Source organism: Pollicipes pollicipes, unplaced genomic scaffold (genome assembly GCF_011947565.3).
Source record: "Pollicipes pollicipes isolate AB1234 unplaced genomic scaffold, Ppol_2.1 Scaffold_7261;HRSCAF=8764_pilon_pilon_pilon, whole genome shotgun sequence".
In the NCBI taxonomy this organism is placed as follows: domain Eukaryota; kingdom Metazoa; phylum Arthropoda; class Thecostraca; order Pollicipedomorpha; family Pollicipedidae; genus Pollicipes; species Pollicipes pollicipes.
In genome coordinates this window covers 38,518,151-38,640,760 of record NW_023597054.1, presented here as the reverse complement: position 1 = coordinate 38,640,760, position 122,610 = coordinate 38,518,151, and the positions used below count along the sequence as shown (strand labels likewise).

Sequence of the window (122,610 nt, the reverse complement as noted above, 5' to 3'; positions counted from 1 at the left end):
AAACGTCAGTCCCAATTGCATGCTTCCGGCGGCGGCTGAGCCCGAGCCACAGTCGTCGGGCGGCCGGCGGCGGTTAAGTCGCAGTCGCCGTGCCAATACGGCGCGCTCGACGCCGCGCCGCCGCTGCGGTGCCGGTTCATCAAGGGCCCCGCAGTGAGACATCTGGTGGCGATCAGGGCCGGTCCCCGTCCGGGGGGTTCGGTCGGCCGCGGTCAGCGCGGGAGGCGTGCGGTGGCGCTGGGTCACCGGCCAGGTCCGCCCCAGCCGCGCGCGGGACGGCCGTCCTGACGTCACCCACAGCAGCAGCGCGCGGCCGAATCGATAATCGATGAGCGAGACGATCGGGGCACTTTGAAAAAGCTGGACAAGAGGATGAAAAGCGCCCAAGTCGGCCTGATCTTGGAGGGATCAGGCTCACATCAAGATCGTGTTGAGTTAATGTGTAAAAGGCTGCGTCACAATTTCCTGATTCGTGGACGTAGTTACTTTAGCCAGTAGTTCTCTTTTCATTCTGAAAGCGTAGATGAAGCTTTGCTTTATCGTTGACCTAATGGAGAATAAATGCTGCTTGGTAATACTGTCACTATGACAACGTCATAGCCCATGGTGTTACCGCGAAACGCAGAGCGACAAAGAGTTATACTTCTGGCGCTCGTAGTTCGTTGGGGTCCAAAATTTACTCATTGCAATCATGGTCTTATGTTCGTTATGACATAATACAAGTTGAGAACAATTAATAAGTTGTGGGCTAAATTCCTTAAAATATGAGCTTCATGGTACTGGTTGCGAAATTGAAAGAATATAGAATCCATCAATTCATATGTATCGAATTTTGACAGAAATATGTGATAAAGGTGTGATGAATTTAGAGGACAGAGGTTATAAGGAAGTTATGCAGGCTTCTCCAAGTTGTCCCTAGTCTTGAGTAGAAATGATATTCTGAGGCACCAAAATGTTTAACATAGAGCAAATACACATCTATGGTGCATTCTAATTTTTAGGCCTTTCAAAATAAGATGTTGGGCAGCAATCTACACTACAGCATGCACGCCTGATGATCGACCTCAGCTTCGCGAACGTGACTTCATTGTTGATTGGACGTAAGCGATGTTCGGTAATAAAGCTTTAAATGGTTCTGACAAAAAGAAGTGCGGGAAATTTTGCGGAGAACGCCATCGAAACGAATTTGACCTCTTAGTTGAGAACATTGTTTCCGCGCCCATGTACCGTGCCAGCGACGCAGAAGGTAACGAGAATCCGCTTATGTGTGATGAAATAAACATAAAAAACGTAAGGTAGGCTCTTCGGCCTTGACATAGGAAAAACACGCAATATCCGTGTCCGTGAATTCAGCGTAAACAATTCGAAATGCTTGCCTTTTGGCAGCCGTCCTAATAAACCGTGCTGACATGTAACGCAGCAACAGCATTCCAGCACTCCACCTAATCTAATACAACTCCGAAATGGCACGAGAAAATCCAGCCCAACGCACGACATAAGCCGCAGACGGCATGATTAAGATGTGTAAATGTTTCTTTTCGGTTTCCGCCCGCAGCTGCAAACTGTATCATCTGGATAAGCGCAAGGTCGGCCCATACCCAAGGAACGGCGGCGAGGGTTTTCAAGCTGTGGATGTTTTAACACTGGCCAACCCAACCGGGATTACAGACATGTGCTTTTGTCACTACCGGTCGGTCGGAAGCGGCCCACGGGACCGGCTCTGATGATCGGCGAACCTGCGGCGACCGTCTCGAACCCTTGTGTCTCACTGCCGGTCATCAATCACGCCCCGCCCCACACCAGCAAGCAATCGATAAACGGACCGTTCCCGCCACGTCGCAGCCGCCGCCGGCCCGGGGCCATCAGGAAGCCGCGGCGGACCGCCCCCAAAGGGCTCGTTAGCTTCACCCCTCCCCCCTTCCCTCCCCCCGCCGCCGACTCAGCACGGTCCCTGCATAAAGAGGGTTCTGTGCGGGCCTTGTCGACCATTCTGAGTTGTTCATGCACGAAACTGACTTTGCACAAACCCTGTCTGATGATGAGGAGCTGTTCCTTCATGAAGCGATTCAGTACGAACCCAGACTGACCATTCGAAGCGATCCTGCATGAAACCGATTCCGGACGAGTTCAGTGCGACAATGGTGAGCGGTCGGTGCATGAATAGTAAAATTTATCGATAGATCATCTGATACAAACCTTGTTTGATTATTTAAAACGACACCTGCTCGATGATCAGTCTGTGCAGTGATGAGGAATAGGTGATTGTTGTTTATGATCCCTAATGTGGCATGTATCCAGAGCACTCAACATTCCTGTATTCGGCCATCCTTCAGACCGAAACGTTGAGACCTTTCTATAGTTTTCATGTTTTATTTCCTTACCAGCTCGTCCTGATGATAATTCATGCCCAACTATAACTGTATGTGTGCCCATAAATTAATAACGAACTGGACAGAACATGGGACTGAAACAGCCCAAGTATTCAGCTTATTTGCGAAACGCACACTTTCGCGCCGCTATTCATAAACTTCAACATCCGCTCCTAGCCTGCTTAGCATTTCCTTCGGGAGGAATTGTCGAAAGTTAGGAGACGGCGTACGTAGCTATAAGGCGAATTCTGTGACATATTGCACAACTACGGGTACGTTGGAGAAGACGAATCGTCCGAGTTGCCCAGGTTCTCCGATCGACACTTAAAGGGAGTGTCCACCCTTGGGCATTACTTCAGAGGACATACTCCAGTGAAACCTCAGAACCAGTTAGGTCTAATGATAACAATGGGTAATGCCACTGCAGCACTGTCAAAACATGAGAATATCAATTTAGATTTTTGGGATTCTAATCATGCTGTCAATGCTTGTAAAGCACTATGCCTCTCCCCTGTACTTTCCCGTCTTCTAAGCCAAAGTGCGCCTAAAAGGCTTGGGTAACCGCCACAAGGGGGAGATCAAACCATAGTACGAGTTATTGAATTCGCGAGATAACGGCTTCATGTCCACATACCTTTTTGTCTACACTGAGTGCTCAAGGTTCGTAGTATCCGTTACTCACGTGTTTTGGACACATTATTGGTTTGCAAACTACAGAACACACACGTTGGAAAAAACAAGACAAATGAAATGCGTGATTCCCATACCAGTGAGCAGGTAGCTCAATAAGACTTTTTCGCGCGAGTGGCTACTTCGTATCGAGATACAGAGGTATTCAGGGTTGTGTTCGAGAAAACTAGTGTCACTGATCAAATCGCACCTGATCTTGAAATAAGCGGAAGGCTCAGAGTGTAATACTCGATTTAGGTGTTATTATCGATTTAGTGAAACCGTAGGATCTGCGTACAATTTACATGCGCGGTGTGCATTCCACCCGGCCATGCGAGGCTGGTAAGCCGACTGCATAATGCTCCAAATTCATTCTCGTGTCATTGATGCTGAGCGCTTGTGAATCTGAAGCATGCGTGCCAGCGCACGAGAAACAACAAAAACATTGACAGCCATTTCGATGAAATTTCAGCTGCTGTCAAACACGAGATCTAAAACCTATCTGTCGTCGAAATCCGGACAGTGCGGCCGGCCGATTGGACAGCTAATGGACAGCGCTTCTCAGACCGAGAGCAAAACCCGCTAGCTTTCAGACCTGATACCTCGCTCGTTATTACCTCTAGAGATGTACAGGCTCTATGTCTTAGCATGCCGGTTGCGGTTATGATGTTTCTCAATCAACGTGGCATATTTCTTTCCGTATCGAACATCGTCTGACTTGAAACACATCACCTCAAAAGACAATCTGTCTCACGAAGAGGAGCACAGCGAACTGCTCGATTCTGGCTTCAAGGTTGATCGAATGCTCGTATTACTACGTTCTGTAAACCACAGTCGATATTTCGGAGCGATGTCGGGTGCTAGCAAAACGTATTGCGTAACCGTATTTCGTGAAATAAAGCCATGTTTCGCTCCAATGCAATAGTTGGCACTTCGTCCGAGATATGAGTCTGACGCGCCTCAGTGCATCGTAGTCGACATGGGCGATGCTTGCGGACAGGCGGGGGGCGGTAGCGCAGGACAGCAATGGGAGAATGACGTCTGCGTGCATCAGTCTGTTGGTAGCAATGAAAGAGGCGGCCACGTGCTGGACCCATAACCCTTCATGCCCCACGTGAGCGACGGTCCATAAAATCCCTGATTCATCTATATGCCATCTTGGCTGCAGGGAAATTCTTCGCACTGGCATACGCACTGCGAGGAAGGAATATTCTGTTGTGGAAGTCGCTCTATTTAAACTTGACACCACAGCAAAACAAATAGCACGACACCATTTATGAAGCGAATTGGTATTGAGAGAGCGGCGCAGCTAATCTGGCCCCCGCATCTCGGAGACCTGTCTTCCGATTCGCGCTTCAAATGCACCCGTGTCAAAGTTTGCCCCTTATTTCCGGGATACCGCATAACGTTACAGTCAAGCGTCAAAGCATGATTATATGCTTCCTTGACAATATGCACATTACATGATTCAGACTTGCAATCGGTCTGAATTGCACACGGTCGCACTGCATCGAACGTCCTGTACCAGAATACCACTCGGAGCTTCAAACTGTCGTAGGTGAAAAATCGATTTACGGGAAAATCGATCCACATATATCAATTGGAAACGGAATCCCGCGAAGGATATTCACAGCATGTGCGAATTGGCATCTTTCCTTGCGCCAAGGAACCTGCAAATGAAGGCCTTACCTTCTCTGTGGGTTGGCCACAGGTGGCGCCGAGAACCACAATTTTCCCTGCCATTCCACACGCGCTGTAAGCCATCAGCGCCCGGCGTGTTTGCCCGCAGGGCTCCACGCGCTGTAGCTTCGGCTCAGAGACTGATCAGCCACCTGAGGCCACCTGAGGTCAGCCCTTTGCTGACCTCAGGTGGCCGCCAAATGAGACTGCTTATGATGAAGTGATCAGCACCATCCGACACCATCCTACAGCGTCCGGTGTCTCTTCGGGTCCCAGCTACTGGCTCCATCAGACAAAACCATCCTGCAGCGTCCGGTGTCTCTTCAGGTCCCGGCTACTGGCTCCATCAGACAGCACCATCCTGCAGCGTCCGGTGTCTCTTCAGGTCCCGGCTACTGGCTCCATCAGACAGCACTATCCTGCAGCCTCCGGTGTCCCTTCAAGTCCCGGCTACTGGCTCCATCAGACAGCACCATCCTGCAGCGTCCGGTGTCTCTTCAGGTCCCGGCTACTGGCTCCATCAGACAACACCATCCTGCAGCATCCAGAGTCCAGTCAAGGCCCCTAGTACTGGCTCCATCAGACAGCGCCATCCTGCAGCGTCCGGAGTCCCTTCAAGACCTTGATACTGGCTACATCAGACATCACCATCCTGCAGCGCCCGGTGTTCCTTAAAGGCCCGGCTAATGGTTCGATCAGATAGCACCAACCTGCAACGTTCGGTGTCCATTCAAGGCCCGGCTGCTGGCAGCGCCCGGTGTTCCTTAAAGGTCCGGCTAATGGCTCGATCAGATAGCACCAACCTGCAGCGTTCGGTGTCCATTCAAGGCCCGGCTGCTGGCTCCATTCAACGATTGCTCTTGACCCTCCCCTTCCGTAATCTAACCTCCATCGCCTCGCCCGACTCTCAGTCAAAGGTCAGGTACGCCCTCTCACACGGCAACCGGGTCCTGGGTCAAGCATCGGCGCATTGGCCCAGCCAAGAGCCATCCCGAGCTCAATGGTCTGATGAGAGATCGTGTCGGTCTGCCCGGCGACCTCCAGCCGGTTGGATGTCACCAGTGTTGGCGTGGCGTGGTCGTGGGTCCATCATGGAGTCGACTGCCACTGCTGCAGCTGATGGGCCTTCCATGTGGCGGTCGCTCGGTCCATCATGAAGCTGGTTGCCACCGTTGCAGCTGATGGACCTTCCATGTGGCGGTCGCTCGGTCCATTGTGGAGCCGGCTGCCACCGCTGCAGCTGATGGGCCTTCCATGTGGCGGTCGCTCGGTCCATCATGGAGCCGGCTGCCACCGCTGCAGCTAATGGGCCTTCCATATGGGGGTCGCTCGGTCCATCATGAAGTTGGCTGCCACCGCTGCAGCTGATGGACCTTCCATGTGGCGGTCGCTCGGTCCATCATGGAGCCGGCTGCCACCGCTGCGGCTGATGGGTCTTCCATGTGGCGGTCGCTCGGTCCATCATGAAGCTGGCTGCCACCGCTGCAGCTGATGGGCCTTCCATGTGGCGGTCGCTCGGTCCATCATGGAGCCGGCTGCCACCGCTGCAGCTCATGGGCCTTCCATGTGGTGGTCGCTCGGTCCATCATAGAGCCGGCTGCCACCGCTGCAGCTGATGGGCCCTCCATGTCACTTCGGCGGCCAGAGACAACACTGTCACGAGAAAGGTGCACCGGGAAGAGATGGCACAGTGATTGCCTTTTCCCACATGGTACGCTATTATTCGTTTCTTAGGGCCTGGGACATTTTGCCAACGGCAGCCACCCAGGTGATACACTTGCGCCCCATTTGCAGTTCGCCGTATTTGATATATTCAACGAGATCCCGTAGTTATTTAGATCCCTAGCTAGTCCCGCATTGCCGTGTTCCTGCAAAAGCATGAGTATTTATCGTATCTAGTGACATCACAGACCATATAAAATATGCTGCAACTCTCCGCAACTGCAGACACCAGAGCCGTGCAGCGTGCGTAATGATGGTAGTTAACCTTTAAAGCCGACACTAAAAGGTCGCTCGGCGGATCAGAATCTTGCCAAAACGCTAGGGCCTGCTTCGCCTTGTTGTCTTCCAGACCTGTTCACGCTAGTCTAATGCGTTTCAGTCCGTTCACACTCGGCCTTCCACCTCACAGTTTGGGCGAGCAACCGGCTCGGCACAGCTCCAAGATTTCTCACTTCTTCGTCAAGCTTTTCGCTGAAATGTTGCAACTTTTAACTATTAATTTGGCATATCTTGACACAATTTTAGCGACTTGCATTGCTCAGGGGCGACTCCAAAGGTAATTTGTTGGCGGCACGTGAGAACAAGTCGGGATCTTTTACGAGGCAGGCACTGGTATATTGCTTCCCATTGCTGTAGGTCGACGCCAGGTTGAATTAAGATTTCATAGCATAAAGAAAAATGGTCACTTACCACGTATACTGGCGATTTTACACAACCACGACCAGAATCAGAGGATATGCACAGAGGAGCTAACGCCATAAGGAATCAAAGTAACTCTCGCTGTAAAAATCCGTGCATACTTACCCGACCGATAACTAGAGGCGTCACTTTATATACTTTTGAGTGGGCCTTAACTCCCCCCCTGCTGCCTTGAGCCACCCCAATGCTCCTCCCAGCCTCCTCAATGTGTATGAGAAAGAAGGAATGCCGTCCCCCCAAAGCAGAACAATCATGCTAATTATTGATACGCTAGGTACTTAGACAGGTCTCTATTAGTATCACGGATATTGTGGGCCAAATAAAGGATATTTTCCATTCAAATGTCTATTTAAGGGCAGAAGTAAGGATACGAAAAATAGGCCAGGCAATCGCTATCTGGCAAGCATTGCTGAAAACTGTCCGACTATTAAACTAGTGTCTTCCATGCATGGTGTCTGCCGTTGTGGTCTGGTAACTAGAGTAGTAGGTCTCCACACCCGCGTTCAGTGTATGGGCTGGGCACGCCATTTGCAGCGAACTAGCAGGTGTACATCATGTTAGAATTTGGAGAAGTGTGTCCCTGTCCAGGGGGCTGTTGTGAAGAAGTTGTACAAGGCAGATGAGCACTGACTAAAAATTAGCCATGCCATGTTCAAATATGCACACAAGTTTTTGTTCTTTGTTGTGCCTTACTTAGCTCTTGGTGTATCCTTGATGCCATGATCGTAATCCACCATCATCCACCATCCAGACGACCGATAGGCCAACGAGCCAACAACAGCTTCAACCTCTTTAACTTGGCGAGACAATTTACAAGCTACACTTGTCAACAGCCGCTAGTGTCATCTGATATCATTTTTCAAGAGCTATTCATCGTCCTTCTCCACATCATGAACCATCTTTATGGTGCTCATCATCGTCGCACCATCAGCACTGTGCTTAGTTTTTGGCATAACGAATGCATAAAAAGGCAACTCCCACGCTTTGATCTGACTGTTGAAGATCGCATTAGTCGCATTTCCGCATTCCCAGTCCCACCTCTCTGGTGCAGTTGGACGATATATTTTCAATAACACATTTTCCGTGGCTCTTAGATTTTGAGGCCTCAGCAGGCGTCTGAGTGTCCCTTACCGGGAGGGGGGGGGGGGGGGGCGTTGCCGGATTTTCTGGGGAAGAGAAATATTGTGGAGCCCGCAGATTGAACACGCCAGCGGATATCAACCAGTGCCCGGAATCGACATTGAAACTCTCCAACCCTTGTTCTCCGGGGAAATTTTATCCTTTGCTTACAATCCATTAGTGACAGAAATACACATAAATTGGTTTGAAGCATGCGCGCTCGCCGCGTAGAACACCGACGCCCGGCGTTGCAGTCTCCATGGACTGCGCAGAGCAGGCTTTGTAACAATACTCGGAGGAGGTCAACGAACGGGCAAAAATGGCCATGCATCGGAGAGCGATACTTTCCAACGCTTTATGAAATCAAGTGGTATGCGTGTAAAGTGTATCCCGGACGGTAAGTTTCACATGTGTTATTTTTACATTGATACTCGGAACGGATTACCACGTACAGCACCAAGAACTCACGACTCAATACCATAATTTGTCTTACTGATGTTGCTGTAACCGTTAATTCCGTTCAGACAGTCAGCTTCGAACTTGCACAGTTAAATGTTCTGGTCAGGAGCTAAGGGACATTTTGTCCAATCTCAGTGTCTCTGGAGGCTGCCATTCTGGCAGTGCGAGAACAGTGGCCCCCCGGTCGGTACGGAGATTTTCAGAGGGATATATCATACACCGGTACCTTGCCTGATAAGGCGGGGAGAAAGGGGATCTGTAAACCGGACATCTGGCATCAGATCGACGCAGGCCTCCTCACTGATGCAAAAGGAACTCTTAGCGGCGCAGGGAGTTCAATAATAGGTGCCGAGACACCAGTTTGACTTATTGGCACCTGGTTGAAACGGCCGGTACTGGGGCCGGTAAAAAAAAGCAGCCAGTACTCATTCGGCACTGGGGCCTCTGACTGACACAGAGCCTTCCCACTATTTTATTTAACATGCGAACAGTTGCATCACATTGCGGCACGTTGAGCTTTCGCCACTAAATGCTGCCGTTGCCTGAAATTGCGCCATCGGATCGTGGGGGTCAGGGCTCACAAAACAGGTACTGCTTAGTGTGAGCTCTGATCCCAGAAATCCATTCATTCAAAGAGTTCGGATCAAATTGGAAAAATCACCATTTATCTTATCTCCTTTCATCGTCAGGAGGACTCAAGCCTGTACAAGAGGCCCGTTGACATTCAGGGTTCCATCCCTTTCCCTATTCAACAAATGTGCCTCTGTCCAACCTGGGGTCCATTGCCGGCACAGGGTCCCTGTCGGACACTGCTGGTCCTGACCAACAAAAGGCGTATTTTACTGCTTCCAAAGCCCTGACCAAAGCAAGAGCCCTTCTAACTGACATTGGCATGCCCAGCCTACCACTGCTTGAGGAAGGTGCACTTCAGACCCAGACTGGCACGGATACGACTGTTGGAGGCTGGAAATCTTAGTCAGCTGACTGAAATTGCGGCCCTCACTGTCCCAGAGGTCTCCGATCGGAGAAACATGTACTCTAACATTTGAGGGACTGGCCTTCCGGCTGCTGTCTCTTCATATGGCCTCGGCTTGCCGTTCTTGGCCTCCAATCGGACCCTCCATCGTCGGATTCAAACGACACAATGGACTCCCTCCAAGACCCTCGGAACCTCGGAACCTAAGGGCCAGAAAAAAGTTGGCGCGCACCTGAGCACCCCTTCGCTACGTGCCCTTGGCGCTACGTGCCCTTGGCTTATGGTGGCGCCCTTGGAATTTGGTTTCTCGTGAAATAATTTTTTTTGGTGTCATTTCTAGTGCCCCTGGAATTTGAAATCACTTAAGAAAATTAGGACGGAGACTCTTTGTAGGCACCCGTATAATTGAGTGCCTCTTAAAATAGAGTTTATGATGCCCCGAAATATGGATTTTTGGTGTCCTTCGTCGAATGGACCGATCCCGGATTTCATCACGGCGGAAGACAAAGAAATTATGGTTTCCGTGGATTTGAATGACACTTGAAATGAAGATTTTGAGCCTTTTCGATCACCCGTTTGCATTCCTTGCCTACAGGAAATAAGTGATGTTGTGCTTCGAAAGGAACGGCACTGGGGCGCCGTGCCCTCTCAACGAATGAGCCGATACAGGATTTCGTCAATGAGCGAGGCGCGGGTATCGTGGTGTCCCCCTGGAATTTATTGTCTTTTAAAAACGAAGGTTTCGGGCTCTTTGTGGTGCCCGCTGGAATTGGATGCCTCTGGAAAATAAACGTCATGATGTCCCGAGATATGGGTTTCTGGGGAACCCTTGCCGAGATCGCCAATCTAGAACTTTGTCACAGTAAATGGCGCAGATATTGCGGTGCCCCTGAATAGTGGTCCCTTTTAAAATTGTGCCTTTGCGCCCTGAAATGGCCCACTTTTCAAAGGACCGATTCAGGATTTCATCAGAGTGAAAGGCACACATAGTTATGCCCCCTGAAAATTGGTACCCCTTAAGCGTGAATGTTTGGGTCCCTTTGTGGTGCACTTTGGAACTGAGTGCTTTTTGAAAATAAAGGTTATGATGGTTGGAAATGAAATGGAAGACTTGGTGCTCTCTCACGGAAAAGGCTGACCCAGGATTTCATCTTAGGACACGGCACAGACATTGTGGTGCCCCTGAGATTTGGCAACTCGAAAATGCATGCTTGGGGCCGTTTGTAGTGCCCTTGAAATTTGGTGCTTCATAAAAATAAAGGTTTTGTGGTACAACATGGAGGATTTGGTGCCCATTTACTACGAAATTTTGGTACCCAAGGAGGGGCCATTTTCCCATCCCCTCCCCCGGGATCCACCATCCATCCGGCGTAACCCACGTTGAAGTATCTTAAGTTGAGTTTAAGTGTAGCGTCGTTAAGCGTGGCGTCTTACATGAAGTGGTACCCCGTGCTGCCCACCACCGAAATGTTCCAGACCCTCTAGAGCGTTCTCAAGACTATTGGAACAAACACTGCTCGTACGAGATATCTGAAACTTCTTTCAACTCTCGGGTTGCCACCAGCCGGCAGACCGCATGACTCAGTCTCAGAACAGGGACGCATTTACTGCTTGCACCGTCTGCGCTAGAACGCACCTTTGTTCTTTTCCTGACACTGTGAGTGGGTCTGCCGTATTCGAAGAGCGGCTGTTATTAGCTGAGTTAGCAAAGATCATGTACGTTGGGCAAGTAATGCTCTATGCCAAGGTAACACAGAAGCAACGTACGATTCACGCCATTCCATCTATAGTGACAGATATATTTATCATAACTATGGTGAAGACAGGCAGCTGCCGGGAGGTGGACTGGAATGGAAAAGGTGGTGCACGTTCTGAAGTAAAAGATAACGTGCTGGCCGACGTTCCCGTTTTCCGAATGCAGCCCTAACGTACGCACAGAAAAGTGAGTATGAAGAGATTATTGAGGATACTGAAGTTGTCTGAGCAAAGGATGTGCGGTGAGCTATAACGCCTGCCGTCTGCCACGTAAGCACTGAACCTTGGTCGCGGCAAGTGGACCCGCAGCCGCGCCCGACTATCGAGAGGAGGGTGAGGTGGAGGTCGCTGGTGGAGCAGCGCCATGACGGTGTCCACTCGTGCCGGATCACCCGGTCAAAGTGAGCCCGGCATGTGAGCACGTGTGCTTTGACGCACAGACATCGCCAACGGACGAATAAAGAGGGCACGACCTACTTGAAGACTGGAGTGGCTATACCGGTGGCATCTCAGGCGTGGGGAAGTTTGGTGATTAGATCACATTCGCTGAAGGAGATTCAAAGCGATCCCTGCATGGAAAATAGTTCAGTAAGTTTGCTGATGCATGCGCTTCACATGGCTGTAAAAACATGCAACAATGCACATGAACGCCTTTGAGTGTAACGCCATATCCTTGGCATCCGGCAATGCTGTCTATCTGCCAAACGCTCAGCGCCAGCTGCACGACCACTGAGATTACCCGCACAATCCTTGCCTTCCCAAACACGCAGACCACAGTTGAGCTGCCCAGCCTGTTGTAAATGGAAGGGCAACGCGTTCTAGGGATCTTGGGATTAGTAACCAGCTTTGTGACGCCTGTGACGTGATGTGATGCCTATTAAACAATGCTGGCAGCACCAGCGTTGCATCTTAACATGTTTGGACCAGAGATAAGGTAGGAATTACGAAGAAGGATCATCAACTGTGCTCTGGTCCACTTGTCTCGTCGCGTGATAGCAGAACTATCAATCTCCTAAAGCTAATTGATATATATATATATATATATATATATATATATATATGTACATATTACATCACATGTGTCATTTCCCAGAATATGCCAAGACCGGATAACTTATCACCATGAACTGATCAGTGAAAGGCTCATATTCCACTCGAAATATGACTGCCAAACGTCAGCTTTCCACACAATGTCGATTTCATATCGGAGTACTAAAGCGTTGCTGCCGCCGACATGCTGACCATGCCAGACCGCCGTGTCCAGCCTGACCGCGTGATTCCGCCACCCACATCGATGTCCCGTGCCCATTCCCATGCGCGATATCCGATGCCCGATACCGATCTTCATCGGGACGCATGCATTATCGATGCGTGCTCCAGATCACAGGGCGTGCCGAACGAGCCGGTGACCGTCTGTGGTAGCCCAGCGCGACTAGCCCAGCTCCGCTCCGAGACCAGGCTGCTGTCCTGTCTCGTGGGGAACGCGCAAATCATATTTAAGTAACAGAATGCTTGAAGTCGGTTCTCAGTCAGATAATCATGTTCTCATCCGTTGGATGGTCCTTGACGCTGTGTAACCCGCATTTCGTGGAAACCAGCTCCGGTGTGATAATGAGGCAGCGCACCTGGTGCGCGCAAGCCATGGGCGCGCTGAGAATAAGGACATCATTTAACAAGTTACGAGAGCTACATGACTGCCGCATTCGAAGCGCCCTTAACTCAAATACCACCATCATGGCCGCTCCAGGAGCAATGTGGGGAGGAGGAACGGCACTAAGCTTCCCACGTGAGCCCGGCAAAAGGCTTGTGAAAGCAGTGCAATCTTACTATCAGTGGTCATCGAAAACATCCGGTGATGAAATATGAGCGGGTAACGTGTCACGTACAACCATGGCGTGCAACATGCAACGTGCCATGTGCAGAGGCGACGCCATGCGATGATATTGGGAGAACTGCAGCAAGCAACGGCCACTGCAACGGCTCGAGCAACCAAAGACAAACGGGTTCCCTTTCATTTAATTGACCAATGATGCTGGTTACGGGGTATGGTTTATTGTTATGGTTTGTATGGTATGTATCGTATCGTATCGTAACAATATCGTATCGCATTGTTATGGTATGTATCGAGTTGTGGTTTACGTATAAAGCAAGAAAGTTTGGGTGTGTCTTACCTGACACTGTTAGTCAAATGCAGTATGCAACCGCGCTTATATAAATAACCCACTAAATATATAAATAACCCACCAAACTACTCAATGAAATCCGGCCAAGTTTTGAAATTTTTGATTGCTATTCATGAGCTTTTCAGTGTGATATTTACCCACGATTTTTCTGTAAATGAGGCGCTTACTGTGAAACCAAAAGATTACTTTTAATAAATGTATTATGTCTGCCAGCACACTTAGATATATGAATGGTTTAAAATCCGATGAAATAGCTACAAATGCACTATTTTACTTGTCAGAACCGTTGACACGCCAAAGCCCGCCAAGCCTAGCCCACAACCCAGCCAAAAGCTAGCCGGTTCTTGCGGGTGAGGTGTTTGCGGGTGGGCGAGTCCTAAACCGCCCGTCCAAAAGTTGGACCGGCGGTTGACAAAGACGAGCAGGTCTGGCACCCCTAACCTGGACCAACCAGTCGCCTATTGTTCATGGCTGCTTGGTCCAGTTCTGTATCTTTCGAATCTCACGAATTCCATCCAAGCGCGGTTTTTTATTTATTTCCTCCAAAGTTGGTAAATATATTGCATGAGCTTCTGTCGATATCTGGAAGATTTCCAAACAATACGAAATAACATACACGTACGCTTAGGTATAACTCTGAGACATGGGACATTCTGTGTTTTCATCCTACTTCTCTCAACTTACAAAAAGTTTTAAAAAATTTCGAACTATGGATCACTAGATCTGCCTGCAATGAAGTAGGTCCACAGCTGTAACCTGCATGCATAACAAAAGAAAACGTATTGTATTTTTCACAGCGCCATCTCCTATCCTGTCGGACGCGGCTTCAGAACCCGTACTTCTTATAAAGGAAGACCGCTTGACATGTTTTTCGTTTTAAGTCCATTACGTTGTAAAATGTTGCCCATGTTATCTAAAGAGTCTGACTTTCCTCAATTCATTCTCCCATTCTCAAGCTCCCAACATTCTTATCCTCGGCCACGAGGAAGTTGCGAGTACCGATCCTACGGCGGCGTCCGATGCTAAAATGCCGGTCGGACGACATTGACGCTGCCATCTTTCAACCAGCCGAACCTGCAGCACAGCGATTTCTGGGCAAAACGCAGATGCTGGAGTCCTCGGGTTCCTGGCAGCTTGTTACGAGGTGGATGGTTACGCACCTGACGGATTGACTTTTCAAGATCTAGTCCGGTCCAATCCGGCTAGTTCAAATCCAGTCCACCTACCAATTCGCTATTCCCGGATTTCTCAATTCAATGCGATCCGATCCGCCCTGCCAGGCAAATTTACGACATGAATCCGTGCCAATCCACCTTGACATAACGGGCTTTGTAAGATTTCAACACAAAAACGGTTTATTTGAGTACCTAAATTTCATTTATTTTTATTTCCATTGGAGCAAAATGACAGAAATCAGTGCGTGCTGAGAAACTTCACACAGCCTGTTCCCGGGGAGTGCAACTTTTCATTAACATCTGAAAAACAAGCCTTATCATGCTATTAATCATATAACAATTATTTTGGCCAATAAGCAATAGGGAAATCACGTAGCATGGGCCAAAACCACTCTTGGTTTGAAAACCTAAAGGCATGGGAACATTACACAACAATATCAAACTCCAGGTTAGGTGCAACATATCTATACGTGCCACTCGACAGTAGACTTAGATATAGAGAGCCATTTCCCAAGCGCAGGATGACTCTTATGCAGTGCACCTTCTGAATAAATAAAGCGACTTTTTCACCTCATATAAGTTGCCACATGTGTGTATCCCATCTCGGACATACCAGCTGATGAAACAACTTCAATGCGCCCGTTATTTCCTGCTAAATTACCAGCTGTGGCTCACATACATCGATTTGTTGGAGTGATCTGTTCATCAGAAAAATTGTTTGTGGAATATGTGGCTGGGTTATGTACTTAGTAACCTGTTTGTGTACTGCTTGGGATCGAGACTACTGCATTTGATTGATTTAAAGGTACTTTTTAAGGTACTTTTCCGAGTTGATGTCTCCATTATGCATTTCAGGGACCGTTTCGATTTGATTGGCTTTCAATCCAGTCAATCTGTGTAAGTTGCAACTATGAAAATCCGGTCTAGTTCATGCTTTGGTAGAAATTTCTGACCTGGTCTAATCCAGCTCGCGGACAGATCCCCAATCCGTGAAATGATGTAATATGTGAGGTGCTCTAGTGTACAGCTTATATTATGTCCGATCCGACGCCACGCTCTCTGTAATAACTGTGCAAAGGCTCGCGAGCTGGGTCAGCCGCTGCAATTTCGACACCGAGAGCTCGTGCTCTCATCAGCTAGATTTGGTGACCGGGCGAGAGCAAAGGAAAGATATCATTCCGCTCCCACATGCACGGGCAGGCCAGACTCGTGGAGCAAAGCGCAGGACAGCGTCTCCGAATCTGGAACCAGCCATCCGTGACGTCATTTCATCGGCGGAGACCAAGAAGCGAGAGCGGATTTATAATCCAGGTCTGCAGCGTGAGGAAATCTGGCGACCATGTCGTGAGCTTTTAGTGGCGCTCCAGTAATCCTACGTCATAGTAAACCATCGGCTTTCTTCGTCGATTGCGGCACCCTTGTGCAAGATTTAGAGCGAAGGGGCAGCTGCGATGCCTCAGAGATTGTTTACAATCCCTTCGCACAAAGAATGAGCTTGGCCGACTCTTCCGCGGGTCAGGAAAGTTCCGCGCTTGGCTCTTGATTGGTGTTGGACAGCACAGAACAACGGAACAACAGCTGGATAAACTCTTGCGCGGGTTTAAACGGTTTTTTTTGCGTGTTTCTGGGAGAGAACACCCAGGCGGGCATCACTGATCCACCCACGGGCTGTCCGTGAGCTGGAGGTCTCAACGCCAACGACCTGATTGTACAGCTTTCAGCGCCGCTCACGTGTTGACGTCGCACCCTCCTCGACAATGCTGCATCCATTTTCAATGGTGTCAGGCCCAGGGTGTGTGTGGGGTGGGGGTGGGGGGGGGGGGGGGGGGGGGGGTGGGGGTGTGTGTCTCTTTCCTGAAATCATCAAACTTTCCCTCTAATTACCCCGCCCACTAACACAACCACAGCCGAACGCAGTTTCAGCGCGCCACGGCGGATGAAAACCTCGATTTGTTCAACGAGTACACGGAGGACCAGCGGGGCAGGAGTGTGTCACGTGCATCACCGTCGTCTAGATTAAGTGCATCCAGCTCGCGCCGTAGTCGCTTTTGCAAGCATAAGGCATTGCGCCAAATGATGTTCGGCTGCGCTTGGGGCCGCACCGCGAGCGACGGTGCTACAACCCGGAAGATGGCTGTGCTCTTTGATCTATATCCAGCGTGTCACAAGGATACGTTTGTCGCCACTGTGGTATATGGACAGATTTGCGCTCTCTATTAATACAAGTCGATGAGCAAGCCGAGTTTTTTGGGGGCTCGGACATCCATGCTATAACATAGTTTGGGAGCAAAAATGTGTGAAATAGTACCCTATGTAGATCTGCCATTGAACATCCACATGGTTTATCCATTGCTACATCGCATGGTTAGAGGATGCAGCTGGTAACATGCACCGTGTCAAGAGGCTCCAAACTACGACAAGACATTCAGTCCGGCGCATTGCCGCGTTGGTGCAGCGCTAGGCGCAGGGGGCATTTGCTTGGCGATGCTGATTTACGGATGCCAGCATTATTAATTTTGTAAGTATAAATACACATAAATGTATATATATACATATATATATATATATAGATAGATAGATAGATAGATAGATAGATAGATATATATATATACACATATATATATATACACACACATATATATATATATATATATATATATATATATATATATATAAGCAACAACATGTCTCATCCATTTTTCAATCAAGCGTCACAAGATGTATCTGATCTCGTCCCCCCCCCCATCTAAGACTGGTAGCACGGTGCCTCTGCCCATTGATCAAAAGAGCACTCCGTGACGTTCCTAAAATAGTCAAACATTTTACGCCACGACTGACATCACTTTGACACCCATATAACTATCGGACGAAACGTCCTCTTCATTTCACTAGTCCCTGTCTCAGATTTTATTTTGGCTGCGGTGTGGTCAGGACGTAAGTGGTAAACGGGAAAGTTGGCAGTACATGGTGAATCCACCTCGCCAGAATACTCTCGTCCTTAAAAAAGGTTGTGGGTGTGATGATATAGATCCTGTTCGTCAACACTCGAGCTGGGGAAGAGATCGGCTCTTTAGGGTTTACATGGTATTTTGGACCTTTCCTCTCCAGCACTGCCGTAAATTTAACGTTACAGTCATCGCACGTTGGATGGAGCAGACCCTGCAACCCATCCGGGTCCGCCAGTCATGCCGATTGCTGAGTCCGCCGTACCGCTCCTTAATGAGTGCGGCACAAGTGTGGCGCAGGCGTACGAGAAGCAGCTGCGGCAATCTCGAACCCCACTGCTAGAATGTCAGATGTTGCTAGGTTCACTGTTTCGTTTTCGCCCGCGCCAGAGGCATAACGTTACTTTGATGCGACGCGCCGTGCATTGCACGGTTGCAGGAATCCACCTGGGCATCCTTCATGCCTAATTCGTAACATGTATGTCAAATACGCGTTTTTAATCTTTACCATTTTGCTGTGATCAGTTTGCTGAGAGAGACATCAGATACCGATGTGTTGTCAGATATTCCAGTGCTTTAATGACCGCATCCGTACCAATTTTTCTTCAGGCGTATCAATGGCCACGCCCACACAGATGGCAGGTATTGGCTTTCGGTGCCAATAGTTTGCACGTCAACATTTTGCCTGTCCATCGTTCACGTACCCGCATTCTACCCGTCGATGTGCTTGTGACGACATTTTGCATGTCGATGTTCTTCCGGCCGATATTATTCGGTTGTATTGAGTGTGTTGACGTTTTGAGCTGTGATCTTTCACATACTACGAACTCGAGACTACCCTTACCCCTGCGATGGGAAAACACCTTAGGGCAGGGACGGCTATGGCGCAGGGTCACGACCCGCGGCCGTGCGTCACCACGCAGGCACGCAGACCACGCAGGGATGAGCCGGGTTCCTCACGTGAGGAGGTATATGGGATGATGTTCGGACACGCATCAGAGAGTCCTCCGGAAGGCGTCGTGTGTCCAGCAAGGTACCTGCGGTGTCTTGTGTCTGTGGGGGTTGGTCCGGGCAAAGTTCCCTGTTTTTGCTTCTTCCACCCAGCGAGCACCGTCGCCAGCGCAGCGATCGATCTGTGTTAGTGAATTGCGCAGTAAAGCGGCGTTCGACGGTAATGGGTTTGGTCTGGCGCTGTTGCCTGGGGCTGATGGCTTTCAGCTGCAAACGCTGTCACAGAGTACAGCACTCGCTCCACTTCCTCAGAGGTCAAGCAGCGCAGCATCCGTGTGATGCGACGCAGTTGTGCGTCACTCTGTACAAGCAAATGCAACAGCGAGCGGACAGGTTCATTGTTTTAGGTCAATACCTTAGTTGGCGACCGGAATTTATAAGGTGATAATGTCGCCATCCTGCGAAATCAGTGAATAAGTACACAGTGTGCTACGGCAACCCGAAGCTGCTGGCACTCACGCAAATTACATATGCAATAACCACGAACTAGTGAGCGTATATGAAGGCTCAGAGCAATCCCCAGTGGATTTAGATGCCAGCCATAGGACATCAGCCATGGTGATTTGGTGGTGCGCTGGGTACATCGGATGCAAACCCGACACAGCACCCCGGCCCGTTCAGCTGATCGTCCGATAAGTGGATGAAGGTGGATACAGTTAGTCGGCCTGACCAGAGTGCATCCTGCCGCCGGCACTTAGCACGGCTGCTTCCTGAGTGACGTTTGGCTCCACTGCTCTACTAGTGCATCTAGCGCGCCCTCATCTCGACATCCCTGCGCAGCTCTTATAGTCTCATGAACACCATGTCACGCCTCTCTTCCATCTGGAGGCATTTCCTACACCTTTCTTAGTGAGTTTTAGTTACGGTTCACCGGTGGTAAAATTAAGCCAACCTGGTCTCGGCGACATACCCCTCTCAGACGGCATTTCTCCTAGTTTAAACCCGGCGACGCCAGCCACGCCTCTCTCAGCGCCATTCGGCCGCTCATCCCTCCTGCTTACATACACCGTCGCCTTTAAACACGACCTGCTTCTGTGTAGGCTACATGTAGCCACGCTCGTCTCCTGACAATGTAAGCAACACCTCTCGCCAGGCGAAGTTCAGTCGCGATTCTGTCCAGATAGCAGGTAGCACCTTTTCCCGTTGACATACGCCACGTTCCTTCCAGCGGCATTTAGCCCTACACCTCTCCTGGCGACCATGGCCATGCCTCTGTTCTGGCAACATAGCCCGTGCCTTTCACCTGACGGCAGGTAGCCAGAACTCTCTCCCGGTGAGGCTTTATCATACCGCTCCTATGCCAACATTTAGCCACGCCAATCCCGCTGGCATTTAGCCACGTCTCTTCTCTGTCAACAATTAGCCGCGCGTTTCTCGGTGACCTTCAACCAGGCCTTCAACTCCGGCGGCATTTAGTTGCTTCTCTCTCCTGGCGTTATGCGTCCGCTCCCATCTCCAGACAATGTTGAGCCACGCGTCCGCTTCCCAGTGGCCCGCGCCTCTGTTTCGCTGGCATAAACCACGCCTCTCTCTCGTCCCTGGGCACGAACGGGAGGTGACAGTGGCAGAGGCGGGCGCCAGCGTCCGCCGCGGTGGTACTCACAAGGCGCCGCTGGGTCCCAGCTGGCCGGCCGCCGCCAGGCAGCAGGCCAGTACGCTGGGTACGCCGTACACGTACAACAGCAGGCGGCGGTCGTCGGCGCCGAAGTCCAGCGCGCGCCGCCGGTACACCAGCGTGAAGGCGTTGATGGCGGTGATGTTGACGAGCAGGATCTGTCGGCAGTGGAGGCCCGACAGACTGAGTTATCAGGCGCCGCGGACTGGCCGTACATCACGCCCGTGCCATGACAGCGGCCGCCGGACCGGCCGGCGACAGTGGCACCGGCGCCAGCGGCGGCGAGCCGGCCAGAACCGATGCATCACACCGGCCTGGCGGCAGCGCGTTCTAATGAGCCATTGCCTGCTGATGACGACGCTGAGCAGCAGCGCAGCGCATCCCTTCCGTGTCGCGCTCGACCGTCTGCAGTCTACAGCCAGAGCGGCTCTGAGCGCTGGCACTGCGGGCTGGGGACGAGCCAGTCCAGCTAGCCAGCCAGTCCGGTGGCAACCCAGTGCCGTCCTCAGACGTCCTCGGCCCAACGCCGAGTGGCTCTCCTGGTCGGCCGCGTAGTTCTGAACGGGAAGCACCTAACGTGTATCTCAGGGGTCCCCCACGCTTGGGCCAGCCGGCGGCTATCTCATTGACCCGAATGACACTTGGGTCCTTTCCTCTACTCTGGAGACGGATCAGTTGAGGGGGACCGAACGTCTTGACTAATTTACACATATCTGTATTTTATTTGTATTCGACATCAGCTGCCACTCCAAATAAATACTTGGGGCATTTCGTGCGATTTGTATTTAACATCAGCTGCCACTCCAAATAAATACGAGGCTATTACGTGCCATTTGTCAGCGAGATAAAACAGAGAGGAAAAACAACGGAAAGTGATAAGGGGCAAAAACATAACAAACACATCAACATCATCAGGCAAACCTACTGCACACAGAATGTTTTAACACTGCGCCTCAGACTTGTCGGGCCCGGCCGCTCGGTATGCGAAGGACCGCTGTCCTGTCGTGCGCTCCGCCGAGGAGCGCAGATTTTGATCTATGCGGGTGGAACAGCCGCGGGTCCGCGAGTCGGCGTATGTTTGAAATAAACAGGCAATATCTGTACGTCCACCTCGCCCACCGGCTTTGTACGGAGAGATAGCAGTTCATTCGCCAAATGTTCGCTAGCGATAGCCGTTCATAAGCCAAATGTTCATTGGCAATAACAGTTCATAGGCCAGATGCGCAGCGTCGCACATTTGGCGAGGCGTGGCAAGTTCCATGTCATCCTGCTTGTGAAGCACGTGGTCATACTTTTGGCTGCCGGCAGCTACTCTGGTAACAAAGTGAATCACTTTCAGTGGCCTGATGTCATGAACAGCTGACCTCTGACCATCAACTGAAATGAAGTATCGCACGCGCGAAATGACGCGGGACCCTGCATGCTGGTCAGTAGCACTCACCGGGGGGTCAAATATCTCAGGTGGCGGAAACCAATCAGAACGCCGATGCACTTTTTGAATGCATCACCGACGCATGCGACCCCGCTCAGGTGGCGGTCAAACAGCAAGGTCTAGTTTTTTCTAGTTTTTTTTCTAGTTTTCCCCCGGTCTGGCTCTCTCGCACGGTCTCCCACCGACCCGTGCACTGACAGGGAAAGGTTCGCGGAGTTTTTGTCTGGTGCCATGGAGGAGTTCGCTTTCGGATGCGTTGAACTTGAGATCGTGGGCATGAAACCGTGGTACTAGAGAGGGCAGGGTGGCTTCATGCGTTAGATGAAGAAAGAAGGAAGGTCACGCTTGACGTCGGATATACGGATTTGAGAGTTTCCAGTGTACTGGAGAAGGATAGGGGCGACGGCGTCAAAACAGAGGAGCAGGATACGGATACAAATACCATCAGGTCCACAGGCCCCAGAACGCTTCATGGAGACCATGACCTCGCACAGCCCGCCCAGCGTCATGTCAGTCACCCGGAGACCACAAGCGCGCATAGGCGGGCGACATGGGACGTCAGGTGGCCGCCACATACCGGCCAGACAGGCTGCAACACATTCCATCATGTGATGGCAGGTTGGAGTGTTCGTTGGAAGCTCGACCAGCTGTAATTGGGTTTAAGGGCACATCAGCTAAAGGGGTAACCTGCACCCCAGCGCGCCCGCGGCTCGACTTTCATCCATCAATGTCGCAAGCTATCAGTACTTTTGAGATCAACTTAGCGATTGCTAAGACGGAGACAACACATCGCGGAGACGGAGATCACGGGGACAACACATCGCAGTACACCGATACAGCAGTACGCTGAAGGAGGTGCAACATCATAGAAGCGGTACGGTGAGAGAGGCGCAAGGCACCACGGCACACTTGCCGATGATCCCATAGTTGTGTTTGTTTTACATCACTGCAGGCTTTTATTCTTAACAGCCAACATTAGTCTGCCGCTTGTTCCAAAAACGCAAGCCGACCACAATCAGAGTACAGGAGCACCTCGAAATGTAGAGAAACCAACGGTTTGAAATGAAGTTTCATTTCTGTACTACCACAGGTATAGTGCTAAGGCTTCAAGCAAAGTATATCGGTCATAATTCATGCGTCCCTTCATGGTTATTACGTCTGCACTGGTGGGCCCGCTCACGACGCAATGAAGGCAGGGCGCTGCATTTGTTCTTCAAATCGTTACAGTTCAGACGGCTGACAGACAGTGGTCATTACTTGAAGATCAGGGAAACCCGTTCCTGCTCAGCCGATCATGGACGACAGCTGTGCATCACAAGAAACATTTAGATTTAGTTTGCATAGCAGTTTGGCATTAATAACAAACTGCTAATAACATTAGCTGAGCCGGGGAGCGCTTCGATGTGAGTGCAAAATTGACCTGCCATTGACGCGGCCTAGGGCAGCGCTAATCAGCCAATCAAGCCGTCTGACCGAATTGCTCTCGAGTGATGAGCTGGCGGCAGGTGTTCAAGCACGGCTTCGTGCTCCTCTCACGCATCGTCGGCCAGAGTCTACACAGAACCATCGATCACACGCAGTCTCATCCGCTCGCCGGTGGTCTTACCACGCTTTCACTGCGGTGATCACACCTCAGGACATGACAGCCGTCTTGAACCCACGGAGATCACCCGAGCGTGGTGTCATGCCTAATATCCTGTATGGGCGCCATACCCCGGAAGGGCGGACCGATGCTTACGTTCGAAGCTCGTTTGTCATGATCTCAACTGAAAGGTAGCAGACGTATCGAGGGCCAACTGGAAATCGACACGCGTCCATTCGCTCCAATCAGGTGACCCGAGCTGACCTATGCCTGCAGCCTTCTAAGCTTTCTCACAGTCCGAGTGCGCACGTGAACCCAATGCGCGTGTGAAACATTACGCGCCCACACACTTGCGTATCGTTAATACATGCTAGCCCAGCATCCACTTCCTATGATTATTCAACTGCTTTTTCCATCGGAATCGCAGCTTTTTAAATCCCGAACAATGGATCAAAGTAATCCAACATTCGCGTACGGAACAACGATGTTGAGATTCGCGTGCGTGCGTACCTAAACACATTCACGTTGGCACTATACTTTACGCAATAAAATGCTGCACAATCCACAACTCGCGGTCACACACACACCGCGAGAGTCTGCTCGCTGTTGACCTTATTTCCGCAGCTACCTTTACCAGTATGATTTTACAACCGCGTACACATGCGAAATAACCGTTTCCAATGAGTATCAATTTGGCGCTAGTATGGTTGCAGAAACCGGATCCTGGCACGGGTAATACCGCAGTTGGATGCACAGGACGTCGGTACCGCACCACAGCCAGCGGCACCGGGAAATGCCTGGACCGACAGGCCCGGCTATGGGAGATGCCTGGACTGGCAGGCCGAGGTATGGGAGACGCCTGGACTGGCAGGCCGAGGTATGGGAGACGCCTGGATTGGCAGGCCGAGGTATGGGAGATGCCTGGACTGGCAGGCCCGACTATGGGAGATGCCTGGACTGGCAGGCCGAGGTATGGGAGACGCCTGGATTGGCAGGCCGAGGTACGGGAGACGCCTGGACTGGCAGGCCGAAGTATGGGAGACGCCTGGACTGGCAGGCCGAGGTATGGGAGACGCCTGGACTGGCAGGCCGAGGTATGGGAGATGCCTGGACTGGCAGGCCGAGGTACGGGAGACGCCTGGACTGGCAGGCCGAGGTATGGGAGACGCCTGGACTGGCAGGCCGAGGTATGGGAGATGCCTGGACTGGCAGGCCGAGGTACGGGAGACGCCTGGACTGGCAGGCCGAGGTACGGGAGATGCCTGGACTGGCAGGTTAGGTATGGGAGACCCCGAGACTGGCCGGTTGGGGTATAAAAGATCCCTGAGCTGGCAGGCAGGGGTAATGAAGACGCCTGAGCTGGCAGGCCGGGTTATGGGAGATGTCTGGGCTGGTAGGCCCGGGTTTGGGAGAAAAATAGTCAGGAAACGTTGGTCTAGATGCAAGTGATAAAAGCCAAATGCAAAAGGTCGAACAGGCATAAAGTCAAACACAAAAAATAAAAAAATGATAAAAGTCAAATAGATATGTCAAAAGAACAAGCAGACAAAAGGATGAAGCAAGCTCCAAAGATTCAAATAATCAAACAATTTCAAAAGAACAAAGGACAAATTAATTACGAAAAAAGGTAAACAGCCAAAAGATAGCAGTAAAATGAAAAAAGGCAAATAAGCAAACAATTCAAAGGGAATACAAGTCAGATGAATCACAGCAGAACAGGGTTTCAAAAAAAACATATCCGGACAGAATCCTAGTTTTAATAGGCTTTATAATTCCATAAGAACCCTTAGTGTTCGTCTGGAAGGGTGGGATTCTAGCTCCTAGAATCTAGAAGGGTGGGATTCTAGCTCCTAGAATCCTAGGGCGTCACGCGCTCTCGGCGCAGCGCCACTCCAATCACGCTCAGCAGGGGGCGCTGCAGTCGGCGCCCGCCTCGTGACCCGGGGCAGCGGGTCAGAACGGCTCCCCAGGGCCGACGCCGCTGTCGCTGAACGGCCGGCCGGAGCTGGCCGCTTTTGAGAGCGCCAACCACCGCCTCTCGGCCGACCCCGCCCTTGAGTACGCCAGCCGCCGCCGCGCTCGGTCGACCCCTTTTCCGACGCCTTAGGAAGGAGCGGACGCCCCGTTGCGAACTCCGCGGGAAGGCGCGCAACTGCCGCGCGTGGGACCGCGTGTCTGTTGCCTCCCACACAATGGCCGCCCCTCAGGCTTTTAGGCCTGGCAGTGACGTGTCCTCCATCATTAACGCATGACTGATCGGCTCGCGTTGTATTGTCGATGTAATGGACGCCAGGGGAAAAATACCATGGAGCGTCCTTTAGACAGATAGCTTACCAAGAGCCGCTCTCACTATTCCGTGAGGGACACCAAATCAGCCCAAAAACAAACATGGGCGCTGTTGGAAACGTCGAAAATTTTCCTGCACACGACAATGGTTGCTTGATGCCTTTACTTTATCAGCCCCTCCAGCATAGCGGTAAACGGTTATTTTCGACATCATGCTGCAACTATTTCCTATTTTCAGTTTCCGTTTCAGCAGTTCAGTACCCATACAGCTCAAAACTTCGAGCTTATCCTTTCGACTTTTAGCACGGTACGTTGCACATTGTATTCGATCAACATCACGTGGTGTCGACGCGGATTTAACTATTTCATGGACAGCAGCAATCTTTTTCCACGTCATGTCGCGCTTAGGCCACAACAGCCGTGTTTTGCGGACATGGTAGACAGGCAACTCTATGATATACGGTAACTGTCCCGGCGTCTTGAACCAAGTATCGAGCAAAGATGCGAAAGCAAATGGAAATCTGGTATTGCTCTTCGAGTTGAAATGGTCAGGTACCTTCAGTATTATCGCAACAACCACATGTATACGCCCTCCTGACCTGTGCTCCAGTTTCATACCAATTTGAAAGGTTCGTCACTTAGGTCCCTTTAGTGACAAGTCATGCTAAAAGTGGTCATCGTAAAACCACTCGCTGCTGCGTTCCGTCTGGCCATTCGAGACTGGGGCGTGGGCAGGACAGCCCCCCCCCCCCCCCCCACTCGGCGCCGGCCGGGCTGGGTCACTGGCAGCGTCCAGTGGCCCACGAGCGCTCGCCGAGGCGTACTGTCGGCGACCGGCGCACCGAGTACCCCCCCCCCCCCCCCCAACCCCCTCCCCCCTCGGCGCCGGCCGGGCTGGGTCACTGGGAGCGTCCAGTGGCCCACGAGCGCTCGCCGAGGCGCACTGTCGACGGCCCGAACGCCGAACACGACACATTGCTCTTTAAAGCGTCTGGGTCCACCAGAAGAGTTTTCCGGCCTGGGCACACGCTCGTCAGAATTTCAACATTAGAAGCAATGGCTCATAGTGCGCCAGTATTCATGCGCCTGACTTTCGCCGACTACTTTTCAAGACAAACTTTTTGTTGCAACACTTAAGGAGGAACAAATTAGGAAGCTTCAAATACTGCCTACCAAAGCAATATAGCGAGTCAGTTTTCCAGTCAGTTCTCCAGCTGTCGGTTAAGCAGCAGATGTATACAATCTAAGATATAATACAAAGTGGCTCAAAATGAGCAAAAAGTTTGCCACCTCCAAAAGGTAGCGACGACTGGCATTAGCATTGGACCGTTTTAGAAATTGGGGGCCAGTACCAGGGCACACTTAAAAAACTTTCTGGGAAGTAAGTCTGGCGACTGGGGAGAGACATCTAGGACCTTGTCCACTCGTATTTCATGACACACTTTGTAAACAAGTGGATGACATGGTTGCTATGCTAGATATACACCTACACCTATTTCCTACTGGTCCAAAGTCTCACTTTTCGACTAATCTATGCCACTCGTCCAATACGATAACCCAGCTCTGTAAAAGGATTCGTTCATTTTAGCAATGTTTACCCTGAGGAGGCGAAATTCCACGAGGAGGTAGGCATTCCAAATAATTGGGATCTGCCTGGCATCTGCCTCCACAGCTGAAATGTCTAAATGCGGCCTGGGCACAAGCTCGTCAGAATTTCATCATTAGAAGCAATGGCTCATAGTGCACCAGCATTCATGCGTCTGAATTTCGCCTACTTTTCAAGACAAGCTTTTTGTTGCAGCACTTCAGCAGGAACAAATGAGGAAGCTTCAAATACTGCCTGCCAAGTAATATAACAAGTCATATTAATATGATCCCTCCTGCAAAAAAAACGAAAGAAACGACGGGCCTTTTTCGTATCTTTCTCTTGTGTGAGCCCTACTCCCGTCTCCCGTTGGCGGTCACTGTCCTGGACTGGACGTCCCGCGCATGTCTGACTGCGAACTGACCGTGCGGCTGCTTTGCTGCACGCTTATGGATCAGTATCATTACTTATTGGTGTGTGGAGCATATGGGACACCTGGTTTAGTGCTTATTTCTGAATGATCTTCCCTAACACTTCACCACAGCAGAAAATAACCAGCTTTCGGGGAACTGCCTGCCTTAGGCATGAATTGGTCACCAGGCATTCACTTGCCCCTCCTTCAATATAGCCGGCCTGATCTACTTTTGTATGTAGGACGAAGGTAGACACTTTTCTGAAAAAGCTGTACACCCGCATCTGCCGCAGTTGTTTACGTAACCCGGTATTTCAGGAAACAAATTGGCTTTTCCTAGACTACCAGTTTTGCATGCAATTTTCGCAAAATTATCATTATTACTCTATATGGCTGAGATGTTTATGGTCATTTGAAATGCCTACCGCGTTCAGGTGCCTTCTGTGCCACAATTATTTCATTCGCCTGATGAGTTTCACATATATGGTATAAATTCGTCATACATATTTATGCATATAATATGCATATATACATACGTGTAGATAAAACTTTAAGCATTTCATTTGCTTCGGATTGTCATCCCCTGTCTGACGTTCAGTTAAATGAGCAATACTTCAGTGATACTTTGCCCTATAGGACAGAACTAATTGCTCTAACTCCCCAAGCGTGGAGGACGACACGGTTCTCAGTCGTTGCAAACCTGCGACTGGATGGACGATCACAGGACACATATTACCACAATATTCATAATTATACCGCTTCGCGCAGTCGTGTTCGATTTGTTCAGACTCTATTCTACAGCACGTGGCAAGCCGCTGGAGTTGGGTTGTCCAAGCTAGGGATTGTTTGATCTGGTGGATGCCAGTTGGCGAGAGGCGAAAGGGTCTCCACGATTAAAGGTCATGACCGCAAGTAGGCTCCCATAATTCTCCGTTCGTCTCTGTCGAACCGTTTTCGCATCCTGCCACTTTTCTTTGTATGAGATCCCCGCACGAGATCAACCGACAGTGCGCCACATGACCCCATTAAGGACATTGCTCGGTTTGTATATTAATACGACCTTTGCTTGATTGTGTCGTGCTTGTGTATGATACACAACACGCCTGATTGCCCGAGCGTGACGTTACACCACACGACAGTGCCGAGGCGAGCAGACCCCAGCGTGACATTACACCACACGACAGTGCCGAGGCGAGCAGACCCCAGCGTGACATTACACCACACGACAGTATCGAGGCGAGCAGACCCCAGCGTGACGTTACACCACACGACAGTGTCGAGGCGAGCAGACCCCAGCGTGACGTTACACCACACGGCAGTATCGAGGCGAGCAGACCCCAGCCTGACGTTACACCACACGACAGTGTCGAGGCGAGCAGACCCCAGCGTGACGTTACACCACACGGCAGTGCCGAGGCGAGCAGACCCCAGCGTGACGTTACACCACACGACAGTGTCGAGGCGAGCAGACCCCAGCGTGACGTTACACCACACGGCAGTGTCGAGGCGAGCAGACCCCAGCGTGACGTTACACCACACGGCAGTGTCGAGGCGAGCAGACCCCAGCGTGACGTTACACCACACGGCAGTGCCGAGGCGAACAGCACCGCGCTGGCGGAATGTGACCTGGGCTGCTGTATATAACGGCGAGCGTAAACGGACAGTCCGCGTCACGCGCCACAGAATGAAATCATCAGAAGCGTTGACAGAACACCCGCCGATGTTTGCCAAATCGTGCAAGCAGTTTGCTTCGAACGAACCAACAGGCTGCCTCCCCGAACGTTCACTGGTGAGTGCGATAGTCAGCCCCAAAGGATCTGAACTCCGCACAATACAAATATATACTGCATGGCTCTGCGCCGTGCTGCATGGTATCCGGGCCAGTGTGGTCACATAATCCTCCCGAAACCGGCTGAAGAACGACACACCTTCAGATGGAGGTCCGTGGAAAAGATTAACAAATAACGACACTCCTGAAATCGAGTCCAACTGCGTAATACAGTGTTACTTTTATGACCCAAACAAGTACCAAATTAAACCAAATTTGTACTTGCCTTGAAGCAAAAGATTTGCTTCAAGATTTGCAAAACATTTCCCCCAAAGGATTTGCAGGGCCGTTCAATATATTTTTTTCATTCCAAGCACACATACTCACCGTTCGAATACTGTAAGCGTCAAAAGAAAAAGCTGCAAAAACCTTGCAACCTACTGATACGTTGAGTTTTGCTCTTGTCATGGCTTACATCAAGGGCTTTCATCATCATCATGACTATTTTTCAATCCCGGTACACAGACTTAACCTTATCACAGTATAAGGATCATCAGAAGAATCTGCAAAGTCATAAACATCTATTCCTTCACCTGTCCAGTACACTTACACTGAGTTAAATCGTTGCATTTTTTAAGTCCAAGATCGGGAAGCACAGCTCATTTTTAAGAGACTGCTGAAGAACCGACCCATTCAGTCCCCTTGGTCCCGGGCATAAGATCGGTGTTCTCCTGGACAAAATCCTCCTGGCCCTTTGACGGCTCTTCAAAAGCAGCCAACCATCCTCATCTTGAAATACCATTGATGACTTCAGTCAGTAAACATAAGTAGGCATACCTTTTTTAGCAACTATTGGTCATCCTAAGCTTCAAAGGTTATAGGTGCTTTAAACCCGCCGACTTATGAATTTCACAAGGGTAAATTGGCAAAGTCACCGAAAAAAGTAAGCCTTACACATCAATGCATGTTTTGGAAAGAATATCGAGAACAACAATGTCCATGGCCAACAGGCCCCACAAAAACGAACTCTCCAACTGCATAAACAGCAGTAGGTACCTGAACGATCGCGGATTATGCTTGCCTGCGTCCAGTAACAAGGTGTCGAGTTTAAAAGCAAAATTGTAATATTCATGCTAGATTTATATGCCAATATATGCCAAATAATGACCAGTACGGTCGTGCGTAAAATGCCGACCAGCCTTGGCACCTCCATGACACATGACGAGTGAGTGAGCGGCGCAGCCTGTACGCATCGAATTTGGTGGAGGACGAGTGCGCTATACATAATCTCATGCCTTGCTCGCGCATAGCTGATTATCCATTGAAACATGACTAGCAAATATGAGCTCGCCACGTAAAGGTCACCCCAAACTATTCGTCGGAGTTCCTTGAACAGCTGACGCCATAGATCAAACTTCGTCGACCTCCGTGCGCCGATTTCGTTCGTCGATAATTTATTTTTGAAATTTGGGGTCACTGGAATAGTTTGGCATCAGGAATTTTCCAGTGATTTTCCGCCTGGTGTAATACCAAATCAAGGTATGCATACAGCAGAGGGTAGTCCGATGTAAAGCTACATGAATTGCAGATGAGGTCTGAACTGTAGAAGGCTTTCGGTACGCTGCTATGGATTTCACAAATTGTAACGCATGCCATGCTTTGAACTGAATCTAGACGCCGGGCTATATTTGCTGTTCGGGCATGTTTTGTACAGTTGCATTCATCAGATGTGCCTGCAAACCATTGTGTATTTGCATGTGACCTGTGTTCTGTGTCAACTGTGATTTTTGGGAAAATGGTATGGAAAATCCAAGAGCATAATTTCGTTAAAAATATGCTTGGGGTAAGCTGGGCAGGGAGAAATGACCTAACTGGTTTTGCTGTTGGGGCTAGAACTGGAATCCATTAATTGGAAAGGAGACAGATTCTACCTCTACTACCCATGACAGATTCTACCTCTAATGTGAGATAACTTCAGAATGGTTCTTGTTCTTGTGTTGAGATTTCATCGCCTCAGAATGCATAGTTAAAGGGAGTGTCCTACGTTAAGAGCATATTTCAAAGCAGACTCTAACGGGACCTCAGGAATCGTTGCGTCTACCAATAGCGCTGGATAATGCCCCTGTCGCACCGTCAAGACATCATAAAGTTATCAATTTTGATTGTTTTTTAGTCCAAATTACGCTGCCAACGCGTGGTAACGATACTACGCTTTTATCCTGCAGTCGCGACCACCATCGTCATGACAACTGCCATGCGCACACGCTCTGGTGCGAATAAACAACGCTTGTAATTGCCCAGCGGGTAAGGGCCTGCTATCGAGATGTGTTTTGGTTGGGTTTTGAACCAGTGCGTCACCTGGATCATGTAACGCTCTTGTTCCCCAAGCCAAAGCGCGCCTCGAAAAAAGCCGCTGTGGTAAACGCCATAGGGGAGAAACAAAAGCCCTGGTATAACGTTTCGTTGAATTCGCGTGATAATATCTTCATGTTCACAAATATTTTTGTCCTAACAGAATGCTTCAAGCTTTCGTAGCATTTACTACACAAACCTTTTGAAACATGTGTTGCAAGCACTGCATAATTTTTAAATTTGCTGATAACAGCGGGGCGAGTAAATTGTATTACTTTCATAGTGGTAAGCAGTGAGTCGAATAAGATTTCTCCCGCTGGGTCGGCTACTTCAAATCAATATTCTGAGCTATTTAGAAGGACTTGGAAAAACTGGCAGAACTGATCAAATCGCATGTGTCTGGCGAAACAGTAAGTGAAAAGTACAAAGAAGGTTGGATGCTCCTTTGAAGCAATTGTACCCAACTGTAGGCTGCACAGTTGATAAGTTGTGGTAGTATGCTCTTGAAAATACGACATGCCATGAGCTATCTATTGATGAAATGATACGCATTGCACGAGTAGAAACTTTTGCTGAAATTAATTTCTGTTCTAATTAATCATGATGGTGCAAATAAAGAACAAGCAATTGCTCGTTAATAAGAAATAAAGTTATACATTTGTGGTTAAGAAAAACGAATGCGAGAGTTAGATGTAAAATACTAGGCAATGCCCGCAATGTATCCAGCAATGCCTGCTAGAAGCCCTGCGGGCTCAAAAGTGGCAGCGCTACTGCATAACTAGTTCAAAACGCCCCATGTTCGGCTGAAAGTCAAGCATAGCACATTGGACGACAGAGTGCATATGTCAGGAGATCTTCAACAGGAAACTTGTTCAAAGCAAACCTCCAATAGCAATTGCATGTCGCTATGCCACTATCAGCTTTTAAATTTCCTAACCGTTTTCCCCAGTTTCTGGTATCCTCGCAGCAGCACACATTCCATGAATACGGGGCTCGATTTGCATAACTTTGATACGCTCACGTCCTTTACGACTAGCATACGAAACTGGACCTGCTCCGCGCGCCCCCGTCAGTTGGTCGGAGTTCCAGCGTACCCCCCCCCCCCCCCCGTCCCCTCCCACCGCGTGTGGCCCGCTGAATCGAACGACCCCTCCCTGTCGACCTCGTAAGATGAAATCGGCGGCGTCCAACGGAGCCGTGTTCAGCTCGGCAGCGGCAACTGAGTCGCACCCTATATATTGGACAACAGATGCCATCGTAAATCTCGGATGACCATTTGTGGCGACGCAAATCGCTCCGTCCTGATACAACCCATCATTCCTCAGCGCGCGACGTCGTAAGTCGAGCGATTCGGACGCGTGGGGACATCCGCTCCGCTCAGTTTCTTCTTCTGCAGCTGCACGATACTTCGCGGTGTTGTCGCGACAGTGCCCTCCCTCAGATTCTGCGGTGCGCTGCTGCTGGGTAGGGGCTGGGTCGACCGCCTCCGGGTCCCTGCCACAGGCGACGGAGGCGGAGGGCGTTTCCGGGCCCCGGCCTACCCAGCGGTCGACCGCACGCGTCCGTTGAGACCGCGCTAGCGACTCGTTGCCTCATACCGCCGGCTCTGCAATACGTTGGACAGCGGCGGCACGGCACAGCACACTCAAACCAGACCCGGGCCCACGGCCAGGATACACAGCTTGCCCGCGTGAAGCTTGTTGCCAGGCCGGGCGGTCGCGCTGCTGCGGACGAGCGGTTCGAAACGCGGCGGCGCCTGACCGGCGGCCACGGCTTCCGTGCCACGTTCGTGTTCAGGGCTCACTGGCGCACTACCGCAGGCCAGCGCCTGGGGTTGTCGGGATCGATCAGTCGCAGCATACAATCGCGCTCCATGGCTCGCCCCGAAAACGCCGGCTTGAGTTGGGTCAGCATCGGAAGCGGCACCCTAGGTTATAAGTCTCAGTGCCTTTATGAGCATATCCTGGTGTCCGGTCGGCTGGCATACGGTGGTGCTTAACCGGAGCGCAGTCGGTGGTAGTGGGACGCCACCCCTCGGCGGTTGGCACCTGCCCCTCCCCCCCCCCCCCCCCCCGGCCGCCTGCAGTTGGCCGAGCGTTCCGGGAGCCGGCCCATCCGGCCAAACGAGCGGCTGGCGTGATTAGAGGCCAGATCGGATCGGGTGCCGGTGGCGTGCGGGCCGGAGCTGCCCTGTCCGCCGGATGACGGCCGGGCGGCCCGTGGCGTGCCACAGCGGTCCCAGGAGACCACCTGTCACCGGCCACACCCCATCTGTCACAGCCACACCTCGCCTGTCGCCAGTCACGCCTCGCCTGTCACCGGCCTCAGACGTCACCAGTCCCACCCCCATCTGTCGTAGCCATATCTCGCATGGTGCCGGTCATGCCTCACCTGTCACCGGCCTCAGACGTCACCGGTCCCACCCCCATCTGTCGCAGCCGTACCTCGCCTGGTGCCGGTCACGCCTCGCCTGTCACCGGCCTCAGACGTCACCAGGCTCACCTCTTCTGTCACAGCCACACCTCGCCTGTCGTCAGTCACGCCTCGCCTGTCACCGGCCTCAGACGTCACCGGGCTCACCCCTTCTGTCACAGTCACACCTCGCTTGTCGTCAGCCACGCCTCACCTGTCATCGGCCTCAGACGTCACCGGTCCCACCCCCATATGTCACAGCCGTACCTCCCGATGCCGGTCACACTTCACCTGTCACCGACCCCACCCATCTGTCACACTCCATGTGTCACACCCCGTCTGTCACAACAACACCTCGGCTGTCGCCGACCACGCCTCACCTGTCACCGGCCCTACCCCACCTGTCACAGTCCAACCTCGCCTGTCGCCAGTCATCTTTTAACCTTTCACAAGTTACACCTCGTCTGTTACTTACTACTGATACCAGCGGTGCGTTAAAATCCCTAAAAAAATCCTGGAACCGGATCCCTAAGATCAAGGTTCCGAGATCTTGCGCGATCATGTATTTTTCACAAAAAATTGTCGAAGGATTGTTTGAAATCTTAGATCACTTTTGACATTTTGTCGAAGGGTTCTCTGGGATCCTGGATATTTTTTATTTTTATTTTCGAAGGATCCTTTAGTGTCAAGGATCATCTTTTAAATGTTGCCCGAGGAATTTCTGAGGTTCCGGATATATTTATTTGTTTGCACAATCGTCTGTAGGATCAATGGATCTAGCCTTTAAAAAAATCTGGGGGATATAGGAGTTTACTTTTAATTTCACTAAAATATTTTTAGGGTCCATATGTGATGTTGACATCCCGTCTTCTTATCGGTAATCATGTCGTATCTCACAACTAAAACTACGTGCCAGATCAACTTTCAGTATTGTATGATACAGTCAGTACTACCTGCTATGCCATCCGTACCTTGCCAGCGATCCATTTATTTTCACTGACCACACGCGCTGGTTTTTGCCTCTCCATCCCTTTTTGTTCTTCATTCCCACCTAAATATTGATGTGTCTGCCAATTAATTATCAAAATCAGAGGCATCATCACGTCACACGTTCAATCTGAAAAAGCTAGGGCGGGGTGGGCCGATGACAGGTAGCACTGACCGCTCGACGATGGAAATAAGGAATCCAAACAAAAGCTTTGGTAAGTCATGACAACCTGTCTTCGTTTGTAAACCTGGACAAGTCTCACCAACAATAACGCTGTACTCTTAGTGACGGCCGGCACAGTGCTGTGCAGCTTTTGACATGGGTCTGGGATCTGACAAGCCGTGGTCATGCGCAGCTCCAAGAACAAGTTTTTCTTTTACGGATGTTACACGTACAAAACAAGGTTCCAGTGTGGCTATTGTCCATACCCAGCTTCGGCCCTGCCTTTGCTGGGCACGCGGCGAGTCACATATCTATACCGTGACCGGAAGTGGCTCGCAAGTCCCAAGGTCCGTGCACCGCCGTGTTTCGGTCATTAGTAGTCGACAGCAGTCCCCGGTCCTGTCGACTTCATGGACCGGGGCCAGCCGATGATCCCACAGCGAGAGGCGCGACCATCCGGTCGTCCAGTGTTGGCCACCTGTGGGAAATAATGACTATCTTCCAAAAACCGGATGTTCCCTTCCAGCCCTGTCTTGTCAAGTGCAAAATACGTGTTGATGGCACAACAGGCGTATGTGTGTGTGTGTGTGCCATTGGGGCTTCACGACGCACCCAGCTGCTGAGGCTATATGGCGTCGCCTGCCTCTCACCCTGGCAGGAAGCGCGGGTACCGCGGGGAAGCACAGCAGGCGTAGTTAACAGTTGTGCTGGCATGTCCCATTTAAACCCAAAGCTGATGCATCTAACTGTAAATGACTACAGAATGTCAGTCAATTTAAACGCAAAATATTTCTTACCCGTTACCAGCCAACATCGATGAGGCCATCGGTGTTTGGGTATTAGACTTGCATTGAAATCAATGAAAAAACTCCAGTAATTGATCATCTATCTGTGGTTGTATCTACAGCAACTTCATATTCTGGATTTTTTTTCTGCAATCCACAACCAGAGCTGGTGATTCTAAGAAAAAACAGGGGTATCTACAAACCTCTCAACCAAAGGCCGTCTCTAGTGCATGCTGGACATGCGCTTCCTGCGACCAAACCACAATCTGGCGCAATCTTGGCACAATTAGTTTGAGTACAAAAACCCGTTTCACTTGTTTGACTTGACCACTACAAATGTGTGATGAGGTGGTTAGCTGATAGGTGAGTCCTAGCCTCAGCGAGCCAGCTATCCTACTAGCATTTTGCTGTAAGAATCTGCTGATGCTAATATGGTATGGACTGCAGACTAGATTATTGATTCATACCGTTTTAGGAAGTGCAAAGCCTACGCCGGCGATGCGCATACACTATCACTGCATCAAACCAGGTCTCAACCTGTGTTGCTTTATTCTTCGCCCAAAGATTGTTCTTTGTCCAGTTTATGACAGATACGAAAAGGTAAAAAAAAATCGAAATTGTTCGTGATCTATGTCAAGTGCTTTGAATTTGTATCATAAAGGATAAAAAACTCTTCATTAATCCGTGTTAATGCAACACAGTAACATTAATCTGTATTAATGTAATACAATAACATTAATCCATGTTATTGTATCGCAGAATAAAATCATGCTGGATTGTTAACCACAACACTAACAAAAAAGAATGAGGACTTAATTTGTCATGCTGTCATGGCTTGCGTGCATGTAAATGTTCACGGACTACCTTACAACGCATTTCAGCAGTTCCTCTGGATTTGAATGTTGATATAACCACTAATACAGCTGTCAGAAGACGTTCTCCGTTTATTGCGATACACTATGCCAAGTGTTATGCCAGGATGTGGCAAGCTGTTTAACCTGAAATTTGCGATGGCAATATGTGTCAAAGGATCTTCCGGGATCCATGACGTTCTCTGAGATTTGTCAAAGGATTTTCCTAGGATCCTGGAGCTTTCTGAAGTTTTGTTAAAGGATCTTCTGGGATCTGGGATTTAAAAGTTATCGTCTCAGAATCTTGCAAGATCTGGGAGCCTCTTTTCGAGGGATCTCACAAGATCATGGGAACCTTTTGAAATTTTGTCAAACTATCTTATGGATCTTGGATATTGGTTGGGGATCTAGGCATATGTCTGATCAAATCATCATTTACATTACATATCACCCAATGGTCCATCGTCTTTGCCAGGACATGCAAATGACCTGCCACCGTTTACAAACCAAGAATGACAGTGCTCACACTTGACCTTTCACGACCCGCACCCGACCTTTGGCCGCCCCGCCCTGCATGCGTCACTGGCGTTAAGTTGGTCATCGCCCACACCGTTCTTGAATTGGTTAACATCTGTGACGGTTGGCGATAGCGCTGCATCCATCAGCGTTTGATCGGACGTTAGCCGCCGCTGCATCGGCGCTGTGCAGCTCGGCAGCACCTCGGCATCGGCCGGTGTCAGCGGCGCCGCAGCATCGGCATCAGCCGTGTCAGCGGCGCCGGGGCAGCTCGGCCCCGTGCCGGTGCCGCCGACAGCAGCCGGCATCAGCCCGTGTCAGCGGCGCCGGGGCAGCTCGGCCCCGTGCCGGTGGCCGACAGCAGCTCGGCATCAGCCGTGTCAGCGGCGCCGGGGCAGCTCGGCCCGTGCCGGTGCCGCCGACAGCAGCCCGGCATCAGCCGTGTCAGCGGCGCCAGGGGCAGCGGCCCCGTGCCGGTGCCGCCGACAGCAGCGGCATCAGCCCGTGTCAGCGGCGCCGGGGCAGCTCGGCCCCGTGCCGGTGCCGCCGACAGCAGCACGGCATCAGCCCGTGTCAGCGGCGCCGGGGCAGCTCGGCCCCGTGCCGGTGCCCGCCGACAGCAGCCCGGCATCAGCCCGTGTCAGCGGCGCCGGGGCAGTTGGCCCCGTGCCGGTGCCGCCGACAGCAGCCCGGCATCAGCCCGTGTCAGCGGCGCCGGGGCAGCTCGGCCCCGTGCCGGTGCCGCCGACAGCAGCCCGGCCCAGGTCGGCCCCAGTGACGTCGTGCTGACCGAGCCAACAGCGCCGCCAGACCCTGCTCCACCCCAGCCGACCACGCGGACCGAGAGTGTACGACCCCCGCCTGAAGTTACGACAGGGCCGGCTCTGCTGGGAGCTCCGGGAGCGTCTGCAACGCCTCCGCTCCCGACGCTGTCCATCAGCGCCGTCTAGACTCAGCAACTCAACCGATCCCAGACTAAGTAACGGCCCGTGTAAATGTGCCTGCCCTCGCCGCAACGGACGCGGCCATCCGCGGCCAAGTTTGTGTGGAAAACTCCTCGGTCCGAAGGCCCTTCGTACAGGGAAAGTTTGGATTTTTACACTTTGCCAAAAGCTTAGATATACCATTCAAAAATTTAATAGTGAACAAAACACTCATGTAATACAACCAACACCGTTCAGAGCGAACCCGTGCGTGACGGTTGTGACTATTCTGAAATTGATTGACGAGTTTACGATGCCAAGCCATTCCATCAAAGCAGTGCTGGATGGCGACCAAAAAGTAAAAGGACCCTGAAAGCCACGCCTCCACTCAAATCCAACAGAAAGATGACATTGGAAGGATCGCTGCATCCACCTTTAAGCATGGGAATTGTCAAAAGTTCAACAAATTTTGCCGAGTTTACGGCAGTTCACCCACTGTGATGCTTTAATTGCCGCCGCAAATTACAAGCGGCAGCGACCTCCACTAAGTGAATCCGTAGACAATTGCCGCTGCTGGTCACAAAACCTGAGGACTTTGCAAAGCCCTATGAATTCTGATCAAACCACTCATGATGGAGAGTGACGCAGAGTGCACACCGGGCGTCAAGGGAGCGCGAGCGTTATCTGCAAGCTTACCTGTGACGTCATGAACTCCACCAGGAACATGGCGTAGAAGACGCAGAGCCCGGCCGGCGTGACGTGGTTGCGCTGGATGACGTAGTGCAGGTGGTCCAGACAGTGCGAGATGTTGAACAAGCCGTCGCAGAAGGCCATGTACACTGCTATCCGCTCCCCTGCGGAAGCAAAAGGAGGCCGGAAAGCAGAAGATCAGCGCAGGGGATCAATGGTCCCCTCCCCCACACTGTTGGTTAACATCGCCCTCATGAATGTGGTCCTCATGCCAAGCATAACGCATCGCTCTCATGGTCACCACACACGCTTGAGATCCCTACTGGCACCTTGCCAGGTGTTTTGGCAACTAGTCGGTGGTCTCGCTCGTTGGTCTCGATCGATTACGTGGCACCCGAACAATCATGCCTGAACCATCTTTAAAACGGAGGTAATTGGCACTTCGGCTCGGGCTTAAGCTCGCCGACTCTAATGGGCATGGGGGTGGGCCCCGGCAGCGCGTGGCAGAGCAGCGACGGCACGATCACAGAAATCACGCCAATCATTCTCTGTCCAGCCAAATGGAAAATTAGACTCGGAACCTTTTAAAAAGACAGTAGTGTTTCGTCGGATGGTGCTGAGATCACTGCCGTCGCTGTGCTTTTCTCGTGGCGCGGACAGCGGTCTCGCGCCACCGGATTTCCTTTTCCAGTCGAGGATATGCGATGCCGTGGGAAGGAAAACGACGACACTCAGCGCGCCTGCCGCTGGCCGCGCCCCCGGGACAGGCGCCATCGCCATCGCTGTACCCCGGGACCGGCGCCATCGCCATCGCTATGACCCGGGACGGGCGCCATCACCGATCTGGGCCCCCAGACCAGCGCGATCACCATCGCTGTACCCCGGGACCGGCGCCATCGCCATCGCTGTGCCCCGGGACCGGAGCCATCACCATCGCTGTGCCCCGGGACCGGCGCCATCACCATCGCTGTGCCCCGAGACCAGTGCCATAGCCACTGTCGCGCCGGCATGGCACTACGGCAATATCAGTAACAGCTTGGGTGGCAATTTAGGGTGCACGAGAAAAGCGTAAAAAATTCACTAAGTGTGACGTCAGGAAACATGTTTTATGTCAGTGTAAGTTCACTCTTAACACCCGCTCGGGTGGGGGTCAAATTGACCCCCTCCCTCGAAGGTTTTTCCAGAGTAGTTTGCGAACGGTGCGGCATTGCCTCGCCAAATTTTGCATAACATTTGACAATTGAATAGTAGATCGTTTTGTATTAAAAATTTAGTTCTTATCTGTAAGGTCGCTGACCTACGGCAGGTCAAAGTCAGGCCATGGATTCTACGAGGTCAATTTCTAGGAAATCCTTCAATCTGGCGCAACAACGGAGTGCTAGACAAAGCCAAACATCTCTGAGATATTTTCTTAGGCAACACAACAATTGAATGAACAACTTCCATTGATCTAGGGTCAGTTTTAAAGGTTAGACCAAAGTAAAAACCAATCTGGTTTATTACTCTAGGGCTTGCTGTATGAGGTAATTTGTGGTGCTCATTTCGAATTTATTGATAACAAGTACCGTATTATATATCTCTCATGGAATTGTCAAAGGTCAGAATAGGTCACTGACGTTAACTTACCCAGGTCAACATTTTGTTTTCAAGAACATCTTGCCTAACGTAATCCTTACGCTTATGCAAATGCAAAACTCAAAGCAGAATTGTATTGTTTTGGTCACTGTGACCTTTGAAAGGTAAAAAAAGTCAAGGACATTAAAACGAGTACGTGACCTTTTGCTTAGAACAGGTATCTAGATTCTGGGAACACTTAGGAGACCAACCAACCAACCGATATTCACCTTGTTTGAGCTCATTTGACCCGGAGGTCATGACCCAGGAAACTCAAAATTTGACTTAAGTGAGTTTAGGCACAAGCCAACACACACGGTCAAGTTAGTGTCTCTAGCTCTCTCAGTTCCTGAGATCTCGGTGGGGGATCAAATTGCCCCCCCCCCCCCTTTCACCCAGTGAAGGGCATGCAACCGGTAACCCGGGAGCGCGTTAATGTTTCGAAGTATATTCCTTGTTTACTGTCAACCTAGTGAAAGTTTCAAGCCGAATCGGCTCTAAGTAGCGGAAAGGAATCCACTAATACCGGGTCACTGTCAAGATAGCTTCGTATTCATATACACATCATATTTACACTCCGATACGAACCCCCGCGCCTTAGCTCAAATTGTCGCTAGTAGTGTAGGGCTCGACATGCTGAGATTACGATGGCGCTCCTCGCGTTAAGCCACCTTCATGTGATTTCCTGTGGTTTAAGAGGTTCACGGTTGTCACTCGTACCAATAAGACGTTTTTTTTTCTTCTGAAAATCATGTCGATATTAGAGCTAGATATGTTGATAACGTTTGTGTGTCTCGTTACGAGCGCATTCAAAACTATGATCATACTGCTAAAATTCATACAACCAGCAATATGAAACATGGTGATTACGATAATGCATCTGTTTTTCGCCACTTTAAGAAACACGGCCGACAGTTGTCTACAAAGTTAAGGTCGTCAAACATGAACCGCTATTTTCTTCTGAAACTCACGTAGGTAATGAACTTTGACACGCTGATTATTATTGTACATATCGTTTTATCATGCATTCCAAACTATGACTACCGGAAGCGTACAAGGTTCAAGGACGTTACACCCGGAGGCCGGCGATTTGTCTCAAATTTTCACTCAATAATGGTGTCTGACATGCTAATTATGCTGATGCATCTCGCTTCGAGCCACATTCAACTTACGAGCTCAAGATACATGGGGCTAGGAACAGGGGGCAGAGGCCAAGCTCCTTCCCCCCATTTGTAAAGGGGAAGGTACGTGACATTCGTCGTGAACCAGTCGAAAGCCTGAAAGGTTCGGGACTCTAAGACAGCACTGCTGGAAACGGGATATTCAAGCGTGTGAAGGACAGCCTTTACAAACCAGACCAGTTTTCTCATTCTTTGTATCTGCCTCAGCCATACTTCCCGAGTGGTCAAAGACATGAAAGGTACTTGAGATGATATAAGACACTAGCTGGACAGCCTTTGGAGACTGGTTTCAAAAACATTCCTCAGAGCACAGCCGACACACCACAATTCTCCTGCTTCGCTGCTGCCTTGTGATGGTCGTCCCAACTCCCCTTTTCTATGAGCCTTTTTCTTTCCACACCCCGCGAAGATAGCTAAAGCAGAGAGGCCGGATTTCCTCAGACCGGTCATTTCCCCGGGACTTAAATGTCATTGTGTTTCATGACCTTCGTCTGGAGGCCTACCGGGAATGGAGCATAGGAAACTTGTTTTTTTCAACAATGCGTACATTACGTTGCACATTTGACCTGACGGCCATTATCCGACGGCAACTGACCCACTGAACTTGTCAAGCTCAGAGAAGTACCGCAGCATTAAATACCACGGGGATCACACATATCCCTCGATTTCCCAAAGAGCTTTAAGATCCCGAAAGTTTTTCGAGAAAAAGTTCAAGAAAGACTCCAATTCTTGCAAAATCTATCGACAACATTGAAAAAGATCCTATAGGCCAGCAAATCCTTTAACACGCTTCAAAAAATCAAGGTCCTAGAAGATCCTTCTACAAAAATGGAGAAGATCCTAGTTCCCAAAACGTCCGTTGGCAACATTTGAAAAGGCCCAGGATCCCAAAATATTACAAGATCTAGTAGTCCACAATATATTGTGACGCCTAGTGTCAGTGCAATTTTTAGGTAAACCAAATTATCACATCCTGACGCACCACTCAACATGGTTTCTGTATCCCCACTGGCAAATAATGTTATGTAACACCTGTGGCAATGGCTATATCAACCTTCAAACGCAGGGCAACTGCTGGAATATGCAAGAAAAAGTTCTGTATAAAATTCATGCACAACCCCTGCTACCATGACACAAATTATGCTCTCATTACTTTTCGTGACTGCTTTGCCAAGACAACATCTGTATATTTAGCAAGGTAACAGCGATGGGTTTCTAAGTGATGCTGCAAAATTTAGGTTTATGAAATACAAAAGCTCTGAAGGCTTCTGGAGAAATAAAAATTTAACCTTCCCAATACAAAACTTGAAAAAATAAAGAGCAGCTTGACGTGACGAACAATACAAAATGGTGTCTTTTGGTATCTGTCATGAACTGGACTTAACCACGTTGTCGGAAAAATAACAAGGAACGCGGGTTCAGATTTGGTTTGATGCCACGACAGTGCACAGGCATCACCATAGTAGGCTTCGCACTCCCTAAAACGTATGAATCAAAAGCCTCGTGTGAAACGATATAACGTTGTAATCCGCAAATACACCAGACACTTTTTAATAATTACTCCTTCATTAAGCTTCATGAAACATGTAATGCTATGAAACACCATTTTACCCCGCATATGTTGCCAGCCAGTTCATATCAACCATCTCATAAACACGTAGTGCGGCTGTCATTAGACTGCGAAGACGTTGTATCGTACCAACGCTTTCAGCTGATTGCACGGTAACATCACGAAACCACACATCACTGTAAACCAGTCAATAATGCCTCACCCGGCCGCACGGCACGGACGGAACCAGACGGGATCCGACAAAAGTGGGCAAAAGCGGACGAGACAACGATCGGGCGGGGCCGGGTGGAACATAATGAGACTACACGGGATCGGATGGCATCGAACGAACCGGACTGGCGGGACGGGATCAAGGGAGCCGGGATGTGATCAAACCAAACCGGAAGGGATTACATAACATCGAAGGCCATCGAACGTAGCTTATCAAAACCGGACGGGATAGAAAGGGATCGGACAGGACCAGACGGCGTCGGATGGAGCGTGATGAGCCCAGACGAGACCGGGTAAGATTGGAGGAGACCGGTCTGGACGGGACGAGGCACGGGACTCGACGGTGCCTCATGGGACCTGACGTGATAGGACGGGACTGGACGGAACCAGATGGAACTGGACGGGACTGGAAGGGGCGAGAAAGAGCTAGACAGAACAGGACGGAGCCGAACGGGACAAGACCAAACCAGACGGGAGCGGGCGGTACCAGACCACGCTGGACAGAACCAGATGAAACCAGTCAAGGCCAGATGGGACTAGATGGGACCGTACCGGATCGGACGAGATCAGACTGGGCCTGTTTAGTCCTGGTCGGTTTTGTCCGGTTCAGTCCTGTTCAGTAACGTTCCTTTTGATCATGTCCTTACCGGCCGATCCCAACTTATCGCGTCAGATCCAATCTAGCCCCGACGGGCTCCGCTCAGTCCCGCCCAGTCCCAGGCCTCATCCGTCCGATCCCATCATCAGGGCTCTGCGGTTCCATCCAATGACATCCAGTCTAATCTCGTCCCATCTGGTTCAGTCCATTTCCGTCTGGCTTCATCACGTTCCATCCTGTTTCGTCTGGCTCCGTTTGGTAGCGTCCGGCTCAGTAACGTCTGGTGCCGTCCGATTTCATCTGATTCCATCGCGCGTGCATGACATATAAAGGGGAAAATGACTAGTCGACTAGCGTCTTGAACGAAACTTGTCACCAAGCCTTCCTCCCCTCCCCTCCCCCCCCCCCCCCCCCGTGTGTAGGACGCGTGAAGGAAGTCTGGGGTTAGTGGCTTTATATATGGGATACCTTTACCGGTCGTAGTTTTTGATCTAGCTCGAAACGAGATGCACCAGCATAATCAGCATATACAACAATACTATGACTTTCAATTTGAAAAATCGCAGGAGTCCGGGTGTAACGACCTTCAACTTTACACACCTCTCGTGGTCGTTGGCAATGTTGGATAAAACGCTATCCACTCTCGTAATCAGCGTGTCAAAATTTACTACTGATGTGAGTCCAGAAAAACCGTAGGTCCGTGTTCAACAACCTTGAACTTTGTAGACCACTAGTGGTCATCGGCCTTACAGGAAGTGTATCGCATTCATCTTGGGGACCTTACCGTGCTGTTCACAGTCCTGCGCTTCTTAAGACCTAAGCTCCTCTATTTTCTGAGCTACACGCCCATGAAAGTAGAAAAAGGTGTATCAGAACAAGTATTTCAAAGTCACCTTTACACCTATGACGTCATAACAACGTCATTCAAATCCTACCATGCCATAAGCCAGGAGCGACCAAGGCCAAGAAAAATATAATTGTCGAGGCGTCCATATTTGGCGTTTTTGGCGTTCATATATGACATGCAATTTCCAGAAATGGTGGCGGTCAATTGGCTCTCAACCAATGTTGTGCAAGGCACGATGACGTAATCAAATCATGACGCACTGAGCAGCGTATTTACTTAACAGCGAATCGTGCTATTTAGAGCAGTCTTCTCCACTTAAAAAGTATATAAATGGCTATAAGTGAGCTTGTTACATCATATCTGATGTTTGCCTCAATATCTTCAAATGGGAAACATTCCCTTTAATGTGGCGAGAAAATAAATGCATTTCCGTAATCTGAATATTCAACGACACTAGTGGTATGAATTTGAGCAACGTTGCAGTCGGTCGGGACTCCATGACCGCGTACTTTGAAAATATTTGAAGGCCATGATTTTGAAAGTGGCTTCAAACGAGATGCGCCATCGCGATCAGAATGTCAAACACTACCATTGATTTGAGTCTGAGAAAAATCGTAGGGCTCAGGACAAAACGGCCTTTAAGTTGTACACCTCTGTCGGTCATAATTTTGAGCGTGACTCAGCATAATGTGCACCATCTTAAGGGAATGTTCCACATTTACACAGGGTTTTGAACTGAAACAGCCATCTTGAAGACCTTTTGATGCAGTTCACGGCCATGCCCTTTTTAAGACCCGAAGCCCTCTGGTTCCAGAGTTATACGCCCGTAAAAGCGCGAAAAGGTTTATTGGGAGACTGCTTCAAAGGCACCTTAGCATTGATGTCATCACAGAAACGTCATAGGATTGTCGCTATATTACAGGCTGTTTTCTGCTTATGGTCAAAACAGCATGGCCACTGATACATTCGCAAGAGTGACGGCGCGGCACGTATGATATATTCCGCGGAAGGTGATAGGCTGTTAGCAAAGATTTCGCTGCTGAATGCGTGTCGTGAACGTGAGTGTGAGCACTTTCGGGTCGTACATCACTTGTCACTAACGGGGCATTTTGCTTAGTTCTGGACCATAGATCGATGTTATAGAAAGAGAACGTCACTGTCTACAAAAAAGGTGCAGCACCAAAAAACAAAGCAAAAACGTCACTCTACCGAATGCCACAAAAAGAAGAAGCACGGCAAATCTGACTTTATCCTCCTGCTTGCGTTTTTTCTTCTATTGACGCATTTCTTACAGACAACACGGCTGGAGTCTTGTGTACCGGAATAAAGAGCAAGGCACTATAAAATTAGGGAAATATGACGGTGATTTCATATATATATATATATATATATATATATATATATATATATATATATTTAACACACATTGTAAGAGAAATTTAAATCTTGAACAAACAAAAAATTGTCCTAAAAATAAAATCCGTTGATTCGTATTTCCATGCGCTGCAGTTAAGACTTTGTTTTGAAGCAAGCTCACGGTGAAATGTGGTGTTGTAACCGAAAACCTGTGCGGAAATTGCAAAAAACCTGCGATTGGATAGTCCCGCGGGTTGTGCAAGTGTGGGATCACACTTATTTGACAGAATGTGAATCAAGTGCTTGAAAGGGGTGTGATCATTGGTGGTGCGTGCCAGGGCTTGTATTGATCTTGATGTGATGGGGAGAGTGCGTGCGAGGTTTGCAGTTCTGGGAGAGAACATTGTGTTGGTATTCTTAAAATATAATGATTCCCGATGAAATGTGATATATGATACCTGCCTCTATCTTTAGGTTTGTGTTTGAGCATGACAAGGGTAGTGATGTCGGCACCTGAAATAACACTAACACCCATGCTGCAGGGGTGTTTAAAAGGCAATTTGTTACTTCATTACGATCTTGCCAACATTTTGAACCTGTTGAGGTATTGCAGCATGCAATTAATCCATCGCATGCCATTATAAGCAATTCATGTAGGCAGTAGGGATGGGTTGGTACATCTCATTGATGCACATGCTTGGTATAGGTTTGCATGCTACAGCTTTACAAAATTGTCTTTCACCTAAGAATTCTAAAATATAGTGCTGTATTATTGTGGATGCGTCATAGGATGTCTTAAAAAATGGTATGCAGGCAAGCATTGCTCGTGAGTCATTATTGTCATTGTCACTGCTACTTGTGTGAGATGCTGGGTGCTGAGAAAGATGGAGAGGTATTGCTGTTGGTGTCTTTGATAGCATTTAATAATATTTTTATCATGAGCATTATGTGCACCGGCAGCTTCAACACTTTCTTGCATTTCTTCTATCCAACCACACCTATAGTGCACTTGTCATGCCTCTAGCATTGTGCAAGGTCAGGAGATGTGCAGTATCATTCCACTTCATGCGATATTGTATTGCTATGCATGCATTATTACTTGTGTAAACAATATTTTTGAGTTAAGCAGCCTGATGGCCGAGCATGTTGCATGGATGGGGAAGCAGAAGATGTGTTTGCATCTTTGTCGCCTATGTTTGTGGATTCCCAAAACAGGCTGAGCAAGCGACGTCACGTATTGGTTGTGTGCTTTCCTTAATATGATTGCAGTACAAAACCATATCATTATTCATTATGTCATGTCACAGTACAGCACTGAGGTAGTGCCATGATTACACTGTTGACCGGTGCCATACACAATGTACCACATTGATTGACTACTCTGTGTCAAACAGCTTATAATCTGTGAATGACGGAACAACTCATTCCACAACGCTAAAGGACTATCACCAGGAGAGTGCTGTTGCACCACAATGGTTATATCAGGGCCTGCTAGTAATTGCATACATAACCCTAAACAAGAAAAACATTCTTTGTATCTCCACCTTACCCTCTTTACCAAGGAAATAGCAATGTTTTTGCCAATCAATTCATTGCAATATTGCAGATTTATTAACGCTTGCATGCAACTAGACATCCACTTACAAAAAATAAGTGAAGTAACTACTGCGCACATCACATGACATCAATGTCCGGACTACAGCACTGCAGGTAAGGATAAGTCAACAATTCAGCAAGCAAGCTTTTCCCATCATATCTGATGCTTATCTCAATATCTTCAAATGCGGGATGTTCCCTTTAATTGTCAAAAAATGCATCACACTTTATCGTTGATATGTGTTCGAAAAATCGTACGGGCCCATGTTCGATGACTCCTAACTTCATATGTCTCTGAGGGCCATATTTTTAATGTAGCGTGAAACAATATACAGCATTCTAACCAGCACGTCAAACTCGTTGTTATGAGTTTCTGAAAAATCGTAGACGTGCGTCTTCAACGATCTTCAACTCAGTCGACCAATGGCGGTCATGTTTGCATATGTGGCGTAAAAAGAGATGCACTATTGTAATCAGCACGTTTAACACCACTAGCGACGTGAACTTGAGGGACGTCGTGCGAGTTCGGGCTCAATGGCTACACTTTGAAATTCTTTAAGAGGTCATAAGCTTGAATGTGGCGCAAAACGACGTAGGAGCCCAGTCCAGCTAATTGGCTACATGTTTTGAACATTTCTAGGTATCATACTTTTGAATGTGGCTGAAAACAAGGTGCACCATCGAAATCAACAGGCCAAACTATGTCATTGATATCCAGATGCATTAACCTAACCAGTATGTTTTACACTACTAGTGGTATAAAGTTGAGTTACATGGTGGGCTTCCGGGCTCGACGACCGCGTACTTCTCTGACGATCTCTGGAGGTAATGATTTTGAATGGGGCTTGAAACGAGGCGCACCATCGAAATCAGCGTGACAAGCACTACAGTTAATCTGGGTTTCACAAAGTCGTATTTACGGGGCCCGGATGCCCCGACCTCGGGCTTCGTAGATCTCCGGCGTAAAATATTGCGTTCATATTTTTATTTTTAAAATCCGGCTCCAAACCAGATGCACCGTTATAATCAGCTTATCAAGTTCTATCAGTTATATGGGTTAAGAAAAATCCTAGAGATCGCGTTCAGCAACATTGAACTTCGTAAACCTCCATGTCTTAGTTCTCAATTTGGCGGACACGACAAACAACCATCATAATCAGCATGTCGAGCACTACTGTTGATATAAATCTGATCAAACTTGCAGGTGTCCGTATTCGAATGTAAATATGAAAATCAATACGACCGTACTTAAAGTGAGTGTTCCACATTTATACCAGGTTTAGAACTGGAAAACCCATCTCAAAGACCACTTGGTGCTGTTCACAACATTGCCCTCCCTAAGACCTAAGCCCCTTTAATTTTTTAGCTTAACGCTCAAGGAAATGAGGAGAGACTTTCGGAGGAAGTGTTCCAGAATAATCTTAGCCTCCATGACGTCATGATAACATTTAAGGTCGTGTCATTCCATAGACCATATGGCGATCGGAACCAATAAAAATAGATGCTAAGGCGGTTACATCTAGCGTTCGTGAGAAAGATTTCCAGATTTAACGGCCGTCAACTGGCTCTCAATCAATATTGTGCAAGGTGCGAGACATTCCCATGAAAGGGTATATTTCACAGCTGAAGATATTGAAGCAAATATTACATATATATATATATATATATATATATATATGCACGAGGAAATCAGGTCACTTTTATCTACCGGTAAACTGTTCCGTGAAAAAGACTGCTCTAGCCAACACGACGTCTCTGTTTAATTAATATGTTCGGCAATACGTTATTGTTTGATTACGTTTGATTACGATAACGATACCTTGCAACACATTGATTTAGAGCCAATGGACTGCCGTTTTATTTGGAAATCGTGTTTAACAACGCCAGATATGAACGGCGAGACAACTATGTGTTTCTTAGCTTGATCGCCGCATGGGTAAATAAATGACGAGATTTTAAAGACGTCATTTCGGCGTCATGGATGCCTTGGGGACCTTGCCATAGTCTTCCTGAAAGAGCCTGCACATCTTTTGGGGCTTGGTAGCTCAGAAGCTAGAGGGGTTTAGGTCTTAAAAAGGGTTGGGCTCTGAACTGCACCGCATGGTCTTCAAGATGCATATTCTAGTAGAAAACCCCACACAAATGTCGAACACGCCCTAGAAATATGAATATGATTGTGAACACGAATACGAACCTGTGATGTTGGACGCCCGAAAACAACTGATCCAGGGATAACGTGAAATCAAAAGAAAAGTCCCTACGATATCATCATGAGTGTGAATTAGTCATCCCAAAATTCAGGAATCACGTGTCCAAACCGATTGCTCCAACAAAACATCGTCCCTTGTGACAAATTTGAAAGCATTGAGGCTGAACATGATTGATGAAGCTGGACATAATTAATGAGGCTGAACAAAAGACTACCTGCACTTCGCATCACAAGTTCACTTAAAATTCGCAACAACCGTTCGCATCATCGCGGATTAACTTAAGGCTTTTGTACGGCCAAACATCGACATCTCTCGCCACCGCAGCGGTGTGTGTGCGGCGCCCGGCGGGCCCGTCCCCACGCGGCCGCACTATCCATCGACCTCTGTCGGCGCCGATCGAGGCTGACGTCCGACTGTGCTGATAAGATTCCTCACTGGCAAAGCTCGCCCAGGGCCGGACAAGCCCAGACTGTGCTGATTGGGTTCCTCACCGGCAAAGCTCGCCCAGCGCCGGACAGGTCCAGACTGTGCTGATTGGGTTCTTCACCGTCAAAGCTCGCCCAGGGCCGGACAGGCCCAGACTGTGCTGATTGGGTTCCTCAGCGGCGAAGCTCGCCCAGGGCCGGACAGGGCAATACTGAGCTGGTTGGGCTCGTCACCGGCGAAGCTCACCCAGGGCCGGACAGGCCGAAGCTTGACCGCCTCGGAGCTTGTCACGCCGCATCGGGGAACCACCGAAGCCCTGGGCGAGGCCGCCTCTGAGCTCGTCACGCCGCCCAGGGGACCGCCGACGCCCCTGGGCGAGGCCGCCTCTGAGCTCGTCACGCCGCCCAGGGGACCGCCGACGCCCCTGGGCGAGGCCGCCTTTGAGCTCGTCACACCGCCCAAGGGACCGCCTTCGTCGCGCCGTCCGCAATAACGGCTCTGGCGTCTTCCATCCGACGTCGGTCGTCGGCGAGCATGTCATCAAATATTCATATAGGTGAGGAATAGACAACTGATAAGGTGACGGCGCAGTCACAGACACTGGGGCACGTCAAGATCTGAATAACGCTTTCATGTACTCTTTTCAGTTGGTTTTCGACTACTTTCTAATTATAACCGTAAATTGAACAAGTTTGTCAATGTGATATGCCCTGATAGTCATCTGATGACAGGAAACTTCATGTCTTTATCACAGCTCTTTGACGCCGCGCTTACCTTGCGACCAGGTGAAGAACTTGGTGTTGTGCGTGCGGAAGCTCCAGACGACGACGGTGACGGCGCAGGCGAGGCTGCAGGCGATGATCCCCAGCGCTACCACGTGAAGATTGTAGAAGTTGCCGTCGTCCAAGCCGTACACCGGCAGATCGTAGCCAGAGCGCATGGCCGCCATGGGGAAGCCGCTGTCGTTGGCTGGCGTCGCCGTCATGGCGCTCACGGTCAGCCCCTGAAGATAGGACGCGGCCGTCACGTCCAGTCGACAGCGCTGATACACGGACACTGACACTGACGACGACGACGCTGAAAACACTGGAGGTGTCAGATAGATCGACACCGAGCTTCGGGGAAATATCGTAGCAAACCACTTCGGATAGATGTGTTCAGTGTCTCTTTTGATATCATGAACACAGCTACACGCTCCTCTTCTTTTCAAAAAAAGAAAATGAAAGGCTTTACGTCTCATCGACTGCCAGGGCTATTTCTGGATGGGATTACTATGGTACGTATATCATGTGGAACGCACTAGTGGCGTGCCATGGACTCGGACCCATGGCTGTACAGAGCCGAGCATCCTAACCACTAAAACCCCATCACTCTGTAGAAACAACACCCTCTTCGCTCCCTATTTCCTTTCCCTCAAGGAAACGTCTCACAGGTGCAAATGGGCGAGGCTATACAAAGAGCAATGACTAATGCACTGACTGATTTCTTCCTGTCTCTTTTTGATAGTAACTACCTTCGACCGAGGCACTGCACATCTATTTCACCGTGGTGAAAGCCGGGTGATTTCGTCATGACACATGTGCTGAAAACGTGTTCACATTCATCCCACGTTTAATCGGAATTCCTAAACAGCAGTGTGTGCGCGTGACTCCTCGCGCAGACATCATGGCTGGAGACATCAGACGACAGCAGACACTTATAGATCAGAGACACTCGACGCTGGGAGCCTGCGACTCGTGCGTGGTTGTTAGCGCCGGAGACCGATTGTTGGGTGTACCCTGAACCCCCCCCCCCCCCCCCCCAGGCAGGTGGTGCTGTCCAGTTCAGCGGATGGCTTTACCTCCACCCTTCCGCCAGACAGGAATGCGGAGTGTTTCTCGTGCCGCACAATACTGCGGTACGGCTGCCCCAAACCTGGATTGACCCTCGTTGGTCAACTGTATCCTGACCTTTGCGTGGTATGATTTCAATCGAACAAAATGTCGTTGAAGACAGTGCATGCAAATTTGCAATGTTTCCTCATCAAATTTTGTCGTGCAAAATGTATTTTTTAGTATTCTTTTATATTTCCTTTGCCCACCTGTCTGGGTTCACTTTGAATTGTGGGTCACGCTCGGGCTGCGTCCGCGAAGCAGAATGCCCCTCCCACTGCCCCAACAGCTCAAGGTCAGCCCCGCGTAACAGCTACCGGCAGGTCACAGAATCAGCCCAAGCCGCCACCAGCAGTTGGCGGTTCATGGAGTCGGCTCAGCTCACAGCCAGTGGCAAGTCAACGGGTCAGCCCGCCCACCGCCGCGGATAGCCACGGTGTCCGCCGCTCCGGCGCCGAGCCCCGCAGGCCACAGTGTCAGCCCCGGCGCCGAGCCCCGCAGGCCACGGTGTCAGCCCCGGCGCCGAGCCCCCGCAGACCACGGTGTCAGCCCCGGCGCCGAGCCCCGCGGGCCACGGTGTCAGCCCTGGCGCTGAGCCCCCGCAGAACACGGAATCATGCCTGGCGCCGACCCCGCAAGCCACGGTGTCATCCCCGGCGCCGATCCCCGCAGACCACGGTGTCATCCCCGGCGCCGAGCCCCGCAGACCATGGTGTCAGTTCAGGTGCCGATCCTCACAGGCCACATTGTCATCCCCGACGCCGATCCCCGCAGGCCACAGTGTCAGCCCCGGCGCCGATCCCCGCGGCCCACAGTGTCAGCCCCGGCGCCGAGCCCCGCAGGCCACAGTGTCAGCCCCGGCGCTGAGCCTCGCAGACCATGGTGTCAGCCCCGGCGCCGAGCCCCACAGACCACGTTGTCAGCCCCAGTGCCGAGCCCTGCAGACCACGGTGTCAGCCCCGGCACCGAGCCCCGCAGGCACGGCCTGGCGCCGAGCCCGGGTCGAGACTGACCAGCCGCCCAGCTGGCGGTACGGCTCCCATTACGGCGCCGTGTCTCCCTGTCAGAGGCGTGTCTTGATCCAGTGTCAGAGTCGCCGCGACCTTCACGCGATCCTGCCACCGTGCGCGTCCCTAAACACAGCCGCCGCGGACACACGCCGGCTCTACGGGCCTCCCCAGAGCCTGAAGAGGAGCCAGGATGAAAGAGGTTTGGTCCATTCAGATGGCTGTGCTGAGAAACTTTGAATTTGAGCACATGCATTTGTATTTTGAATGCAGGTTATTCACATGGACGTGAGCACGTCATGCCTGCACATGAGTTTAATTTCAAAGGAAAATATGCAACAGCTCGGCTAATCTATCTGAAATTGCGCCGTGTCTATGCGTAGGCGTGTGACCAAAATCTAATTCCAGCTAATTCACTCAATATTTAGAAAAGCTCTTCTCTCACGTGGAGGGGGACATTGCCAGTTCCCTTGTATTTCGTGCCTGTCTAGACGAGTACCAAGCCAGAGAGGCCTCAATTTTAGGGCACAAATTGCCAGACTGGGTTTTTTATTACTATTATGAGTTTAAAAATATATTATGCTGAGTATATGACTTGCAATATAATACGTCGTTCTGGTTAAACGAAATATTACACATTTGAAAAAGTGAAGGCAAGTATCAGATATAATAAAAAGCTGGCTAGTAACTATTGTATTGCCTTTAAAGGAAATGTCCCACATTTGAAGATTTAGATATCATGGAAATAGCTTTCTTATATCTATGGATATGCATTTGGGGAAAGAAGCTTCCTAAAAAACGAGATTTCGCTAATGATTAAATAAACTTCCCAGTACGGGAAAGTTTAAGTCATATATTTTTATTTTTGACGTCGGGGCTACTTGGCAGGAATTGGCAGCCAGACGGAAGGAATACCTTGAAACGTGTGATAGCTCGGTAAATATGACGCGAGTCATTTTCCTCGTGGCGGCTGCGATGTCCAGTTAGCGCATAATTTGCACGTCGCCTTGTGTGTCTCAGCGTCGTCGGTAAAGTTTCGGGTGGACTGTTTCACATACGCAACGTAGTAATTTTCGACTTGTGTGATATCTTAGAACTAACAGAGCACGACAGGTAGGAGCCGTCACAACATCATGAATATCATAGCGAAACCAACCAAAGACTGTTGTGGATGCAAATTCCGTGCTTTCAGCCTTTCATTGTATGCATTGCTGTAGTCCCAGCGTTGATGTCCCGTGATGTGCACAGTAGTGACTTCCTTTATGTTTTGTTATTAATAATGCAGCTGCATCTGAAAATAAACAGCACAGTTTCACCCATGTCTTGTGTTGACTTCCAAATCAGCAGTATTTCTGTGGTGAAGGTGAGCAGGACAGGCCATTATCAGCCTCCGCGTAACAACGTCGTTTGATTAGAAAAGTGGGGTGAGTCGTTGCGCTGGTGGTGGTGTCGACCTGTGTATTTTAGTGCTGAGAGCTGTTTGTTGTTTTGATACCTGGGTGTTGTTTGGTGTTTCGGTGTGCTGATCACACCATGCTCTACAGGGACAGGGCAGCTGAAGGGGCAGCTTCACCTCAAGCACCCCGTACCCGGGTAACAGTTGGTTTCCGTAACTTGTGAATTTTAGAAAGTTCCATTTCCCTCGGTGAGCGACCCTTCCGGCCCGTGTGAGAAGCAGTCGTCGCCACATGACCTTAACAATGGAGTGCGCCGTAAAGCCCCAACTCACTGTTGAATGCATCGTGCCCATCGCCTGTATAGTACGTCAGAATTGTTTGCTGTCGGCTCCGAGGGAAGCCCCGTTGAACCGCGGTACACATGGCACCATCATTGATTATGGCCTTTGGTAGGGATGTCAGTCATGCGAACAACATATATCATGAGCATTTACGGCTTTATGTGACACGTTTCCTGTTTTTTCAATACAGACTAAGATAAGAATTATCGACACAGCAACTCCATCAGCGACGACAGACCACAGACCGTCCGGGATTTCTTATTCGGATGACCGCAGGGTGGATTATTACAGCGACCCGTACCGTAATGGCGTGACAACAAACAAGTGACTTGTCATACGCACACTAGGTGGCACGTCGTGCGAGCCAACAGCTGACCGCATGGCGGATTAGCTAGGTTTGCCACGCCACCACGCCACGAGGCGAGGTGAGCCGGCCGAGGTGAGGTGGGCCAGGCTGAGGTGAGCCGGGCCGAGGTGAGGTGAGCCGGCCCGAGGTGAGGTGGACCGGGCCGAGGTGAGGTGAGCCGGGCCGAGCTGAGGTGAGCCGAGCTGACGTGAGGTGAGCCGGGCCGAGGTGAGCCGGGCCGAGGTGAGGTGAGCCGGGCCGAGGTGAGCTGGGCCGAGGTGAGACGAGCCGGGCCGCAGTGAGGTGGACCGTGCGGAGGTGAGATGAACCGGGCCAGAGTGAGGTGAGCCGGGCCGAGGTGAGGTGGGCCGGGCCGAGGTGAGGTAAGCCGGGCAGAGGCGGGATGAGCCGGATCGAGGTGAGCCGGGCCGAGATGAGATGAGCCGGGCAGAGGTGATCTGGGTTGAGGCGAGTTGCGCTGGGCCGAGGTTCTGACCGAGGGCAGAGGTCGTCTTCTGAATTTCTAACGCAGTTCTCCAACACTCATATCATACGGGAGTTTTTCTTGAGTACAAGGACAAAAGTGGATTGCATGCACCTTGTGTTCGATATCTACGTTTGCCCTGATTTAAGCGAAATTAATCACACTGCTTTAACATTTGAAACAATAAAACACTCGACGTACTGGCTGTGATACTCTGACCATCGCTTCCGGTCGAAGCCGGCCGCTGGGCTGCGACCTTGGCTGGCCGATCACGGAATGACCGGCCAGTCCTGACCCGGCCGCAGCTGAATAGGTAGTTGAAAACTCGCAGCGCTTCGCTGGCCAAGGTTGATTTTCGGCAGCCGACCAGCCGGCCAGCCGCCGATCCCGCACTTTGTAAATAAGGACGAAGTCTGAGCACTCCGTAGTTATTTATGTACTGCTCGACGTGTCAGATAAGGGAAAGTACCTAAATTCCTCCGCTCTTTGATGTTAGTTCTTTTAGCGAAAATGGCCAACCTCCATTATAGAGTGGCGGACTGACCAAAGGAAGATAACAAGGAATTATTGGGACACGCTATCAGAATACTCCACGTTTCGCGTGACGCCCATGGGCACGAGTTATTCCTGTGGCCGGCTTATCTGCCTTGAGGGAGAGCATCAGGCAGTAGTCCCGCCGGTAAAACGAAGACGTGAAGTGGCGCCCGGCGCCGAGCGGCAAGCTCAGATTACAAGACTGCTCAACGGGTGGAACTGACCCGGTCGGCAGCTCAGCACCCAAGCTAGTCTTGTGGTGATATCGCTTTGAAGTCAAGTGGGGATGAGACGTATCGGGTGCTGCACACATCGCGGGGTCTCTCTCCAGGAAGGGTGGGTAGTGGGAGGCTTGCCGTCCCGCAACAAAAAAGAAGAAAAAAGAAAGGAGAAAAAAGGCACTGGGTTACGAACAAAAACCTTGATATTTACATTTCAAAACAGATTTGACGACCTGTTTTTTTTAAGAACAGCCTTTTGGTCACAGCTCTGCCAACCATGCCGTGTTTTCAAAACATCTCCCAACTCCACGAAGGCCAATTCCAATTCAACAGAAGTTTTGTCTCGCCGTTTTGCCGTCAGGTACAGACGGCTCCTCGCTGCGTTGCACGAGGCAGCAACATAGCCGTCCCATGCCAGCCTGACACTCGCCTGTCCCATATTCCAGCTATCCGTCTTCAAACGAAATAGACTGCCGCCACAGTGATCGGGTGCCCCAACAGCGAGCAGACAACGCTGTTCTGCTTTCGATCGCCCGGGCGACACCAGGGCTCACGACCAACTTACACCCGTCGGCTCCCGGCCAACTTACACCCGTCGGCTCTCGGCCAACTTATGCCCGTCGGCTTCCGGCCAACTTATGCCCGTCGGCTACCGATTAACGTATACCTGTCAGCTCTCGGCCAACTTACACCCGTCGGCTCCCGGCCAACTTATACCCGCCGGCTCCTGGCCAATTCTACCCGTCGGCTCCCGGCCAACTTACACCCGTCGGCTCCCGGCCAACTTACACCCGTCGGCTTCCGACCAACTTATACCCGTCGGCTCCCGACTAGCTGCACCTAACGTCGCCCAGAACGATACGGAAGTGGGCATCGCATGCCTTACCGCACCAGCGTCGCAGCACAACGCTAACGCGCGCACGTCTATGCTTCAAAGGCACCATCACGTCGAAGCGGCCGTCAGGTCGGTGTTTGCCCCTCCGGTATGTAATCGTATGCTGATGGCGCACAGGATCAGGCATTCGAAGCGGCCGTCAGGTCAGTGTTTGTCGCTCCGGTATGTAATCGTACGCTGATGGCGCACAGGATCAGGCATTCGAAGCAGCTGTCAGGTCAGTGTTCGTCGCTCCGGTATGTAATCGTATGCTGATGGCGCACAGGATCAGGCACTCGAAGCGGCCGTCAGGTCAGTGTTCGTCGCTCCGGTATGTAATCGTACGCTGATGGCGTACAGGATCAGGCATTCGAAGCAGCCGTCAGGTCGGTGTTTGTCCCTCCGGTATGTAAGGGAACTCTGATAGTGTACAGGTTCAGGCATTTCATGTGGTGTCATTGGAAACGAAAGTAAAATTATATCATAACCCTTGCGTCTGCTTTAATTTCTACAATCCACACTACCTAATCGCGGCTATGATCCTACTGCCTGCATTGTCCCATCGGGGCTATCGTCCTACAGTCTACGTTATTTTATCAGGGCTGTGATTCAGCGTACTTCTACCCATAATATCGTCCGATGTAATGATCTTAATGTGTTTTTAAGCCGATGCACGGGAATTGTTCCCGATTTTGTTTGCCGGATGTTCAGTCCGACGACCGCAGATGACGCACTGAGCGACACAAAGAGGAGAACCAAAGGTTATGCGAGATATAAATTAAGGTTGTCCGTCCAGGTGGCTCAGTTGGTTAGAGCGCCTGCCTTCCGACCCACCCACCCGTGGCGGGGTGGGTTCGAGTCGCTTTAGGGCGCTCGCTATTTGCCCTTGACAGGTATGGCCTGCGGCCGGTGGCAGCGGTCGCGCTAAAGGTCAGTTGACGTCAGAGGGCAGGACGGACCGTGCCGAGCATTGCGGCACGTTAAGCTTTCGCCACCAAATTCTGCCGTTGACATGGAATTGCGCGATCGGATGGTAGGGGTCAGGGCTCGCACAACAAGCACTGCTTAGCGTGAGCTCTGATCCCGGAAATCCATCCATTCAAAGGGTTCGGATAAAATCTTCAAAAAAAAATATATAAAAATATAAAAAAGGTTCACGGTACTAGTTTGAGTTTGCGAAGCATTGGGCAGGATCATACAGATCCCAGTGGTAAGCAATCCCGTTTTTAGTTCGTAGCTAATCACTCCTGCACCAGGTAAACCAGCGATCTCTGGTATCACCGGCGTAGGCCTCTTTCTAACACGTTATGAATCAAGGGAAATCAGTAGAAAACTCATACAATATTCATATCAACACATGCAGAAGAAAGTGTCTTTTAAAAAACCTATACCACTTTCATTTAGTCCTATATACAACTTTATCACACCATAAAAACATTTCATCTCACACCTGCCAACCAGTCAGTTATACGATTATTTACGTGATCATGGAAATGTATCTTGAAGCTTTAGAAACAGCTATTACGTCTATTTAACAATCAATGAAATAATTAGACTGCCATCAACTACAAAATGTTTAAGCGCTATTAACCATTCCAGAAATTGGTCGGTTTTTGGACTCAGAATTGAATCTTTGGTCACATCGGACATTAGTGGTAGACAACATGAAGAAAGTCATGCTCCAGAAAACTGTGTTGTTGCCTGAGTGTGTCTTACGATGGCTGACTTCAGGCGCAAGCCTCCTGACCAAATAATATCATTATAAAACTGCATAAGGGTGAATATTGCCCGCGCCACATTATGTGTAGACTGGCTGTTGTATTACGACCTTGTGGCATTTGTCTTTGGACTATTTCAGGGCGGTACACGAATTGACCGAAGGCTGGGCCGAAGCGGCTTTTCAGGGCACGGACGGTGGGAGGGCCCCACAGTTTGATGCGCTCCAATCAAAACGCTGCTTCTTGTTCTCCAATTCTTAGCCTTCTTGGTCACAAAACCTTGCTTGCTCCAAAAATGACGACTTAATTTACACATTCTGTTGTATTATTTCCATGTGTTTGACGCAAGTACAAGGTGTTTGGGCTCAACTGGTTCATGAACCCGGGGAAAGGATCGGAAAATGATGCCGGGAGATTAGACGGAAATTCTGCTATTGGTTCCGCATATTCGTATACATCGCATTGGGGCTATGGTAGCAGCCATCCCTCAGTGATTTTCCTTTTGCACCCGCCTCAGGCTGGTTTATCATTGCTATTTTTACAAAGGCTTTCCTGCTATTGTGTAAACATCATGAAGCATTCAACGTAAATGAGGAATACATAATTCACGTAACACCCAAGTCAGAGGCCGTCAGAGGCCGCGAGGAGGGGACTGATCCGTGTGTGAACCGCGTCTACCGGCCTCAAATGAGCTTGGTCTCCGCGGCACACAAGGCGTGGGCATGGTCTCTGAAGACACGGCATGGGCATGGGTTGACGCATGGCTCATAATCAGCCGTTCCCACCGGGCAGGGGAGTGGGGGGGGGGGGGGGGGGCGGGGGCGCATAGTTGTTGTAACACCGGGAATGTCTCCACATCGCAAGGGGCGGCAGATCTGTTTGCTTTCCAGGGGCAGCGCGTTTAAAGTGCTACTCAGAAACGCATCGCTCGGATATTCATTCCGCTTTCCCTCCTCGTCGTTGCTTCCTCATCAGCTGGCCGTCTCACCGGCTGTAGCTACGGAATTGTATGAGACGTGAGGGTGGCGGCCCCAACACACTGATTGGCCCACAAGCGTGCTCAGAAAACGACCCCGTCGCTCGTCCGGCAGACTGAGGAGTAACGGACGCACTTGCTGCGCGTAACTGGGCTCAGCAGCACGAGCACAGGGTCGCGGCTCGGTGGTTAGTGTTATGCCCTGGCTTAGCATACAGTCAACTATCACCTGTCAATTATTCTGCCGCAGGACAGACCAAATGTCCGTCCGGTCGTCCGGCCCAATCGAATGAAGTGACACGATCCGGATTTAGTTCGGGATTCGGTCCGTGATCGTTGGATTCAGTCCGGGATTCGTTCCGTGATCGTCGTTGCCTGAGAGTGGCGTGTGACTCAACCCAAACCTATGTGTTATGTTAAAATTTAGGCAATGGTGGGAAAAGGTCAGCGACATATCTGCAAACGCTTGTTTAGTTTGTTCTTCAGGCTGGCAGCTGAGAATGTGTACCAAATCAACTTTGAAGTGTTTGGATGGCTGGGCATAACACGCAGAGGGCAGAAGATCGCATGCTCTTAGGATCCTATGAGTCACATTTCTGAATTCCCTGACATTTCAAGACCCCCAAACTCGAAGTGAATGTCGCAGAACACCACCTCTAGACGCCTCAGTGGCGTGGGGTGCACTGGGCTCGTTAAACGGCGGCACTGGATGGTCCCGGAGCGGACGCTTTGTTTGGCATGACTGATATGAAAAGGTCAGGTCAGGTGGCAACTGGCCAACAAGGGTCAACCTAGTTCAGGGTCGTTCGTGCCTTCGCATTATGCAGCACGAAAACCCCGCAGCAGGATCTCGTGAAATGACATGGGCGAGATTGTTCGCTGAAATGGACGGCAAAACTGTCATGGCGTGATCGGGTGAAGGCACTCAACAAGCTTTGTCTGACAGGTAATCTGAACCCAAAGCCACAAATGCAAGCCATTCAAAAATTAAGAAGAGATCAAAGCAGCTGAAACAGACCGATGTCTAATGCCTTTCGTGATGACGACAACGACACTCGTGATTACATGATGGGTACAAATAGCAATTCGTGGTTACGTGATGGATACAAATAAAATAGACAAGGTTGTCACCACCAACTGAGAGAGAGAGAGAGGTTAACTCTTTCAAAATGCCCCGGAATTTCAATAGTGCAGACATGTTTTCGCATATTTGGTTCGAATGCTCGTTAATCTACAGCGCAGTGCTACAACATACAGTGAACAGATAATTTCCTAATCTTTTCATTGAAGAAATCCTTCTTACAGAGGGTTCTAGAGCTCTTAAAGCGAGTGCTTACATTTGTATGAAGTTTTGAGCTGAGATAGTCATTCTGAAGATAACTCACTGCAGTTCACAGCCCTGCCTTTTTAAGTTTCTGTTTCTGCACTTAGCTTCCGCGAACTTGTGCAAGTTATTTCGTACAGACTAGTTCAAGGCCACCCAAACATGTCGAATGCAATACAAACGTCACGAAAATATCACCACCTCATTGACCATGTAATGTTCAAGGCCAAGACAAATATGATCATCGGATCATTCGTGTCTGGTGCACGCCAGCACCATTCGTGACATCAACGTTCATCAATTGGTCTTAGACCATTTTGACGCGATGAGTGCAAGCGTAGACACGAATCATGTTTGCTTTATATAGAAGGCATTGGCCAGTGGTACCAGTTATGACGAAACTATGACTGGGATTCGAATGACGTAAGGATAGTGTTTTAACCAAGTACGTGAATGCAAGTAAGCAGCAAACTCACGGATAAATGTAGACGAGTACCACGAGAAAGAGAAGCCATAACGATGTTACATGACATAACGATCCATAACGATGTCAGGTTCCACAAAGACGCGCCAGTTAACAAGCCACCTCGCGACGGGTTGAAGTACTGCAAGTCAGCCAGCCCGTCCCTTTCAGTGGCAGTTCTTACACGGCCATAGGCGGTCGTACATCCGGCAGCCATAGACGGCTACCAGATCTGGCAGCGACTCTGACGTATTACAATAGCGTGATCAATGGCGTAATCAAACTATGACGAATTGAGGAGCTTATTTGTTAACTGGAGAACTTGTTTTCGAGAGCAGTCTTTTGCGCTTCAAAGCATGTCTGTCGTTAAAAGTGACCTAATTTCATCATATTTAATGTTTGCCTCAATATCTCCAAATGCGGGACATTTCCTTGAATATTTCTGCAAGATAAAATGGGGTCGCGGCATCGAGTAGGAAGATTTTACTTCGTACCTATCTAAAAGCACCCCAACCTAGTGGGATGGAGAGAGCGACAGTTGATGCCATGCGATACAGATATGAGGCATGTCACGAGCTTGGTGTGCTGCGACACGGGCCACGGGTAGCCTCATGAAGGATTGCCGACACCACAGTGAACAAAATTAAATAGCTGACTCGATCATCTTTGCAGAAGAGAGGTGCTTGCCACGATTAAGAATGCCTCAAGGCGTTTCACTCCGGAACGAAAACGTTTCACTCCGGAACGAAAAATAATTTATCACCTGATTAGCAAGTGCTGACGATGGCAATTCTCGCGCTTCATCAACCAAAAATGAAAGCAATCGCTGAAATGTCCGTGAATTGCTTACAAGCAATGATCCCCGCGATGTCAAGGCCTTGACCATAGTCAATGTTTGTTCATGTAATTGTCCGAGATGAGTTAAAACCCCGTCCGAAACCAGTTAAAAAAAAACTGAACAGTTAACGAGATTTACGCCAAATCCGGGTCACTTATAAGTATGTCTTCATCGTATCGTGAATATGGCATTTGTCTTTCTGACACGCGGCCACTAACATCTCACGAATACCTAAGAAGGCTATTGTCCGCCATAAACGGTATCAGTGCATTTTTAAATAAATATAAAACTCCTTTGAAATAGGTAAAACTGATTCACCACAAAGGTAAAGAAAATCAGGTATTGCACCTACTTTACCATTTCAAAACAAGGAAACCTTGGTAAAATTGATGCCCATTTCAAACAAACACAATGACAACCGTTCAAACACATGTGGAATGATTGTGCGCTAAGTCCCGAGGTGGTAATAATATCCGACGCAGCACATATGACGCCAGTGTCACTCATGCAAACCGTGAACAAGTGTCAAGACACCTTCATCCTGCCTGAGTCACGACCGCAAACCGCACACGTGCGGCTAACAACTCGTCGCAGCAGACCTGACCCCTCCCCCCCCCCTCCCTCCCCATCAGCCGCTCGCCGCAGTTGCGAACTGGGGCGTGTCCGAGCCCACCTGGGCCGGGACACAATGCAATGTCAAGCATTTAAGGTAAAATACCAGTCATTTTTACAGGATTGCTGCTGACATCTTGATGTAGGGCATTCTGCATATATATATATATATATATATATATATATATATATATATATATATATATATATATATATATATATATATATATATATATATATATATATATATACAAGCGCGTCCTCTCTCTCTCTCTCTCTCTCTCTCTCTCTCTCTCTCTCTCTCTCTCTCTCTCTCTCTCTCTCTCTCTCTCTCTCTCTCCTCTCTCTCTCTCTCTCTCCTCTCTCTCTCTCTCTCTCTCTCTCTCTCTCTCTCTCTCTCTCTCTCTCTCTCTCTCTCTCTCTCTCTCTCTCTCTCTCTCTCTCTCTCTCTCTCTCTCTCTCTCTCTCTCTCTCTCTCTCTCTCTCTCTCTCTCTCTCTCTCTCTCTCTCCTCTCTCTCTCTCTCTCTCTCTCTCTCTCTCTCTCTCTCTCTCTCTCTCTCTCTCTCTCTCTCTCTCTCTCTCTCTCTCTCTCTCTCTCTCTCTCTCTCTCTCTCTCTCTCTCTCTCTCTCTCTCTCTCTCTCTCTCTCTCTCTCTCTCTCTCTCTCTCTCTCTCTCTCTCTCTCTCTCTCTCTCTCTCTCTCTCTCTCTCTCTCTCTCCTCTCTCTCTCTCTCTCTCTCTCTCTCTCTCTCTCTCTCTCTCTTCTCTCTCTCTCTCTCTCTCTCTCTCTCTCTCTCTCTCTCCTCTCTCTCTCTCTCTCTCTCTCTCTCTCTCTCTCTCTCTCTCTCTCTCTCTCTCCTCTCTCTCTCTCTCTCTCTCTCTCTCTCTCTCTCTCTCTCTCTCTCTCTCCTCTCTCTCTCTCTCTCTCTCTCTCTCTCTCTCTCTCTCTCTCTCTCTCTCTCTCTCTCTCTCTCTCTCTCTCTCTCTCTCTCTCTCAAAATGTTGAATCTAAGGCAAAGCAAATGCAGCGTAATTTTGTCGACATTTCTGTTCATTTACGCGCAAATAGTTCTATTAATCCAGACAGAGCAAAGACAAAATATATTTAGTATGAACTACTTAGCTCACCTCTATAAATTACAGATAGCAAGCGTCTTGTTTCGTTCAGTATCTATACCACTTTGTTTGCATCTATGCGTTTTTTAAAGGAAACCGTGCATGCATCATGTCACTCCAACGTCACTTCCTCCTAACATACCATGACCTTGCGGAATGTTTTGTTTTTTCAAGACGTGTGCAATTGATCAACTACTGCATATTTTGCACCGGCAGCAACATACGTTTTTGAGTAATCACGAATTTTAATGGGGAACGCAGTTTTGACCCCACCTCGGTCATGGTCGGGTGAATATTTGTTCCGTTCTTCCGTAGTTTTCGTTCCACGATGTTTCCCACTGAACTTAGTGCTTTGGCGAGCGTCGCAACCGCAACATTATTTGTATGTGTCAAATGGCTTGTATGTTTTAGATACGTTGTGAGGCCGCGCACTTGAAGCCTCAGGTGCCCACCATTTTGAATAGCTAGAAGGTCTGCGACCATTATGAATAGCCCAATCTCTACAAAGTACATTGTTTATCAACTTTTTGCCGTACGCTGTTTCGATTCCTGAAATCAGACCGCATTTTTCAAGTTCAAATTTTAGATGACACAGGCCTCACAAAACCTAGACCCTACAGCCTCTTTATAGTATCATGACAACGCCGCAAGCTGCTTCTGCAAGAAGTTCCTACTGCGCTAGTGAATAGCGAACAGGCACCCAAAGAGATAGGTTTTCCATCACCAATCAAGACATGAGCATGCATCCAACCGCCTGTCCACCACCATGGATACATATTGGACTTAGATCTAAGATAGTGTGAGGAAAAGAACCGGCACCTTCGCTGGTGCATGACATAATTACAAGCGAAGGTGCCGGCCTCTCCACTCCTTTATGTTTAGAGGGCTCCAATATGAGAAAACATTAAGTTTTGAGTTTTATCCGGACTGCACTTGACCTTTAACTTTGGCCTGGTGTACCACAATGACGTTGGACACCTTCCGTAAAAGGATTGTATCAGAACGCGGTGATTTCGCACCATGAAATAAGCTACTGGATAAATTGCGTTGTGGAAGCAGTTAGACATAGCAGTCACATTTGAAGGAATTAACCTTTTCCTGTGCACTTAATACGAACTTCTATTGTGTTTGGGTAGTCTGAAACAGCACGCACCTAATGCTATTGATAACGTTGTTAAGTTGTAATACGTTCCAGCCGTTCTTGAGATAAGCAGGGACAGGGTTCGATCTACCACACACACACACACCCCTCATCCCTACCACCCTCCAGCCCATGGCGGGTCGCTTAGGCGCCCGGTCCACGTCAATGTCGGGTTAACATCCGACGGAAGTCCATACTTCAACAGCGACGAACTTTTGACGGCAGTAACTTAAAACGCCTTTAAGGCAAACCTCGTCATCATGGGGCTTTAGGACGCGCTCAGCCGCTGAGGCTATAGGGCGTCGCCTGCCTCCCACACTGGCAGGAAGGGCGGGCACCGCGGTGCCTCCGGCTTTCCAGGCAGAAGATGCGTTAACCGCTTCACTGTCGCCACTCTATTCAGACGAGCGTTGTCGCATCGACACGTCCTGTGCTTTGTGAGGCAGTCGAGGTGCTATGGTCTCATTGGTGTTGATTATCCCGTCAGAGCACGTTGAACAGAGCCGTTGCTCGCACACACGCGCGCGCCACGAGACGGGACCTACGAGCTCGCCAGAATGAAAATGTGTTCATCTACAAATGAGATGCTGTCTAAACTGCAGCATTTAACTTCTTTCCTCCCGTAGTCAATCATACTTTCAAAGTGGCGGACACCGTTTTTTACATCATGCCCCATTGGCACGCATACGTTTTTAAACTTCGCACGCCTAGTGTGAACAAAAAACACGCCTGTAGAACAAGTGTGCGAATCTTACACATGCAGGCAAACTCAGCATGTTATTGCTAGCTACCTTATTCCCTGGCCAAAGAGTGAATGGAACTACATAACAAACCCTGAAGTGGTGGCAAGCGATGACTAGCGTTCAGTTCCTTGAGAGATTCTAATCTGACCAATCGTGTTTGCATTCATTGGAACGAACCTGAAAATGATTATTTCACATTTGTACGGGGTTTTGAACTAAGTAGGCATTTTATGATTATTCCCTGTAGTTCGCAGCCATGCCCAAACACTTTTGTTTCTGAGCATGGTGCATGGAAACTTGTGCAGCCTATTTTGCCCCGTCTATTTGAAAGATGCCCGAACATGCGTGCCGTCTCAAGGGCAGTACGCGAATATTCTTCTTCACTGGCTGTGTCGTGTTCATGGTCAAGAAAAACACACATCATAGGTTGCCTTCAGATTATTGCATGCGGTGATGCAGGACCAATTAACAGCAGCAGGAGATTATCTAACAGTCGGGTTGTTCTACAGACGGATTGTCTCGAACACGAACCGCACTTGCCATATATTACACAGACATTTGGGCCACTACGAATATGACGGACATGAAAAATAGCGCGGTAACCAAAACTGTAATTTCAAGTCAAAGGCGTGCTGTCACGAAAACATAGCATCATAGCATTTTGGCCATGGAAAAGGCCAAACGTACGCACAACATGCCCGAAAGGTTCCTATGCATAGACCGACAACGGCAACCTGTGGCGCGAGATGTGCCAGAAGTGCGTCACGCTGCCCGCTTGAGCGGCAACGCTAACACGGCACTTTGGCAGCGACTCTGACATGATAAACATTCCATGACGCAAACAAACGATGACATATTAAACAGCATGTTCGCTAATTCGGGTAATTGTATTTTTAGGGGAGTCATTTCACTTACAAAGCAGATCATCACTTACAGTTGAGCACTTTACATCCCATTCGTTGCGTGCCTCAACATCTTAAACTGCGGAACCGTTCATTTAAGCAAAATATTCCACATGCTTGAAAACATTGATTAAAAATTTGGAACGTCACATAAACTCCATGCGACTTCACTTGTTTAATAAATTGCCGATTGTCGTGGATTTATCACACGGCTAGGCCGGGCCGTGTCTGGTAGCCAGGACATCACCTAGAGGCTCCGAAATTTCCGGTCAGTTGACGATATCAGCCACCTCGCCAGCCACGTCCGTAATAACTTCAAGCAGTTCGTTTCGTCGCGATTAAAGGGAGGGGTTGGGGGGTCAGAGCAATGACGTTCATAAACATAACACGACACTAGGGATGCTGTCCACGGGCCCCACTTCAAAGTATGCAGCCTGCCCGCAGGCGAGGCCTCGGCATTGTTGGCTAGTTTAATCACTAGATGCCAGGCAAGACCACGGAGTTACACCATCAGCGGAGGTTCGCACAGGTATATGTGCTCGTACGAGCACAAATGTCAGATTTCTCTTGTGCTCTGGTTTGTGTTGATGTGACTCCTCAAGTGGTTTCACGACGATCAACTATGATCGGCCATGCTATCACCAACCATCTATGATCGACCATGCTATACGAGGTCACATCCGGTCACCAAAGTGATCATGTGAGAGTCAAACTAAAATGGTTTCTGTCGCCGAATTCTTCACATGACTCGGTAAAAAACACGTTTCCATTACCAATGGCCTTCGGATGTGGCATATCGAGCCGTCATAGGAAATATGAAAAAGGAAAATTTAGCCAGACAAGCTGACCTCATCTTGACGTCTGACTTGACCTCGACATGATATGATATCAGCCCTTGTTTCCACATTATTATGATATATTTACGACTCAAAGTAATGCTTTATTTCGTTGGGTGCCCATAAAGAATCCATGCGGCTTCTACGGCAGGTGCTAGATGGTCCCACAACGTTAATGAACAGCATTATAAGTCATTCGCGTAATCTGCGACGCCATCAAACATTTGGTCGGTGTCAATGGAGCGATCAGACGGGCGGGATTAGAACATTTCGTTTTTACAGAACAGAACGTTTCATTTTTCCACTCCCATGGTTGTGTCGAGAGAGGGCAAAAGGTTAAGTGCATTTGCCAGCCGGTCGCTGCTGACGAAATGCTCCGGACAATCACGGGTTACTGAGTTATATTTTACATGAGTCAAATATTGACTCAACACACACTGCCCAAATCAGGAACCTTTTGCATCAGATGTGTGAACGATTCAGTGCCAATAACTGCCACCTTCACAACGCAATTCATATAAAATGTTTTACAACGAAAGCAGTGCGACCCGTGGCATAGTAACGTACAAAGGTGCAGCCAGTTTCAAACAATACTTACGGGAATCGGGGACAAAAATGACGGGAATGCTCTGGGGATTTTCCAATCGAGTTGAGTTGTTTGCATCTCAAAACGTTGTGTAAATCTACTAGAGCATGGATTTAAATCCAACATCTCCAAACATCCTGAAGTTCCTTAAGCCACTTCGCGCAGTGAGCTTTCGTGAAAACCGCTGAAGGGTCGTGTAATTCGTATTCCGGGTCGCACAGTGTTCGACAGGCGTCAGTAAGCACCTGGATGCCTTTGAACTGTGGCGGTTGCCAACTCGTCATTGTGCACCGCCACCTACCAGCACTGCGCGAAATTGCAATACAAATAAAAAAATAAAGCCAATAGCTATATAGCAACTGTCAGCCGGTCGCTGCTGACGAAATGCTCCGGAGAATTACGGGTTACTGAGTTATCTGCCTGTGCTTGGCGATGACAATGCAGGGTAACTGACTGCGTGCACACAAGGCCTCAACATCCATGAGCCAATTGCTGGTACCAATGTATGGGAGCGCCGCCCAGCCCGTATAAAAGGCGAGTGTGAATGCAGCTGAGGTGGTGTGCGATCAATACCCGACGCATGCCAACGACCGGTAGTAAGCATTCATACCCGACGCATGCCAACGAACGGTGTTGGGCATTCAGAGTCCGCGTCGCCACACCTGCCTGGTTCTGACGGCTGTCCGGCGCTGTGTCTGCCTGCCCACCCCCGGGCCGACGACACAGCGCAGCTGGCCGGCAATGATAACTGGCCGGCGCGGTGACGCCGCTGCCGGCCACAGGCCGGATGAGCCTGATCGCCGAGACAGACTCCGGCGTCAGCCCAATGAGGATGTGCCGCTACCGGTCGGCCATGGCACGTCCCGGCCGGCAGCCGCGCTGCGGTCACCTCCCCGGTCAGCCTGATCCCCAGGCGGACCCTCCCCGGTCAGCCTGATCCCCAGGCGGACCATCCTTGGTCAGCCGGATCTCCGGGCGGACCCTCCCCGGTCAGCCTGACCCCAGACAGACCCTCCCCAGTCAGTTTGACCCAAGACAGACCCCCACTGCTTGAAAAAGCTGATGCAAGTCTCAGAGTCCCCAGTCCTTTCCCTAGGGTCCCGGAGAGCACCAGTACAAGGTGGCGGTATTTCTGCCTCTCAACAGAGAGCTGTAACAAATCATTCGACAACATGTGTTTCGGATCTCCGACAAAGGCATGTTCCTTTCGATATCACCTTTAAATCCGAACTCTCCCACTCATTTCATTCCCAGCAGAGACGCCGAGCCATCAGCCGACTGCTGCGGTGTTCAAAATCGTTCTCCGAGACTCCAAATCCAGGCTTACAAAGCACGCTTAATGGTGACGCGGAGCCGATCTCAGACCAGCAAAAGGACTGGCCGACGTGGGTTTGTCTTACCTGGCTCTCCAAAACTTGACGCCACCGAGCTATTCAACAGGTTGAGTGGAAAAAGGAACTCAGTCGAAGTTGAACGCTGAACGCAGTAACGCTGCCATTCATTTGGCACGCAGTCAAAAGATAAAGGCACTTAGTTCCTTTAATCAATAATTCAAGCAGTGAAGTAGTCCCGGCGGGCCATGGTCACTGGCTAAACACTGGGACGCCGTAAACTTGCATGGTTTTAACACTGCGCTGGAACAATGAACCACATTTGTGAAGAGAGCACCGCTACACATGTCTTTTTGCGAAAAGAGAACACATGCGACTGAAAGTATTCATCTTAAGCTAGCACAAGCATGTGAGCAGCATACGCAACCATTCGTCATCAACTAGCCGAAAGGCTGAGCGGCCACAGCCTCCCAGATAGCACCGCTTGAGGCAGGGATGTTTAAGCGTATTAACGGCAGCATTTGCAGACTAGGCGATTGCTGATCAGCCATGGCCGGAAAGAGATCAACCGTATGCACGTTCACAGCAAAAGTGTTCACATGCTGATGTACTGATAAACATGTATTGATGTGTAATGATTGGTAACATCCGTAAGTGCATCCCAGTCTGTCGTATAGACAGATCACGCAGTTATCATTGCAGAGCTTACTATAGCCAGCCTAACCCACCTTTTCTAACCCTTAACCATAGCCCTCCTTTTTTCCTTCTAACCCCCCTTGCAAGTTTCTCCTTGAACAGGCGACCGATGCTACCGGCTGGCATACAGCTGATATGGGCTCACGGCAGTTTATCGTTTCAATAACATGACAACAACAGGTTTACCACGCACTTATCACACGTATTTACTAAAACACGGAGCAAGATCGTGTGACTAAAACAACGTTTGAGATTGGCGCAGTGGGCAAGGACCTGTTACCCAGAGGTTGGTCGGGTCAAGTTTAAACCAGTGTGTCACACGGATCACGTGATACCCCCATTCCCACGGCAAAAGTGCGCCTCGAAAACAGCCGCTGTAGTAAACGCCTTAGGGGAGAAATCAAAGCCATAATACTACAGGGTTTCGTTGAACTCGCGGATCAATAGCTTCATTTTTGCGGATCTGTTTACCTAAACGGCGTGTTTCAAGCTTCGTATCATTTATGAGGCAAAAATTTTGACACTTCAGTGTGCTGCAAACATTACAGGATGCACGCGTTGGAAAAAGCAAGGCAAATGAAATTATTGTTTCTATGGTGAAAAGCATGGGGTCAAACGAGATATCTCCAACAGGTTTAACTACTTCAGATTGAAATTCTGCGCAGTTAGAAGGATTTGGAGAAAGTGATATTACTGGTCAAATCGTAGGCGTTTGATGCAACAAATAAATGACAAGTACAAAATAGTAGCGTACTCCCTTTAACAACGGTATCCCATCAATGGGGCGAAGACGTACACAGATGCATTGAGCAAAATTGGCCGTCCTGAATGCCTTAGTTCTGCACCTAAATTGACAAGAACCCCACGCAACCGGCGAATTATGTTAGCAAGGGCAGCCTGGGAGCCTCCTCATCGTAAACTAATCCACACAGACTTCATTCATTGGGCGCCCCATCACATCACTCCAATTTCATTTCATCCATTCTAATCATTCAATGAAGTCACATTCGTTCCTATTCAAAGCGTAAAGGCCTGGATATAGACAGCGCGCCTGATGGAACGGTGGAGCCCATCGGCAGACAGCGAGCGCCCGGCATGACGTACGTTTACGCCTTACGGTGTCCATGGCCGGTGCACTCTGGAGACTCGGCCCGACCGGCCTGTTCAACGACTTGGTCCCTTGTCGCCCCTCCTATAAGCGTCGATAGCGGGATCTCTCTCCGCAACAAGCATCCCGCCACATGGGACTTGTAAGGGTTGGTGTACAGCACGTCGGAAGAGAACGGGCTGCGTCCTGATCTCTCTCGGGGCCTTGCACACCAACGGATAGATCCGGTTACAGCCGTGCATAAGCCTGCATCCCGCGTGGTCCAAACTGGTCCCCGGCCATATCATATGACCTACGCCCCTTCATGCCGTTACCCCCGAGGTCAAGTGAAGGACAGCAAAACGATTGAACCGTCTCCTAGCCCAGAATCGAGCGATATCGGGCCTTCGAGTCGCGCTGCTCATCAAACATTCATCTGCGTAAGAGCAGGACCGCAGTCGCCTGGCGGCTCCTGAATCATGACCACAGCCGAGCCGTATTGCTCGGCCACGTCCCACGTTCGTCACCATTCGTGGCTGCGATGATCCCTATATGACTCTGCCCTCGTAAAACAGGAGCATGGCGCAAAGCAACCAAACGTATGTGATTCCGGCGAGAGCTCTAACTGATCGATTTGATAGCAACTACGACCCATATTCACCCGTTCTACTAGCCGTTGACACATACGGCTGCGAGCCATGTTACGGGCGCGTCGCAACATGAAATGCTGGTAGGCTCGAGTCCCGCGTGAATTTCGACGAGAATAAGATAGCGTTCGGCTATTGCCATCACCGACCTTGGAATTTGCCACAATCTGTAGTTGTAAGGTCACGCTCAATGTCATAATACTCAATCCAGTAACTGAATTATTCGTCCTCCACTTTTGCAGCCCACCCTCACTTTTACACGTTCATTTACCCACAGCCCATTTACTCACTTACCTCCCCGCTGCCCTGTCCCGTTCAGAGAGAGACACAAACCAAGCATCGAGTACCGCCTTACATATCGCCCCCCCCCCCCCCTCCATAAGCCAAGCGGAGGGAAGGAGGCATGCTGCGACCCACGCTACGCGGGGAGGGGTCAAGGAGCCAGCCTCGGGGCGCACAACCGTCCATGGTCCGGCCAAGATGGGGGACGACAGCCTGTGTACCCACATTGAGCCAGGGCATCGAGAGCCATTGAGAGGCATCGGAGTCCTCCAGCAGCCACAGTTCTGCTCCATTGAGGACTTGTCCTCAGGTCGGCTCCTCCCCTGGAAGACCTCCCCGAGATAATTCACACAGATAATTCCTCCCCAGAGACTTCCTGGAAACTTTCCTCGGAGACTGCATGTTTCAATCCCTTGAATCACGTTTTATCTCCTCGCAATTTCTTGGAGCTGGGTCGGCCCGCTATCGTTCTCTGCCTGATCCAGTCGTCTGGCCGGGATGTCCCCTTCTCCAGTATGTTGCCGGCCGGCCTGCCCTTATTGAAGGGATTAGGTCCGGCGTGCCCTGCGGCCAGAACCTGGGCGTCTAGTCGCCTGCGGTTGGTGCAAGGCCCGCCCGCACTCTTGGGGCCTCGCCTCGGGCGGGTTCTGCGCCCCCCCCCCCCCTCCCCCCCCCCCCCCCCTCTGAGCCAGTTCCTGCATGGCGCCGACACGGCGAGAATCTGGGGTGTGTGGGGCGAGGGCGAGGCAGCCATGCTGTTTTTTCTTCCACCGACGGCCGCGCGCCGCGCGTCTATCAGTCTTGTCCGGCCGGCCAGTGGTACATGCCCCTCCCCCCCCCCCGAAATGGCGGCCCAAAACGGAAAAATAGGCTGCTGTCGTGTGAAGTTCTGGAAGGATTGCCGTTTACCTCGCCTGACCAGCTTTCGCGCGTAGCTCAATTCTGCATATCAGTTCACCAGCCAGCGCCCTCCTGCTGGTGCGGGGAGGTTAGGCGTACGTTCTGGCTAATCTGCGTGAATTTCCAAGGCTCCGTTCAGCGTAATGGTTCTGTTCGGTTCGCAGGGGACTTCTCGGCCACAGGCGGCTTGCTTGCTGTCCTACGCCCAGCCGGGAAACTTCACCGATCCTGGACAGGCGGTGTGAAAAAATGCAACGTGTCGAAATGTATGCCTACGGTCTAACAAGATCATTCTATGAAATTTTGAAAAATCCGGTTCCTCAGAAGCTGCTGCAATAAAATGTTATACAAGATCCCAGATCCAACAAGCTTCTTCGACAAAAGTTTGAACAATATCCAGAATCCCAGACGATCCTTCGACAAAAATTTCAAAACAGATCCAGGGCCCAAAAGGATCCTTTGAAAAATTCCAAACAGTCCCGGGATCCCAGAAGATCTCGGATCAAGATCACAGGGATCCGAAAGTGGGATTTTTTTGGGATCTTGGCACATGTCTGATCGAGATGCATGAAAAAATGCAAGCAGCATAAGCTAAAACCGGTTTTTAAAAGGACCGAGTCGTTGCAGACTCGATTGTTGCCCGTTGTTCACAAGGCAATTTTGGGCACGCAGCCCCGCGTTTAAAAGTTCTTTGTCACAACGCTATGCCGCAAGACGCTTGCAAACAGCCTTGGCACGCGCATGACAGTACTGCATTACGTTTAACCACGGCTCTAATAGCTAACCTCATTTGTTGACGTATGAAAAGGGCAAACCAAAGGTCGGTGCGTTCCAAACTACGAACAAAACACAACAAATTGGGCGTAGATCAGTGAGGTAACTCCGTCAACTGCCATGACCTGAGACAGTTTGCTTCTAAGGAATGCTCAATTAAGGTATCATCATCCCTGCCACACCTTACGATTCTGCCTTTTGTCGTTTTCTCCCGTCGCCCTAAAATGAGCATCACGCCTTTTTGTACTTTTCACACGTTGTAACACCAGACGCGTACCACTTTATTAGGAATACCATCCTTCTCGCCATCCTTCTAATCACTCAGAATTCTAAGTCGAAGTAGCCGACCCTGCGGTAGAAATCTCCTTTGACTCCATATTCACCACTACGGAAGTAATGCATTTGATTTGCCTTGCCTTTCCCAACCTGTTCCGTAATTTTTTGCAACACACTAATGTGCCAACATATTTGTGTAAAAAATGTTGCGAAAGCTTGAAACAATCTGTTTAGATAAAAACGATACGAGTATGAAGATAGTAACCCTCGAGTTCAACGAAGGGCCGTACTATGGCTCTGATTTCTCCCTTTGGGCGTTTACCTCAGTTACTCCTTTCGAGACGCAATTTGGCTTGAGAATGGGGAGTATCACATGATCTATATGACGCACTGGTGGATCTATATGACGCACTTCACCCAACCAACTTCCCGGTAACAGGTCCTTGCCCGCTGCGCCAATCACAAGCGTTCTTTTATCCGCACCATTAGTGGTGCCCACGTTGGTTGTCATGATGACAGTGGTCACAACTGTAGGAAATAAGTGTAGTGTTGTAAAAAGGCGTTTCCAGCGTAAGCTGGATTCGAAAAAACTTAATATTCACATCCTTGACGTGTTTTGATGGTACTGCAGCAGCACTACCTAGTGCTACTATTATAATAACTAGTCCTGAGATGTTACTAGAGCTTGTTTTTTTCTTCAAAGATGCCTTAAAAGGTGGTATACTTCCTTTAAAAGCGCTGCAATGGGGATAGCACCCTGGCCCTCCCTCAGAAGTGCAAGCAAAAAAGATTGCGTGACGCCCGTCGTCGCGCACCACTTTTATGGAGCCATAATGAACGATACAGTAGCTCTATAAGCGACCATATCACACGGTTTAGTTGGGATTCGGCCCCAAGCCTGCTTCGTAAATGTGCGCGCCGCTAAGCACTCAGCACTGGCCACCCAGTTCGCTCTCCTCGCAGCGCTCACATATGCCCAGATTTTACTAGATTCTTGGAAACTGCAGCTGTGTTTCACATACATTTTAGAAACCGCGGGCGTATTTCACACACATTTTAAGCCCACGCAGTTTGAGATACGAGTACGGTCTAGCGGCGCAAATTTTTTTCCGAAATGTCAGTCCTCAGCCCGGCCCATCCCGGCCAGACAGGGATTCAGCTCGCAAAAGCCAGCTGTACTTCAATGCTGACTCGGCATTAACCCGCAAGACTAAGTCATTTGCAACTCATATTATGTCATTCCCCTTCATTTTATATCTATGCATAACACACGCATAAAATATGCTGCCAATGTCATTTAGAGGGAATGTTCCCTATTTGCAGATACTGAAGCAAGCATTAGGTATGATGATATAAGCTCACTCGTAACTATAGCTATACTCCTGAGTGAAATGTTGCCTCCAGACAAGACTATTTCTCTGTTCAGTAGTTATTCTCCCCAATACTTCTGTGTCTGATTACGTCATCGTGCCTCGCACAACATTGATTGAGAGCCAATTGACGGCCGCTATATCTCGAAACCGTGCCAGAAATGAACGCCAGATATGAAAAATTCGACAATCGTATTTTTGGGCTCGGTCGCTACATGACCAATGGAATGACAGGATTTGAATGGCGTAAGTATGGCGTCATTGATGTGTGCGTTGCCTTGAAACGGTCTGCACGAAATAGTCTACACATATTCGTGGGCGTATGGCTCAAAGACTACAAGGGGTTAGGTCTTAAGGACATGGCTGTTAACTGCACCGAATGATCTTCAAGATGGCTATTTTGGTTTAAAACCCCCATACAAAGGGGGAAAATTTCCTTTAATGCACAACATTATTTGGCTAGCATGAATGCTTTACCTTCGACGGCAGTGATAAAAATACCTGGACTAAGGAATTTGCGCTGTACTTAGGCTGTCTTTTAACACTGTAGTGTTAGGCACTCACACATGCCAGAGGTTTTGCCCTTGTTTCTTCTTCAGTAAACCGTCGGCTGTTTTTTTAATTGCATGGATCAACTGATGGTTCGCATGAACCGAGTAAAAAAAACCTAGACATCTCAAGTCAAGGAAGTCAAGGAAAGTCTCCGCACTTCACTTTAGGGCGTGTCCCACCTTTGGGCATATTTCAGAAACCCATTCTGGTGAAACCTCGTCAACTTTAGTCTAATAATAGCACTGGGTAGTGCTGCAGCACAGTCAAGACATAATAAGGATGACAATTTTTATCATTTTCGAGTTCAAAATACGCTGAGAACGCTTTGTAACAGCATGACAACCCTTTCCTGCAGTTGCAAAAGCCGTCGTCATGAAAACTGCCGCGGCACCTCCACTGGTGCAAATAAAAACAGTTTTTAATTGACCCAGCAGGCGACAAGGGCTAGTTACCGAGAAGCACATTGATTGAAGTTTGAAACAGTGCGTCACTATGGAGCATGTAATATTCCAATTCCCACAGCCAAAAAACGCCTCGAAAACAGCCAGTGTGATAAAAAGTCTGAGGGGAGAAATGAAAGCCACAATATAACATTTCGTTTCATTAGCGAAACACGAACTTCAAAACCTTCTGACAAATTAGTGCGCTGCAAACATTACAGAACACACACAACGCAAAAAGCATGGCAAATGACTTGCATTCCTTTTATAGTGGCATTCAGTGAGTCCAATGATATTTCTGTCGTTGGAGCGGCTACTCCAACTCGAAATTCTGAGCTTTTCAGAAGGATTTCGAGAAAACGGTGTTGCTGAGATATTGTACGCGTCTAATCTAACAAGGAGTTCAGGTCTTAAAATGGTGACATACTCCCTTTAAGCTGTACACAAACACGAACACCATTTGAATGCGTAACAGTGAGGGCCTATTGGCCGGATGGTTAAATCGTCGGATTCCCACGAAGGTGGCCCGGGTTCGAACTCCGGTTACGCCAGGGCTCCAGGACGCTTCTATGAACATAGCAGTCGCTGGCAATACAAGGATCATGATGATGTACGTCACGTTTTTGTTTTTTTTTAATCGTCACAGTCGCTTCAAAGTCACGACCTGCATCGAACAACCAAACGCAGGTTGCTATATGGGCTTTGTTGTCCTAATGTGGATACATCATGCAAAAACATGAAAGGACGGCCACAAGACGGCTTTGCAAATATCTACATCTCCCTCTCACTACTACTATCCATGTTCCATTTGACAACCACAACCACGCCGCTCGTTAAACTGCGAACAAGCAAGGAAAGCAAAAACAGTTGTACAATCAATTTTGTCACTCAAATGACATCATGCACATTTAGCACTGTCACAAAAAGTACGTGAAATATTCTTGAAGCAAAATTTCTGCGAAAAGGAAAATGGAGCACTGAAGGCTTAAAAGCTGGCTTTACGTTTCATATAGCCAACTGACTTCACATGGGATAAGTAATGGATCTTGGGTCTAACTCAAGTGTTATGAATGCGTATGACGTCAATCAGACGTCATATGGTGCACTGGCTTTTTTCACACCTAGCCGTACACATATACAAATTTTAGAAGAGAGGGAAGAGTAGACGAAACAAAGCTTTAACGTGGCCTTCAAGTCAAATCCCAATGACAATCGTAGCAAGGGATAACCGTATCATACGTTAGAACCCCTGTTATAGTGGTCATAGATTGTTTGTTCTTTAGGCCAACTATGTTACTCTGTAACTCTGTCACCATTCTACAATTAAGACAACTAATGCGCATATAATACACCAGTAACTGCGGTCCGCATTGACAACTAACGGAGGTAAAAGCAATGAAAGACACGTAATGTCCGGCTCAGTTAAAGGGGATGTTCCACATTTGAAGATATTGAGATAAGCATCAGGTATGATGGGAAAAGCTTACTTGTAACTATTCGTGGGCTTTCAAGGGCCGCGTTTCCTTTCAACTACTGTGTTATTGGTAGACAAACGCAAGCCCCGCCCACTCGAATGCTAGGCTGTTTCATACCAGCTACTGACTACCTTACATTGGCCGCGCATCTGTGCCCATCAAATTTGGGAAGAAGAATAAGTTTGTGAGCATGCGGCAGCGTGACCGCAGTCAAAAAGCTCTTGTAGATGAGGATAGAAGTAACGGGAAAGATCTTGTGTGCGTGCCATTCATACCACAAAGTATTGGCAGTATTGGCAGCTTAAATTCAGCTGGCCTCGATGAACCCTAGGCACTATTTTTCAGCCCTATCTCTTAGAAGCAGTCACCTATCATCAAGTTGCAAGCTTAGAAAAAGAATGTCCCGCTAAATCCCTAGTAGCCCGCACGTTAACTAAAAAAGCCAAAGCACTAACATGATGCCGCCTGCGCTGCGCGCCGCCAGATTCATGGACGCCCCGCCGACTACCGAGATGTTACGTTTTGCGAGCCCAGTAGTCGACAATTGTGACGTCACACCCTACGCATCACGAATCCATCGTGGCCGCCCGACCAATCATAGGACAGGATTTCGACTATTGGTCGCACGATAGTCAAGATAAAGCGCGGCCAAGTTTCAAAAACGACCCTAAATGGCAAAATTTAATAGTTCGCCAAAGTGCGCCCCATTACGTCATTGTTTCGTGGCGTCATAGAATGGTTTTGTGACGACAGTAATACCGTGCAACATCTGGCAGCCAGACCCAAAGAATACCTCGAAACACACGAAAGCTGACGCCAAACGGCCATTCTCGTCGCGGGCGCCGTATTGAGTGGCGGTCTAGTGAATGGGTTGTTTGTGAGTTTTTTGTCTTGGTACTGGTCGTAACAGAAGCTTTGGTGGGCTCTTTGACATCCACAACATAGCGATCGCCAGCTTGTAGGGCTGATTATTAATATCAAAGCACGATATGCTGTGAAGACTCATGTAGCTCCATGAATCTTACGGAAACCTGTCTAGGGCTGTTGAGGATGTCAGTACTGTATTGTCGATTTATCCTTGCCTGCAGTGCTGTAGTCCTGGCATTGATATCATGTGATGTGCACAGCAGTTTCTTTCTTCCTTATTTGTGACTGGAAATGCAGTTGCATGCAAAAATTAATAAATCTGCAACATTGCTATGAATTGATTGCCAAACCATTGGTATTCCTGAGGTAAAGATGCTAAGGTTGAGCTACCAAGAATGTTTTTCTTGCTTAGGATTTGTATGCAATTACTAGTTAACCCTGATATGACCATTGTGGTGCAACAGCATTCTTGCTGGTGATAGTCCTCTGGCGTTAGATCATTTGTTACGTCATTAATAAATGATAAGCTGTTATTATAAAAAATAAGCATAGGCTGGGCATAGGGGAGTCAACCAATGCGGTGCATTGTGTAATGGCACGGGTCAACAGTGTGATCGTAGCACTACCTCAGTGCTGTACTTTGGCATGTCATAATGAAATATGATACGGTTTTTGTACTGCAATCCCTACTGCTTTCATTGCAAATTCCATGGTGAAAAATGGGTCCAGCGTGCATTCTTGTATTAACTCCGCATCTGGTATACGACTGACCAAAAACACATGATACAGTATACAACTCACTTTCAGCAAAGCACACAACCAATAAGTGACATCACTTGCTCAGCCTGTTTTGGGAATCTACAAAACATAGGTCACAAAGATGCAAACACGTTTTCTGCTTCCACAGCCATGCAACACGCTCGGCCATCAGGCTGATTCACTCAAAAATATTGTTCACACAATTAATAACGCGCGCATAGCAAGAAAATAGTACATGTAGTGGAATGACACTGCCAGCTTGCTGACCTTGCACAATGCTGGAGACATGACAAAGTGCATGTAGGTATGGTTGGATAGGCGAAATGCATGGATATGATGAAGCTGCCGGTGCACACAAGGCTCACAATAAAACATTATTAAGTGTTATCCAAGAAACCAACAGCAATATTTCTCCACCTTACTCAGCATCCAGCATCTCACACAAGTTCCAGTGACTATGACAATGATGCCTCACAAACAATGCTTGCCTGCATACCGAATTTGTTAAGACAGTTGTATGTGCGTTCATAATAATACAGCACTGTATTTTCAGAATTCTTAAATGAAAGACAATTTTGCAAAGCTGTATAACGCGAGCTTATACCAAGCATGTGCATTATTGAGCTGTGCTGACCCGTCCCTAATGCCTAAATGAATTACTTATATAGTGGCATGCAACGGATTAATTACATGCCGCAATACCTCCATAGCTTTGAAAGTTGGCAAGATCATAATAAAGTAGCTAGTTGTCTTTGAACACCCCTGCAGCATGGGTGCTAGTGTTTCTTTCAGTTTGCCGACACCACTACCTTACCACGTTCAAACACAAACCTAAAGATAAAGGCCGGTATCAATATATCACATTTTATTGGGAGTCATTAGATTTAAAGCAAAACCAAAACAATGTTCTCTCGGAAGTACAAACCTTGCACGCACACTCTCCATCATACCAAGATCAATGATAAATCAAGCCATTGGCGCGCACCACCAATCATCACACCCATTTCAAGCGCCTGATACACACTCATTTCAGATAAGTGTAATCCCACACTTGAACAACCCGCAAGACTGTCAAATTCCAGGTTTTCTCGCAATTTCCGCACAGGTTTTCGGTTATAACACCGTATTTCACCGCCAGCTCCCTTCAAATCAAAGTCCCAATGGGGGTTCATGCTGATGCAACTCAAGAGGTTGTATTTTGAGGACACAGTTTTTCGTTCAACATTTAAATTTGCCCCACAGTGTGTGTTAAATATTAAGTAACATATATCTAAAATTGCCGTAATACTTACCTAATTTTCTGATGTCTTGCTAACCCATAAGCCCGTGCAAGGTTTTGTGCTCCGGTAGACAAGGCGCCAACCGAGCTGTTTGTAAGAAATGTGTCGAAAGAAGGAGAAAACCCAGTAGCGGAAAAAGTCAGATTTGCCATCGCGTCTTCTTCCTTTATAACATTCGGGAGAGGGCCGCTCTTTTTCAGTCCTATACCTCTTTGCAGACAGTGGCGTTCTCTCTTTGTGGCATTGGCCTTTGGTCCGGAAATAAGGAAAATGCCCCGTTGGCGACGAGTGCCGCATAACCCGCAAGCGCCCACGCTTACGTTCCTGACGCGCATTCAGCAGCGAAATCTATACTAACAGCCAATCACCTTCCGCGGATTGTATCAGACGTCCCGCATCATCGCTCTTGCAAGTGTATCAGCGGCCATGCCGTTTTAACCATAAGCAGCCAGCCTGTAATATAACGGCAATCCTATAAACCAATGTCAAGGTGACTTTGAAGCAGTCTCCCAATAAACCTTTTTGCTCTTTTGCGGGCGTATAACTCAGGAACCAGAGGGCTTTGGGTCTTAAAACGAGTATGGCCATGAACTTCATCAAAAGGTCCTCAAATGTCTATTTCAGTTCAAAACCCCATGTAAAGGTGGAACATTCCCTTCAATAAAGCATTGATATTGATTATCAAGTCAGGTTTGCGTATGAAAAAAGGTCTAAGTGCACCTAACCCTGACAAAGACAACTAAATGCAGCGTGGATGCTCTGTCTATATGAAAAAACTCACCGAACTACTGCTCAGTGATGTAAGGCTATTCATTAAAAATTAGGGCTTCGTTGCTGAGCATATTTTTCTTAGATGTTTACTTTAAGTTGCTCGAGTCGTGCAACCTCGTCCACTAGTGTGTCAAGTCTTCCATAGGTTCTCTGTTACCGATGCTATTGCCGTAAAATAGAATATGATTTTTGTTTGACCGTATTGTGCTCTCTGGTCTTTAGATAACTATAAAGCGTAAAGATTAACAAAAAAGCAATTATTTTGGTTCTTGAAATTTTTGACCCGCAAATAACGCCAAGTCTGTCCCACAACCCAGCCGAAAGCCCGTGGATTCTGGCAGGTCGGGTGTTGGCGGGTTAAAAAGCTGCATTTCTAGTAGGGTCTGAAACTACCCGGCTAGGATGGTTCAGACTCGAACCGTCCTTCGATTCGCGTAGCATGGGCTTCGCGATCGTGTGAAAAATCACAAACCGAGCGTAGAGATCGACGTCACTCTTGCTGCTCACGTCACATCCTTAGCGATCGTTTTTAAAAGCTGATGGAGCGCCCCATGTACCATACTAGTTACACAAAATCGCAACTAAAATACTAACCGCATCAGCCAGCACAGCGCTATACCAATGCACCAAATGTACCAGGCACGGTATATCCGATTCTGCAATAATGGCAGGGTACACAGCCTCAACCTACCATGTGTGGTGCTTTATGCGTCCAACGATAAAATCCTTCGCCGCAGTGAACGCCTTGTCCGTTGCCTCCGGTTACAGAGCTGCGTGCGTTCGTGCGTGCGTGCGTGCGTGCGTGCGTGCGTGCGTGCGTGTGTGTGCGCGCGCTTGACGTGGAAACAAGGGGTGAAAGCACACACCAATGTCACCGCCTGCTCCCAGCTACTGAAAGTCGCGCTTGCCGTAGTCTTGCCATGTGACGAGACCACCCCGCGACCGGCAAGCGACTCGCACTGCTCCTGACGCACGGTCAGCGCGCCCCGCCAAAACAACACGGGCTGGCTGGCTCCCAGCCTGAACGTTTCGTCTGTTTACACCCGCCTGTCGACAAAAAACGTGGATTGTGGCGGGCGGGGTCGAATGGCCCACATATCGTCAGGGCAGATTGGCGCCAAAATTGCCGACAGTGACCTCGACCAAGACAGCCTTAAAAGCCATTTGTCTTCATTTTCTTCCCGGTGACGAAGGGATAGGAATTTTTAGTAGGCCTGATCTGATGGAGAGTCGGGCCAAGATGTATACACTGCAGTAATGTAAAATAGTCGAAATAAACAAGATGTACACACTGCAGTAATGTAACAGTCGTAAGAAAGCTGCGTGCTTATAAGACAAGATGCACTTTAAACACATCAATACAGGATCAATCTTAAATTACTTGCCACTCTGGTGACGCTCGATTTATTACTTGTTTACTAGGCTGAACATTTATTGGCTGGGAGTGCCGCGACCTTCAAAATTTCAGTTACTAAGATTCGGTGTGACCTGATGGACAAGGGCGGGTACTCCTGGTCACCTGGTAATGGGTGATTGGTTATTGCAAAAAACTTAGTCGCAAAATCAAGACTTCAAATGATCTGAGCAAATTCATAGCCAGAACAACGTGTTTCCGGGCTGAGGGTTGCACCAAATCGTACAAACAAAGGTTGCCTTGTGACTCATAACCCCGTTTTTCTTTATTTTGACCACTGATGGATGTGATTATGCGTAGTCTTATACCCGCTGATTCCGACGAATGTTGGCGTCAAAGAAATGATTCAAGTCAATTGCTGACCGTCATAGTACTATATGTGGCCTGCGTGGATGCTGGCTGTCATCCAGAAGCCGACGCGCCTCGGCCGTCCGACTGCCATACCCGACGCGGATTGAGAACAGCTGGCGCGACATTCTGAAGCTCTGCTCGTGCTGACAACAGCCGAATCCATATGGTTCGTTGTCCCAATTGGATTAGGTCTTGAAAGTTTTGACATCTGGACGAGGCCCGTCGTTTCCGCAGGAGTGCGTGGGTTCCACAGAATACCGGAGCGTGCGGCATCTTTCATGTCTGCTCACAATAATGAATCGAGCAATATTTACCTGACTGGGTCGCCCTTGATCTCTTGAGGAAGCGTATAAACAAAAATATGTCGCTCCATCCTGAGGTCACAACAGCCGTCACAACCCCCAAGGAACGGGTCGCCCTATTCTATACTAACGGGTAAACTTTGTCGACACCCACGCGTCTGCGCTGATACGGGATTGGGAAGTCAGTCAGCAGCATAAAAAACAGGGCTGATCCAAGCATACTCTAAAGTGCGGCATTCGTGGTTGCATTGAAAAAATCAAATTCACAGAAATATTAGCATTATTTGAAGTAACAGTGCAGGATCTGAAGTATGCGTTGTTGGTTCAGCTTTCAAGCAGATTACACAGAATGCCTTGAACACACATGGGAGCTCCTCAGAACTTCAACGCCCCGTGCTCAAGTAAATTACCAACCTTGAGCGGGTTGATCTTGACTTCACCAGAAGTCTGCATGATCTGTTATGCGCAGGGCAACAAACCCAACGTTTTGAAGCTGGTCACACAACGCCCACTTTACGACAGCTACCGAACAACCCAAGACGTTGCATGAATTATTACAAGATTGTAGCAAGTGATTGCTTCGACATTGAGACCATCCGCCTGTTTATGACTCGTCCAAACTGTTCCTGACGCAGCCATGGTCGACGTTCAGACACCGCAGCCGATCCAGATCCGATGCCGTTTATTTACGCCCGATCTGTGAGCTGCGCCATCTCCAGCTCAGCGTCTGGGGCGGCCGTGGCGCCGGAATCAGTCGTAGTCATCGAGCCGAGCGAGGCCGCGGTCTCGGTGATGCCACCGCTGGCGCCGGTCAGACGAGTCGAGCCGCTGCGCCGAGCCGAGCCGAGCCGCTGCCGGGGCCGGTCAGACGAACCGAGCGGCGCCGTCGGCTTTACGAGAGTGGCGCGACAGCGTCGGTCATTCTGCCGCGCGCTGCGTTACCCTGCACGCTGCCGTCCATTAAATCGGCAGTGTCGACCCGGGGCCGCGCGGCGCCGCTCCGCTGGCCCGCTCGGCGTCCCCACCCACACACCCCGGACCGCTGCTTCGGCTGGTGTGGAGCTGGGTACAGGTCCGCGCAAGCAGATGGGTGGCTGGGTACTTGGTCGATCAACCCACGACACGCCACGTACTGTTTTTTTCTCTTTTTTTTTGCTGGGATTTGGAATACTGCGACTTCTCTCGTGCCCAACACCGAAACATGACCGGTTTTTTGTATTGTGTTTGCTAGCATTTTTCGTGAGCATGTCTACCACTGGATTGGCTTTTTTGAAGTTGGAAAGGCTGAACTCCATTCTGTGAGAGGGTTCTCGGATCCCCTCCAACTGGGTACGATCCTACACCTCGGCAGGTGGTGCAGGATCTGATGGATTCCGATTCCGATTCCGACGGAACGACAGCGGGGCGCATCGAACTTCTCCATTAGGACCGGTCACCGACGAGCAGCGGACTCTGTGAGAATGCTACTGGGCAGGACAGAATCGGGGGCGAGTAGCGGACTCCGCGAGCCCGGAGCCGATCCGGGGCAGACCCGGGGCCGAGTTGCTGGGGTCAGCTCTGGCCGCAGCGCCTGCCTCCTGCGCCGCGAATGGGCCGACGAAAGCCGCCCCTGTGCACAGGTGCAGCGTGCGTCAGCACTCGAGACCTGTCATCGGGTTAGTACTCAGAGCAGTCGGACTGAGCCGCCGCTGCCCTGCGCGCAGGGCCTTTTAGTCCAGTGCTGGCCTCACCGTCCAAACTACTGAACGGCTGCGATCGGTCGTGGCACAGCAGCGCCGAACTGGGAGTCCCTGTGTGTTCACACCAATTTGCTTTTCGCACTTTACGGCTAAATCGTGGCCCATTGGAAGTTTGATGTCTACGACGGCAAAATGAATATAAAATGGATGGCGTTTTATTTCTGCAGCACGACGTTCGAACACTTTCAGGGCACTTCAATATTGATTGAAAACGGACGTAAACCTTAATTGAAAGTTATTTCATTGATATGCAAGCACACAATCATAGCAGCTTTGAGATACCTTCCTGGAATATGTGATAAAGCCGCTTGGCTGTAGACGACATAATACATCTTTATCAACTTACATCTTATTTTCAGCTAGCGCTCCCTCCCCTCCCGCGCTCTTGTATTGTATTGTATTGTATGATTTTGTGGCTGAGAACCAGGAGTCCAAGAATTGTACTTATGCAAAATAGTGACAACCAATACCCAAGGTCTTGTGCTCTCGAAAGAACCAGTGAGAACCAGGAACCAGGAGCTAGGCCCATAGTCTGCTAAAGAAGCAATGCAAAGGTGGATGCAGAGTTCGCTTTGGTCGAAAGAAGTAGAGGGAACAGGGATGCGGGGTTTTTCGTTGTCCAAAGAACCAGTGGAAACTAGGATCCCGTGATTGATATGGATGAAAGAGGTAAAAGGAATCACGCTGTAGGGTTTTGTTTTATCTAAAGAACCGGTAGAAACCAGGATCCAAGTTTTGATCTGTCAAAAGATCAGTGGGAACCAGCATCCAGGGTCTCGGTTGTCGAAAGAACTAACTGGAACCAAGATCTAGGGTTTTGTTTCATCGAAGGAACCATTGGGAGCCGGGGACCAATACTGGGAACCAGGCACATGTCTGGCTGCAAATGCTACGAAGTGTATGTAACGTGCTCGTCCACATGTTACGATTCCACACCCTGCGTCGACAAAAAGGCTGCGCCAAACGGCAAAGTTTGTTGATCACACATCGCCAAACTTGTTACAGAACTTCACCAAGGGCGCTCACAAGGTGCAAGCACATTTCATTGTTGTCTCAGAGCGCCGCTGCGTTGGGCCATGAAACGCATGTCAGTTCCGTATTTTTGTGGAAGGTACCGTCGCATTTCCTTTTGAAATTTAGCATGGTCGGTTTTGTATGCAGGGCTATTTGACGCAGTCGCATCGCGCAGACGGATATCATCTGCGCCTGCCCGAGGGAGTCTCTTACGTGTCACCCAACGCCTTAACATGGTTACACCGTACAGTTACGAAGACCCTCTCACCTTTACTCCCATGCCATCTGCTGGGATAAACAGTCAGTTACACCTAGGATTGAAACTCAAGTACGTTCTTGCCATGTACAGAAGTCAGGCAATGGAAGCGCTCGACCACTTTTACTCCAACCGGTACAAATATCAACATTACGAGTTCTTATACTGTAACTACTTGACCCTCAATATCCCAGGAGGTAATGGTTATTGCTTACTTGAAATATATTAAATACGTGAGTAATACATATTTCAATGGTTGGCTAGTCGATCGCAAGCCCAAAACAGTTGAGAACCGTCGCACTTCTTGATTCCTTCGAGCTGAAATTGAATGTCATCCGAAGCATTTCCTGAGTAATGGTTTCCCTTTGAGGGTTACCCATTTAGCCGTTCGGAGGTAACTTGATTCTAGGCATCTTCCCCGTCCAAGCCCTATGACGTTCCAAAACTCAAAACGTATTTTGGTCCACCGTGCTTTGGCTCAGAATCTGAAAGCCCCAAACGTGAGTGGATCAGCCTGTTCTCGAAACTACATCCATCCCAGAGGCTGTCGCCAATCACCAGCCCGTCATTTTCAGCGCCCCGGCCTGCCGCCATCGCTGTCCGCGCCCGGCTGCCGTCACCACAAGGCCGGGGAGACGAGCTGAACGGGACTGTCTCCGTCTCCGTCTCCGTCTCCTGCCCGCTGACTGGGAGCCGCTCTACAGCACGGCGGCTGTGGTCGGGAGGCTGGCGGCGTTCACGGACGTCTGCAGTGTGGCAGACGACGAGCTCTACCTGGCCGGCACAGCCACAGCATCGCGGCGCCGCCCGGGCTGTCCGCGGCTGAGGGATGACCCGACATCGACACGGCGGTGAAGGAGCGCGACGCGGCCAGGCGAGCCTGGGAGCAGAACGGGACATCTGAGGAGCGACACGACCACCAGATAAGCGGCAATAGGTCGAAGATTCTCCTCTCCCGCACCACGCGGAAGCAATCTGTGATGGCCTGTCGACCGACCGACGAGGCTTCCGGATTCAGATAAAGAGAGCTTTGCATTTCGACCAGCGAGCGTCACTCCCTCTGACTCTGATGACGTCACCGACCGGGTAGAGGAGTTCAACGCTCGCTTCGCGTTGGTCGGCCCCCGCGTCGCCGCCGAGGTCGACCGCATTGGTAGCGTCGATGCTGGACCTCGGCCAGCCCGTGTAAGCGCCTCCGCTCTGAGACTCAGACTCGACACCCTGCCAGAGCTGTCCAGGGCAGGCCTAGCTGCCCCGCGTGTGCGCCTCCGCTCTGAGTCTCAGGCTCGACACCCTGCCAGAGCTGTCCAGGGCCGGGCTGGCCATCCCGCGAGTGCGCCTCCGTTCTGAGACTCTGGTTTAACACCCTGCCAAAGCTGTCCAAGGCCATCAGCTCCATGAGCTCCTCCCGTGAGGTAGGTCGGTGTGCCGCTACACGCCGTTGTAGACTGTTTCCCAGTCGTCGGACCTCATCTCCTTCATCTCATCAACCGCTCTATCATCACCTCTGTCTTCTCACTAGTCTGCAAACTGTCTCGTGCCACTCCAGTGCATAAATCCGGCGACCGCTCCGACCTCGACGACTTCAGACCCATTTCAACACTGTCCGCGCTTTCCAAGAACATGGAGAAGGTCTTGTCTATTTAACTCGTGGCATGCCTCTTGCAAAATAGAGTTATATCTCCAAACCGGGACGCGTGTCGATCGTGTCATTCAACGGAGGACACCGTGCTCGACGCTGTCCATTGGGTGTCGAGGCACAACAGCGAGGGTCATGATCCTTCGTAACTACGCTCGACCTGCACGAAGCCTTTGACAGTGTCGACCACGGCGCTATCTCAGCGATCGTAAACAGTGAACGGAGGCTCGTCTGATCCCCTCCCACCGACCCACGATGTAGCCCAGGGATTGATTTTCGGACCATTCCTCTTTCTTCTCTTCTTCAACGACCTACGCTGTTTCCTGAACCATGGCCGGCCCCTGTCCTTCGCTGACGACACCTAACTTCTTGACCACTCCCCACCGACTACCACCGGTTTATCTGAACTCAGAAGGCGAGTCGAGGAGTTGGCCTTTGATCTCCAGTTATGATTCCGGATTCGTAGTCTAAAGAGAAATGCAGGGAAAACTTTACAGCTCTCATTGGAACCAAGCAGTCTCTAAAAAAGCAGAATCCGTGCACATGACAATATCGAGCCACGGTATACATCCCACAGCAAAACCGTTAAAATCATTGGCGTGCTGCTCGACCAGCATGTGACGTGGGACTCGCGCATATTAAAAGAAGTCCGTCTGTGTAAGTCCATCCAACCATCCCTCTACAAGTTCCGCCATCATGTTACATCCGACATCCTCAAACTCCTAGTCCAAGCCCATGTTTTCCCACACATCTATTACTACCTTTCTGTCTGGGGAGGAGCCAAGTGCCAGCTTCAGCGCGTCCAAAAAAAAAAACAGCAAAAAAACGTTGAACTTCGCGGCCAGACTTGTGACTGGGGCGCGACGCTCGAAGCACATCCACCCAGCGCTACAAGCACTTGTCTGGGGACGACGGTGGAGAAGATTAAACGCCACCACGACTGTGGGCAGGTGCAGGCAGCCCCTTTTCGTGGCCAATGTCCTCCAGCAACATCGGGCATGTTTGTTGTCGCGCTCATGTGTCGTCACGCGACACCCGTGCCGCGGAGACCGGGATGCTGCGGCTCCCAAGGTGTCGCTTGGCCAAAACTCAGCGAAAGTTTGCATGCAGAGCCGCATCATCCTGGAACGCCAATTTTGCGGAGCTACCGCCGGGAACGGCATCGCGCGATGTCGCTGCGCTGCGCTTGGGGGCTATTGTGAGATGCGTGTTCGTGGGGAGCGTTTCGGGTGGTACCCGCGTTTTGCTTCTGCATTTGCTGTTTTATTTCGTGGTGCCTTGGCTGGTGTTTGGCAGCGTTGTGTTGGCACTTAGACTGAATTCTTAATAAGCGCCGCGTGGAGGGAATGTAATAAGTGACTTCGACTATGACTACGACTATTTTTAAATCCTAGGATCATTCTGGTGAGTCCCTTCTAAGAGGGTTCCTTCCTCAAACATCAGGATAGATTACCTAAATGCTACTAATCGGCTGTCACGTATGCGCTTTACTGTGCCCCGTATCGGGCATCTCACCTAGTTATACACTTTGCAACCTGTAATCGCATTCAGTAGCATTTAGGTAAGTCTATCCAGACGGGAAAATGTCTACCAAAGCCTGGCCCCTCCTCGCACGGGAGCAATTATTTACAAATGACAGTCTCTTCTAGTATCCTAGGCAAGGCGTTTTCTGCGCTTTATTCTAGAACCTTAGAATCGAAGGCGAATAAGCGTATGTTGATATGAATTACAACTTGGTGAGTAAGCATCATATGATGTCTATAAACATATGACATAAGAGGAGGTACAAGAACGCCAACCATCAAAAACCATTGTCTAACCCACCAGATTGGCGACTTCCCATTAAATTCCGTCTACGATCTACATGCTTCACTCGCTTGCCGCATGTGTAAAAATGCGGAGAAAGAAGTGCAGTTTCGTCACGGCTGCGCGTGAGAACAACTTTACCCCCAGGCAGTCCCGATCAGCCGCTGCGTGGGCAACGAACAGACGGCTGGAAAGCCCACACCGGACAAGGTAATGTCATTTGGTCAATAAGAGGGCCGACCTGTGTCTATGTAACCAGATGACTCTTGACTTATTCAAACCGGAATGAATAAAGGAACAGCTATTCTCGAAATGAAATGCCAGCAGGAGCTTGGGACAAAGGACGTAGCTTTGACCGGGCCTTATCGATGCTCGCACAAGCTCATTGAGCATCTTTCCCACGCCATGTTTGAAATTTAATGCTGCTTCATACGGTCACAGTTAATGACCATCCATAAAACGGACGTTTATAGATGTCCACCGAATAGACCCCCTGGCGTTCCAGACGTCACAGCAGCTGGCGTTTGACATTCCCGCTACCTAGAACTGAAGAGGTCGTGATAATGTCTCAATAATGCCGTCAGAACACGGTCGTGCAGCCATCGATCTCGCGATCCATGACTGCGTCCGTTGGCTCGAGCCAAACCACACTAGGCGACGCAACAACCGATGGCTTGGACAGCCCAAAGTGACGAAATCGCGTTGGAAAACCAGATCCACGACACCGCACTATGTACATAACGCAACGCGACCCATCTATTCAAACCACCGTCAACGGTGCATATAACTTAATGACGGTGATGACCCGCGCCCCCAATAGAAGGGTAAGCGTAGCCACAGAGAGCGCCAACCTCTACAGTTTAAACTGGGATCCGTTCCTACAGCTGAGCCCATCGCCTCCCCAGTGCCCGCTGGCTGTCGGACCGCCAGGGAGCCTGTAATCCTATCCCACAGACCACAGCGCTTACAGTCGCGCCAAAAATACCGTGGGCGCCCGCTATCTGTTGGCACCTTCATGGCAGGATGCAGGAGGCAGCTCAGGTCGGTGGCAGGTCTAGCGCGCTATTGGTTTTGCCGAACATGGCTAATCACTTTTTAGAACATCAGACAAGCGAACCCACTTAACAAGGGATCTAGTTAGACTGATGGTTAAAGTGGCTTCATATGTACGCGCGTTAAGTTGGATCCACGTTCAGATGAATATTCACGAGCTACTTCAATGCGTATAAAAATGTTCACACAGATGGAACTTTATTTTCCGATCATTATGGTCAAATTACGAAGTGGCAGATTCAAAACAGTTTAGGCATGTCAAAGGGTTCAAAGTAAAAAATCGGACAACTTGGATCTACTTCAGAATTATTTAACTGCTAACGCTCAGTTTCCTTTTCATTCTCGTAAAATTTCTAGGCAGAAGCTTCAAAAAGAGTCCGCCAGACGCTTCAGCTGACCGGCCCGTAACGAGGGCGGGACACCGACGACAGCACGCACGATGTCAGTCCACGTGCTATCGTCCCCCCCCCCCCTAACCTTACCGGACCGTGCGCGTTGTACGCTCCAAGGACGTTCCTCGACTCCTCCTCCGCAGGCTGGTGCGAGCCACGGTAACCTCCTCCCTTCCTTGTTATTGGGTGAAAGGGGTCGACCCTTGCTACGCGACCCTTCCCGCCCGGTACTGTGTCTTGGGGCGGGAGGCGAGACGACCCTGTGATCCCATAATCAAGGGCGGGTTAGGCGGGCCATATGTCAACCGTGAGGACAAAGGGCGAATTCTGACAAGTAGCCTGATATATGACTGTGGAGGGTGAGGTAGAAGCAGGAGGGCTACGATTTAACTGTTTATCCCTGAAGCGAGCATGGGGCCACGGCACGGTGAAATATTTGGCGCTAAATTGCCCAATGACCGTGGACCGCAGACGGGCCGGACAATGCCCAAGAGCAGGAAGACAATAGCCAAACGTTAGCTCAGAATTGCCGTAATTCGCGTAGTACTCGACCATGGTCACGAGTTCGGCGACGGCAATCCTGCCGACCTACCGACGGCAGTCCTGCTCTTACGCAGATAAATGTTTGATGGCAGCGCGACTAGGAACATGTTAGGAGACACGATTTCACCCTTCTTGGACCAGGAGACGGTTGACTCGTTTCGTCGTCTCTCACTTGACCTCAGGCGTAACGGTGTGACAAGGCCAAGGTCATTGTATGACCAGGGACCAGCTCGGACCGCCCGAGATGCAGGATTATGCACGATGTGACTAGATCTATCCGTTGGTTTCAATGCCTCGTGAGAGATCCGGAACCAGCCCGTTCTCCCTCGACGTGGTGTACGCCGGACTTTATGCGCGCTTGATGGCGGGTTGCTCGGGGCGGACAAAGATCCCGCCATCGACGCTTATAGGAATGGCGACAAGGGACCAGGTCGTCGGACAGGCCGGTCAGACCGAGTCTCTAGAGCGCGCCGACCGTGCAGACCGTGAAACCTAAATGCAGGTCACGCCGGGCGCACGCTCTCTGCCGATGGGGCTCCACCATCCCATCAGGCGCGCTGTCTTCCTCCAAGCCTCTGAGGGCTGCGCTGTGAGGAAGCGTCCTGCAATGCTCGCTCCGGCAGGCGGGAGGCGAGGAGCGCAGAAGCGCTGGAGGCGACGTCTCCGTGATGGACGAGGCGCTGCGTCAGGTGCGTGCGTGGCAGTGGAAAACTGCGCGCGGTGGGCGTGGCCGAAGGAATGGTGGGCCGCTCCACCGTGGACGAGACGCGGGGGAGCGTCGTCCGAATAGGAAGCCCTCACCATGAAGGTCAGGCGGGGGAATGAGTCGCCGCCCAGTTTTGGATGCCTGAAGCCGACCCAGGAGCTGCGTCGGTGCCAAGCTGATAAGGAATTCACCTCATATGTTCCAAAAAGGGCATGCACACGGTTCATTGAGCAATAAAAATACGTGAAAGAAATTCAGTTTAGCTCAACGAAGACTTGCACAGACGTGCCAATTATGATGTCAAGCCGCTGGATAAGGGGGGAGGAGGGTTGGAGGGTCCTGTCCGTGCGCGAGCCAAGAATAAGTGCGGTGACTGACGTGGTGACGTGGGCGCCAGCGGATGTGTATGCTTGGACTGAGTGTGGTGGGGCGCCGAATGCACGCAGTCTGTGCGGATACGTTAAGCCTAAGGAGGGGGGGGGGGGGGAGATCCTAGGGTTACTATCCAGCGTGCTCTTGATGCAATTCGCAGGTTGCGTGGGGTTCCTGCCAATCTGGGTGCAGACTTAGTTCGCTCACTGCGTCTGGTTCCATTCTTGTCCCGTTCAAATTTTATCATTAATTTAACAACACCGCTAACAGTCATAAAAGTTGCATCATCTTACCTTGCCCATGTCGTAATCACGATAAAAACGGTAGCCCGTCAGCTTTCCGTATGAAAACGACAGTACTTGTGAAGTTCTAAAACCCGCGGCGCGATACAGACACATCAAGGTCATCACGACGGATCAAGGCTCGCCCTTTCTTAAGCTTTTCCATGTGTGTCTGCCTTTGCGCACTGATGGCTGACTGGTCGGACATAGCGGTCAAACATGCCGTCCTCATATGGTAACAGGCTTCACATCGCTTTTGCCCGAACAAAAGCAGCGCTGGGGCAAGAATTGCTTGGCGGCTACCGGGAATATCTGACTGCAATGTAATTAGGATTTGATGCCCTGAGGTGCGCACTGAGCATGTCTAAAATCGAAATGTTCGAAACTGAGCTGCTCCGGCCTGAAATGTTCAGCATGATCGGATAACTTACGTACATTTAACGGTTTCACATGCGGCTCTTAATCCTGGGAGAAACAGCTTGAGCATCAGAAGGCATCAGACACAGACAGGCGTGTCTGCTCAGACTGCTCAAGCATCACACAGGATGCAGTAAGCCACATGGGAGCCGCTGCCAGACGACCGTGTCAGGATTGCCAAAGTAGTGGACGGGCTGACCCACCTGTAAAACTTAAACCTGGCGAGGAGTGTCGCGCGAGTTGGCGCATGTTTGCGAGAACCATTTCTTTATGTGCGCGTGTCTTGGTCTTTGCTGTTCTTGTTAAGTTGTCCGTGATTTTATATTGTTTACTTGCATTCACAATCCCAGTTTTGACGCTGTTCTTAAAGAGAGTGTCCCACATTTGCATGGGGTTTTGAGCTAAAGCAGCCATCTTGGTCATTTAGGTGCAGTTAACAGCCCTGCCCTTCTTAAAAACTAAACCTTTCTAGTGTCTGAGCTACACACCCACGAATATGTCGCCCAGGCATCCATGACGCCATAATAACGTTATTCAAATCCGGCCATTCCATCGGCCAAACGGTGGTCAACACCAATAAAATTGCCAAGTCTTTCATATTTGGCGTTTGCGAACACAATTTCCAGGTATATCGGCCGGCAATGGGCTCTCAATCAATATTGAGCGAGATACGATGACGTAATTAAACAATGACGTATTGAGGATAATATACAGTAAACAAGAGAATATGTTGTTTGGAGCACCCTTTCCTCTTAAAAGTACATCTTTAGTTATAAGAAGGCTTATTTCGTCATACGTGATGCACGCTCAGATATCTTCAAATGTGGAACGTTCCATTTAAGCTATTTGATTATCATTATAACTTCCATCATAACTCGTACCACCTCGCGAATTCCTGAATATCCGCACACAACGTGAGCTTGTGTTCGAGACATGCACTCAACGCATCAAACTGGTGTAAGGTTAACTGATGATCGCTGATACCACGAATCGTGTTGGCACGCCAGACGCGAATAGTTCGAAAATCACATTTGTTCTTCGGCTTGAGCACTAGATGGCCGCTGAGGTGATCGTACACGCGTGACGCTTGTATGGCGTCAGGAATATCTGGGTGACCCTGAAAAAGTCTGTCCGAAATAGTGTGCACAAGTTCCCTTGCGTCAAGCATAGAAACACGAGGGTTTTAAGCCCTAGCAAGGGCGTGGTTGTGAACTGCACTGAATGATTTTCGAAACGGCTAACTCAGTTCAAAGCCCCAGACACATGTGGAACAATCCGTTTAAGGCATGAATGGACGACTTTCAGATGGCATTCACACGGCCAGTATACCGGGCTTTGTATTGAGTGGAATATACAACAAACAAAGTCACTGAGAGTTGAGGCCAAGTTTTTGCAGGACGCAAACAAAGACTCACATCAGGCAGCTAACTGCAGGAGGAAAACTTTTCCATTGATTCCTGGATGTCGAGTGTAGGTCGCTCATCTTTAGATCACAGTCATTTCGCGAACGGGTGAAAAAGTTTATGTGTAAGGATGCAACAATGTTTGCTGGCAGACAACTGGAAATGGTGAGTTGAAGAAGCATCCTCCATTTGGAACTGGTGCTGATCTTACTAAAACTTCGGCTGGGTGGCAAAGCGATCCAAAGCTTTAGCATTCTCATGGGATAAACCTTTTATTTTCCTCAGACAAGAGATTGGATTTCAAAATTGTTATGTTATTTAAGTACTTATTAAGTGAATGTCATTAAAGTGCTTAACAATGTGAGAATTGGGGCGGACAGAATTAATATCAAAGTATTTAAATTTTTGTGCAAAACTATCATTCAATGCATTCTTTACTTATTCAACTATTATGTCACTGCTACCATATCACCAAAGGCTCTCAAGATCGCTCAACAATGATTGAGAGCCAATAGATGTCCACTACATTTGGAAATCGTGCTCGCAGGACGCCAGATCTGAAGGGCTGGACGTTAACATTCTTCTGGGCCTTGAACGCCTCATGACCAATGGAGTGGCAGGATTTAAATGGCATTCCTATGGCGTCATGCATGCTTGAATTGCCTTGAAATAGCCTGCACGACATAGTCTGTACATCTTGCCGGGCACGTGTCTCAGAAACTAAAGGGTTTTAGGCCTAGTGAAGGGCAATGCTTTCAACTGCACCGAATGATCTTCAAAGTGCGTATTTCAGTGCAAAAACCCACACAAATGTGGAACACTGTCTGAAGTACGACGAAACGTGTACGCGCCGTACGTCATCGGCGTCCGGCTGTTGTCACTCATCGTTAGTACATTTATTCGTTGCGGCGAAAAAGGTGAGCCACGGTGACCGTCAAACGCATGTGGGTTTTAAAGACAGTACTGAGTGTGACAATGCAGAAAATTGCAGAGGCGCTGACTAGTGGCAACTGCGAAATAAAAGTGATCTGACATTGGCAGTGGTAGTAAGCAGATTTTCTTGAGGCTTCTGTAATGCGTAAAAACACTCCAGCCCCAGCAGCAATGTGGAGAGCGAGATTTTAAAGCTGGACAATCGTTGACAAGCGCTATGACAGCGTTTATCCCAGATTCTAATTAACACAACCCCAGTGGGATAACATTTATTCTTCAAACAGATGAAATCGAGTTCTGCAGGCATTTGCAACAACCATTTCCTAGAACGCACACTCATCAACGGGAAGGGGCAAACGGTCGCCAGCAGATTTCCGTAGAGGTTGTAGGCGATTCAGCCGATGTGGCTGCATGAAAAGCTGGCTTACAGATGAAGTTCGCTTCCCATGACCCAGATGCGTCCCTGGTAGTCAGCGCGTCACATCCGGTTCTTGTCAGGTATCCCGTCAGCCAGAGGTCGCATCAGCCAGGAAATCCTATAAGTGGTGTTAAATTCATCCAGAAATAAGCAAATATTTGTCCATAGAACGCCAGCCAACTCCATAGAGCGGCATTTTCATGCGTTTTCGAAGAATATTCTCTGTCGCTCGGCGCAACAAGCCCGCACTTGGGTATATATATATATATATATATATATATATATATATATATATATATATACACATATATATATACATATATATATAAAACTATATATAGGCTATATATATAATACTATATATACATAAGCTATATATATATATATATATATATATACATATATATATATTATATATATTATATATTACTATATACAATAGTGAAAACCGATCCCGTTTGCCAGGTTAGGTCCATGCACAATCTTTTACATGATGTTGCCCGACCAGTAGAATATATATATATATATATATATATATAATACTACATAGTGAAAACCGATCCCGTTTGCCAGGTTAGGTCTATGCAACTTTTCAGCTGATGTTCCTCTTTCAATTGCACACATCCGGTGGTAACTTAACATGGATGTTGCCCGATCCAGTAGTAATATATATATATATATATATATATATATATATATTATATATATATATATATATATTGGTGCGAGCCGTGACCATTACCTTTCTTGCCATGAACGATGTAGGCGATATAACCTCGCGATGTTTGTTAAATGCAGCCTTGCTCCATTGCGTACGAATGTTATGTCCTGATGATACTCAAACGTATTGAAAGATCGCTTGCTCTTTGTGATACTCAACCCTTCCGACAGGTGCAATCATACGTTCAACTAAGTCCTTGACGATTGCTACCATGCCAATTCCGGCAGTAAACAAGGCGTGCGGTGAGAAAATGATTTTAACTGCACGCATTTATGCAAGTTAAAATACACGGCTAAAGCAAGGAGCCTTCTGTGATCAGCTTGTCATGGGACTACTTCGACAAAAGACGCTGAGACACTCGGCGAAATGAAAAGTTCCTCATTTTTTCTGCCAAACCAGTCTGTGATCAGCGTGAAGTTAACTTGTGATAAAAAAGTGAAATTGTGGGAGCTCAACTATTCAAAACAGTTGATTTTTCCACGCTACCTGCATGCAGAAATAAACTATAAGGTGAGAAAAGGTTTTAGTAGCGTGGAAATCTTTAAGTTTTAAGAGAGAAGCTAAGAGGCGGGTAGTTTTCGACGTACTAAGATGTCCATTTGGACGTTACAAAGATGTTGCTCAAAACAGGTTAGTTTCTACACCTGCATGCCACATAGAGTCGTTTCATGCGAGACAGTTGGAATCGTTCAGACTCGAATACCGGCGACGGATTTCGTCACGATAGCGCAGGTCTTGTCCTGGTTGTTCACTGAAGCGCATTTAATGTGTTGCTGAATCATTTATCTTCCGCCGGCACATTCCTCAACCGCACTGGTTGTTCTTTTGGGTGCATATTTCCAGCTATTTAACGATGATGAACAATAAGCCATGCAGGCTGAAGGATTTCATGGCGCACGCCCTGGACCATACCATTGTATTAAGCACATTAATATGCGTGAGCCATCAAAGCCTGGCCCGTGATTCGGAAGTTCTTAGCGTGCCACTTATATTGGCTAACCTCGATCTGGCCGTACAGTCCTTTTACAGCTCAAACTGCATAGAATAGCCTTTTCGCCCACATCTCTCCCAAGGCACCCCGTTTTCGTGTCTTTGTCTCCGCGTCACTCCTCCAACTTCGACGGACGTCACCTGTGCCTGCGGCACTCCGTTTTCGTGTCTTTGTCCCCGTGTCACTCCTCCAACTTCGACGGACGTCACCTGTGCCTGCGGCACTCCGTTTTCGTGTCTTTGCTCCGTGTCACTCCTCCAACTTCGACGGACGTCACCTGTGCCTGTCTTTTATGAATCTTTGATTGACTCTTTCACCAAGGGAACTGAGTTATACCGTAACACCAAGATACCGTAAAAATAACTTTGTAGATGCCCGATTAAATGGAGAGAGAAACAACACTTCCGGTGCAGAAATCTAGGCTTCGCACGGAATAGAGCGGGCCACTGCTGGTCGCCGTCGCCGCGGTCGCGGACGCGTCAGCCTGCACAGCCAGAGGCAGGACGGCAGCGTGACGGTCCGCGTTGGAGCGTTGGCAGCTGGCGGTGCTGTTCTGGCAATGCTGAAGGTCTTACCTTGCCACAGCGGCCGGATCAGAGAGTGCGCGTGCTCGCAGCGCCCGGCCCGTCCGGCGGCCCCTGACGCTCGCCCCGACGGTCGGCACTGCGGCTCCTGTGGCTCGTGTGGCACGGTCGCCGCTGAAGCACTTTGCGCCGCGCCTCCGCGTGTCGGCGCGTTCCTCCCGGCGGCGGCGACGCGACACCGTGCTGCTCACCCACCACACACACACACCCGATCCGATTCGGGCGCCGCCTGCGCCAGCACTGTCGTCGGCCGGCCGGCCTGAGTCGGCTGCCACCCCGACGTTGCTCCCGGCCCGGAGGCGTGGCGCGCCGGCCGACGGAGCTCCCACCGACGGCGTTCTGGCCGGAGAACGGCCGCCTCGCAGCTGGTGCCGGAATCGGCGACCGGCACGCTGCCATTCGGTCTGACCTGACCCAGGCGATGCCGATGTGGTCTGGGCTTACAACAATGACAGGAGGCCTGGGTCAAGCAAACATCGGGGGTGGTAGGTGGCCTGAAAGGTGTGGGGTCCAGCTCGCCCAGGTGGAAGTTATGTTGAGCTGGTCTTATCTGACGATGGTGGCATGGTGACTTGAGCTCCCTGGCGGTGGGAGTGAGAATTTAGACGGATTGGCAGCTGGGTGGTATGGTCTGGTCGACATAAAAAAGATCAACTGTCGGACGAGGAGGGTGTGTTCATGCTGTCAGTGGGCCCCCGGTGCGCCTGACCTAGCTAATAATGGAGCTGGCGGCCCAATCACAGCACGGCGACGTGAACTCATGCATGAAAGAAACGGCACTTGGTTGAGCTGGGGGTCGGCGGAGGCCGCGGGGTCCGGGGCACAATAGAGCTCAGCTGGAGGATGAAGGAGTGGTAGCAAAAAGTTGCCGCTAACGGCCTCGCCTACGACGCGTGAAATGCGAGGACGCTGGTTGCATTGATTCGACATTCGGCACGCTAACAGGCCGGTTTGAACCAAATCCACTTCGCCCGTGTTTTTCAGCCGTCATCATGAAAGAAAATCGGAACTGATGTCTGCCAATTTTTGAGGCGATGGCTGTCAGTTTGAAAAACTCGACCGTCATTTGCGGGCAATAAACGATGTACGGTGCGGAGCGAACGAGCCTAACTCAATCTAGGGCCGGTCTCCTGTCAAGAAGGTCGTAAAAAACATTCGTCTTCGATCTAAAAACAACGTCAGGGCCGTGTGCGGATGTTGGCTACGAATCACCAGAACGTCATGTTGAGCAGCCCTCTTTGCTTCAGGTCAGCTTGTCCAAGGCATTGTCTTGAGAGCCTGTAGCTTAGTATATTTCTGTGAACAATGGGCGTTGCTTTGGGTGGACGTCATTTCGGGGATTTTGTGACGTTTTATGAGGGCACCACGTCTTAACTTCAACTTTGCCATCTGAGGCACTGGTACTGGTACATGTCCTCGACCTAGATGAGAACCAGGCGCGTGCGCCATGCAGACTTCCGCATCAGCTTTCTTTGGGTGAGGCTACTTCCTGACGCTTAGGAGTGGTGTAGTCATCATACCGACCACACAGTTACATGGGTCCGCGCGAGGGCATGGAGCGCTCTACGCAAGCTCTGAAAAGATCCGGACTGTTTCTGGTGCACCTATTCACGTGTGTGATAACCGGCTGCTCGGTGCGCACTGTCGGGTCGGTGACTGGGCGGGAACTAGTTATGGACGCTCAATGTCCCAAACAACCGCACCCGGTAGCGGACACAGGACTTATCTGTTGAACTAGCAAAAAAATAAAAAATAAAAAATCGGGCCTTAGAGTGGCCATGAGCCTAAGCGTCCCGTACCTTGGCTTCATCTGCATGCTACATCGGCCTGCCAAGCACTTTATTCACGCCCCCTGTTCCTATAACAATAAGAAGTTGTTACATGTATCATATCCGAGTAATATCCAGAGCCTTAATGAGGAGATTTATGAGCGACACAGCTTTTGCAAGCGGGTTTCGGCTAAAACACCTCGCAGATATTTAATAACATTTTTCACCAGCATGGCGATAAATGTTCCCATACCCAACCAGACTCCTTCCCTACACGGCCACACTCACGTGCCTGTGACCCCTCGGTCTTACTAGAAGGTTATGATATCTTACATAGGGCATATACCGCGTAGGCTTTGAGAATACTGGAGTTGTCATATATATTTACAAGTCATCAGTCGCTTAGCTGCATGACACAATCACGTCCTTTAGTGAGAAGAGCGACGAAGTGAAAATGGTCTTTACGTAAGTTAAATGCATTTGCGAGGAACAACATGTATGTAGATAAAACAGTACTATAGCCTTATTACTCGAAGAATAACCGAGAGAATGAAAAGAAAGATGGATTGTTATTTTGGCTACGGATCCTCACGCAGCTGACCACCCGGGGCCCCTTCTGGACCAATTCCGGGCCCGTTTAACTCATTTGCTTGCAGGCTGGGACCTTTTTTACCTGCCAGCAAGGGGCCTCATTACAGGCAATAGAAAACATGTGGCCGTTTTGTGGTAGGCAGAGTCGCGGGTGGCGCAGCATTAGGGGGGGGGGGGGCAAGGGAGAGGGTGGCTTCCCCTTCCTTGTCTCGGCCAGGAGACAAAAACTTGCATTCGCTACTCCCAGTTTGGTAAGCCCATGACGCCAATAAGCCCATTCACTATACGGCCCCAATCTTGAAGGCAGAACAAAGACGTGAATATGCCAGAGCTTCCAGCAAGCTCTGGCATATACGCCGATTTGAACTGAGCTTTCAGGTCCTTATTGAATTCAGGAGACTTTTCTGCACGGTGGGGCCAATTTTCGGGTTCAGAAGGGATTCTTCATGAGCCGGTTGGGTTCTGCTCTGGATCAGGGGACGGAGAGGTGTTGCTCACTCGGCACACCCCTCTTTATAAGTCAAAAGGCCCTCGTTACGGCTAAGGAGCCACCCTCTATAAATCAGGAGGCCTTGTTCTAGATCAGAAGGTCCCTTCAGGAGGTCAAGAGTCGGCACATCAGTGGGCTCCTCCCACTTCGACAGACGAGGCCGTTGTGGAGCAGCCAGCCTTAGCACACTTGGAAAGAACTGTAACCTCTAAGATGTCTACGTACGGAATGCATGAAAAACCACGTGACTAACTTTAAATTAATCTTTGTTCATAGTTAGCGGAGCTTCTTTTTTGAACAAAAAAAGAGACAAAAACAAAGCACGTTTCACAAAGCCAATTTAAAAATCAAAAGCACCTCGTGGTCTTCAGATGTGCACCCATTGCCATCCGTGATCCCACAAATGAGGCTTCGCTGGCCCCCCAGGTCCCAGAGTCCTCGTAGAATGGCGGTCTCCGAACTCCCCAAACAAGCGAAGTACACTAGATAGCTATCAAACTAGGCCCAAGACAATAGCTTTCACCAAGTGAGGCGCCAAGCGAGATGCAGTTTACCTTTGGGGAAGAACGAGAGACGCCTGAAGGCAGCATCCTTGTTGAATGATCCTCAAGTGACACACCATGGTGACCGCGACTCTTCCATTAGGGAGTGCACCAGCTGTAGTAACTTCACCGGACATTGAGCGCATGGAGGCCTGGCGGGTATCTGCATTAGAAGCAGCAGTCGGATTCACGCAGCGAATAGACGACACGGTCTTTCTCAGGGCTTTGCGTGTCCCGCGAATATAGGGTGATGGTCGATCTGCTGCGCTCAGAAAGTCCTCCAGCCTGATTCGCTCTCCGTTCTGCCCATCGCTCGTGCCAAGCCCTTTTGAGGGCTCTAGCTTTGCCTGTCTGCCGCCCGGGTGAGCTTGCAGGAAGCTCTGGCATATTCGCGTCTTTGTTCTGCCTTCAAGATTGGGGCCGTATAATGAAATGGGCCTGCGGGTGGATAGACAGCTGCCTAGTTTGCAATGTAGCCCAAGTGCGGTGTGAGTGAGTCCCTTGAATTGCTCTAAACTTAAATAATAAGATATCTCTCGATAATAACCATTCAGGTGTGGATTTGTGGGGTGCCCACGTATATTTCATGTGTGCCGGTGTACGTATATGTTGTATGTTCTTCCATTATATCTAGTCCAACGGGACGGCACATAAATAATGATGATAATGATGGTGGTGCAATGCAATCGCGCGTCAAGACATCCAACATGGCAAGGAGGGCTCTTCTGATGTAAACTCAGGGCACCTCTACGCCTTCCGCGTAGTCACGAGGCAGCTTATTGGCTGGAGCCCACTGGCTAAGCGGAGGCGAGGCTTTACCCCTTGGACGAGCCACTGGTCAAGGACCCGGTGTGCTTTCGCGCACCCTATGCAATCCACATTTTACTGATAGTCCGCTTTTTTCGTTTGACTTTCATTTTCCGACTATTTACTTAGCTTGCATTTTTGCTTGAGCAGGCTTTTTACTAAAACAGACTTTTTGATGAAATTTACTTTTGCTTGGGTTAATTTGTGCTCAAAATGATGTTTGGCTGTTTACTTGAATGCCTCTGACTCTTTGCTTTTGACGTTTTATGCATGACTTTTATTCCGTTTGGTCTCTTGCCATTTGACTTCTCGCCATTTCGTTTCTTGACGTTTGACTTCTCATCCTTTCACTTATTGAACGACATGCTGTTTATTTCACAGCACGACACCAGACGCTTGCCAGCGACGTAGCCAGAACGATTCCGATTGATAAAGGAGCTGGCTGCTCCAGAAGTCCTGCTGAGGGCGTCAAAAGGACAGGCTCTTTCCGAACACCTCGGTGAAAAGAGGCGTCAGGACAACACACATTCCTGGTCGATGTATGTGCTAAGCCCAATGCTGGCTTTATTTGCGCAGCTGTTCACGTCTTTCCGTGAAATGTTCTTCTGAATAGCCACCAACGGCTAGAGCATCGTCAAAAGAGCATTCGGCCACGGTCAAAGCCTGTAGGAAATTGCTTTGCAAATAGCACATGTCAAACAGTTGCGTCGCCGTCGCCTGTCCACCTCGCCCGACAGCCTTGTTGGGACCTGACGGGAGAACGGTCCAGCACTTGAACACGCGGTCAAGAAGAGTCTCCTTGGTTCGCAAGACGGTGCACGTGTTCACGGCTGTGACCAGTCCCATCCGCCTCGGACCTCACCTGCTCACCCAGCCGCCGGCGCTGAAGTTCCGCACCACCGCCCAGTCTACAGACCGAGAATCTAAGCTCGAGGCTGCAGCGCTCTGCTGACTGGTGTTAGTGGAAACATACGAGATTGCCAGCAACGGAGGGGCGTCTAGCAGCTGATCCATCACGCCCAGATATCTTTATCGCGAGTCGCCATGGTGCGGCCTGCCTGGAAGACGCCTGGCGAGTCTGCGATCCGACCGGAAGACAGCGAAGGCGTCTGGAAGACATCTGGCGAGTCTGCGATCCGACCGGAAGACGGCCAGGGCGCCTGGAAGACGCCTGGCGAGCCTGCGATCCGATCGGAAGACGGCGAAGGTGCCGGGAAGGCGGCTGAGCGGCCCGACCGTTCGATGGACGGGGCGGCTCGAGCTTTCATCCGCCTGCTGCAGGTCACTGGTTTGTCCGGGGAACGCGGCTGGAGGCCGCTGCTGTACGCCACGTCCGTTTACAGCATCATGACTGTGGTCTCTTGGATAATAGTCACAACTGAATTTCGTAATGGCCTGCATTTTGCCCAGTTCTCAGGTTCTGTTATTGTGGCAGCCAGCATGACATCGTTTTTCGGCCTGTCCTTCTTCCTTATATGGCTTACCCTCACCGCCACCTTAGTCTGGGGACGGCACCGGTACGCATCAGCAATGCGCAATATTCAGGCCAGTCTCGATGAAGTGGCCAAGCTGCCGTGGTCTGTTCAGAGCAACGGTAAGTCCGCACGCACTGCCATTTTTCTCTGGACCATCCACGTTTTGTTTTTAGTCCTCATGATAGCCGGTACTTTTTTCGCCAGCAGGGGCTTTGATAGGTGTCGGACGCTGTCTTCATCTTGCACCGCGACCCTGGTAACCGCTGTGCAGTACGGCCTTAGCACGTTCTTTTCCCTGTTGGTTCCGTGCAAGTTCGTGTTCGCCGCGGAACTACTGGCGACCGGCTTCAGGACCGTGAATGGCGAGCTCAGCAACCTGATCGCCATAGGTCACCAGCCGGGCCGTGTCCAGCTGCGTCAGATCGGGCGACTGCAGAGACGCCTCTCGCAAAGTTTCTCTCGACTCACGGATGCCGCAACGGCGGAACTGGTTGTAACCTTCACCCAGAGCATTGTCGTTCAGATCACGGTAATGATATCTCTGGCGCATTTGATTGCACATCGAAGCACGGTTTCTTTCGTTCTCCTTCACCTTCTTTATCAGTTTCTCACTATCGCAACTCTGGCTGGACCATGCGAAGCCAGTCAGCGCGTCCTAAATCTGGTCCGCAAGACCCGAGGCCTGCTGCTGGAGATCGAGCTGGAGCGGCCCGAACTGGGCAGCGAGGCGACCCTGGTCCGGAAGTCGGTGAAGCATGAGCTGGACACCATGGGCGACGTGGGACTCTTTCGCCTGCAGCGCTCCACCCTGCTCAGCATCATGTCCACCATCCTGACCTACATCATCGTGATGGTGCAGTTCCAGGTGACGGAGAAGATGGATGACACCATGTTCGGCACATCGAACGGAACTGTGTCAAATGATACTTCACCTAATATCGGGACGTAGACGAGACAGTAGGTGACCTAATTCAGTTCGGCGCTAGTATATTTCATGCACACGTTATGACTCTTGGAATCGGAACATGTTTGGCAACAGATAGTCAATGCCAGACATTTAAGGCATTCACCGACCGTGCGCGCTCACACCCTTGCAGTCGTAGGTACATTTTTATTAGTACTTTCAGCCCTCCATCATCTATTTGATCACTGTTATAATCTTGTGCTGAGATAGATAGACCCACTGTTTATTATCTGATGCTGAGATCTCCACCGCATGATGCCTGAAAAGTAGTGCAGTTCTGCAAAACACTCTGGCGGCAGATATATCTTAAGCACACCCGAGACACCCTTGAAAGCTTTGGCATCTTCATTCCTGAGGTCTATCACTCTCGTGATTATCTTACACTGTAGATGATGAAGATACACAATTATTGTTCTATAATGATGAACATCCAACATGAAAATATGTCAGATTTTTGCGACTCAAAAGACCTTAAGCACTTCAGTAATGAGTGTTGTGGAAAGTGAACACGTGATGCAGTAGCAATATGGATAATCAACTCGTCTAGATGACAATATGTCAAGAATCATCTTAATGAAGTACAATGAATTGTTTAAATTCAATTGGTGCTCGATATATTTAGGTGTTGTGAACCTTCAACTGAAATGTGCCTTGAAGATCTGGACTGTGTCACATTATGGATACTTCAGGTTCAAACAATGCCGTTATGCATACGTACATACTCTGTGCAATATACTTCTCGCTGTGTTCATACCTTTGTCGCATCACGCACAGGCGCTCTAACCTTGGTTAAGGTCAGCACGGCTTGGTGAAGTCCAGCCACAGTCGGCGGATTCTGTCAGCTGTTTCGCGTTGCAGGCGTCATGTATTGCCAGATCATTGGGGCTAACCATTAGCGGCTAATTCCCATTCATAAGACAGCCATTGACGCAACTTTCAGCAGACCTGTTTGATACCATGCGTAGTACGGTGCAAAACCTCTGAGCGAAACGGGAAGCCTTCTATCAGAACACGAAAGCAAAGTGCAGGCAAGCCCAGATAGCGAAAGGCTACTTCCCTGGCCCGTGCTTAAAGAGAGTGGTCCACATTTGTTTGGACTTTTGAACTGACATAGCCAGTTTGAAGATTATTCGGTGCAGTTCACAGCCCTGCCTACTTGAAATCCTCTGGTTTCTGATTTAGACACCGGCCGAGTCATGCGGACTATTTCAAGGTCATCCAGGCATACTTGACGCCATAGAAACGTCACCTGATTCCGCCGCTCCGTTGGCTGTGTGGCGTTCAAGCGCCAAACTAATGTGATCGTCAAGTTATTCGCGTCTGGTGAACGTGAGCACGATTTCTGGAACCAAAGGTCCCCAATTGGCTCTCAGCCAATGTTATGCATTAAATGCAAGTTACGAACGCAAATCACGTTTGGTGCTTTATGATACAGGAGGGTAGACTGTGGGGCTAGTTCTTGCGGAAATGATCCTTGCAATCCAAGAATACAAGGGAAGCACAAGAGCCGGACATGAAAATGCATGTAAATGATATCACATCACGGATCCCATGCACGAATACAAGGAAAAATTGTCGAAACACGCGCACACAATGATATTTGGGTTGCGAAAACGCCACATCTCTTACTGCTACACCTCTCGAGAAGTTGAAATACTATAAGTGAGTCACTCCATCGGCTATGGATGGCAATGGCACGGATGGCTATTCCGCACGGTCTGCTCAGCAGCACCTCTGACGTCATAGAAACGTTTGATGGCGAAATAGAACTACGATATAATGAGGAAGTGTGTTTATTAAACAGTAAAGTTGTGCTGTCTTGAGCAGTATTTGACACGTCAAAGGAGTGTTCCACATTTTTAAGGCGTTCTGAACTGAAATAGCCATTTTGCGGTTCATTCGGTGCAGTTCACAGCCGTGCTATCTGCGCTCAACTGGGGGGAGGGGGATTTAACTTTCCCTGCCACGGCTTGACGAGCACAGGTAAAAGACAAACGTTTGCAAAAACATTAAATTTACAACACCTCTTTATCTCGCAATTTGACATCTTTTGTGCGAAATTGAAGTTTTACTTGCCGACTTCACTTGATCTAGGTCGGGTCAAAGAGGTCAGCATCTTCAAAATTTAGACCACGCATAATTTGTTGTGGGTTGCTCGTCACTGCTCAAACTTGCTCTAGTAACAGAACATGATAGCACCTACGGTTTGTTCTTTCATATTTTTTCTGAACGGGTGAGGTCAGTGATCTGCAGTCAGGCCAATTTGAGCTATTTTCGTAAGAAATGCATATTTGTACGTATTTTTGGGTAGTCTTGGTGTTTGTAGATTATGAAAAGGGTATTTACCTACATTTATAACCATACGAAGACCAGAGAGTACATGACCTACCTTAATTGGTGCGTTCTTTGAAGAACACATGCAGAGCCCAAAGTAGATAGTTTTATTACGTAATTTTTGGCGCAGAATTCGACTGTTCCACTGAATATATGCTATGATGTCATTCTAAGGCATAACGAGGTAATATTATGTCACGTGAGAACATGCAAGGTCATAAAGATCATGAAGGGCAATCACCTCTCCTGTCAGTAGTCGCATGCAGCCGCAGTTTTGGTCTCTCATATGTTTACCAAGCTGTAATAGAGGTTCTAAAGGTAAATCATGAAAACTGAATGCCACCAAGATTATCTATTACAATGTTACGTAAGTGGTTCTGTGCATTAGCGAGGAACATTATTCACATAGACAGGATAGTAGTATTAGCCTCATTTCTTGGGCAAAAACCAGGAGAATGGAGATATAGTTGGGTTGATATTTCGGCAACATGCCTTTATCGAAGCAAAAGCAGAAGTGAATTCGAAATTGCTTGCGGATGATCCTACTCGATTTTCAGGTTTGTTTTTAAAACGCTAGCCACAGTTTTTACAGGACACCAACATTCAGCTGATTGAACGAAGAGCGATTGCCAGCCATTACCACGACACAGTGCCTGTCTAGGAATTAGAATACGCAAACATACCTGTACATGCAAACAAATTCAAGCAAGTAGGCATCACGCTTCACGCTTCATTCAGTCATGCAAGCGAGTTGAAGTAAACATGCATCACACATCGCGCATCAATTATACATGCAAACGATTTCAATCGAACAGGCACCACACATCACACGTCAGGTATCACTTGCACATGTAAACTATCTGATGCTATACACATCACACATAAAGGCACGAATCACGTTCTCATAATCGGCCATGATAAGACCTGTATGTTAAGATTTGGTTGCCGACTTTTATAAGAATTGATTCACTTATTTTTATGTCCGGGTGGTCCTATGCTCTTAAAATCGTTTACATTTGTAAGTGATACCAGACGCGTGATGCGCGATGCCTGTAAACACTGTGGCTGGCTTTTAAAAGCAAACATGAAAATCGAGTAGAATTATCGGCAGGCAATTTTGAATCCTCTTCTGCTATTGTTTCCAGAAAGGCGTTTTGCCGAAATAGCAACCCAACTATGTTTCCATTCCCCTGGTCTTTATCCGAGGAAGGAGGCTAATACTGCTTTCTTATCTATTACAATATCCCGCACAATAATTGAGGCCAGGTTGTTCTGGCAACGGCCTCAGTCACAAGCGGATCAGGGATGAACTGGACGGATGACCCGGTGCTCTGCGCGTGGCCAGCCCGCCTGCCCCGTCCAGAGTGTCATGAAAAAGGTGTGCTTCCGTACGGTGCGCTAGAGGCTGAGATAAGTGAGGGAGACGCTTGCTGAGGTAGCCCGTTACACTGTGCGTGTGCGTCCAGGCTGTCCATGTATAGAGCGAAATAGGCTAAGAGGCTCAGGCTGGGACGCTGGGTGAGAAATCCTGGTGACTGGTGTACTGCGGTTCTTATCTGGCCCGTCCAAATCTTTCGGAGAGGCTGGATGAACGAGTGCGGCGCGTGTAACTATCTCTATATCGTGTTTGCGAAGCTGCCGACGTATAATTTAAATTATGAGCGTGCCTGTTCTCAGTTTGTTTCAAACGCATTACCAAGCGCCGAGGGGACTTTGCATAGCTTATACAACAGCTATGCGATCTTGAGTACCTGTATATGTACAACGCACTGTTTCTGACCACAGAAAAGCATTGTAGTTGTCACTTAGACCCGGTTAACACTTCATCTGTTTCGTTTGGATGGCTTACAAATTGGCTTACGTTGAGCTCAGCTGACCTCTAGGTCAGCCTAAAATGGTATTTTGTGTCTGGAACACTTTTTATAACCTCCGCACCTAATAGCATATACCTAGAAGCATATTGTGAAGAAAAAAGATATTATTCTCGTAGGCTGCTGGTAGACCGATTTCAAACGGTGACCCAGGCTGACCTGACTTTTGGGGAACAGAAATCATCGGAATGGACTCCCCACTGACTTATCCCTTGCGGCTAAGCCCTCAATATTGTCTCGACGTGTCAGGATATGTTTTAACCGCATCTATCAGAAAGACCGGTTTTCCCTTTCGTGGCTTTCTGGTAGCCACAAATTTGACCTAACCTAAAAAATTGGGCGTGCACCCTTTATAACTTGACGAAACCTGCACAGAGATGCTTTCGTTTTTCGCACGATGTCTGGCAGTTGGAGATTTCAGGAGAGAGTCAACTTCCCCCCCCCCCCCGCCGAACGCAGGCCTGAACCTAAAACCGTCTAGTTTGAGCTACACGCCCGCGAAGAAGTGCGGACTTTTTTGTGCTGATTTGTTTAAGGTCACTCAGTCACGCATGACACCCCAGCAACGTCATTGAAATGAAGTCACCGCACAGGCCATGCGACGCTCAAGGCCAATGATAATATCATCTTCGAGTCGTTCAGAACCGGCGGTAGTGAGCATCATCTTCACAGATTATGGACGTCATTTGGCTCTTCGCCAATATTGAACATTTCGTATAAGAGTCTAGTTTTGTATAGGAGTCTGGAGACTGTCCTGCATGCCAAAATTCCACAAATCTGTGACGTGGCTACTCTTGTAAAAAGCATTGCTCACCTTATGATTATGCGACCGCAGCAACTCTCCAGAAGCCTCGCTATCCAGCCCTCGCTTTGCAAGCTTTGGCGTTAAATGGATTAAGCAGCGCCACAGGCCTGACCTGAAATGATGGGCACGTCGCCGCATTATCCTAAAACAATTGGGATCTTTACTTGAGTGTATCCCTAGATGGAGGCTTGTGCACAGCGATTTCTCAGCCGACAGGTCGCTGTGTATTGAAAATATCGCGGTCTCGTATGTCTTCAACTAGCACTTATCTCGCGTCTCGATCTTAGGCCTAAGTCTGGTTTAGTCCCAATACGGTCCAATCCAGGGAAACATTTAGCGGCGAAAGGGCCACACAGCCCAAAGCAAACGTTTCTGAAGATTTCGTACGGCCGGTGAAAAGCCTCCTCATCTGCCGGATATGCGCGGTCGCCTGCGAGCTGCTATGCTATGCTGCCACGAGCATCGACTTGGATTGTTTTGTGAGATGGCGTGCCTTTTTTGTCCATCAAACGTAACCCTTGAAGCCTTTTCCTTCACCGAAAATTGTATTGGCACCAGTGGTTTACTAGTATTGTGGAGACTTGTATGCCAAGCGACATTTTGTCTGCTGCCCGTGGGCGGGTACGTACCCTAGCATTGAATTACTTGGATCTCGACATTTTTCTGCCTAATTTAAAGAGAAAACAAAATTGGGGGAAAAATTGTTTCCACTTTGTTTGGGCACAGCCTAGTAAGTCCAAAATACGGGTTCCGCTATGAAATAGGATATATGACACACAAAACAGAAAACAAGATTTTGCTGGGGCGGATTTTGAATCGGATCTCGCCCTGAAAATCATCTATCGCTTATACTCTAAATCACCACCAATTATGGTGATGAAGGTCCTTCGGCCCCATTCCGCCTCGCGTCTTTATCGAAATAGCCCGAAAGGACTTTTATCGTTTTATGCGATTGCCTGACTCTCGTCGCCCTGTGTCCAGTCTGATACTTTAAAACCAGCAGGCAAATGGCCGTCTTTGGCGCGCCAATTTTCACTGGTTCTGGACGGCAAACCCTCCACCACGTGTTTTGCCACATCACGACTGTGGCCAGCATAACTTCAGCGCTCCACCAAAGTTGGGGTTCGGCAACGACGGTTGGTATGTCTTCGCGGCAATGTAGTTTTTAAGAGCACTTACCACGTTGGGGCCAACGGGTTCATAGAAATGTCTGCGAACTGCCACATCACTATGTTTGTCCGAATATATCGCCTGTGGTTTAGAAAGCGGCCACGCATAGTCAATCTCGGATAAATGCATGCCGCCTTTAATAATGCGCTTGGGATTGTCTTCACGCAACTGTGCACTTAACACCTACACCCACCCTGCACTTCTGAGGCCAAATTACAGGAAAGCTTGAGTTTCATCTGGATTCCTGTGGCTGTTGTGTTCTGAATGTTGGGATGCGCTCTTTTACCATTTCCAGGGAACTTACATATTCGGGTTTGAATCGGACGTTCAGACCGCAGGAGAAAAGTGCATCGCCGTGCGTAGCAGAAAATATTATCATTTAATAGTGCACAATCGTAAGCATTTAAGCAAAACTTTCTATTATTAGTTTGTTGTTAATACTTATATATTATTAATATTACTTATATATTTCTTACTGTCATTAGCTATTGGTCTGGTTTGTAGTGCTGAGGGTTACCTGCCCACATGCAATCGAAAGTCGCACAAAATATAGCATACATTCATTTCACCGACATTTGCGCGCGCTTCAGACGCGCGACAAGAATTTAACACGCGCGCTGGTGGCCGGTTGAATACTACCCCGTCAGATAAAAAGCGAGATAACCAAGCACACTAACTTCACAGGGAAGAGAGTCTTCAGTAGTAACTCACTTGTGTCAAATTTTAAGATGGACTAGGTCAAAATACGTGTTGACTCTTGGGCCAAATAATGTCCAACTCAAAATCGGTATCCGAAGTGTCTGCAGACCTCCTCATACAACCGCCTCACTTTAGGGTTACTTAAGACCTGTTCTGAGCAACAGGTTACTGGTGTTCATTTCAGGCCAGTGACCTCATTTTAAATTAGATGGTCACGATAAACAAAGGGCCATTGAGAGCCCTTAGAACCTTCAAGCCTAAATGATATTGCTTTGTTTTTTAACTGAGATACGCATAAAGGGATACGCAACGCGGTATGATTCTAAAAGGCTGATAGTGGTCCTTTTAAGTCAGTGACCAACGCTGACATGTAGGAAGTCCAGATAGCATGCCTATTGATATTTCTGTTATACAAAATAGAAAGGAGCATTAAAACTGCGCTGAAAAGCATGTTCTTCAATGAAAAAGCAGCTTATCTTTACCTCGGTGGGACCTTCATATTTAATCCACCTACAATGGAATAAGTCGTAACATCAATCTCAGTTGACGTATTGTGTAAGAATGTGGTGGGGAATTTATTCCCGTTAATGACGTTGTTAATGATAAATAAGCATGTGTCGGTCTTTTTGAAAGCTCACGCCTTTTCTACACCGTAGTTCACAAGATTCATCCTCATCGTTGCTTTAAGAGTGCATTTTTATGTACCTGATTGAAATAGTTTGCTTTTTGTTTAAATTGACCATACGAGTACCGGTCAATCTCACTCATTGAAACACGGGAAAAGGTTAAGTTAAAAAATGTAATGTGCCCCCCCCCCCCAAACTGAGGTCAAAAGTTTGCGCACATCTCGCATGTCACAGAAAATCTGAACTTTAAATGGAATGCTACACACTTGGAAATATTGCAGCAAGCATCACATATGATGGAAAAACTCACTAGGACCTTTAGCACGATAATTGGAAGGCTGTTTTAATCAACACGATTTATCCATTTAGTTTACATGTCTCACAATACGTTATTGTTTGATTGCCTCATCATACCTTGTACAACATTGATTAAGAGACAATCGACGGCCGTTATATCTGGAAGGCGTGGTTACGAATATCAGATATGAACAACTCGACAGCTATATATATTTTGGCCTTGATTGCCGCGTGGACTATGGAATGGCAGGATTTCAGTGGCGTTATTATGGTGTAATAGATGCCTTGGTGACCTTGAAATAGTCTCTCCGAAATAGACCGTACAACTTCACGGGCGTGTAGCTCAGAAGCTAACAGGGTTTAGGTCTTCACAAGGGCAGGGCTGTGAAATGCACTGAGTGATCTTCTAGGTGGCTATTTCAGTTCAAAACCCCATGCACATGTGGAACAATCCGTTTAAGGCATGAATGGACGACTCTGAGATGATACTCACACGGTCAGTATACCGGGCTTTGTATTGAGTGGAATAGACCCTTCCAGAGTTGAGGAAACTCAGACTGGTGAGAGCGGAAGTCGGCGGAGTCTCGGAGGCGCGGTAAACCCTACTTTTATATTCAATTGTGTGACGTTGATTGGGAAAAACAACACCTTTATCGCTACATTTTATGACTGATCAGGGAAGACTACACTTGCGACAAAAAAAAGAAAAGAAAGGCATAAACCGCGAAGCAGACGAGGGCTGCGTAACCAGAACCAAACAGTGGGCAGCAACACTGATGGCCTATCTCCCCGCTGTCCTCTCGATCATATGGTGACATGATGATCCGCAGGATGCGACCGGAAGAGGACATAGCCTCCCTCTCGCGTACAAGTTACTTAACCAGGGACTCACTTATACTAACCTGGGCCTTTTGAAGGCATCGCCAGAGGGCAAACTAGACATCCCACGTATAAGACAAGAATCCAGGTTAAATGTTGATGGAACGGCATGAAGCATCGCACAAAACCACCTGCGTGTGTCTTAATTTGTTTGTTCCGAAGTTGGGCGAAGCAAGGCGTAACTTATTCCTCGGCTTCCTGTTGTCGGGCTGGCAACGTCGTTTGTGCGTGATGCGATGACACTCTGCGTTCGCATTCATTGACGCTGTGTTTGGCGTTCAGAATATTCATCTGATCTGGAGGCAAACGACTGATGTTAATTCTCAGAAATTTCCAAAACCGTTGGATCGATGGCTCGCGGCCGAATGAGGAGAGTTTGATCGTTGTTGTTGTTGCTGTTGTTGTTTTGGTGTTGTTGTTGTTGTTGATGTTGTTGCGGTGTACTTCGGCAGGCGCTGTCCAGTCGGCTTGTTCTCGGTTGCTGCGCTGCCATGGCGTAAACTGCAGCCGCCTCACTATTCAGATATATCCCGTGCCAGCGGCGTGGCCTTGGCCTGTGAGCGGCGCGCGAGTCGTTCGTCGGCGGCTGCCCTGACCACCATTGATTTGCCGGCTGGCTGACGCACACCGTGGTATTATCGTGCCGGCGGCTGGTCGGGCTTCTCCTGTCCCGCCGACCGTCATGTTGCCAGCCAGATTACGCGTCGGCGGGGGAGGGGGGGGGGGGGGCTGTGACCAACGGGCGTGTTTGTCAGCTTCCCCACACGCGCTGCGATGCGCCTGACGCCTTGAGCCTGACACCTCCCACGTTAAGCATGCTTCCTCCTCTCCTCCCCCCTCACGCCTCCCACATGATGTGTGCTTCCTCCCCTCCCTTCTCCCGCCTCCCACGTCAAGTATGCCTCCTTCTCCCTCCTCCCACGTCATGTATGCCTCTTCTACCCTTCTCTAGCCTCCCGCGTCAAGTATGCCTCCTCCTACCTCCTCACACCTCCCACGTAAGGTATGTCTCCTCCTCCTCCTCCCTTCTCCCGCCTCCCACGTCAAGTATGCCTCCTTCTCTCTCCTCCCACGTCGAGGACGCCTCCTCCTACCTCCTCACGCCTCCCACGTAAAATATGTCTCCTCCTCCTCCTTACGCCTACCACGTTACACATGCCTTCTCCTCCCCCTCCCACGCCACACATGCCTTCTCTTCCTCTCTCCTTACGTCTCCCACCTTAAGTATGCTTCCTCCTCCTCCACCCCACGACTCCCACTTCAAGTATGCCTCATTCTCCCTCCTCACGCTTCCTACTGCAAACTGGCCCTCCCATCCCATGGGAGCGCATGCAGGTGCTCCACAGCCGTGACATTGGAGAGGAGGACGTGCTGCGCGAAACGCTGGTCTCTAATGTGCGCCTGGTCCTCCAATCTGCCTTCGAGCAAGAGCTAACGGGCGTCCGACTTCATCATATGAAGCCATTGGCTTTGGTTACAGGAATGCTGGTCAACATCATCTCTGCGTTGAAAAGACGGCACAGTTTGCTGCGACTTCGTGCAGTGGGCGGCTGCCGAAGCCGCGGAGTGATATGGTCAAGAAGATAAACGGGATGTCGAATACGGACGCATAAAAAACGGAGGGTACAGGTAGCTCTAAAACAGAAACCGGTGGTAGACAAGTGAGAACCGAACAAGGTGGTAGACGAGTGAGAACCGAGGCAATGCGGCGAGTGATAACGTGGTCGGGTGTTCCATCGTCTGCCTTAATAGCGAACCCTTTGGGCACACCCGGAGTGCTGAGAACAAGAAACCGCAGCTACCCATTGTTACAGAGGTATTTTGTCGTAGAGCAAAGCCCTGGTGAGATGATGCAAGGCGGGGATTATCGGTTCACTAAAAAAGAGCAAGACTTTTTACGAGACATGGATCACGTAACGAAGCGCGCGCCACGTTCTTAGAGATCTCTTCAGGCGTTAAGGCAGAACGAAGATTATCACATGCCCTCACTGTTCACACTCGTCTTGGTGGGGAGCGACCCACGATCCCACATGCTCCCGTTCACAGCCTTCTTGATACCGCATACCCCTTACGTGGATGGCTTCCCGGTTCCCGGCATATACAATTTCGCAGGAAAACTGCATCACCACAGGATTTATGCAAATGCACGCGATTAGCATCGACAAGCAGTCGGATCCAACGACAAGCCGAGCGTCTGGGGAAATCGGGAATCGACATGATGGCTGCGGGGATCCCAGCAGCGCCGATCCAGGTGTCAAGGGCATTGTCACTCGGGGCAAATACGAATTTCAGTAGAACGGCGCACAGCCAGCGGATCACAAAAAACAAAGTCCTCAAATATAGCACGGAGTTGCCTGATCAGATTCCGGCACGGCAGAGGCAGCTCTGCGATCGAGGGCTCGGGCTGCTGCCGGCCTTTCCCTGATCTCCACGAGCACGGTTTCGTTTTTACGTCATCCATCATGCGTGGTGCCGCTCGGGAAAATGCCGAAGAAATGACAACTGCGCGGTGTGGAATAAGCCGGCAGCCAGCGGCATGCCATCGACTGGGAAATACTCCCAGGATTCGTTTAATTTACTGGTGTGGTGAGATTAACTCCTATGCGCCTCAGTCTCCTTGCTTTAATCGATTGTGTGAGAGTAAAAGACTTGTCGATGCGCGGCTGAATAACGTGCGCTAAGTAGAGGGCCGGGTGACCACACGACGTCAGAGAAACATGTTTGTCGCGGTAGGGGTGCGTGGGCATGCGTGCGAATACTGGTCCAACGTGATTGTTTTTGCCGATGGCAGCTGGCGTGATAGTGGGGATAAATGAACTCCTTCCCCGACAGCCGTTGAACTCCTTCTGCGACAGCCGGTGCACGCCTTCCCCGACAGCCGGTGAACTTCTTCCCCGACAGCTCATGAGCTCCTTCCATTATAGCTGGTGAGCTCTTTTCCGACATCCGGTGAACTCTTCTCCGACAGCTCGTGTCCTCCCCCACCCTTCCCGACAGCCCACGGACCCTCAGCCAGTAGCACGCGAGTATCGTCTTCCTGAGCGTCACGTGACCTTCCTGCAGTCTGTCGGCTACACTGTGCGTGCTTTGTTCAGCAGCACTGAAACGCTTCCAGCCGTCCTGATTTCTAATTAGGCCTGCAACGAATCATCTAATGGAATGTCAGATCCCCTAAGTTTACTCGTTGCTAATTTGTCGCCAGGGCTCAGCCAATGCCGTCCCTCGACGCTTTCAGTTCTGTGTTTGCGCTACCCCTTTACCATCAAAGCAGAGGTGACTTTGCATAATTGAGCCCGCATCTGCGCTGGCTACACAAACATTGTATATTCATGCCACTTCCGAACACGCGCGGAGCCAGAGCAAAAGGGTTACATTGCAGGTGTTCAATATCATTAGCAGAAGAACGGGGGTAAATGAAGAAGACCCGAAGCGAGAAGCGATGCATAGTGCAGTAACGGGCGTAGACTACAGGTGGTTGGAAGCGCACGAAGCGTGGCGGCAGGACCGGATGTCCCGCACTACGCAAGGGCAGCAGCCAGTGAGTCGTTGCAATGTACGTTATCAGCATAGCTCCTTTATCCCTGCACTAAAGCCGCAAGTAAAGATCACTGCGTTGGCAAGTTGGCGAACTTGCGCCGTACATAGGCAAGCGATGCTTGGTCCTTGTGCAAGTGTCACCTGCATTATGTGGACGCTTGTGCTTGCGGCTGCATTATGCTGCTGGCCGCATTATGTGGACGTTTGTGCGTGCGGCTGCATTATGTGGCTGGCTGCATTATGTGGACGCTTGTGCCTGCGGCTGCATTATGCGGCTGGCCGCATTATATGGACGCTTGTCTCCACCTTGGATCGTGGACGGTAGGAATTGAACATATGCGTGGGTAAAGATGGTTGGGCTGGGCAGTTGTATTTTCTAACTTTTTTAACAATTCTTGTTGTTTTTAAATGTGACATCTGATAAAGTCCTACGGTCTCTATACGTAATGACATCGTTTGGGATGAGGAACTAGGCCTACGTTATGAACACATTTTTCTAGCGTACCATCCCCACTGCCCCTAACTACCACATCTCTCTTCTTTAGAGCCCGAGCGCAGCTCTGTGGGAACGGCGGCTCCGACGGGCGCCAGCGCCATCGCGTCCGGAGTCGAGCTCGAGGACTCGGAGAGGGGCGGTGCTGTGGAGGGCGCCGGCCGACTGAGACCCGAGTCCGGAGCGGTCATGCATATCAACATGCCAGAGTTGGACGCGGCGCTCGGTGGCGCGAACCTTGCGCACTCCTGGGAGTCACAACCATCGACCTTCGGAACGATTCCGCCACCGTCCAGGGATGGATCGACGGCGCGATGAGCGGCGGTCCTGGCTCCAGACCGAGACGCGCGGGGGTATGGCGATCCGCCGGCGGACTGGCGTGTTTCGGCAGGCGGCGGAGGAGCTCCACCTGTCGATGACGATCGATCTGATTCTTTCAGCGAACCATCCGGCGGACGCGCTCCCCCGCGCGCCTAGGGAGTGGCTCCGGATCTCCGCGCCGATGAGCCGGCGCCAATCGTCGCCGCATCGCCCGCCGTCGTCGCGGTCACGGACCGCCGTCCCGAGAACGACCCAGCGCGCCTCCGCACTGCTCGCGATTGACCCGCGCCCGGTGCGGTGGGCCACGGCGGGGCTCGGGGTCGCGGGACGTAGTCGTGATTGACCCGCGCCCGGTGCGGTGGGCCACGGCGGGCTCGGAGTCGCGGGACGTAGTCACGATTGACCCGCGTCCGTCGCGGTGGGCCACGGCGGGGCTCGGAGTCGCGGGACGTAGTCACGATTGACCCGCGCCCGTTGCGGTGGGCCACGGCGGGCTCGGAGTCGCGGGACGTAGTCGTGATTGACCCGCGCCCATTGCCGGTGGGCACGGCGGGCTCGGAGTCGCGGGACGTAGTCACGATCGACCCGCGCCCCGTGCGGTGGGCCGCGGCGGGCTCAGAGTGGCGGGACGTAGTCACGATCGACCCGCGCCCCGTGCGGTGGGCCGCGGCGGGCTCAGAGGTGGCGGGGCGTAGTCACGATTGACCCGCGCACGGTGCGGTGGAGCCGCGACGGGCTCAGAGTGGCGGGACGTAGTCACGATTGACCCACGCCCCGTGCGGTGGGCCACGGCGGGCTCGGAGTCGCGGGACGTGCGAGGGGTCTGCCGCGGACAGTACTCATTTCTGCCAACGGGCCTATCTGCTGGGGTTGACTGTGAACCGTCGCGATACGCGCTGTGGCGGCTGTTAGGCCGTCCCGACGCGGGAAGGTGACGAGATAGCTGAGGGTTGTCTTGCTGGATCACGGTGCATTCGTAGAATTGTTGCTGAACAGCGTGACCGGGTTCAGGAGTCGTGTGATGGCAACGCTTGGCAAGCCCGGTGGAGGGTCGAGCTTTGTTTTTCGCGCGACCCATGACGCCGGTGGCAACGGTATTGTCGAACGCCATCGCCGAGCCATTACGGTGATGACACCGCTGCCGGGCAGCACCATTGGCGAGGCGGTCCATCGGTACAATGCCACATACCGCGCCATGGCTCCGGATCCTGCTAGGTTCAGGAGCCAAGCGACTGCTGTCTTGCTTGTGTGCAAATAGGCTTGAGGTGGTGGTGCGACTCAAGGGAACGATTTCGTTGATTTTGGGAGCTAAGAAGCGGTCTATTCGTCGTTTTTTGGGGGAGGGGACCCCACTTGACCTTTAACGATAACGGTTAACGACGTGAAGACTCACAGGTCATGCTCTAAGCCAGGTGCCAGTTCAGACCCACCGCGACACGTGTTTACAAACGGCGGTGGCTGGGTTTATCTGTTGGTGTTCAGCGCTCTGAGACGACACATATCCGTCCTCCTCCGGCGGGATGCACGCCAACCTTATAAGCCCTTGATGGTGGTGTGCTTTGAACGGATGGAGATTCAGTCATTTACCCTTACAGGGAGAGTGACAACGGACTACGTCGTCCAATAGGCCGGTCAGGACGGGTCCCAGAGCGCGCCTGGCAGACAGGCTTGAGTCGTCATGACAGGCCGGTCACGACGGGTCTCCAGAGCGTGCCTGGCAGACAGGCTTGAGTCGTCTGACAGGCCGGTCACGACGGGTCTCCAGAGCGCGCCTGGCACGAAGGCTTGAGTCGTCTGACAGGCCGGTCACGTACGGGTCTCCAGAGCGCGCCCGGCAGACAGGCTTGAGTCGTCTCGAACAGGCCGGTCACGACGGGTCTCCAGAGCGCGCCTGGCAGACAGGCTTGAGTCGTCTGACAGGCCGGTCAGGACGGGTCTCCAGAGCGCGCCTGGCAGACAGGCTTGAGTCGTCTGACAGGCCGGTCACGACGGGTCTCCAGAGCGCGCCCAGCAGACAGGCTTGAGTCGTCCGACAGGCCGGTCACGACGGGTCTCCAGAGAGAGCGCGCCTGGCAGACAGGCTTGGATTGTCAGTCAGGCCGGTCACGACGGGTCTCCAGAGCGCGCCTGGCAGACAGGCTTGAGTCGTCTGACAGGCCGGTCACGACGGGTCTCCAGAGCGCGCCCAGCAGACAGGCTTGGATTGTCAGTCAGGCCGGTCACGACGGGTCTCCAGAGCGCGCCTGGCGACAGGCTGAGTCGTCTGACAGGCCGGTCACGACGGGTCTCCAGAGCGCGCCTGGCGGACAGGCTTGAGTCGTCTGACAGGCCGGTCACGACGGGTCTCCAGAGCGTGCCTGGCAGACAGGCTTGAGTCGTCCGACGGGCCGGGCAGGACGGGTTTCCAGAGCGCCCCTGGCAGACAGGCTTGAGTCGTCCGACAGGCCGGTCACGACGGGTCTCCAGAACGTGCCGAATGAAACAGATTAGAAGGCATAAGCTCACATCATGTTGGTTGCTCGCTTTCTGTCGATGAGCTCCACCGTCCCATCACCTGCGCTGTCTACCTTAAGTCTTCTGAGGGACGCACTGTGAGGCGATGCCCTGCGAAGCTCGCTCAGGCAGGCGGGAGGCAAGGGCACAGAAGCACCGGGAGCGATATTCCTTCACTGGACGGAGCACAGCCGAAGGCGCGGATGCAGCAGCGGGATCCTACGGGCGGTGGGCATGGCCGAAGCAGTGCTAGGTGGTTTCAACGTGGACGAGACGTAAGGCAGCGCCGTCCAAATAGGGAGCAATCACCATGGAGGTGAGGGGAGGGAGCAGATCGTCATCCAACGTAGGTACGTAGGTGATCAGCCTGGTAGCCACGTCGGTGCTGCACTAACGGCAAATTAACGTGCTGCGCTTTAAATAGGACCAAAACGTAGCGCCCATCAGTCTGGAAAAATTGGATAAGGTTTCTGTGGTTCTCTGAAGACTAGGAAAAACTTAGACGGACAGGGTATATTGCCGAGGCGGCGCTGGAAGGCGGGGAAG

The 122,610-nt window shown here is 49.9% G+C and overlaps 1 protein-coding gene across 1 annotated transcript; it reads right to left on the bottom strand.

Annotated features, from left to right (window-relative positions):
• Positions 1-20,361: 20,361 nt before the first annotated feature.
• Positions 20,362-100,062, bottom strand: LOC119111393 (uncharacterized). Its single transcript, XM_037235206.1, has 4 exons — positions 99,893-100,062; positions 51,504-51,732; positions 39,128-39,285; positions 20,362-20,535 (listed from the first exon to the last, which is right to left on the bottom strand). Exons 2-4 carry the CDS (start codon positions 51,712-51,714, stop codon positions 20,362-20,364), a joined length of 543 nt encoding a protein of 180 aa, XP_037091101.1. The 5' UTR covers positions 51,715-51,732; positions 99,893-100,062.
• Between the last annotated feature and the right edge of the window lie 22,548 nt (positions 100,063-122,610).

What these genes read in the sequence shown, in the direction of transcription:
- LOC119111393 (XM_037235206.1), bottom strand. Translation starts at nt 51,714, where the DNA reads ATGACGGCGACGCCAGCCAACGACAGCGGCTTCCCCATGGCGGCCATG. An exon ending in GTTCTTCACCTGGTCGCAAG is followed by an intron (nt 39,286 to 51,503) that starts GTAAGCGCGGCG and finishes TTGCTTCCGCAG; the next exon opens with GGGAGCGGATAGCAGTGTAC. An exon ending in TGGAGTTCATGACGTCACAG is followed by an intron (nt 20,536 to 39,127) that starts GTAAGCTTGCAG and finishes CACTGCCGACAG; the next exon opens with ATCCTGCTCGTCAACATCAC.